General features: G+C 42.0%; 1 protein-coding gene across 1 annotated transcript; it reads left to right on the top strand.

Moving 5' to 3' along the window:
* Positions 1-2960: 2960 nt before the first annotated feature.
* LOC121607566 (spondin-1-like) lies at positions 2961-93758 on the top strand. Its single transcript, XM_041938437.1, has 16 exons — positions 2961-3621; positions 4865-4971; positions 20916-21049; positions 39380-39453; positions 40405-40527; positions 40944-41092; positions 73464-73528; positions 75761-75962; positions 78577-78717; positions 79880-79955; positions 82391-82573; positions 90277-90447; positions 91058-91225; positions 91654-91812; positions 92863-93141; positions 93231-93758. Exons 1-16 carry the CDS (start codon positions 3396-3398, stop codon positions 93392-93394), a joined length of 2421 nt encoding a protein of 806 aa, XP_041794371.1. The 5' UTR covers positions 2961-3395; the 3' UTR covers positions 93395-93758.
* The last annotated feature ends 22536 nt before the right edge of the window (positions 93759-116294 follow it).

The raw sequence follows: 116294 nt of genomic DNA, 5'->3' as shown, positions 1-116294 counted from the left end.
CAACTCATGTGGCTTATAATAATGTCTGATTACGCATGACACCAAACATCTGACAAAAGAGATTACATGAGAGCCATCTCCTGTGCACATGCCAACTAAATACAGTGTGTTCAATAATAATCAACTAAATACGACAAAATACATATGAACTTGTGATGGGAAAAGCTCAGGTGAACCTATAGATATTAATGATGGCTCTGTTACAGGGTGCAGTGACGTTCCCCCCTTACAATATGTCCAAGTTGACATTTAAGTTCCCCCCATTTAACGCATATAGAGGTAGAAAACAAGCAGGTTTGACAAGCAGGTAGCCTCCAGTTTGAGCACACAGCTAGCTTTATGTTAGCTTTGGTGGCTGCATGCAGCATGGCAGAAGCCAGGCTGTGATGTTCAAACACCCTTCAACTCAAAGCAAAAGCAGGTGACTCCAGAGTGCACGTCTACCTGTGTCCAACTTTAGCAAGCCAAATAAGAACACACAACCCATCAATACGACCACTTTGAAGTTACTGGAAGACTTTTTCCACCTCTTTTGGTGGAGACAAGCTACAACCTACCGCCAGACTTATTCGAATCAGTCATTTTCTCAGACAAGTCATCAACGGACCGTTGAGCACTGAAGTGTGCAGGAGGCCTCTTTGATTATGTCTATCTTCCGAACAGGCACTCTAACTTGAGTAGAAGTAATATGTAGTTCTGGCACTGCTGCTTCAGTAAAATATGTCTCCATCACCATTTATAGCAATACAAGACAATGAGACTGAGGAATATGTTCTTTCAACTGTAAGCACTTAGCCTATACAATTCAAAACATTCAATCCATTTTCATTACTTGAAATAGAAACAAGGACCTAAACGAAGCAAATGCCTTCTATGAGCGGAATAAAAAAAGCTTTGTAAAATGATTAGAAAGTCTACTACACACTTGAGCACAATACTGAGGGCTTTTTTAGAACCCTTATAGTCCATTAGAGGAAATGACTTCCACACACTAAGATCAGTGCAATTTTCATATTTAATACACCCTTTTGGCCCGTGCTTCCTGCACCAGAACCTTATTACCCTCATGAAAGTCTTATTCAAGCAGCCAAGTTAACTAAAGACAAATGCATATGTTATGAGTCGCTGCAGGACTTTGAAAAAAATATATAAAGAAACAGCATTTTACATTTGATCAGACATCTATTTATATGTATAAGAGTAAATATTGCATAAGAGAAAACTAGCCGGAGCCAGTCAGCAGAATGTAAATTTTGAATAAGATGACCATTTCTTTATGTTCAGGGGAACAGACCAGAGGATATTACATGAATACTATAGTGAGTGCTTCAAACCGAATAGAAAAGTTGGATGTTTGAATGCAGGAAGGTTACTGGCTGCTGTGCAAACAGGTTGTTTTCATTCTGAAAGGTCGTTGGGTTGTTCTTGACTCCACGTCTCGGTCAAGGGTGCACTCCAGACGTCAGCCATCCGTCAGACAGTTTATAGTGCAGAGTCACTCCAGATGGGATCCATCACACAGAGACATCCAGGCTGATGCTGTTTACTTTAACCATTTCCAGCCCTGAGAACTGCTTTCAGTTAGGTGACGCTCCGTGGGTTCACACACACACACACACACACACACACACACACGCACACACACACACACACACATGAACACAGACACGTATAGCGTGTGAGTGAATGTGAGCAAATCAGTTTGATTTGAATAAGCTCATTTCTTTGAGGTTTTAGTATTTACACGCATGCTCTCTCTCTCTCTCTTTCTCTCTCTCTCTCACGTATTACTTAAAAACAAGACACTGATCATTACAATCCCATTGATTGTAGTTTTTTAAATCTACGAGTAAAGTTCACATTAATAACGTTGTGCATCTGTTATTCAGACAGAATGAAAGAGGATTGTAAAATGGCATAAAGGAAGAAAATACATTACAAAAAGGAAGTGGATCAAATGAATCATCTAACTTCAGTTTACTGTTTCAGCAGAGTCTAAAGTACACATTTAATGAGATCTGCATTTCCAGAATCCGAAAGGTGCGAAGATACTTTGGCGACACCTACTGGCCACTGCAGTCAATGCACGTGTATCTCGTGTTGTCAAGTGATTATAGTCAATGTGTGAGGAGATGTGAGGAAAGACAAAACCAGCTTCAAGTACACAATATGTCCATAAAGAAAAGTGTGCATTTAATCTACGATGTACTTATCACATTGAATTACAGCAGTTTCTAACAATGCACATGTTCATCATGCACTTCAAGGGTTACCTGACTGAAAATGACACATAATCACTGCGGGACATTTGCACTTGGTTTTTGTCCAGGAAGGGCAGGAAGCTCAGGCTGTATTCCGCTGCCTCTGCTCACGTGTTCTCGCGTATCCAGAAAAAGTCCGCGTTGTTTTACATCTGCCATCTCAGAGTGTCCAACACCATTCTGTGCTTGTCGTTGAGTGATTTATGTTACTGATTTGGCACTGACAGGCGATAAAGTCGCGTAGCCACGCACCAGAAAATGCGTAAATGCGCACAGGATGCGACCCAAAACATTCTAGATTAACTATGCTGCTCACTGTTGAGTTTATAATGACAGCATCTAACTCCATGATTGACTCCACAGTCTATACACTGCAGGACATTAAATGATTGTCACTGTTCATTTGTTCATAGAATCTGGTAATTTCGCCTAACTGTGGAACAAAAATGGGCACAGGCCGAAAACGAGGATTAGTAAACACACACAGGTCTCTTCCCTCTTTCGTCTCCTTCACTATAACTATGTTACTCACTTTTGAGGTTATAATGTCCATATCTAACTTCCTGACTTGATGAAAACTCCCGTCGAGCCAACAGTGTACAGAGAATTTAAAATACGCTGCCGTTATTGGACGGCAGGCAGAAGATTAGTAAGCGGCAGCTCAGTGTGTGTGAGACGCACAGACACAGACGGTGTGTGTACTGTATGCGTGTGTAGGGGAGGGCTGGCTCTTATTAAAGTGCGGAGCTCCAGTTTGGACCTTCCCTCGCCTCAAGTCAAGGAGACAGCCGCGTAAACCCGCGCTCGATTATTTGTTGCCCCCCCGTCGCACTCACTATCAGCACCACACACTGATCCGGGAACAGTAGCAGCAGCTCCTCTCTCCTCTCTCCCCGCTCAGCACCTCCTCGGCGTGGTGCGTCCCAGACGCGCTCTCTCCAGTTCAGGATGGACTCGTCTCCTCCTCACCTCTCCTCGCTCCAGTGACGCTCCTGTAGTTCGGTGGGAGTTCCCGGAGTGAGACCAGGGACTGATCCTCTGTCCGCTGTTTCGCCTTTACACTGTTTTTAATTTGATTTGATTATTTTTAATTTTGATTGAACTGCCACTGCACACTTGTCTCCGGGCTCCGAAATGGGAATGTATTTACATCTGCTGCTTTTGCAGTACTACTGCGTCTCGAGTTTCCTGTGCAATGCCGTCGCGTTCGTGGAGGAGCCCGCCGGGGGCAGGTCGGACGGGTACTGCGGCCGGATCCTCCGAGCACAGACACAGGGGACTCGGAGAGATGGCCACCATGAGTTCAGGCTCAGAATTGAGGGGGACCCGGAAGCCTACCAGCCTGGCAGCACCTATAGAGGTAGAGTTTCTCAGAGTCCATCAGCACAATCAGTGCGTAAACCTGTGCCAAATTTACAAATGGACTGTTTATGAAGTTGGAAAACGGTGCATGTTCACTCTGAAATTCACTGGAATATTTACTTTATTTCCAGAAAACTTGAGCGTGTCTAACCACAAGTAATAGTCAGAGTCATGTAAATCGTTAATGCAATTTGCAGCCTGAGGGAAACTAGTCGGTCTGCCTCCTCTGGCTCCAGCAGGGAGAGTTGTGGCTTGATAAGGCTACTTAGTGTTAGAATGTCTGACCTATATTCACTTCCTGTCCTCTTCCTTCCACATACAAACACACAGAGAGACACAGATCTGGCAGCAATTAAGCTGACCTCTGCAAGTTTAAAGCCCCTATCCTGCCTGGTGGATTTGGCCACATAAAAAGAGGTCTTGCTCTCTCACAGAACCTCTTGGTGAGTTTAGAAATGACACTAAACAGTTTTCAACTCAAAATGTAACTGGTTCTCCTCCTCTGTTCTTAAATCCAAACTTCATTTATAAAAAATCCAGTGATATGATGGGTGTGTTTGCTCTGAACACGACAGCTACGGCTTTGACACAGATTTTTTTTTTAAAAAAAAAGGCTGAACATCAAGGGTCACGTCATCCTAAAGTCTCCCCACTGAGTTCATACTCCAGATCATGGATTTGTTTTTGGCTGTGACAACACATTTAGCAATCTAGGGCTAAATTCTAATCAGCTATCAGGGACCTGTGAAGGACACCACCTGAGGAAAAAAGAAACTATTCCCCAAACCTTCACAGCCTTTAAGTAACAAAACAATTGGCTTTTTAAAAAATGGACGAGATTGGAAATATTGACATCTTCGTTCTCAGCACCGGGAGCAAGTTTGAAGATAAATGGGCTTGTATGAAAATGCAAGGTTAGGGCACGAGGGTGAGCCGAATAAAATTCCACCCACATCTCATTATATGGCTCCCGTTCCCGGCCTGTTCGCCGCACCAAACTCCCTGCGCGAGATTTATAGGCTCTCTTTTATTCTAGTGGGAGATGCTAAACCTCTGTTTACAGCCCTCACTCTTCCACATTGCGCGGATGCTCACAGGAATGCTGCTTTCATGTGTATTCCCCCAACAGCGTCCAGGGTGACCCTGCGTCATGTGGCGCGACCCCGATGTGTCAATATATGTGCCTCTTTACTGCTCAGTGTCTCTGTGGAATAAATATGCACTCTCTCTCTGCTTTACAGTGGTCCTCCTGGCAACCAGCCCTGCTTATTTCAGGGGTTTCACCCTCATCGCGCTGAAGGAGGGCAGAGAGGGCACCACAGACGACGACTACACCGGCCAGTTCCAGGTAAGGATAAGCAGGTGTGGAGAGGAAGGGAAGAATCGCTGCATACTGAATGTGCTCTGAGCTTTCTGGGAAAGTTCGTAAAAGATGAGCTCATTTGCATGCTGTAATGCACATGGGAGTCGACTTAGCTGCTCTTCTGATATGGAGGTTAAAGGAGGTGTTGCTGACAGATGCAACGCAGCTCTCCTTGGATGAAGCTCGAAAACTGAGCTCTCCTGTTGTGGCAGAGAAGAGAAGAGAGTTGCCTCTTTGGTGCAGCTCTTCTAGGGTGAGACAGACATGGCATCCTCGCTAAGTAGCAGATATTTCCTCCAGCGGAAGAAGGCGAGAGGGAAGGCAAAGGCAGAGGAGGAAAGAGAGGAAGAGGCATGTGAGGACGGAGAGAACAGAGATAAACAGAGAGAGAGTTAGAGAAAGCAGGAGAGAGTGATGTGAGATTTTTGGTTCAGTAGTAACACAGCTCCCACTGAGCAGCAGAGAGCTCCTGAGGAGAGAGCCAGACTTCCTCAATTACCTCCCGCTCAGTGTAAACAGGAACACACATCTGTAGTTGTGTTTCCACATGCTGATCCTAACCAGACTCTCACCAAATGGAGTAGGAGGCAGCTTTCATGTCGCCAATCAGTTTGAAGAAAGCACTGAGAAGATTTTGCCTCTCGGTTCCACCAGCCCACTGACTTTGAAACAAATTGTCATGCCTGTTGAGATTTTGTTGTGATGCTGCTTCCCCTCCACGCAGACTCAACACTGAATGTTATGCAGCTCCCTATCTTTAACTACGATCATTTTTATAACGTTGCCGTCATCTGTGTCTCTTTTGCACTTCAGTTAAACAGATTGGGTTCTTTTGAGGGTGGAGTGTAACAAACTACAGTGCTCAGATGCTGGTATATGGATTAACAGCCTATCATTCATGAACTGAGAGTTTTATGTGGCTTGATGCAATTTGTCTAAGCACAAAGGTATTGTGCACCTTGTGTACCTTGAATGCATCAGCACACATGTCCTGAGACACGAAGCCCAGAAGGACTGTGTGTTTTCAGCGTACTGACGTGTTGCAGAGCTGTATTACACATTGCTCATTGTTCCTGTTCTTAGTTAAATGTCAAACAGACATTGCATGGCGTCAGAGGTGGCGCAGGAAACCACAATGGATCGACATGGTGAAGTTTAATTCTCCACAGGAGTTTAAATTTGCCAGCTTAGGAGAATGGCTGGAGTGGAAGCAGCCCAGCCCAGCCCCTGGATTGTCGTGCTTCAGGACAGTCACCAAGCTAAAGAGAGAGGATGGGGAAGTCCATGCCTGCTTGCTCATTTATGCCATGGACAGCGAGGCTGAAAAGATTTACAGCTCCAAAACCGGTGTGGCATCCAGCACTATGTTACGAAGAAATGCCCTGCCCCGAAGAGTACATGGAAAAAGTGCAACACAACATTGAGCACTAGTGTGTCGTACCAAAGAAAAGAAATGCACCCCTGATCTTTAATATAGATACAGGGGCAGATGTGACTGTCATAATTGAAAAGACATTCCTGACACTCCCTAATGTCCTGCAGACACACATTCTGTTTGCCCAGGGGGGCAAGCTCAGATGTGCTGGCTGCTTCAGAGCTAATACTGTACACAGAGGCAAATAATATGCAATCCCTGCGTATGTGATTAAAGAGAACAGCAGCAGTTTGGTCAGTCATCCTGAAGCAGTTAAAATAGGTTTAATGAAGAGAGTGGAGCATGTCAGCACGTTGTTTGGAACCAGCAGACTGCTAAAGACTCAACCTGTTAAAACGATTTTCAAGGAGGACACTTAGCCATAAGCAGTGCAGGCTGCAAGATACACACCACTGCTACTAATCCCTCTAGTGAAGAAGGAGCTGAGGAGGCCATGACCTGTGCACGGTATGGAGAGTATACTGAGAAATTTGATTTTATTCATGTAACATCTAGTCCGCATCATGCCCAGAGTAATGGACAGGCTGAGAGGAAGGCAGGAAGATCCTCTTGGCTCTGATAATATACAGGACAGTGGCGGTCCTGCAGAGCTGCCGATGGTTCGGACAATTCAGACAACTTTACCCACCCTGCCTGAGAAGTTCGACCCAAACGAGGAAGAAACCAGGCAACTAGATGCGTCACCAAGCAGAGACAAGCACACCACTACAACCACAGGGCTGGCATGGGAAATTTACCTTTGCTGAAGGTATTGTCTGAGGAGCCAGTTCCACTCCTAGACCTTATGTGGTGGACACAGCTAAGGGAGGACAGTACATCGACTGCTGAGTGCACCCATAGCACCGACACACGCACCCACATCTGAGGAGCGGGTCACTGTAGAGAACTCCGAGGATTCTGGGACTGAACAGACAACGATCACACAAACACAGATGCCTTAGCTGGAGCAGCTCCTACACACACACACACACACACACACACACACACAGTACGTAAACCACGGAGACAAGAGAGAAAGAGATGAGTTATCTGTTAAAAGAAAAAAAAGGTTAAAAGTAAAAAAAGAGATTTCTTACTGGTTGATTTTTAAAGTGTAAAACATTTAGAGAATATATCTTTGAGGTGGAGATATGATGAATAGTGTTTCTGACTCTAATGGTACCTTGAAGGCATCAGCACACATGTTGTGAGACTTCTAGGTACAAGATGTTAGTGTGCTAAAACCAGGGAGGACTGTGTGTTGTCAGCGTGTTGACATTTTGCAGAGCAGTATTAGCAGCTCTCCGAGTGTCCTTGTTTTTAGATAAATGTCAAGCAGACATTACAGGTGGGGTTTTGGCCGCTAGCAGCACTATGGAGAAATGGTTAAAGAGTGGGTCCTTGTTTTGCTTTGTTACGCAAAAGCATCAGCACACATGACTGATTTACTTACAGATTTCAATACAGAAAGTCTACCTCATGGTGGTGTTAGATGAAGAATCAGAGGATCTCCACAGTCATTAGGATTCATCCCCATCAGCAGCTTTCCTCTACTGCACCAAACGCTCTTTTATTTAATATTTATAACAGGGACAGGGAACATTGGGAAGGGGAACACAGGCTGTGCCGTGCTCCAATGGCCTGTTTCAGCGGTCAGGGCAAAAGCGTTTAACGCAACTCACATGAAACACCTGCTGCTGTGAGACAGCAGAGACGATTATTATGTGCTGTAAAAGTCGCAAAATGCGAGCAGAGCTGGAACTGGGGTCAGAATAACTCACTGAGACACAAAGGTGTGAAGAGAGGATGATTTTGCGTGAGGCGTAGTTGCGCACAGCAAGCTCGTTTCCACACATACGCACACACAATGAATGTATGATGGAAGAGCCGGTGGATCATTATGCACTGTGGCAGTCCCAAAAACTGCAAAGTTACAAGAGAGTTTGAGCACATGACAGCCTCCAGAGCATCAGCTCTGTTCAGGTGTGTCTATAACGTTCAGTACTGAATGAGTTACAGAACACTCAGACAGTGAGTCAAAGGACACAGTGAAGCCCAGGAGGACAAGGCTCTGTGGGAAAGAATACCAGGCAGGGGGTCCTCAATGCTGCACATACCTGTGTGGCATCTTCCCACAGCCAGTGAACCCAACGCTGTTTTTGGGCTTCCCCTGGAATAAGCTTTCCATCGTTAAGTATTTATACCTTCAAGAGCCTATGAGTTACCTATCAAGGTGTCATCAGCATGTGAAATCAGCATGCGTGACGGGGCTATTCCTTTTTGACCTGCACCATTTTCATTGTCATGATAACAAGAAGCTGAATGTCAAACACATACTTTGTAGTATTGTTTGGCCATCTTACAGAAAGAACGCCTCAAAAGCAATAAAATAAATAGTAATAGTATTACGAATAGAATAGCCACAAACAGGAGAATGTAATACGCAACAGCACCACAAAGTACAGCATCTAAAAACACATCTTTAAAGCAGTTTCAACAAAAACTGAACTTTATAACCTTCATTGCAGGACTGTTGTATTAGGCTGCTTAGTTTTAGCTAGTTGTGCCAAATAAACTGGCCACTGAGAGCAATGTGCACCATATGACCAGACGTATTGTGGAAATTGGTACAAAGTATATGAACACCTCGACATTACCCACTCCAAAATCACGGGCATTGCTCTGCTGCTGTACCAGTCTGCACTCCTCTGGGAGGGATTTCCACCAGGTATTGGAACCTGGCGGCAGGAATTTGCTCCCATTCAGCTACAGGAGCATTAGAGAGGTCCAGCACTGATGCTGAGTGATAAGACTTGGCTCACAGCTGCCTTTCCATTCAATCCTGCCTGTCAAGTTGTGCCAAACTGAACTGGGGAAAACCATTTCTTTATGTCCACATTTGTTCATTCATTCATTCATTAATTTACTTTGTTTCTCTTGCTTGTGTATTTTTGCCTCTTTTATGTAGTAAAGTCTCATATTTCTGGCCATGGTTCCACTCATAGCGCCTGTTTCTGGGTTTAATATCAAAATTATAATAAAAATATGTGCAAGTTTACACACTGCTCAACAAATGATGAAACAAAATGTGATAAAGAATAAAAATAAGACTTTAATGTTGATGACACAGGAGAATAAAGTGCTCTGTACAGAGCTGGCCAAGGCGGATGGATGAAGTTTGGGAAGTCTGTTGTTATTTTTTCACTTTGACTTTGCTGCATAGTGTTCAGTGAGGATAAAGCAGCTTGTTGTATGAACACGATAACAGAGTAACAGAGTAGGAGAGTGTTGTTTTCCAGCTCACAGCAGGACCTTGGTTTTGTCTGAAATGCTCAGATCATTTTGGTTTAAACAGTTCAAACTGAAACTTCTCAGTTCACTCTGCTCTATTTGATTTCTGCTCCCTGCACAATAAATACCTCACAGCCTCAGCCTCGGAGTCCCAGCAGAGTCTGGAGGGAGGCTGAGAGCAGGGAGGAGGCAGCGAGCAGAAACTGGAACAGTGTGGGCTGAGCTTGAACTAAATTACAGTTGACAATCTGGCTTTACAATCTGTTTAATGCGTATTGGTTAATCCATCAGAAACTTTTTGTTCTGTAATTGACAGTTGTAATGGACACTTTTATCCATATCTGGAAAAAGATTAAGGCCTCTGGAGATAAGCTGCTGTTTAAACTCTGTCAAGTGTTTAAAGAATATACATATTTGCCTTATAAGGACACAAGTTAAACCAATGAAAACTTTACTTTGGGTTCATTAAGTAAGAGAAATTAGTTTCAGAAGGATTTTGTTTATTAAATACGCCATCCTTTGCGTCCCGGTTATATTAGCGGGTTGATAAGAGAAGATGCAGCATGACAGTGAGTCTGGCTTTTTATCTAAATGACCTCAATCCATCAAACTCAGCTTCTCTTTATCAGAGAGGTTTACATAATAATACTTACATAAAAGTTTATGAAACAATTCATATTCCTGACAGTTTATTTTCTTCAAGTTAATTATGTGTCTAGTTTTGCAATGTCACGACTGTTATTGTGCAGCGGAAGAAAAGCCAAATGAACACAGTTGTGGTTCCCTGCACGGCCGTTCTCGCTCCTCGTTTTCTGGTGCTCGGCTGTTTCTGGCAGCTGTCCTGGAATGTGCCCCGCTGTTTCACTAAAACACCGCAACTCAGAGTTGCCGCTCATTGTTTTTTCCTTAAGCAATAATCTGCTCTTTGTCCCCATCACTACCATTAAAGGACCTCTGTCGTAATGTGTCGGACCTAATGTGTGCGTCTGTGTGTGTGTGTGTGTGTGTGTGTGTGTGTGTGTGTGTGTGTGTGTGTGTGTGTGTGTGCGGCTCAGGATCCCATTGAGTCTGCAGTCATTGTCTGCTCGGAAATGTGGGTCTTTGTGCTTATATACATATGCACCAACGGGCATGTGGGTATACGTGTGGGTCTGCATGTGTGTTTTTCCCAGCCCTCCTTGTGTTAGTGTGGGACGTGGGTCATATTTATCTAGGCCAGCAACGTGTTATTGCTCAGGGAGACAAACGGAGCTTGTTTGGATAAGGGGAGAGATGAGCAGACACAAGATATTATCTTCTTTTTTTCCTGCACAGATTATCTAGGGTTCTGAGTTTAGCTGGGGATAAACAAACCCAATAAGTTTAAAGTGCCACAGCTAAGTCATAGGTTTCAGATACAGGCAATTACATAAGCCGAGCAGATCTTAGATGGCTTTAAAGAAAAGGACATGCAGGATGTGTGTAGAGTTGGAAAGATGGTGACCTGATATGTTGTATAATCACACTCAAGTGTGATCCTAAAGTAATTATTGCCTCTCTAAGTACCCAAATATTGGAGCCCAAGTGTCGTACCCCTCCCTATTTTTTTTTGATTAACAGGAAGTTACAAGGACAACTGTGTGCTTGTTTTCTTCAAGGAACTCCCAGTGAGGCAGCAGATGCTTAAAACATCTTTATTTATTATGCTTGACAAGCTGGTTGGTTCAGATGCTTGAGGTTTGCATGAATAATGTTGTACTCTGCACTGATAATGGCTTATTACTGCAAATACATAATGCATCGAGACTATGAGCATGAGGCTGCTATTTCTTACTTACTGAGCCACTCGGGATTCAGTTGCGGCTCTTCAAGTGAGAAAATGAGTTTCCACAAGGACGTGACAAATCATTTTGGTGGGACTGTGAATTAATGTAAGAAATGTGAGCGAAATGGATTTTTACAGTCATCTGAAATGTTTTCATAACAGTAAATGGTCATTAAGATGAGGTTTACAACCTACCTCCACACACTCATCCCAAACAAAAGGGAGAAGTCACAAGGATGTGATCCCTCACCGGCTTCCCTCCCATGAACATTCATTTTTTCCACAACTAGGATTTGGACCATGGGTCACTGTAGTGGGCTAAGTGGGAAGTTCAGTGCAGTAAACACCATATTTTTACTGTTTACTGTTTAACTTTCAGAGTCAGCATTGTTTGATGTGACTGGTTAGCTCGTTAAGCGAGCGTCTTTTTCAAATTTTCTATGCACTGTAGCCCTGCCAACCGCTAACGCTACTTTTCCCCTGAAGAGACCTGCAAACATGCACGCGCAGAAGGTCCATGCTATCCTGCTAGGTGTTGCTAACTCGTCCAACAACAATGAACCAACAATTAAAAAATGCAAATATTTTGGCCTGAATTTGAGACGTTTGGGGTTGACTTTTATCCATCTTTGATTTCAGATGGATTGCATTAATAATTTACTCTTGTTGGGAAAAATGGTCATGAGAACGTGATAAACTGATGGTCTGAGACACCCAAATCCCCCAAATCCAGAGAAGACAATGGTAAGGGAAACACTGGACAGCCACCTCTTTTAGTTTAACCAGAGTGACGTGTTGCACAGGAGGTTCACGCCACTAGTGACCAGATGTCACAAGTGCAACAATAAGGGTTTAATCTCTCACTGGCTTCCCACTCATAAAGAGTTGTTTGATGGACTGCGCACACGATCAAGCTGCAGACACCAGTTCTTGCAATGAAGCCTCTCTAAGGACTACTTTCCATCAATTAATAAAAGACATAATGTATTTTGCCAATTAAATACTAAAGTAAAGTGTCTGTTTTGTGAAACTGTAGTATAACATGCACCGCTGCTCAAGGTCAAGCAAAATGATTTGGAAAAGCTACCTCTGTTTGGTGTCATAGCAAATCTCACCACTTAGTTTTAGTGTTTGGAAGCCAAAAGCGATTGAGGACGACTGCTGTCGTCTCAACAGCTTTGTGACACAGCCTCGGTCTGAGCAGGAGCCTTTCTTGTTTATTCATGCCGTTTCTCATTGACAATAGCCAAAACAAACTAAAGTGGGCAAGGCTGGAAACACGCACAAGTAGACACACACAAAGTCAACCCTATTCATGCACTCATGTGCGCACATACACAATAGCTATGTCTACATGTGCAGAATGATAATAGCCCAAAACTTTGGTTAAGGTCTTAGTCAGGTTAAATTGTTAACATGAACCCATGACACCCTGTGGGTGAGGCTCCCCGTTGCTATGAATAAACCAATAACCAGGATACTCATGAAAAAAAATGTAATCATTGGCTTCAAGCCACTGACCAGGCACATAAGTTATTCTTATTTGTCTGGAACACAATCAACCACCCAGTGACTGACAGGGGTAACAAATTTACTAAGAAATCCCAACTTCTGTTGTGTATGTGACTTGGTCTAAGGGAAAATGTAGACAAAGTGGAGATAACGCTGCTCTAAAATTAAAAACAGCTGTCAATTAAGCATGGCTTGGTTTTTGTTTTATGGGAAACAAATGATGACACCAGCTGGAAACAATGTGTGTTCATTAATTCAGATTTGCCTTATTTGCAGACAGCAGAAGTCAAAAGGAAAAAGAGGGAAGACAATTTCATGCCACAAAGTCAGTGAACGCTGTATGCTTATTGGATTATTGAGGTTCAAAAACAGGTCAGATGAAGACTGACTTCAGGTGAAAAGCTGAATGCTCAGGGTTTGGAAATGAGTAGCCCACATAATAGAAAGTCTTTCAATTCACTCCACTACGTTGCATTTGTATGTCTGCACAGTATGTGCCAGTTCGTCTTTTCTCTGAGTATGCTCTTCAGTCAAGGTGACACACTTGGCCTTTGTCAGAGCTTTTTGCACCAAACCCCCAATAACGAGAAAAACAGAGATGAGAAAGGACATAACAGACTTAAAGAAAGAAGAAAGGACGTCATTTGCACCTTCTTTACAAGCTGAATAGAGACAGACCATTTACGTATCTCGTCTGCATGAACACAAACAAGACACAAACACTCCTTGGTTTGACAGCTATGACGGCACTCCAGCTCATAGAATTTTTAAACAATTCTCTTAAATTGACGTTTACAAAGCATTGTAGCACTAAAATGTGTGCGTAACAGTAAAAACAGGATTTTAAAAAGAGCTTTGGGGTCATTTTTTATATTAAACAGACCCAATGAACAATACACTTCCTCCTCTCCTGTGTTGTTTTGTGCTATTGAACGCCTAAAGCCACAGAATTGGCTCCATTTGCTGGGAAATAAACCTACACACACACACACACACAGTCATCTTTTACAGAGTAGCTGTTTGGATATGTGACGCCGCCGCCTTGGTTGGGTGGCTCAGACACAAAATGTAATATGATGCAATATTTGTGATAGCCCCAAGATCTCAGCGGTATTCTGCAGTAATAGTACAGCTTTGATTGATGGAAAGCTCAAGGCAAAATGTCTCCGCCTTCGAGGTCTTCATCGAGCAAGAGGACTTTGTTGCTCTCTGAAATAAGCTCATCTTCAAGTGTTGATGTGACATTTCAATCTATGTGTCTGTCTGCCATGTTTTTCCCCTGAAAAGTTTCATCTCCACACTCAGGTCCCAAAGGTTTTAACTGCATTCTCTCCTTTGTAACTGCTTTGCATTTAATTACAAACCTGCAATGTGAACACACACACACACACACACACACACACACACACACACGCACACACACGCACACACACACATACACACACATATCACTCTTATTGTCAGTTTTCTCCAGGGATCCTGTGTCTGTTCAAGCCTGGGTTTGCCTTCTCTGTCTCCCGCACTCTGTCTCTTTGTGTGTGATGATGTGTGTGTGTGTGTGTGTTTGAACAGGGCTCTGCATTTGCTTGTGCAGGCACTCTGAAGCATCTGTGTTTACCGTCTCAACAGAGAGCGAGAGATGGAGTGAGGGAGATTGAGATAGACAAACTGTGGGCACACACAGACATGCCAGGCTCTGCAGTGAAAACAAACGCTCCTTTACCAGTCTTCCCACACTCCCTTTCTTCCTCTCTTTATCTATCTGTCTTTCGGTCTGCCCTCCCATCTCTCACACATTCTCTCTTAAAAATGAGAGAAGAATATGGCTTGAAAAATCAATGTGTCTGTCTCGTTTATAGCTTCTTTGTTTGTCTAAAAGTCACGACAGCAACACTGCCACTGTGCACTGTATGTAGTCACACAGCTTTGAATTGAGTCACACTTGAGCCCCAAAACTGATAACCTTGGATATGAATTAACAAAATCAACAAGTCCTTGAACACCAATGACTCCTGATTTCAAGTTCTCAGGTTCAAGCCCGATCTCCCCCCAAACTCAAACTGGATGCCTCTTTTGTTATCAGCACAAATACACAATATAGAGCAGGCTAATATATACTGCTCTCATTACAGGGGTTACCATTTTAAAAAGACAAATTTGAATGAAAATGCAGAGTCTACAACTTTTATCGAAAGTCTAGGACTTGGGACTTACTTAGTTTTGGGACTTTGCTTCACTTAAAACTTGACTCTATTAACTTGGGACTTTACTCTTCTGACTTGAAATACCACTTATCCTGATTTGGGGCTGGACTTGCTTGTCTTAAATTTAGGCTTGACTGTCACTCTCATCTTGAGTAGGGACTTGCCTGTCTTTAGGTTGGCTGCCTTCCCTTTAAACCCAGTGTTTCAGACGTTGGATTTTACTTTTGGTCTTGATTTGAATGTGTTTATTTTGGGACTGGCCTGTCTTGAAATGGGACCTGACTGTCTTGACTTTGAACCCAGCGTTAAGGAGTTGGAACTTGACCTTAAACCTGCGTGACATGGGACTTAATTGTTTTGACTTGGTTTTCAAAAAAGAACGGCAGAGCAATAGCAATCTGCCTTACCCACTAGCCCTCATCGTGGAACATTTTAAAACAATCTTTCTGAGGATGTAAGAGACCTAGACTTGGGGCAGTAGCCATGTTTGGCTTTAGAAAATAAAAGAGCCTTGAAATCAATGCTATATTTGTCAGGTAGCCAGTGCAGGGATGCCAGTGCTGGTGTAATGCTGTCTCTTTCTGTGCTACCAGGTAGAACTCGCAGCAGCATTCTGCATCAGCTTCAGGCACGACAAAGAGGACCAAGTAAACTAGCCTTGTGGAGATTAATGTGGTGCCAACAGCCTTTATTGAGTTAAGCGAGAGGGTGGACTTAAGTTTGCTAAAGTTCCATAGCTGAAAATTGCAGCCTTTCATCACAGAGTTGATCTGTTTGTTAAAATTGAGTGCCGAGTTAAAGATGACACCAAGATTCCTGGCATGGACATGAAGGTTTGATGTGGCTGTCAGTGGTTGCATAAAGCTATACTCTCTGTGGTGTTGGGGGACCAAACAATCACTTCTATCTTGTTATCATTCAGACATCCAGTGTTTCACATCATGGAGGAAATGGATGGATGTGATGGAGTTGGAATCCCCCAGATTCACTGGAAGGTATATTTGCGTGTCATCGGCATAACAGTAAAAGGAGACATTGTGCTTGTGTAAAATAGAGATTAAAGGGAACATACGTATATACACCAAGTAATGAAATGTGCCCTAAAGTGAAACCTTGAGGTTCCTGCCAGTAATATGGGTTGTAGAGGAGGAGAGCCTGCCAATCATACTAGAGAAACTCTTGTCAGTTTTGCTGGGCAAACCACTTGAGGGCAGTGTCCTGGGTGTCAACCTTGTCCTAAAGAAGGTTTAATAACGTACAGTGATCAACCACATCAAAAGTCGTACTGAGTTCTAAAAGAATTAAAATGGCACACTTATCACAGACTGAAGACAACAGTATGTCAATTGTGACCATGGCAGATTCTGTGATTTGACAAACTCTCAAGCCTGATTGGTGTGTCTCCGTGATGTTGTTTTTGTCTAAATAAGTCAGAAGATGTGTGTAGACATTTTTCTTCTGTACTTTGGACAGGAGTAGAAGCTTGGAGACGGGACAGAAATTGTTTAGTTCTGATTTGTCAGGGTCAGGCTTTTTAATATGAGGTTGCACTGTTGCATGTTTAAAACAGGATGGGACGGTGACACAAGCACAGGACAAGGGGTGACGCAGACTATATATACATGAGATAACAAGGAACAGGTGGAGACAATCAGGGCGGGGCAGACAATCAGACAGGCGGGAAACACACCAGGAAGTCATGGTTCTGAAACGGGAGGAGAGTCAGGGTATCGCAATAAAACAGGAAGTGAGACAAAACTAGATGCTAGTGAAACAAACAGCTTAACAGACACGATGAGACATAACAGACGGTTCCATTTGAAAGATGGCTATTTCGTATAATAGGGGAAACAGTGGAACCTGCAGCACAATTTCCTTCCTTCCTTTAAAAAGTCCGTAGGAACAGTATCCAGGGGGCAGGTGGTAGGCTTTGTGAGAATATGGAACAAAGAAACAGGCCAAAAGTAATTAAGGATGGCAGAGAAGGCAGACTCCAGAGAGGGATTGTAGGCGGGCGGAGAAATATTAGATCGTATGCAATCAATTTTCGTAGAGGAAAAACTTTTTAAAAAGTCCTTGCAAATGGCTGCAGCTGACACAAGGCAGCAAAAACAGGGTTGAGAACTGAATTCATTGAGAGGAACAGAGCTTTGGGACTGTGGGAGTTTCTGACATGGTGGTGGTAAAACATTCTGCTCTTCCAGCTTTCACAGATTGTTGATAATTTGCCAGACAGCTTTTCAATGTCTCAAATGATCAAAATCTTTTTTTCCAATCACGTTCTGCCATTTGACTAAGAGCGCAGATGTCACTGTTCAGCCATGGCTGAGTTTTGGCTCTAGGTTTTATGACTGTCATAGGGGCAACAGAGACTGAAGGATTTAATTAAATTTGTGATCAGTTGGTCTGTGTTCATCTGAAGGGGTCGGGCCTTAATACTGCCGAATAGAGAGGAGGCTCAGTTGGCATCAGAGAAATGACTTCCAGTATGTGTATTATTAGGACGGGAGTAACAAACAGATAATTGCACATTAAGGACAGTGTGAAACAAAGTGGAGAACCTTAAAGAGTGACTGTTTGAGACGTTCAAATCCTCTAAATCTAGAGAGGCCATGGTCAGACCAAGCGTAAATACTGAGTACGGTACAGCCATGGTTGGGAGTTGGGCTGGCAACATGCTGAGTAAAGTTAGGAGTCCACAGTTCCAAGACATTCAGTGGCTCTGGCTTTGGATTGAATGTCCACATGAAAATGAAAATCCCCAGAGAGCAAAAGCGTCAAACTTTAAAACAACTGATCATAAAATCTCAGAGAATTCGGTTAGGAAGGTGGAGCTCTATTTTGGTGGCTGGTACGCAGTTTCACACTGGACGGGATTTGTACCGCCATTGGCACCAATACCCATAGAAGTGCGCTGGTGACATGTTCTAAAAATGACAACTAAGTCTGGGTGAGCTAATAAAGCCATAATCAGAGGGACATTGTAAGAGCTGGATATATTCACCAGACTCCAACCAAGTTTCAATGAGGAACAAGAAATTTAGGAGGCTGGAGGAGATAAGCTTAAGCTTTGAGAGACTTTAATTGTGACTGTATTGTGTCTTGAGTTGAACATGCTTGTCCTGGGTTGGAATTTAACTGAATTTGGGCTTCACACCACTTCTCTTTAGACTTGTCTATCTTAAATTGGGCTGCCGTGGCTATTTTGAATTTGGACTTTACGTTGTCTGTTCGTCACTGTCACTTGAAACGTTACTTAGGACAGCGCTGCCATCACTCTGGTCTTGATGTAGGACTTGACTGTCTGGACTTGGGACCTGCCTATCTTGAGTTCTGACTATGCCATATGGACTAGCAACCCAGTGTTTTTGACTTGACTAGCTGTGTTGACTTGGGACTTGACTGTCCTACATTCAAACGTGCCTGACTTGAATTTGGACTTTACATGTCTGTCTTGACTTGGTATCGATGGTCTTAGCTTTGAACATTACCTGGGACTGGACTGTCATGACTCTGGGCTTGATTTAGAACTTGACTATCTTATATTATTATTGTTTTTATTAAATGGACGGCACTACTGTCCAGTAGACAAATTCAGTCTGAGAGAACACAATGATGGACAGTCGTCCTATTCATATTCATCCTGTTGTGCTATTACTCTTGATGTTAAGTGTGGGCATTAACATCTGAGCGGAGAGCATCGCTGCAGAAAATAAGCTGTTCTTTTCTCAGGTCTAGACAGCAGCTCTTAATTTAAGTATTATTCATACGCAGTTTCTGTTTTAATTTATCACATCGAACCCTTAATCTATCTCCATATTCCTCTCTGCCATAAACTCTCTGTGTCTGTCGCCTCTGTAAGCTTACGTCTTCCTTTTTCTTTATGTCTCTCTCTTTCTCCCCTTTTTCCCTTGTCTCTTTTATGTCTCTCGCTCCCTGCTCTCTGTCTCTTTCTGTTCTTATGGCTTTTAGCCAGTTGTTTGTGCCGGCTTTTGACTATGAGAACTTCAGTCTCCGTGACACAAAGTAAACCAGACTGTGTATAAGGAGGCATGAGGAAGTCAATACAGAAAGACATAGACAAGTGTGTGTATGTGTGTGTGTGTTCGTGTGTTCATGTGTTTTTCCAGGCCTGTGTTGACTTCAGTGTGTTCACACTGTGTGAAAGAAAGAAGGAAAGGGCTGTCTGTGACTTTTGTCTCCTTAATGTCCTATCAGGACTGTGGGTGTAAGGTCATTGTTGTTGTTGAGCCGAGGCAGCTGGTGAACACTCGCTACAAGGTGTGTGCGTGTGTGTGTCTGCCTGTGTGTGTGTGTTTAGTCTTTGAAATGTCTGACAGGGTCCAAGTACCGAAGGGACTGGGCCAGACACGTCTTGAATACACAAGACTGTTATTATCCAAAGCTCCACTTAGGGACTTTTAGAATTGTCCTCTTTCACATAATTTTGCTTTTGGCTTTGTGAAGAAAATGGAAAGATTGTTGATAACATCAAAGCAGAATCAAAGAATGGACATATTACTACTACTGCTGTTGTGTTAATTCCAAGTATAGGCATCAGCTAACCATCCAGATTCAGGTTGCTGTATGAGTTTATTTAATGACTCATATCATGCCCAAACAGATGTTGAAACTGGCGGGAAAGTTTACTCCTCTCTGCACTCTCCAGCTCCCATCATACAGAACATGAAACATTTTGCTTTTCTGCCTCTCTGATCGCTGATTAAGATGAGAGGCTACACTCTCACTGCACCACGACATATTTACCAGGAAGCAAAATGCATAAGTCCCCTTGTAATAGAATCTATAATCTTAGTCCCTGCCATGTAGATTTCTAAGTGATCACAGAAACACATAATTAGCAGCTAGCAGTTTTAGCTGTACTCGTCTTGAAAAAGCCATGTTGCTTCTATTATGCTTATTCTATCTCATTTAGCTGCAGACCTGTGCCCTCGTGGGACCACTGGTGGAAAACAGAGCTTTATCCACAATTTCCTGTATTGCTTTTGACAAACTTGCAGGGTGTTGTATGTCTGGTCCGACGGGGAGTTATTCGAAAGAGAAAAATGGACTGCCAACGGTGCTGTGAGCACAATTTCTAAACATAAATATTTGTCAAATTAATATAAATTGCACAATTAATTTAAATTTTGCAGTACATACTTGTAGGTCGAACAGACAGCTGTCATGTTTTAGTATTCTGCTAAAGATTTGCATTACACACTGGTGTATCTTAAAGTTGCAAAGCCAGACTGAATCGTGTAAGCTCAAGTGTTTTTCTTAAGGAGTTCGGTCTGAACAAGTGTAAAGCCACAGTAGCAGCTCCATGAGGCTGTAATGCCCCTTGTACAGACAAATTGTGCCAAAGTTAGTGGCAAAAGTTGGACTAATTATAAGTGTGACATGATGATGGTGCTACATATAAAGTCAGGAATCCCCAATAGTCAGTAGGACTCTTCCTATGGGCACTATTGTTCTGGAGCGTATTTAATCCAGTCGATTCAGTTCAGCATTCAGCATTCATCTGGTCAAGTATTGGAAGGTGGTCTAAAGTTGATATGTGAGTGACGAAGAGAATTATCAGTCATTGTATCGAGCCTTGTCAGACCGCAGGAAGAGAGGAGCTGTTGTGGGCAGGCACTGAATGATCATGGTGACATTTTCGAAAGCAATGCCAGTAAATCCTCCCTTCTTTTCTTTCTAGATCATTGACGAGGATGACACACAGTTCATGACCAACTGTGCCCCCGCGGTGACGGAGAGCACACCTCGCAGACGCACAAGGATACAGGTCTTCTGGACAGCACCGCCTTCTGGGACTGGCTGTGTTATACTGAAGTGAGTCTGGTTTTTGTTTAATATGGTGCCATTGTCAGACTGTACAAACGACAATATCAAAATTAAAGTACTCAGTACCAAAGCACCGCAGACAGAGTTCACTCGTAGTGGCGTCCTGACAAAAAGTAAAGGTGAGAAAAGGTAACTGTGATACTTTCAAGTCTCCACACATTGACTTTCATGCTGTCAGCCAATGAATGGGAATCAGAGACTGCCTAAAAGAGAGGAAATGAATCTAAAATCCATATGGTGTGCTCTGGATAATGGAGAGTACTAATGGAAAGCAGTTTATAGGTAAAAATTAAAAGCCATCAGTATGATCCATCAAGTTACATTATTCACCATGAGCACTTTATCGGCAGTTTCTCTTTTTCACTCGCGTGGCAGGAAGAAGAAGTGTGGACTTCTTCACCACCAGTGAACGCTGTACCGCGGCACGGTCATTGTGGGTTTTACAGGTAGTCGTTATTGGTTATAGGCAGCACCTCGAGTAAGCTAATGCCAGGTGTTTCTCCAGAAGCCATGACACACCAGGGGTTGTGTAAAGGGACCGGCTCGACAACAAAGAGACAGATGACAATTACGGGGGGGCAATTTGTAGTTTGAAGCAGGTGTGACTCCAACCTGCACTGTGCTATTTCAAGAGTGGTGTGTGTGTGTGTGTGTGGGTGTGTGTGTGTGTGTGTGTGTGTGTCTGTGTGTGTGTGTGTGTGTGTGTGTGTGTGTGGGTGTGTGTGTGTGTGTGTGTGTGAGTGAGACATGGCAGCAACTACTCCAAAAATACTCTTAAACTCTAAATTGCAGAAGAATGTCCAGTCCACTGTGTGAGATGAAGTTTTGTGTCTCTCTCAGTCATGTTAAAGGTTCCATAAAATGTCCACGAGACTGCTCGTTTAACTAGCGGTTCGAGTGTTTCCTCGTGAAAGCGGATGCTGTGCTGTGAAACCAGTGGGGTGGTGGTAACAGCTTTGTGTATGCTATGAATGTTAATGACAAGAAGGACATGATTCAGGTGTTAAACAACAGCCTGGCTGTGAAACCGGCCAAGTTGATACATTATTGCAGATATTAGTGTAAGTCTGACAATAATAAACAAGAATTGCAACAGAGATATTAAAAGGTATGTTTGAGGTCATTTGGTAACAATGCTGTCATTGCATAGTTTGTCCACCAGAGGCACTGACAAGTTTAGGAAAACTGTTAAAATGTCCCCCCTCAGGAAATATCATGGTCATAGTACTTTCATCATCAGGTTTTAGGCGTCCTTATCAAAATGTTTGTTCTGCATTTGTGTAAAAAATATATCAGCCAACATATGTTTGTTTTATATTTTTCAAAAACAGATTTGATTTTTGACAAAAACTCACGGCAAAAACAAGCTGTACCTCAGCATAGACATATTTTATAAAGTTTATAAGGCTCTGTGTTAGCACAGAGTGGCCTATTACACCACCAGAATACTTGCAGCAACATTAACATTTAGTTGGAGTTGTTGGATGAAAGGATGTCCATTATTCACTCTCCTTTTAGCTCTGTTTTGGTCTCCACAGACTCCTGAGAAAAATGTATGGCTCTTCAGCAGCTAAATCCTATTCTGTGTTTCCCAGCTAGTCGTTAACTAGTCGTGTTACTTTAACAGGTAAACTATACAGTGTGTGTGTACATGTATCTGCAGAGGGGATCAATTGTCTGAGGTCACTGACCTGTGAGTTTTGTGTGTGTGTGTGTGTTAGTAATCCAATACAGTGATAATGCGATCAGTTCAGTTTTTCCTGGTCCTTGAAAGCCAAGTCCAGACTTCTCGAGTGTTATAAGTGCACGCTGGCCTCTTTCAGTGTTTTGAAGGAACAGCTTGAGCACATGACAACACACTCATGTTGCTGTTTTGCAGACTTGCATCCAGAAATTAGTTTGAATCAAATGCATGAAGAAATCACTGATAGCACAATCAGTTTCGTCTTCCTTCATGCTTGAAAGCCATTGCCAGACAAATATCAGTGCTTATACAGCACATTTTCTGAATAAAGGACAATACATTGACGGTGCCTGTAGTTTGAAGTATTTAAATGAATATGAACATAAACTGTTAGAGATTAAAAAAGGTTGGTATTTAATTTTCATACAATAATTAACATTTGGAGTAAGGTATGCTCCCTCTCATTCTTGTGAATGTGAATTTCTTCAAATTTGCCACAAATGTTCACTTTGGACTCAAGGATGAACAGATTCGAGTTTGTTGGTCAAAGGTCAAGGTCACTGTGACCTCATGTTCATCCCGGTCTCGTGAGCAGGATATCTCATGAACGCCTGGAGGGAATTTCTTCACATCTGGCACACACGTTTTCATTAAAACAAACCTATAACTGGTGTGTTAGCTGCATTCAAGATTAATCAGAGCACAGCAGGCCAAATTGCCCCCTAGGTTTCAGTATGATCAGCTGCAGACAAGTAATGCAGCATTTAAAAGCCTATTTTTCAAATGGAGTCTGGTGCAGCGCTTACTCCACATGAAACGCAGCGGGGCTAAATGACATCACTTCCAAAACAGCTTCACCGATCTGAATATTCTCTGGTCTGGGTCAGATAAAGACACAGAAACACAGAATCCATCAGCATGTTAGCATGTTTGTAACCGACGACATTATCATCACTTCACCCGTCTCTCCTCCGCTCTGCTCCGCATGTGGAGAGGTTAATTCCACCTCAGTGTAACGAGGGAAGAGGACACTAATGATCGGGTAGTGGTAGTGGCGCTTTCATCACATGAAGAGTTTCCCAGGCAGTGACACAGAGTTTGACTCATGATTCAGAGCAGCGCTGCACAGATGCTCCCACAAACACAAATCACTGATTTCGAATGGATATTTGCTGTTATTCTTGGCATTAAAAAATCGGGTGGGGGTTCCAATTGGCCTGGCAGCCTGTCAGGCCAGAACAATTATAGGAAATCGCTGCATCATGTGTAGTAATAATAGTTCCAACACATTACATTCAGAGATGCAAACTATGTGCAATAGGATTCTAAAGGCTGATGCACTAATTACCAATTCTATAAGTCCAAAGCACACACAGTCAGCCAGAATTGATTTGAAACTATTCTGAAGAAGAAGACAAGAAGTCTGATGATTATCTGGTGACTTTAATGATGTTTTGCTTCATCTCTAACTGCCCTCTCTTCTGACGGCTTTGGAAAGTTAAATATCTGTGCGGTGAGAGATAAAACTTTAAACAAGGGGAGAGCCTTTCATTTTCTCCACGCTCTGATTCACAAAAGCACCACAATAACCCTCCATTAAAAGTTATTATTGAAAAATCTTTACAGTAGTTATGCTCACATCCAGAGTTGCATATATTCTGCTTAGTGTTTGCACCATCACCTCAGCTGCTCTGTGGAGAAAAAGCTTGAGTGTGACTGAACACGGTGGAGTGCACTGAAGTGTGTTTTGCCCCTGGACTACAATACTTTGACGCTCATGTCATGATGAACACATTCGCTCTTAATGATGTTTTTACAAGAGCCGCAGGCTGTTGTGAAATTAAGAGAGAGTCACAGAAAGGTAGAAAGCCAAAGACAGCAAGAAGAAAGACTTCAGTGAAAGAAAGAAATAAGGGATTGATTTTTACATACGTGGCGATGATTTATGCTTCTGCGCCTGCAATATTTTCTGATAACAAACAGCTCTTAGAGTGGATCTATGAACAAGTGTAAGGTGTAATTCATGGCACCTGTGCGAGCGCAAACAAATCACATGTGGGCTTGCAGAGGTACAGTGAGTCACTGCAATATGTGGCTGCCGGCCACTTCTTGACAAATCAAGAATACAAATGATAAAACAGCCGATAACTCGGAGAGAACACGCCCCTGAAACTGCCTCCCTCCATCCTTCTCCACACTTCTCCTTTTTTCCCCTCTCCATTGTTTCCTTCTTCTCGTCCGACTTCCCAGCGGGGATAACCTCCCTGACACGCATCTCCTCCTCTTCGGAGCGAGATGCTATAACTTGCCCTCACCTCCGCAGTGTACTCACAGCTGTTACTTTTAATTTATCTGCCGCCGCTGTATGACAGATGGCATGTAGCCATCCCAGCGTTTGCTAGTCCAATAAATCGAGTGCTGCGCCGAGGAACATCTGTTATGCAAATTCTCCTCGTATTGCTGTCACTTTTGTCTGTCAGCGTTGAGATAGAGATTTAGCATTACCTCATCTAGTGTGCGCACCTTTCCGTCTCACTCTGTCTCCGTCCTTCACTCTCTGCTCTCACTTTGCCTTTGTTGAGACCGTTTTTTTCTGTTCTTCCAGCGGTGCTGCCGGCCAGTCTGTCTTCAGCAGCGAAGTAGATCTGTGCTGTAAAATCTCACATTAGTGGACGACATTAGCAACTGTCTCCCGTGAGCCATGCCTCTTTCATGCTGGCCGGTGAGTGTCAGACAGTTATCAGCAAGGGGGCACAGGGCTTTTACGGGTGGAGACTCCTACATGGTCATGTCATGACTGGTGTAAGTTGCATTGCGAGGAATGATTTTTACAACTTGACCCCCACATACTACCAAAGGCATCCAGCTTACCTCTCAAAGCCGACTGATATGTTACCAGAAACGCTGCAATGTGCACAGTGAAGACCATGTATGCAGCAGTGATGTATACCCAGCTGCTCTGTGGAGATCAGTGTGGAAACCTCAGTGACAGCAGTGCCACGGTGCTCTCGCTCCCTCCAGATGGCCTCACACATCTGATGCTCTTTGCGTTCATGAAGTTTATGAATGGCTTTGTTCGATCTAATCGCGTGCTTCCACCAGCAGCGTCCCTTTATGGTGATGGTTGAATCAACACAAGCTGAACGAGCAGCCACTCTTACGTTACACTTCGCGGTTCAGCTTTGACCTGCCGCTCACCGTTGTTGGTGTGAGGGATTATCGCTGACACTTTGGACTTTGTGTCATAGTGCTGCTGCTGTGTTCGTGGATCTCAGCAGTTTCTCTGGTAAGAACAATGTCATCATAACCAATAACACTGATTACCTAAACCACAGGAAGAATTGATAATATTAATCAGTCTATAAATCTGGTTAAGTGAAAATTAATATAAAACAATTTGCTATATCAGAATAAGAGTTTTGGGCTGTTGATTGACAAAACAAGCAATTTAATTATGGGAACTTGGGCTGAGAGAATTTTAGTTGGCATATTTGCATATTTTCTGACATTTTACGCACCAAGCAATTAAAAAATCTGCAATCAATGATGAAAATAACTCTGAGTTGCAGCCGTATTTAACACAACACTTCGCCTTCTTCATCACATTCTGTGAAACTTCAGTTGGGAGAACTTGTTTTCTTCCGGATGTTCACACGTGCTTCAGTAATGTGTGAGCTTAACACCTGAAAGAAGTCAGCTGTTAAAACGCGCTCGTCAGTTTCTTGGCGAGCAGAGGGCGTGAGCAGCTTTCAAACAGCGCTCTCTATCGTGTGCTATCTCTTCCTGGCACTGGAACTAACAGCGACTCCAAGATACAAGCTTCTCTCCTTGAGGCAGGAAGTGTACTGTCAGGCCTGCCCTCCTCCTCCTCAGCCGGTCAGGTTTTCACCCGAACTCTTGTCGTTCACCCCGCGGAGCCGTCTGACTTGAAACAACATGTCCGCCTGAGGCGGAGGGAACCAGCAACTGAAAAGCCTCCACAGGCGCTGAAGAAGTCCACGCTTGAGTCGACCATGTTTTTAACTTTTCAACCACATATTTAGCTTCGCTGTTTTTATTTCTAGCACTGCTTTCCTCCACTCCTGCTGTTCTTGTGACTTACCTAAGTTTTGGCTTTGGTAAACAGCCAAGCACGAATTCTGGACTATTTACTTATTGTTATGCAAGTGATAACAGAAAACAGTGTGTCTTGGTAGGTGAAGTGGAAGCGGTCTTTCCTCTGAGTCCATTCTCTGAGTTTCATTGAGCTTATAAAGAATTTTATATTATTTTTTAAAGTGTGTTTCTTGTCAGTTTAACCCATGACTAGGCCCAGTTTACCAGTTTGATTTTTAGTAGCTCTTTACTCATAATGAATCCAGCATCAGATCTGCTTTTCAAATTAAGTTTTAGCTTTAAATATTTCAAAATATTTTAAATCCTTTGTCTTATTTTGTTGCTAATTAATATTCACAACCTCCATCTACAACCTGAAACTGAGACAAGCTGTAGAAGATATGAAAAGGTGACTGAATATGTTATCAGACACTGATGCGTGTAGCTGAGTTACATTCTGTGCTGCATGTTTCATACTGGATCTAAATAATGGAGGTTCTGATTCAGAAGATTGTGATGCAGTCGGCTGGATTGTCTCAGTGGAGATGTCTGTGTTGGTGCCGCTGAACTACATTTGGTTGCAGAGAGATGGCTGAGAGTGATGTTTCTTGATCTTTGACATGCAGCGGCTTGGAGAGAGTACATTACGTGGACCATGACAAGCAGTTTTGCTTTGGAAATGAATTGCAGCTGATATACTCTTGCACCAGTGATGTCTGAGAAGCCTTTTAATGTTCCTTGAATGTTGTTTACGTTCCTTTTTCTTGCGGAAATGAGCAGGGAGGTTTGATAAGAGATTTGTTAGCATTGATGCTTAATGAAACCAGCTATTTTGCCAACTGGGAACCCAAAATGCCCCAAAACCAGTGAGAGTTAACTGGTAATGCAGCACGTAGCAGATGTTGGGTTTGCTTTTAACAGTGGAACTCTGTTAAGCAGAGCTACTGTATGTTTGAGGTGTCCTGTCATATATCATCCTGTCAGCCAATTCTAAACACGTATTTCCTGTAGCTCTGGTTTAATGTAAGCTAAGATAAATAGCACATTGCATTTTACGTTAAAACTATAGGATGTCTTAATGGGTTTTTTGCCCTTAGGGGCAGAGAAACAAGCTTTAAAAACAACACTGACATATTGGTGCCTTTTAAAGTTGTTGTGACTAATGTGTTCGCAAAATTTATGCAGCAGACGCTAACATGAGCATTCATATAGAATAATGTTTCTGGCCACTCGATGACTGAAAGTCTAATATTCACCCTCATGGTTGCTCTAGAAGCTAAATGCTTGTTCGTCAGCTTGTTGCTAGCGTGCCTGTCTGCCATGTGGTTCTGGGCTGGCAGCGTCCGGTCGGCGTGTTAGAGCTTTTCAGTTGAAAGCAGCTGCGCGTAGTTTGTTAGTTTGATGAAAGTAGTGACGGTTGATCACAAAATTAAAGCTGCACTAAAAGCTGCTTGGTTTCAACCACTGATATGTGATTTTACCCACAGACATTTTCAGTTTCTGAAGAAAACAACTCACAAACGCAGATCTTTGAAGTGATCTTCCCACCTCAGCTTTTACAACCTCTGTAGATGAAAACAGTTGGCGCTTCATATCTGGAGACTCTATAGTAAAAACAACTTGATTATATTTCTGTTTCACGGGAAAAGTGACAAATCTTCTGCGATTGATAAAATAATGGTGAGACACCCTCACAGTTTCCCTCCTTTCTCCATCTTCAAAGCGTCATCCAGTTTCAACTGCCGCATCTCATGAGGAGATTTTCTGCAGAAAGGCTTTTATGTCTCTGCCTTGTTTTGACGTCTTATCGTTTGCAAAGTGCGACATGCCTGCATGCTCCGCGGGGTGCGACGGGGTGTGCACGCACATGTGTGTGTGGGTGTGAGAGAGAGATTATGTGTTTGTGTTTTTCACCCCAGGTCACCGAGGTCCTTCTGGTAGTTCTGATGAGCTCAGCCCAAATCTGTTCTTTAATCTCCAAAACCTCCTGAAAAGTCTTTCAGCGTCTGCAAGCATCTCCACCCGGAGCTGAAACAGACACACAGAGAGAGATGAGAGAGACGTTAGTGTGTGTGAGTAGAAAGGTGGGGGTGGGGGGTCGCCTGTTTTCCAATCTAAGCTTTGCCGTCCCGTTGATCGCTTCTCATCTCCTTATCAAGTTTTACTTACATTTCTCGCCTCGCTCCAGCTCTGCCCTCTGGCCGTTTGTTCATCACATTTCACCTCGCATCGACCTTCTGCTCGCTCCGCCCATCAGTATTCTGCTGCTGTTCCTGGGAGCCTCCGGGAGGAAGTAGAGGCCACCGGTCGCCCGCTCGCTCAGTGACAGCAGTGAATGTGAGACTCTGTGAAGCAGCGTGACAGCAGGATCTAAACTCCTCTGTCATGATGCAGTCTCAGACGGAGACAAGTCTTTTGTATTGATCATAGAGCTCGATTGTTTCAAGTGCGCTCAGCTGTCAGACACAACCGCCGTCTTGGTATTTGCTGCTATTAAATGTCAACTTTAAAGTCTTATGAATGATAAATCCAGAAAAGAGTTCGAGCTTTGAATTTACTCTTTCTATATTGTGTCTTGTTTTTTCGGCCATCTTGGACCAACGGTCCTGGCACCTTTCAGTATTTGGATGAAAAAGTCTTTCGTGCCTTGTTTTCTGCACATTTTAAGCAGCGTTTGCCTCCAGTTTTTCACCAGTATAGACTTCAGTTCAGTCATGAAAATAGTGTTACCACTAAGGCAGCAACAATATCATTTAAAACATTATTTGGTGGAGGCAGCTGCAGCCTGTCAGTGAAAACCATTACTATTTATACTGTGTTCAGACTGAATGAGGAGCAGATTTTGGCCCTGTGTATTTTTGTGCTAATTTGGAGCGTTTTAGAGGTCTGTGATTGCTCTCCCAAAACAGCCGATGTACCAGCTGTACAGAAGCTGTTAGCTGTTACAGTAGCCGCTTCTTGTTCATGCAGCCAGAGGAAGTGTGTCTTCACTGCAATTTGTGCATCCGGGGTTAATTCACATGCACTCACGTCTTTGCAATGATATTTTTATGCAATTTAGCCACCTCTAAAATTTGCTCTGCATTCAATTAGCACACTTTTGGAGCTTAGATAACTCCAGACTAGCAAGGCCAACAAAATTATAATGGGAGCACCAATCATAGATCATTCTGACATGTTTGTACTCAGTATTTCACCACCCTGATAGGATGGACAAAGGCCGGATTTCATTCCTTTTATATGCTTGATCTTCCTGGTGTAGACCAGTTAGAATCAACTTTAATCAGAAGGACTTTTAAGTACATGATTTTCAGAATATAAGCGAAATGAGAGGTAATGCTTTTCCCAAAATGTGATTTATCACAGGCCCTCTCTGAGGGCTGTCAAGTCACAGTTTCTGCTAGAGCTGATGAACAGGCTACTCACGAACTTTAAGGGAGCATGGAATCAGACAGGTGATGCCGGTATGTCCTCTGGCAATATGAGTGTTGAAAAAGCACGCTTTAGTTGCTTTTTGAAGATGGCGATGTGTAGGGCGCAAAATTAGCGCCGACCACCAGCCAAATGCTGATAAAATCTGCAAGTGGCTGGTAGATCTGCTTCAGTCAGCAGCCAAAACAACAGTAGCAAGAGGTGGCTGGTAAAATCTGAGTGTTCACTTGCCATGTGGCCAGTGGACGAAAAAGTTCATTTCGCAGTTAAAAATGTGACTTCCTTCAGAACATATTGTACGTGGTGAAATCAGTTGAAACGGTGTGTCCAAAAATATCTGCTGCTTATCTTGGCAGATAAAACACACTGAGCCCACAGGCTGTTACAGCAACACGCCAGGAGAAAACGAGAGAACATTTTTTGCACAAACAATAATATTAACTTAATGTATGACTTCACAAGACGGGACAAATGATGAAGAATTTGACGTAACTTGTTAGACGGCTTAGCAGCAGACAGCAGTTTAGAAAGTTTCTCCAAACATAGCTGCACAAAACTGGACAATTTTTTTTAGGGGAGTTTGGTTCTTTCTCTGCTGGTGACAGAGTATTTTGTAGTTACTTTGCTCTTTAGATTGTGCCACAGCTTCATTTTTCATGTGGTTAATATAGCCAAAAACATAATATACAGTCTCTCTCTGACTCTGTCCTATCAACAATATCCACCCTGCACATTTAATACTTCTGTGTGCTGCTGTTACATGTATAGTTTGTGAGCCTGTATGTGATTATTGTGTGCGCCTTGAGGATGTTGCTGAGACCTGGGATTTAAGATCTGAGGGCAAAATGTTTAATTAACCTGCACTGAATGGAGGCATGTTTACTACAAATGGGTGGTTGATATACTAATGTCATGCTGCTTTATAGACTGCAGGCATCTTAAATGTATACAGTATATATATACATATATATATTTAAAAAAGCGCAGTTGCAAACCCGCCTGCTCCTTCAGCACCACGGACAGCACCATGGATTTATCAATACACAGCACACTTAGGCTACTGATATTTCAGAGCCATGGTCGTGGCTCATGTTGCTCTAGAGAGAGCATCCCCCCAACCCCCCCTCAAATCACCTACCGCTTCTAGTATTTATTACAATTAAATGATTAAATGTGAAAAGTATGAAGTGATTTTTTTTTTTTTTTCAAGTAAATTGATGTGTGGTGATCTGCAGTCAGGGCCACGTGTCACGGAGGGAAAACATTATTGTATGTGTTGCAGAGCTCCCCACATGAATCCAGACACTATGCTGAAGAATCAGCGGGGAGTGCCCTCCAAGCCTCCAGGGAACACAGAAAAGAAGTCAGCAGGCATGTCGCAGAGATGTGGAAGATATATAATGCATGAGGCATAAGATGCCAATGGAAGTATAATTAATAAGAAACCTGAATAGGGAGGCAGGGAGGTACAGGGAATAAGAAAAATCTGTCAACAGTAGTATGGTAGGACACAAACAGATAGAAAAATGTAGCTTTGGAAGCATTAATATACTTTGTTTCAAGTGTTGTAGGATTGGTGTGTGTCTGCAAAAGCTAAAAATGCTATTGTTGTTGTGTTTCTCTGTGGTTTAAAGAGTCATTCTCTTAGACATGTACATTAATTTTGCTGCCAGCCATTTACAGTATATCAGGAGGTGTCAGAGGCATGTAGCCTGAGCAGCTCCACGGGTGTGCTATTTGACAGATCAGTCAGAGAGAGCCGACATCTCCAGAGAGAAGCTACACTGGATGTGCTTACTCAATGTGAGAGTCCCGATCCACAGGGAGAAGCCTGCTGCTGAATCCCACACTCAGAGGGGAAATGGCAAAGGAAAGAACTGTGATCAGATCTCCCTGTTTGAGGGGCTGTCAGGGTGAAAAGCTCTCTCTGAGAGAGTCAAAGAATTTGGGCAAGCTCTGTCTTTTCCCTCTGATAGCATCATATTGACAAAGGGTGGGCTCAGGGACACAAGCACCAGAAAGGAACAAACTACACTAGAGGCCCAGAATTTTTTCATGAAGATGACCAGATGGGGTTGGCACACCGAAACCAAAAGCTCTAACTGAATTTAAGGAATCTGTTGTGCTGTTGTAGTATATAGGCTAGTTGAAAACAATGTCGGCTTAGGTGTTAAGGAATAAAATCCTGATATACTTTGGTTTCTTGTTTTTTACTGAATGTCACTAATTATCTAACATGCATAGACTAATACTGCTACGGCAACAGATTTTGAGTTCCACAACAATCCTGCTTTAATGCATAATGATTCTGCATGTGCAGGGCTGGACAGTCTCACAGCCTGTGCGATACTTTATCTTAATAGTAACAGGAAAACATGGTTTTCTACCATGATAAATATGTTTCTAACTTTGGAGACAAGTTATGACTTTCTTATAAACAAATGCATAATTACAACAAACGCTAAAGTTAAAGCATTAAATATGTTTTAATTACGTTTCTGGAAGGCTTCACATTATGTCTATACTGAAATATTCACATTGTGTTCATTTCCATCTGAAGTCACACATTACACACCAAAATATATAGCATGTCTAGTGCTTCAGAAGGGTTGTGCAGAGTTGCAGTGTAACAGTTACATATTCTGATCTTACAGTGTTATACATAAAAAAGTAAATGACTTAGGGCTGCATGTTTATACAAGAGAGACGAACAATGCAAATTTAGCTCTAATATAAAAGTATAAAAGGACTGATAATGATTGATGGATTTCATTGTCGCATCCTGGTGATATATAACTTTAATACAAATGTTTATCTTTATTTTGGGTTTTTTTTTTTTGTTTTTTTTTTTACCTGACATAAGTTCTTCTTCAGGAATATCAGAACTTGTTTGAAGTGTCCTTGAGCAAGAAATGTGTGCATGTGTGGGTAAATGTGAGGCTGACCAGTAAAGGTACCTTATAAATACAATACATTTCTCATTTACAATATTTTACAGTAGTAATAGATTGAATGACAGTAAATGTGTAATGTGAAAGGGGTTACTCATAGTAACAAACTCATACAGAATGATTTTGCAACTGTGCAGTTCCTCTCAGCTCCACAGAGAGTTTTATTTATTTTAGCTCATTGTTTTTCTTTGCTTTTGAAAAACTTTGCTGTTTTGGTCAATTCTCCCAGTTGTAAAAAGCAGCAGCAGCAGCAGCCGTACTATTGTACAACAATTTATAGAAAACCACTAAACACTATCCACCACTAAATGACACACAGTATTTAGTGGCTGAAGAGCTCCATGCTTTTCTCAGGAGTTGGTGGAGACCATAACAGAGCCAAAATGTGGCTGTTGGATGTACATTCATGCATGCCAGTAACACAGCCATAAATGAATGCAGTATGAATGAGCAACTGCTTTAAGGGTGATAATAACAAGGTGATAACATGTCAATGTTTTGTGGTAAAAAAAAAGACAAAAAAATCAATGAATGTAGCTTTAAAACAGACAACAGTCAGAATGAGAAGAATCAGAATCAGCTTTACTGTAAGTATGTGCACATACTAGAGAAGGAATTTCATGTTTTTATATATGAAAGCTCTGAAAGTTCCAAGAACAATCAAGAAGATCAATAGAAACAGACATTAAACTAAAAGCAAGGACAACAAAATGAACAAAGATAAGTTAACATCCATACATTTTCTAATTTAATTTAATTTTTAATTTTATTCACTCTAGTAATCCCAAACTGGGAAATTAGTCTCTGCTTTTCACCCATCGCTGATTTACTGAAACACACACATGCACATGCAACATGCAGTGAGACACACAGGAGCAGTGGGCTGCCGCATCAGGCGCCCGGGGAGCATATTGGGGGGTTAAGTGCCTTGCTCAAGGGCATAACATACGCACATAAAGTTCAAAAGCTCCTCTGTGGTGAGTGTAGTCGCAAAGAAAGGGAGAGCTGAATATTGAAGACAGAAAAAGTATGAGAGAGCACCACGCAGCCGCTGCCATCCTTTATATCAGATACTCCTTTCATAACGATTGCCAGAGTAGATGTTTTAATCTGTATACTGACCACTTAAATTGCAAATAAGACTCATTCTGGACTACTTGGAAGCAGTTAGTAGAAGTGGAGTTAATGTCTAGCTTAGTCAAGTAAAACACCTGTTGGACAGTGTAGGCATCTGAAAAAGTTCTGATTTTGGTTACTGTGATTGAAAACATTCACACTGAAAAGTGATAAAGTGGAAAATGTCATAATGTGAGTCATGAACTCAACACCAGTTGCAGAATTTCAAGGTAGAAATGACACTTTTTCATGACTCTAGCTGCAAGACCTCACTTTCCACTTGTAGACTATTGAAAAAGATATATTAAGTTATCCCTGATCTCTTTAGGACCAGAGGGAAATACAGCAGTGTTGTTAGAACCTGTTTCCTCCTTCACATGTCTCCATTACTGTCTGCCTGAGGTGCAGCGGCCTGCAATTGACAATATTCAAAATAGAGACAGGCAGTGAAGACATCTTAAAGAAAGACAGATAATAAACAGAGGACATCCTAAAGAACGACAGGTAGTAGGTGTAGATGTACTTATGAATCACTTTTACTGAAAGCTCACAGTGAAAAGATTCCAAATGACCAGATTTATTGTTGGATTTATTGAAGAATAATCCAATGACCATTACCATTGTTGAAACTATTACAGAATTTACTTAAAAATCATCGAGGATAGCTCAGTAATAGCCGTATATTTCACTTTTGTTTTCAATTTCATGGCCAAGCAGTCTACCCATGTTGCAGGTATATTGCACCATTCAGTCTGTGTAAGATTTATAGGAGCAATATAACCGATAACTCCTACTTAATGTCGCCGGTCCCTCCTCTGTCTCCACACTCAGTGTTGTTCAGCTCACTTTCATATCGGCTGTATGAGGTGGAGACACTCCGAAGACTTTGCTGTTGTGACAATAAGACAGCTTTTGGAAAAAGCGGTTGTAGAAGCATGTACTTCAAGTTATATGATACGATTATATTATATAGTACAGCTTTCTGCTGTGTTGTCTGATGCACAAAACCAACTAAATGTCAGGCATTGTGACTGTTAAATTTGAGTAGTCGCTAATCTGGGCTTTGCTACAGTCGTCTGCTATCCACAAACTTTTCTTCTTAAAGATAACAATTGTGAAATGTAATGTGGAGACAGCACATTTACTGCTTCAAAAATGATACGTGAATTTATCAAATCAAAATTACGATTAGCTGAAGCCGCTCTGAGATGCGTGGCTATGCTGAGTTTTAGTGGTGTGTATATGCCTACTGTTAAATTTGCTTAAACTACAGGAGAGTCTCAGAGTGAGGGGGCAGGGTGACATGCAGCAAAGGCCCCTGGGTTGGAATCAAACCTGGGCTGCTGTGCTGGTGCACACACAGCCTCAGTACATGGGTCCACTCTCCACCAGGTAAGCTGCCTTCCGTCCCCTCACGATTCTCTCCCTCACGTCAGCATCATCTTATTTAGGCAGCTGTGTGTTGCCACAACAATTTTATACACGTTTTCTCCTGTGCATCCATTCCTGCCTGTCAGTCACCTGCCTGATTGACGTCTGTTGGTGTGCAGTCAGTGTGAGTCAGGTCTTCCACGACCAACACTCATCTTAAAGCCCAAACTCAAGTTCATGTTTATTCATCATCTGTGATCCACTTTAACAGTTTTATGTAATTATATTGCATATGCAAATATATACACATAAATAGGAAGCATATGTGTTTACTGCATATTTAACTGGTAATTAACTTGAATAAATAGGTACAGTGCAAGCCTGTGATGTAATCAACAGCACTGCCATTCTTGTCATAATAAACTATATAAAATTATAAATAATGGTAAAGTATTCCAGTGCATTCCTGGAAAGGACAGTTTTCTTTAAAGTGTTAGTTGTAGTTTGTAGGGAAGCCACCTACACCAGCTTTTCCTCCACCCCCAGAACCAACCCACCCCCACCCCAATCCTGTCTGCATGAACAGATCAGGACCAGATGTGCCCCTCAAATCGCAATCTCAAGCTTCTGCAGATCAGTTTTTGCTGCACTGGACCATATCGCAGGGAAATAGTCCACGTGTCAAAACCAAGAATTGTACAACCAACTGCAGTCACGAAGTTATGCCAGAACGAAAATATGAAGATGGATATCTCTGGCATGATGTGTCGGAGTAATTAGAGACAACGAGGAGCTGTAAAAGCAATAAATTGATGCAACACCTGCATACAAAGCATCCACTTTACAAGAGAAAGCTCTGGGTGTTCAAAAGACAGTGGAAAAGGAAGTTAGATGTAGTTTGTCTTGAATGTCTTCTTGCCAGTGACAGCCCTGATCTGAGGCCTGACGTATCTGTATGTATTTGGGTTGTCTGTCTGCATATACGTCCGTCTGTCCAAATCTTGTGATTGTGGTATCTCAGGGACGCCTTCAGGGAATTTCTTCGATGTTCACTTGGACTCGAGGATGAACTGATTTTGGTGGCCAAAGGTCACTGTGACCGTATAAAAACACATTTTTCCATAACTCAAGATTTCATACGCTAATTATGGCAAGATTTCACACAGATGTCTTGTCGGAAAACATGATGAAGTGATGACATTTTATATTCAGAAGGTCAAAGGTCAACTTCACTGTGACATCATGATGTTCTTTTCTGGCCATTATTCAGCACCATAACTCAGCAACAGAAGGCAGATTGTGACCATGTTTCATTTCTGATTTGGTGACATTAATGTTGAAACTGTGCTGATTGTAAAGATCTTCTGTGCTGCGGGCTGAAGATGTGTGTGAAACATCCACGTTTTACAGTTTGTAGCTTCTCTGCAGTAGCATCCATATCTGAAGCATTGTAGTCCAACACAAGCTCATTGGTTCTGCTGATATTGAGCTTCAGGTGATTGTTGTTGCTCCAATCCTCTGTAAAAAAATAATCTCTAAGTGTCTCTAAGTCTCTAAATTTATTAAATCCCATTAAAGCTTTCACTACATACACTCACCGGCCACTTGCTAGTACCGGGTTGGACCCCCTTTTTCCTTCAGAACTGCCTTAATCCTTCGGGGCATAGATTCAACAAGGTACTGGAAACATTCCTCAGAGAGTTTGGTCCATATTGACATGATAGCATCACGCAGTTGCTGCAGATTTGGCAGCTGCACATCCATGATGCAAATCTCCCCTTCCACCACATCCCAAAGGTGCTCTATTGGATTGATATTTGGCGATTGTGGAGGCCAGTTGAGTACAGTGAACAGTGAGCAACAATACTCAGGTAGGCTGTGGCATTGAAACAATGCTCAATTGGTACTAAGGGGCCTAAAGTGTACCAAGAAAATATCCCCCACACCATTACACCACCACCAGCAGCCTGAACCAATACAAGGCAGGATGGATAGCCTCAGTTTCCTGTTCTTAGCTGACAGGAGCGGCACGTGGTGTGGTCTTCTGCTGCTGTAGCCCATTTGCCTCAAGGTTCGACGTGTTGTGCGTTCAGAGATGCTCTTCTGCATACCTCGGTTGTAACGAGTGGTTATTTGAGTTACTGTTGCCTTTCTATCAGCTCGAACCAGTCTGGCCATTCTCCTCTGACCTCTGGCATCAACAAGGCATTTTTGCCCACAGAACTGCCGCTCACTAGATATTTTCTCTTTTTCGGACCATTCTCTGTAAACCCTGGAGATGGTTGTGTGTGAAAATCCCAGTAGATCAGCAGTTTCTGAAATACTCAGACCAGCCCGTCTGGCACCAACAACCATGCCATGTTCACGTTCACTTAAATCACCTTTCTTCCCCATTTTGATGCTCGGTTTGAACTGCAGCAGATCGTCTTAACCATGTCTACATGCCTAAATGGATTGAGTTGCTGCCATGTGATTGGCTGATTAGAAATTTGTGTTAACAAGCAGTTGGGCAGGTGTACCTAATAAAGTGGCCGGTGAGTGTATATTATATGGGACTGGACCGACATGGATGTAAGCTGCAGCCTGACTGGTTAGCAAAGGCAGACCACCATGAGGCTAACTCAGATTTTTCTCCTGAAGTTGGTTTGTTAGCAAACTTAGTTCAAAAATGTAAAACAAGGTTTGTAACAAGTGACATGATTTACTGTAGTTCTCTAAATTAAAGTATTTCAATAAATATTTCTAGCCTAATGTAGAAATTATGCATTCATGAGTTTAAGTCCCTGGGGCGAACTAATTTTCAGTTTTGGGTTCCAAGATGAAAAAGTTGAGGAGTTTGCTGCAGAAATAAGACAGTGCCCAGATTTCTATCTATGTCAAGAGCTAAAGTCGCATCTTTTTCTTGCTCATCCAACAGTTTATGACAGCACAGTAGTAATAGGAAGTATATTATGTGAGAAAAATGTAGGTGCAAACTTGCAGAACTATTCAAAGGGAATGTAAAAGTACTGGGAGTGTATGCAACTCCACTGCGATGGAATGTAGAACTATTGCAAAGTCGCTGGAAGAGTGTTGCAAGTCCACCAGATCTTACTGTTCCACTGACAGAATTTCCATAGGAGCGGCATCATGCAACATTTTACAGCTCCATCTGCGCAATATGAGAAAAGCTTTTCATTTTAGCTGAAGAGGAATGTGAAGGGTATCGACAAGATGAGCTATTTTTATTGGCACAGTTTCATTTTCAGCCAATTTTATCTCATAAGTTAGAATATGACTCTGTGTGCAGCTTGTGTAAAGATCTATATTTCTGCCTCTGACTGTAATTCCATCTGACTCTTCTTCACGTCCGTGAGCCTGATTGCTCTGTTACATTTCATATTGCAGCAGTGTGATTGTGATGTGACACGGGGTCTGGAAAATACAGCGCTGTTTCTGTGTAAAAAGATGTGTACTCTGTGCCCACTATGAAACCTCGGGGAACCCATTACCTTCCCTCCTCGCCACGGATTACGTGGATCAGATAATGGAAAAAAACCACTACAGTATTATCCATGTAATGCCCTTTTTGCACCCCTCTGACTATCCAACTTTCTCTCCCATTTTTTTTGTCTCATTTCTCAATTTTTTTCGCTCCCCCCCCCCTCCTGTCTCTCCCTGCCTCTCCAGGGCCAGCATTGTCCAGAAGAGAATCATTTATTTCCAGGATGAAGGCTCTCTCACCATTCGACTGTGTGAAAAAGGTAATGACAGCTGCCCGTCACCTCCCCCTCTCCCTCGTTGGCTGCTCATCTTTTCATCCTTGACCGCCCATCATGGTGCCATTATCCCTTGTTCTATCTTCTGTCATTTCTTCTCCCCTTTCGAAGTAGAAGAGTTCTCTCTCATATCTTGGTTAAAAAAATATGAAGCCAACCGAGGCAGCGGGGAAAACTGTGAGGACAACGGATCTCGGCTCTCCTGGGAGTCTGTGCGGAATTCAAATATTCCTTTGAATTGCCACAGCTTTTATGTTACCTGTTCACGGCAGAGAAAGACGCCACACCAGATTTGGAAAGCTGTCCACTCCCCACATAAACACCGAACTCTTGTGAGACAGTGAGACAGTGAGGTGATGGCACGCTCCGAGCTCTGATGCGCACAATAAAAACCAGAGCCCGGACAAATGGTTTTTAAAACTTAATCTCAGGGGAATTTTACTTTTATGAAATCTTCCTCTCCTCACCAAAATCTAATTTTCCAGGCTATTATGCAAGCCAATCAAGCCACCCCGTTTTCAATTTGCTTACTCACCCTGCTATAACTTAGATGTCAAGTGAGAATTTCTTCTGAATAATTTGGTGACTCATAAATATTCAAGCACTCCCCTTGACCTATCTTTGCAAAATGTTGGTCGAGGCCAATATTTGAATATTTATGAGTGTGCGTCCGGGCTAATGTGTCATTTAAATACCAGTTTATTGCAGCGCTGTAATTTTGTGACATTCTCACTGGTTCCAAATTGTAGTCATTCAACTGGTAATTTATACAGATGCGCATTTGTGTCAACTCTCACACACTGGCTTTGTCTGTTTGCTCATAATCAGTGTTTTCTACGATTTATTAGGCTTGTGCATCTCGCCTTCCTTTAAATCACTGCATAGGAGTGTGTGCTTGTGTGTGTGTGGTGATGCTCATGTCCTGTCTCCCTGCAGAGCGCGTGTTCGGTGAAGCCACAGAGGCTCCTGCCATCGAGTGCTGCGCCTGTGGAACAGCCAAGTACAGGCTCACCTTCTATGGCAACTGGTCGGAGAAAGTCCATCCCAAAGACTACCCAAGTGAGTTCAATCCACGGCCACGCACTAATGCATGCGTGTGCACTGCGCACATTTCTCAGCCAGATGAGGCGACGTCCATTAGTCTCCGCTGGCAACTTGATGAGCTCCACGAAGCTACTGCACCCTGCACACAACCCCACCCGTAAAAGCACAACTCAAGTCGCTCCTAGCAACCGCTATGCTGTGTCTGAACTTGAGTGTGGCGGCATGGATACGTCACTGTGGTTGGTAGAAGCAGGAAATGGGATAAATGAGCACAATGTATGGTTTAATCTTTAAAATTCAAAGAAAAATGCTAGCTGACCCATTTATCATCCTTATTAATGACCTCAGGCAGCTTGTTTTCACTCTCTTCTTGACTTACTTCCCAGAATTTAAACCTAAATTTCCTCGTCTCTCCTTCTGCTGTCTTCCAGGACGAGCCAACCACTGGTCGGCTCTGATTGGTGCATCTCACTCCAGAGGCTACGTGCTGTGGGAGTACGGAGGCTATGCCAGTGAGGGCGTCCGCCAGGTTGCTGAGTTTGGCTCCCCCATTAAGATGGAGGAAGAGATTCGACAGAAGGTAGGGTCGACATCAGATGGAGGCTGCTGGTTCTCTGTCACTCCATTTTTGATGTACCGACACTATTTTCATTCCTTTCCATTGGTGTTCTGCTCCTCCTGTCGGGCTGAAGCCAAGTGGCAGTGGCTAAAAATGGGATGCATCAAAAGACAAATGAAATAATTGACTAAATCCAAGAACTGCAGTGTGACTGCAGCCTTCATCGATAAATACAGAATGTACTGTAGTTCCAGCATCGTCATCATACCTCAGTATGTTGTCATGCCCCCCTGCCATTTGTTAGGAGGGCATGCTGAGAGGTTAATGACAGGCTGTAGCAATAAAGATCTGAAATGATGCACACACATACACAAACACATTCACACCCACCCACCCACCCACACACACACACACACACACACACACACACACACACACACACACACACACATTTTGCTCTGTCAAAAGGCATTTGATGAATGTTCAATACAGTGAAACTCTCATTCCCACGTCAAGTGTTTACATTACGACACAGGTTATCTTCATCCTCTCACCCTCTCAGGATCCTTCTCATTAAACCAGATGCATATCGACAGCGCGTGCCTGACTTGCACTGCGCTTCAAATGAGATTCCTTTGGAAAACATCAGCACACTGCTTTTGAGTGAACTGTGCCTTTAGGGGATCAGATATTTTTGGAAGGCATCCACTGGATAGCACCCTGAGAGGACAGGCTGTTTCCTCAGCTCCTCCAGATTGTGTGTGTGTGTGTGTGTGTGTGTGCTTGCGTGTGCATGTATGTGTGTGGAGAAACATAACACAGACAAGGAAGTGTGCACGACACGACACAGCTAAGAGATGTGCTTGAGTGTACTGTGTGTGTGTGCGTGTGCGTGTTTGTGTGGGTGAATCAGATACTTGCATGTCTGTTCAAATGCATATAAAACTGGGCAACATGACAACATTTAGCCTGTTGAGTAGATAGAAGCTGGCTTACCATCAGATATTACATACCAGTTATAGCGTGGTGTGCAGCCGTCCCGTTAAAGAGGAACTCAGCACCTTGTTTTACCTTCAATGCATCCCCACCCCCTGACGGCTCTGACTGGGGCAGAGACTGAACTAGAACTAACACGGAATTTGTTTAAGTTAATGTGAAAACAATGTAGCTTACTGTACTATTCACTGGTGCTGCCTCATCTGACAGGCTAACTTGCTTTACATTAGTGGCATTACCTAACCGTTATCCATGATGTATTTTCCCCTGAATCGTTAAATCCAGAGCGCTCTCACATATTAATTCTCATCTGGTCACGATAATCCACAGTAGTGTGAATTGGGGATAAAAAGTGACAGGCTGGCTCAGACACTCCGTTGCTCCAGTGTCCTTCTGTCTTCTGGCACTACCAGACGTGTTTCAGCAGGGGTTTTCAGGTGTCAGGGCAGTTATAATGGCAGCAGAGCGGCTCACAGCTAATGATCAAACACACTTTGACGTGCTGAGAGGAGGACATGAGGACAGAAACACTGACCCTGTGATTAATGGCTGATCCACTCTGTCTACTCACCTATAGCCAAACATCATTTAGTAATTATTATTAAATTACTCTTTAATATCTGTGGTTGTATTATGTTGTGTAACAGTGAGCAGCACTGCTTTACAGCAGTGTCACATCTAAAGTATTGTTTAATCAATGCAGACTTTGTCGAGTCTTTAATTTGTCCACACACAGAGCATCTGGTTATTTTGTCCAGAATCAATTTCTCCAATGATTTTCCAGAAAATGTACTTCATCACAGCACACAGTATATCAGTATCACAGTGTAAAACCGAGAGAAACATTTGATCCGTATGTTCTAACCCTAATTTAAATGTTCACTCACGGTATACGGCCGTCTCTGTGCGTCCTCTTTCTGCCGTGCTCTCTCTTTCCGCGGGCGCTGAAAGGTGTGTCGTGGCCGTTTGCGAGGGAACAATAGCGTGTTGTTAGTGGGCTGTCAGTGTGGTGTGTGCCTGTCAGTTTAGGTTTGGGTTGTTGTGTGGAGACATTAGAGGCTGACGGACAGCCCTAACTCCTCTCTTGGCTGGCTCTGTCTGTCTCTGGGGCTAACTACCCCGACACAATGGAAACTTCAGCCTGTTTCATAGCAGCATGAGATGGCTTGATTGTGTACTGTAGACTGGAATGTTAGCAGTTGAGCTGTAGACTGAAACGCCTCGATTGTACACTGTACGCTGGAATGTCGCCTATTGAGTTGTTGGACTTCGTAACATGGAGTCTTAAATTTATTTTTATCCGTGAATCAATAAGGTTTTGTGTCCCATTCACATGACAAAATATAGATCCCACAATGTGTGTAGTGTCTTGTCATTTAACAGGAGAAGAGTGTGTAAAATCGTAGCTGGCAGTACAGTAGACTGCCATATTATTAGTCCAACAATAAAAAAAGTTCAATGAAAACATATGAACTTTAAAAGATTTTACATTGGACAAGTGGACAAGTCAAGACCCTGTCCAAACCACTGCTGCTTTACTTCACAGGATGCAGCTAATGATTACTTTATCCATTGTGTATTGATTGAGGAATTATACAAATGATTATTTCCTCTAAATATTATAAAATGTATTAAAGTAATCAACAAAAACAAACAGTGAACGTTCCTGGTGCCCATTTTTGGTTTCTAGTTTTGTCTGACCAGCAGAGCTTCCTGTCATAGCAAGTGTCGATACCAAACTTTCAACCACAGAGTGTCTGAATAGCCTATCTGACATTAAGAAGAGGGTGGTTAATCCTTAATGAGTGTTTCAGAGAGCAAGGGGGAGAGTATGTTTTTGTTTTTTCCTTTTCATTTTCATTCATTTTTGGAGAAAAATATATCTGCTATCACACAATGTCATGACCTGCTTATTTTACCGAAGACATGTTTAGTCTCATGAGAATATTGAATCTATGTTAAATACTGCAACTGAGGTGTAGATGTGTGATAAACAACCAGAGCAAAACTGAGGTGACAGTGTGCCAGATGGCCTGTGAGAGTCAAATCATCTTCAGATCATCAGCAGCTTTATTCTAAGGTGATAGTTAAATTGGAAACAAATTGCATGTGTATTCGACAGCATGCTAGCATCCTTCCAGTGTTTGTATGTGTCCTCATGTGCATACACACACTTCTTGCAGAGAAAACAGTGTTTTGGTTGTTGAAAGAGATATTGAAGTTATCTTTCCAAGGCTTTAGACACAAGCAAACTCAGGCACACGCACGCACACTCACATCTTTTCGATTCTCTGGGGCGTCCAAGTTCAGACTGGGAGAACATCGAAGTGGCTGCTGTAAAGGTGGGAAGCCGACATGGGTCAGTAATCCCTGTCTTAGCTGAGAATCCCAACCATCCAGAGGAGCAATCAGCTGTGGTGATGTGTGGACAAAGCCTTAAGACCAACCTCTCCATCCCAGCGCCGACCTGCGCTCCCCGAACTAACACAGGCCTAAGCCGGGCACAAGACAGGCAGACTGGCAGACAGAGACGCAGACAGACAGGCAGCCAAGAGAGAGACCTGAGAGCTCCCACTGGTGTCAGTGGTGGTGTCAAAAAGATGCTTCCTCAAAGTGCGGCGCACTGCAGGAACAGGTCGTACTGTTCACAAAGTCATGAGGCAGCATTTACTAACCAATCACAAATTACACAAAGGCTTTTATCTGGAAACAAATATTTAGAGGCTGAATAGATATTGACACAACAACAGCTTGCTCAATCTTACCAGCACAAACACGAAGTCAGAGTTGAGGTGTTTGTTGAACTGCATGCATCACGTTAATCCATCGTCTGCTTGTTTGTTTAAGTCAAATTTGGCCATCGTGCCGTCCATCAAATTCTCCCTGCTAAGCATGTGAGCACAGAGGCCACCGGACAGGGCCCGACACGCATGAGCTTTCGGAAAATATGTGTGATAAAGCTCATTTTGAAAGGCTTCAGGCGCATATCAGCTCATACCGCAGCGCACCCCAGCTGAAAGTCACAGCTCGGGCTACTCTCTGAAAATGGATCTCTCAAAATACTGGCACAGTTGACTTAGCGGCATTCAGGAACAGGTTCAAACGTGCCAAGATCCTAAAGTGCTTTTGTTAATTCACTGCAGCTGTCAGAACACATCCTTTAAAGGCAAATAGAGCTGAATGGTGAGGACTTCACTCATATAAACAGCTTGCTTTCCACTTGTCGTTGGTGATATTCGATCATTAGCATAATTGACAGCCCCAAATTGTGAACAAGTTTCATTGACAAAACCGTCAGCCAAGAGTTGAGGGACTTAAACAAATAATAATTATCATCCATAAATTGGAAAACCTTCTTTTAAACATTTAGAACGTATGGATTATATTTAGAAAATATGTATGCCTTCAGATTCATTTCTTATTCAGCAATAGCTGTGTGCATGAGCTTGTGGAACGCACTGAAAGCTTATTGTCACTGATAAACACATTCAACAATATGGTGAAATGTGCTTATCTCAGAGCACCACTGAAGAAAGATAATCTCCCAAAGAATCCATCCAAAAACTCACACCAAGTGAGCCAGAGCTTTTTGCGAGCTCTGCTTTTTAATTTGGAGTGATCGTTGACTTCATTATGATATCTAATGTTGCTTGGCTCTTACAAAAGGCTCAAACCAGCAGCCTCTGAAGGCTGGCAGAATAGGGAATCTGTCTCAGCTTTATAAAAAAAATCTTCCTTGAAATGAATTTTTTTTGTTTAGACAATGAAGAAGAGTCAAAAATCACTTCTATGACAGATCACAAGCAAAGAACCTGACATTCATATTAATCGCAGCTGCAGCAAAGGTCAAGCTGCATGCAAAGTTTATATGTTCATTCTAATGTAACACAAATGGTGTTCTTTTGCATTAATAATCTAGAAATGTAACCAGTGCATTTTGACTGTAGCTGAAGTTGTACCTTAAAAGCAAGTGCAGTTCCAGGACTTCCTGGGGATGGTGTGCTTCTGTTCCCAGACCAGAAAATGGCTCATTTTTGAGAAAAATATTAATTCCCACTGTGGCGCCACAAATGGATTTATGGAACTTTTTTTTTTACACATGCAGTAGTACTCCTACAAAGAGACCTTGATGTGTAAAAATGGTGGAGTTCCAACACAAGATCACTTGTATGTGCCACGTAAGAACAAATCTGTTTGTACGATTTCTTGCACGAAGCCCAGGAAGTGTCTTGCAGGCTGTTGGGGAACAGGAGCCTTGTTCAGATATGCCTCATCATGAATAACTCCTAAGTGATCTGTTTAAAGAAGACTGTATGGTGCATGGTGTCTCACTTTGAATGCAGCTACTGGTGTCAGTAGGTTAAGAACAGACAGATAAGACAGATTTGTGTCCCTTTGTCCAGAGGAACTAAAAGATTTTTTTTTATGTCACCATTCTCTTGCTCAAGAAACAAAATCACACTGCACATCTAATTATTGATGGCTCGGAAATGTCACATGCAGCAGAGAGGGTAAGACAATCGCATTAGTGCAGGGTGTAAAATTTGAAGAGCTGCTGGCCAAGAAGTAAATCCTCAACCCTTTTAATACCACAGCGCACTGACACTGGTGCAAAAAAAAAAAAAAAACCCTGTAGCTGCCTAATTATTACTCCCTGTGAAATGCCACATGCTCTTAGCCAGGTGTGATCGCACCGAGATCAGACAGCAAAATGTCAAGAGCGGCTGGCCAACGAGCCATTTGTATCAACTTTAAAGGGGAGAAGTGTGATCACAGGCCCAGTCAATTAGATTTTAATGAAGTTAATACAATTCTCTGCCTCCATTGTGATTTTCGCATCCAGAATCTCAAGGTCTACTGGAGCTGGCTCGCTCCACGGTGCACTCTTGCTCACCTCTAAAAGGATTTGTCAGTTAGGTTCCTCTTCCCTCAGCATGCATCTCTCAGCGGGCCCTTCAGGCACTCCTGTCGGGCCTACAGCTGTTGTGAAAAGCCTTTTGGCGTGTCACTCTTTTGTGTCGAAGTTTAACATCTTTTTAAGAAGTGGCTCAGCTTTTAGCGCTGCGGGGAGCAGTCAATAGCTCACATTTTCCTTTTAAAACAGGGAGACAAAGGAGGCAGCATAAAGACAGGTGGACACACAGCTGCACATTTTCCCTCCAAACGTCGCCCTGAGCCGCAGGCCTGGCCACGTTTTGCCCCGGGCGAGTATCTATCAGACGTCTCGGGGGGAGCAGCAGCTGATATTTCCTCTGTTCAAAGTGACACTTCCCTCCAACACAAAGAGTCAGTCTGACGAAAAGTTTGAGTGTTGGAAATGTGAAAAGTGTCACGGTGACCTTCTCCGTGGCTCTGATCTCTGAGCGACGGGTCAGGCGCACCAGTTTCTGCTGTCGGCCTGACGCCGCTTTGCTTGCGCAGCCGTCCTCTCTGGCGCTGTTCTGAAAGTCATTTTGCAATTAGCTGTGTAGCATTATTAATGTTCTTCACTGATCTCTTCTTTATTTCCCTCCTTCCTATCTTTCTAATTACATTTTTTTCCATCTTAGTCGTTTCAATGTTCGTATTTTTTCTCTCTCTCTTCCGCTCATCCCTCTCGCCTCCTTCCTGTCTTCCTTACCTGTTTTATCCCAGCCTTCTTTCCTTCTTTCCATGAATTTCATCCATCAGAAACATTAATATGCCTTTTCCTTTCATGAACCACTAAAATTAACTAAAGTTACCTTTCCTACAGTTGTTCTTCCTTTGCCTCCATGCTTCTCCTCCTACTTCCTTATTTGTGTCACTCTCCCCCCCCATAATTCTATTCCTTTCCTTTCTATCTATATTTGCTTATTCTTCTATTGCTGCATTTTCTCCACACACCCCAACGACATTGCTGTGTGAATACCCAAAACGTCTTGTTTTTGCTCATGCTCTTATGAGCACTGTCTCATTTTTCTGCCTCTCCTATTCTCTCACTCCTCCTTTCTTTCTATTTCCTCGTCGTGTTTTTATTATCTTTTCTCTTTTGAAAGGCCTTTTTTCAGACGGATTGTCAGAGAGGGGTGGAGGGTGAGATGAAGGAGAGAAGGCGATGGATGGGAGAAGAGGAGCAAGAGAACTATCCTTCACTTTCATCTTTCTACTCAAAACACTTCACAGGAAATTGCTGCAGACATACCCCAGATAGACAGGGAGGCAAAAAGGCAGGCAAACACACACACACACGAACACACACAAGCTTGTACTTGTATCCATGCGAGGACCCTTGTTCACATATTGCTTTACCTCGCCCTTTGTCCGAACGTCAACCATCACATTTGAATGCCTAAACCTAACCTTAAGCCTAAATCTAATTCTAACCTAACCCTTAAAACCAAGTCCTCAGGCAGTTTGCTGAAGTTGTGTAGACGGCCCAAAATGTCCTCGCTATGTAGCAAGCACAAGTACACACACACAGCTCCAACATCTTTATTGCTTCTTGCTGAAGTCCAGATCGCACCACTGAATAAAAAAAATAAAACACAAGGCGTGACAAGAGCGCTCCGAAGTCTCCCTCCCATTCCTTTCTCAGGGCTGACACCTGTCAGATTAAGAGCAAAGGAAGTAATGCTAAGTGACTTACTTTCTCTGTGTATCTCTGTGTGCGTGCTCACAAACCGTCGCCGTTCTCCGGGATGTTTTGTCAAGCCGTCACAGCGTCGACACTCTATCGAGAGAAATGTTTTTGTGATGCTGCTCAAAATGTCTCAGCAGGGAAATCTTCTCTCCGTCAGTTTGGTAGTTAGCCAGCGCCGCTGTTGGACGTGCGTGCTGTGAAGGGGTGTAGCAGCCAGCTCCTTCTCTCCCTCTTTATCTGCCTTTCCATTTTCTCCTGCATTTTCTACAGAATTCTATTAAAAATATTATACATTTTTATTTTTGTGACATGATGATAGACCAGATAGATGATGATCCATATTTTGTATACTTAAATGTAAATACAGTGTTAATCATGGCATGATTTTAATTTAGCTGTGGCATTTAGATGGAAATGTTGCGTCAGACCTTGTTCAGTAATTTGATCTTTGTCAGTTTTAGTCTAGTTTTAGTAAACAAAAGCTAAAGCCCTTGTGACATTTATGTTAGTGAAATTTTAGGCTCAGTTTTGTCAGGCATTTTTAATTTGAACAAAATATCTTCTCTGCATTCTAAGGCTCCAGTTTGTCATCTTACAGATAAATAGTAGCTTGCTGGTGTTGCTCTTGTCTTTGGCGAGCTTAGCCTCATCTGTTATACAGTGTCAGACTGTTGTTCACACACACAGTGTCCATGTACCCCGTTCTGTGCTAATACAACAGACTGACTCTCCTCACTAAAACACTAATCATTACCAATCTGTGCTCTTCACTGCAGAGAGTGTTCACTATACGATTCACTTTAGCTTGAGACGAGCAGCTAACTTACTGACATACTGACTGACAACATTGCAGTTGCATTGAAACATCCATTAATTATTATTATTATTTTAACCACTGTTATTCCCAGGTGTACCTTGCCAACAATGCTCTTTTCACTCAAACAATGATTCTTTCTACAACCTAACCAAGTAGTTGCCTAAACCAAACCAAACTCCAACTGAAAACTGAAAATAATAACTACATTAAAACAAAAAGTCAGCATTGACTGTGTCCTGGGTAAAAGTCCTGTGTTTGACCCATTCATCCACCATGTCCTCCTCTCTGTGTGGACTTTGCTCATTATACTACCTGGTGACGGATGTAAGTTGCTGCTAGTAGCTAGCTGTGTGGCTATTCCCACCTGGGTGGAAATAGATACTCTGTTAATTCATTTTGAGCATTCCTCCATCTTTCACATTGTTTTGTTTTTATTGTTTGAAATTTGTAATTTATTTCGGCATAGATTTCGTTTTTAAACAGCATTTTTTATTCCGGTTTACGTCAGGACAACAGGTTTCATAAATGGAGATTGACATCAAAAATAAGAAGGTGGAGTCGGGTGCCATACTGCAGTAATGCATTGTAATTTTAATCCTTATTATGAAAACTCACAGATGGACATAATTATTTGTTATGAGCATCTGTGTCACATCACATTGTCCCTTTGGGTAACAGGAGGTGATAGGCAGCTTGTCAAACCTTCAGAAATAATGACACACTGAAGCCGACAGTGCTTCTTGATGGAAACGTGGGGAATAATTTTATTTTCAGTGCGTGCTTGTTATTCATCAAAGAATGACTCCCATCTTGATATCTGTTGGTTGGAGATGTCTTGATGAGTTCACGCTGCTGCCTTACACAAACTTGACGCCTCTCACTTCTCCCCGCCTCAGGCATTTTCTTTTTAATCAGATACATATCATCTTCTATAAAAACTGAATCGATTACCCTTTTAACCCCAATTCTGTTGCTCTATAGAAGACGATGCTTTGCTTCTTTATTTATGTAGTTCACACATTTTTTTTTTGCACATTTTATGGATTTCACATGCATGCATGTCTGTGCTGCACTTCACTGGGCCTCGGGGTGATTTTAAAATGTTTGTCAAGTTGGTCATACAGCAGGTTGCAATGAAACGTGTTGTCAGTTGCACTATATTTGGACTTCTCTTGTCACCGAGACAAGGGGTGGGTGGAAAACGAGAGACAGCTCAGCCCGGCTCTGGCTTTGTGTGTATGTGTGTGTGTCTGAGTGTGTACGTGTCTTTTCCTTTTTTATGTATCATTGTAATTTTTTGTACACGTGGGAGTAGTGTTATGTAGTGCTATCTTGAGTTCTTGCTTTGAAAGAGAGAGAGGTAGTTAAGTTAGGGAGCCGCTGATGACAATGGGACACACACACACACACACACACACACACACACACACACACACACACACACACACACACACACAGATACATGCATAGGGGCGGTCCTTGGGGATTTTTGGAAAGCTTTTGGCGGCTGACAGACGGACAGCGTCTCACAACTAACTCTAATTGGCTGAGAGTTTCAGGCGGGAGACAACTGGATGAATGAAGCGAAGGATGAAGACAGTGACAGCCAAGACACATCCTTCCTTGTTTGAAAGATTATTTTATTTCATTTGTGCTCTGCAACTTCAGCTTTCTAGAACCAATCAACGACTGTGTCTCTGATATTTTATTACCTCCTGCTCTGCCACTGAAAGAAGCCTCAGCACGATCTTTAGAGACATGCAGCCAACTGACAGAAAGAAATAAATGGGAAAAAGACGTGTGTCCACTCCAGGTTTACAGAAACCGGTGAAGACATGTTGTGTAGTGTAAGATGTCTCAACTTGAGTGAAAAATTAGCCTTCAGCTTTGAAGGCGAATTCTCGGTTTGAGAATATATAAATATATAGGATGCACTCTCCCTGTAACTACTGTATGTAACTATTTTGTAAAGCAGAAAGTTTTTTTAATTATTGTTATCATTATTTAAGGCACAACTGCAATATTTGGCCTCTATTCTACCATTGGTCCAAAAGTAAAGAGTACATCTTCTTTGGCCAGGCACCCCAGTTAATGCTGTCTGTCAATGACGGTGTTTGACTTAATGCTAAGCAGTAGTTTTAATAAAAAATTAAAGAACTTATGAGATCAGTGTAATTGACAGAGCAAGCATCAGTTCAGTTTCTTTTCAGTTAAAGGACATTTCCTTTCTGCTTTGATAGAAACATTCGGGTCAAAGATGTCAGATTCTATGAAGGAATAAAACAAATGATGATTTACAGATTTATAGACCCATCTTAATGAATGATTGCTGGAAACACAGTGAAAGCTCTGCTTGCTCTTTGGAATCTGAACGTTTGCAGCCACATATTATATAAAGCTTTAAAAATATGTTTATTAAAAAGGCACCCATCTGAGACAGAGTCATTGAGGCTGTTTAGCCAGGTTAGCAGTGTTGCTCCAGGGATGCCATTCTGTTCGGTTTGTTCATCTTTGGTCCAGATCTCAACAACTATTGGATTGTCATGAAATCTGGAACAGCTATCAATGGTCTAATCCTAATGACTTGTTCCCATGACTTCTCATATAGCGCCACCTGCAGGTGAGAGAGCTCACTTCTCCAGTGAAATACCTCAACATCTCCTAGAGTTTTGGCCCAAAATCTTCAGAGGATAAATGCTCATGACTTTTGCCATCTTGACAGTTCAGACGGACGTGTTCTTCTCAGGATGAAACGTAGGAACCAGTCATGATCACAAACTGACTGAGAAACAGGTTCATGCATTTATTACTCCAATACTCTTTTCACTGGATTATCAAAACATTTAATAAAAGAATTAAGCCTTCAGAGTTCTTACTGATACAACAAAAACATCATCACATTTCTCCAATACTTAAATCACTTCATTGGTTTCCCATTCAACAGAGAATTCACTTTATCCTCCTCCCATTGGTTTTCAAGTGTGTGTGTGTGTGTGTGTGTGTGTGTGTGTGTGTGTGTGTGTGCAAAGCTTTCTGTTTTCTCAGCCTATGAACAGCATTAGTGTGAGAGTTGATGTGTAGATATTATGGGTGTGTGTACATATATGTTGTCATTATTTTTCTTGTTTTGCCGTTGTGTTGCTTATACTTGCTGCATATTGAGTTTCTTTTTTGTAATGAAAGTTGCTCTATAAATCAAAACAATTACCACGGACAGAGTTTGGGGTCATCGTGGAGTAGCGTGGGATCATGGGAGTTGCTGACTGCACTGTTCAACAACCACCTTTGCTGTGGTGTTTGTTGTTCAGGAGGTTTTAACAGGCAGGTGAATTGTCTGCAGAGGTGTCCTCCTCTTCTAAACAGACCCAATAATTAAAGCAATGAATAAAGCAGTTCATGTTAAAATCTGTGTTACTCGGTGGACACAAAACATCAGAAGGGGCTGCAACGTAAGATCAGCTTGTTTCTAGGTGCTCAGCTCGTGTTTAGGTCAGGACTTTTTCAGTGTTCATCATTCAGTTGTTTCCAGGACCTGAATCGTCCTTGTTATCCTATTAAATCTGATAAAAACAGAGACAACTGCAGAACTGCAAAATGCAGATGTTAGCATTGAACTATGCCAGGCATGGGCAAACTACAGCCCGAGGGCCATATGCGGCCCGTTACAAAATTTAATCCGGCCCGCCGAACTTGAACAAATTATATCAATAAACCTTGTTAATGTTTTATTTTCCCTGCAATTCTGTCTTTTTCCCAATAGATGGCGCACTCTAGATACATTGAGCTTTGTTGAGGTGAAGCGTATTACTCCACGTTTGCGCTTTACTCTTCGACCCTCAGCCCTTCTGTAAAGATGAGCGGAGCTAAGGATGTCCAGTTTTTAATAAGGAGTGGACAACTAAATATTTTTGACTGAACACCGATCAGGCGGTGTTTAAAGACGATGATACAGCAAGAAAACTGACTCCAGACTTTGATGCGCTGGATAAAAAGGGAGACCAACAACACTGTTCCCACTGAAATTAAAAGTACGTTTCTCCGTTGTGTTATGTAAAAAATGCATTTGAAACTAATTTGTTCTGTTTGTTAAGGGATGCACATATGTGGTGCGCAGGTGCACGTACGTTCTCAAAACCAAGTGCGCAAATGCAGCGCGATCAAATATAACGCGCTCCACATACTGGCGCGTTGTCACTGTTCCGTCCTCGCGCTGCTCGTTGTTGAGTTTTGGCATTAGGGATGATTGAATAGAAGGAGAGGACAAGTAGACCTGCATCTCCTACCTTTTTTTAAATGAAGACAGTCAGGAGGAGACTGATGATGATAATATCCTTAAGGATAACACAACTTTCAGTGCTTTAAAATAATAAAAAGAGTAATTTCAATAAATAGCTCAGTTCTGTGGGACTTCAAAGACAGATATTTAGTTGTAATGCTTTTGTTCATTTTCAATTGAAATTAAAGCACATGTGTTCTACATATCTCATGATATTTTATTTTCTCTTATGAGGTGGATTACCAAAACACTCCATCCATCTGCTCCTGGTCCAGCCCCCCAGTCAAATTTTAGAACCCTTTGTGGCCCACATGTGAAAAAGTTTGCCCACCCCTGAACTATGCTGTGCCTGAGTACAGGCTCACAGAGCTGCAAGCGTGGCTGTTTTTCTCTGTAAACATGCTCTGTGTGCCCAAATTGAATTTTGGTGTCTGATGTAGACATTTCTGCCCCCAGAGGAAGAGACAAACCCAAACGTGAAAAGTCAAATGCAAACTGTCGTAAACACCACTGAGCAGCACTCACAGACAGCCGGACTCACTGACAGGAAATACTTCTCTCCTTCATCCCCTTTGGTATAAAGCAGCATACATCAGCTGCTGTATGCTGGCAGACGTTTATGTGCGGGGGGTTGTGGGTACTGAAATTCAGACTTGTTAGTTATCAGTTTCCTCTTTATGTCATATGGAGCTTCCAGCATGGCTTTTAGTGCAGAGCCCTTTGGGACAAATATATTTATTCTTTCGACAGATTACTATTAATCCAAATGGGATTTGCGGCAGGCCAACATTCAGATGTTAGACAGGATGGCGACATCTCTCATAGCACATCTCGTGCCTCTGTCTTTTTAATGTTGAAAGGCTTTAATGCTTCGCCTTGTAGTGGGACTTCATTTAACATCAATGCTCAGGTGCACTGAGGGGATCTTTGCTTTCACAAGTCACTGTTGTATCATTTCCTCTTTACTGTGGAGACGGCTGCTGGCGCTAAATTGCCTTTTCTTCATAATGTGCCCACATTTTAATTCCCTAATGTCTTATGTTGAACTTCAACTGACTGGGGAATCATCTGTCATCAAACATATGTCACCATGTACTTGATGATGACTTTTTGAATTTATGTGATCCTTAGAAACGAATGGTTTTTTAAAGGCCACACTGATAACTTGTCTGTAGAGATAATGTGACAGCAGAGCCAATGGATAAACCAGTGATGTATATTTGATGGCTGAGATTAATAGAATTGTAGTTGTAATAACTCTTGCCCAGTCGTAAATGTTTAATAAGGTATTTCAAAATGCAGGGCGCTGGCAGAAAGTGGTGTCCAGAATGGATTGTTTTTTCTCAGGGCTAAAGATCCCCTGTCAGCAAATCAATGGAAGAGATTGAGGCCGTAGCGAGACAGTTTGTTAGGCTGGCTGGCACCGCAGGGCCTGTCTTGTCCTTGGCATGTCTTACTTTGTTTTATTTTGTTTGGTCATTTTACTTCTCTGTCAGGCTTTTCTCTCTTTTTTTGGAAGGAAGGGCGGTAAAGGGATTTTGTCAAAGCCTGACTGAAAGGGGAAAAGGGAAAAAGGACACTGAACAGTAGAGAAGTTGCTAATGTGATGATGAAGTCACCACAATCCTGCTTGACAGGAGTGTAAGCCCAAAGCATATCCTCCAGTTTCAACTTCATTTACTTGATTTATTTCGCCAAGCAGTGTCTTCTTCTAGTCCAGTGTCATAATCCAGACGAGAGAGTTTCCAAAAAGGTGAGTCGCCCTCGTCAGAAGGTCTGTTCAGGCTGAGCGCAAATTTTATCATTGTTGTCATCAGATCCCTCATCCTCCTTGGGAAATGCAGAGCGCTGGATTGGAGGCTCCAGCCGATTGTCGGACCTTGGATTCAGGAGGAGCAGTTTAGATTTTGTCCAAGTTGTTGAACAGTAGCTCAGCTGTTTGCCCTGGCAAGGATGCTGGAGGGGTCATGTCAGCCCATCCAGTCTACATGTGTCATGTGAGCTTGAAGAAGCCATGACCATGTCGCTGGGGGTATCTTTGGGGGTACCACTGGAATATGGGTTTCCAGGGCCATTACTACAAGCTATTTAGTCCTGGGTGGAAGTCACTTCCTGTTTACTGTACAGTGCGCTATATTTACTGTCTGCCATTTTATTTGCGTGCCCAAATTCTGGGTGTGTAAAGAGCATTAGGCCCCCCCAAATATTCCTCAGTGGAATTGATAAAAGCAGCCATGGCATGAGCAACAATCCCACAATTCAAAGCTCAACATTTTATAGATGCAAAAACTTGTGTTGTGAGTCTCTAAAGCTGTCAGTGATTACGCTAAATAATTATGATTAGCAAGTGTCCTAAATCTCTATTTACTGCTCACTATTGCATAAACTATTGAGTGTCTAGTATTTATTAAGTAGTGATTAAGTGAACAAGGGACTGATTTCAGACACACAGCCCAGCAGCAGGCCCTTTGTCTGCATTCTCAACAGGATGTCTAGTTCACTGGCAGTGGGTACTGGCTTCCATCAGGGTTGTGCCTTGTCACTGATTCGTCATACACAGAATCTCCAAGCGCAGCTGAAACAAGGACATAATGGTGGCCTCAGGATGGCATCCTTTCTTTTAGATGACGTTGTCCTGCTGGCTTCATCGACTGTGGCTTCCAGTGGAAGGAACAGTGAGGGGAGGGGAGGACTTAGCAGTAGCTAGCTAGCAGTATGTACAGCGACTGCCTAGACTAGTGTAAAAAATCACCAGGTCTTTTTCTTCCAGTCTCATTTTCCTCTATACAGAGGCCCTATCAATCTATCAATATATCACTCTATTAATCAAGATCTTTATACCTATCTATCTGTCTGTGTTTATATTTTTGCATAGTTCTCAACTCCTGTCGAAGTAAGGAGGACCCTCCTCTATGCCCAGGCCTGGGGTCCCTGAGTTATTAGATACATTTCTATGTAAAGCTATTTCTTTTATGGACATGACAACCTTTGATATTGTAGCCCACTACCACAATGTGGCAATAACATCCCTGCAATCTATAAAGTGGGCGTAACCCGTGCATGACATTAGTATGTCAACCACACATTTGTAGTTAACATGCCCTCATTCAATAGATGTTCATCAAGAATGTTTCTCAGCAGCATCCTCAAGCCACACACACACAATAATCACACACAGGCTCACAAACTATACAATATAACAGCAGCACACATAACTATTAAACATGTGGACAGGGTGGGAAATGAACTTTTTCAAATGTGAACATCTACCAGCCACTGGCAGATAAATGTTCAAATTTACCAGCCTCTCAACAGTAAATCATTATTTTGTGTTTGAAATCTACCACCAGCTTTCATATTTGAAAAGCATTCGGCTGGTGGCTGGTGCTAATTTCCAACCCTGTGTGTGGACATTGTTGATAGGAGAGAGACAGACAGACTGACAGAGAGAGAGAGACGGTATATTGTGTTATTGGCTGCAATATTCACATTCCAAAGGAAGCAGCAGCACAATCTAAAGAGCATACCAACCACATTATGGTCCTTTGCCACTCAGAGAGGAAGTACCAGATTCCTTCAAAAAATCACTTTTGTGAGTTGTTGAGTTTGGGGAATCTTCATATCCTTAATGAAATGCTGTCTAACACGCTTTGTCAAACTCCGAATCGTTTGTCCACCCTTGGGTAAAGTAATACATTCAGTTTATTCCATCTTGTGATGGGCTTATTGCACGGGTGAAATATGATTGCAATAACCTTCAAAAGTGATCCAAGGCACACTGTAGGACTTTTGCTAAATTAAAAGCCTTTATTTTACATGGCAATATATATATAAAATGACCAGTGTTGGTCTTCATCTGGGTCTTTTTCAGCAGTAGCTTAAACACCTATATTGAGTTACACTGACAAGTTGAGTGGGAGGCTAGTTCTCCAGCGGTGTGCAAGCCTATTGGTCAAAATCAAGAAAGTGATACGCTACCAATAGAAGGGAGAAAGAAAGTACACTATACATTAAAGGTCCAATGTGTAGGGTTTAGGTGGATCTATTAGCAGAAAGCAAATATAATGCTCGTAATTCTGAGTTTTCATTAGCGTTTAATGAGCAGAAAATCAGAATCAATGTGTTTTCATTACCTTAGAATGACCTCTTTATATCTACAGAGGGAGCGGGCCCTCTTCCACAGAGTCCACCATGTTGCACCACCATTGCTCAGGTTTTCTATTCCACGAGGGACACTATTGCACTTCTCCAGCTGCCACTTTATATGTCTGCATCTGCAGAGTTTGTGTTTGTGTGTGTGTCTTGTGCCTCCATCCTCTCCTAATTGGGAATTTGTATTCATTAAAAGCCCTGGATGAACACTAAAATGCAAGTCCACACCTGTTGTTTGTGTCAGCGGCGGCTCTGTTGGAGGCAGGTCAGGATTAAGAGCGGCCAACCATCCCCTCTCCTTTCTCATCAATAATCACAATCACATCATGAATCCCCAATTATCTCCCAAGCTGCTGCCCTCAGGCAAGATCTGAGTCTTTCTTCCAGTTTCGAAATAATGAAAAGATTTTTTTTACACTATTATCGCGCTTCCCGCCATAGATTTTCATCCTAATTATTCTTTTCCATTGTATCTCATTAGAGCTGAGAGAAAAGATTAGGTTTTGCTCAAAAGACATGTGTTTGGATGTGTGGGCTTTTGCATGAGGTGCTAAGATAATTTTGTTAGTTACAGAAATACACTGACGCTGACATTAAATAGGGGACGTACAGTAGCTTGTTAGCCACACATGCCAACCAGGTAGCAATATGTTGGGAGCTCTATAATGAGGCGCCGTCTTTCATGTGGACCGAAGCTTTAATCCCCCACACATCAGCAGAATGACACGTGGTACACAGAGCATTGTTTATCACCTACACTCTTTCTTTTCTTTACATTTCATTCCTGTTCTCTGAAATTAATCCATCTGCTCATGCCTTCTTTACTTCTCACACCTTTCCTCCTTTTCCTTCCTTCCCTAATGCTTTACTCCTCAGTCTTCCCTCCTCCTGCCTCCCTCCCTCGTTTCCTTTTTTGTAACCAATGCTCAGTCGACGTTGTTATTATTTCAGCTTCCTCTCCTTATTCTCTCCAATTCTCTCCTTATATCACTCCAATTGAAGATCATGAAGAGCTGCATTTTGCATCGATTGCTGCTGTGTGTGCGGGCCAAGCAGCAGAACCTGTCAAAATGCTCTCACATCCTTGCTCATTGCCCTCGCGCACACCCTCATCGACGACTGATTTGATTTCTTTCAGTGTTGTAAATGTGTTTACCGCTGTCAAGGAGCTTCTGTCCAACTCATAAGTTAACTCGACTAACAACCAAATCCACTGAGGCTTTTGTCCCTGTTTTTCAGGTGCTGATGTGACACATTCTGGCAGACACACATTCGGTATATTTCTCAAACAGGGACACAAGACAGTCTTTGCATGTTAGGGATAGCTAGGATGGCACTTAAAGAAGTGGCAAGAAAGGTTGCAGTGTGGAAAGAAAAGGCCTATATCTAACTAAGGACTGATTCTTGGAAAGAAAAATGGTCCACCTACTCTACTCTGAGCTGCTGCCCCTGCTGCTCCGTCCGGATCTCTCTCTCTCTCCACCAGTTGTGGCACCTCGTTTATATTTTGCGTTCTGGGAAGAGTCTTGTTTTATCCTTTTGATTTCCCATGGGCATGTTTAATGCCTCGTACTCCATTCAAAGTTAAGCATTGCCTGAAGGTGAGAATATTGCACATATAGTCGGTGATCTCGTTCTTACGAGTTCAGTCTTGGAAGCGAGTGAATGTTTGCGGAGCTGCGTGCTAACATCAAGCGGCAATGCTTACATTTTGATGTTGTGTGTTCCACCATCTTAGCTCAAGGAAAATCCCTCCATGTGATAATGAGCACATGGTAGCACTAGATGAAGTCAACGGATCACCAAAGTCCTCACCCTCTGTGGACCATGAATGTTGGCAATCCATTGGTTGATCAAAGTTGTGGCCTCTGACTGCTAGCGAGGCTTAAATCTGATCATTTAACCACCAGTTATCACTGTTGCAAACCCCATTTGATGTAAAATGCATAAAAAAATGACCAGGAGTTGACATGAGTGGCATTTGCTTACATGCATGGTATTCAATGTGTGTCACGCACACACTGTTTGTTATTGTCTCTCCATGCTGCCGTTTGTCCCTACTGCTTTCTATATTTCTCCCTTCCTTCCCTCCCTAGGTTCCTCTGCTCTGTGTCATCCTTGTCACTCCATCGTTGTTTAACACTTTTCAGCCGGATATTGGATGATAAGGCGTAATCAGGGCCCCATCCCAACCTCAGTGCCTGTGTCAGTGCTGACATGCGGGTTGGCATTTACTGCGCGACAGCAGCTTGACACCAGTTCACATCCCTCTTCATTAGGGGAACTGGAGCCAGTTATATTTTGTGTCAGTCGGCCTCGGTGTAATCAGCTGTGTTCAACACACCAATCTAGCCCTGTGACAAGATAATTACCACGGGTTCCAGAGGGAGGTGTGTGGTGGGGAGGACCACAGAACTCAGGGAGAAGTTTTAGCTGCAGTGGCACCATTAGAGCACAGTGGAACTATATTTCCATCAGTTTAATCAGGGTTTCTCTGCATCTGTTTTTAGAAACGTGTAGGTGGAAGGGTTTTCAGTGGAGGCCAGTGCACAGATTGTGGAGTAGCTAATAAACTACAGGAGTGCTCTGAAGACTCATAATAGTGCTCATAAATAATGGGGCTAAGATATACGTTTACTTTACTTGAGTACTTTCATTTCATGCTACTTTACATATTTCTACTCCACTACATTTGGGAAACATTGTACTTTTTACTACATTACATGTATCTGAAGGTTACAGTTACTACTTACTTTGCTAGATTTTACATTTGAAACCTTTACACACAATATGATGCGTTACTGTATCAAGCCACCAAACAGTCAGGGCTGGATGATCCGCCTGGACAAAAGTGAGTATGGGCCTCCATTAGTTAGTTTGCTCATTATTTGATTAAATGAATTAGAAAAACTACCAGTAGCCTGTTGTTTCATTGTGGCATGGCTACATTTAGTGAAGGTAACTTCACTGTTGTCCAAAAGCAATTGTCGTTCTTTGGCGACTTTATAAGATAAAGTGACAAAAGGAAAGTTCTACCTCTCACTATTTAATCTCTGTCTGAAGGTGGGACTGTCAAGTAGAGAGTGTAAAGGCAATATGCCATCAAACAAGTGATATTAAGTTAAACATGAAGCCGAGTCACTTGCTAATTAAATGCAAAGGTTTGAATTCATTATTTCTACGGTCGAATGATATGATATTCTGTTTGCTGTGAACACTGTCAGCTGGACGCTCCAGTCGAGTGACATGCAGCTGCATGTAGCCTTGTTGCTGCTGAATGGACAAAATGTGAACTTCACGCAAAATAAAAAAGGGGGATTTGTGTTGCAAAACCCACTGCAACAGAGATTGCTTCTAATATTGAACCTGCAATCAACATGAATATACCCCAGACCCGAAGCAAGCATACTGCATATAACAGACCACTTTATCAAATGACTTACTACTTAAGGGGACGAGGCTCTCAGTACCCCTTTTAAAAAAATTGATTTGACCAAAATGTGTTAAATGGAGGAGACTGACCTGCAAAGACAAACAAGACCGAATGATGCTCTGAGCATGTGCGCATCTCAGGACATAAATGCACTGGACCTCCACCAGTTGAGGGCACTTCAAGAGATAATTCCAAAGGAAATAACTTCAAACCTCAAAAAGAATTGAAGGAACTTTCCCCAACTGTGAGGTTGGATCCTACTGACGGTCCAGTAAAAGCTTTTCAAAGTTGAAAGTAATGGAAAATTATATGCGCACTTCCACTTCAACTTCCACTTCCCACTATGTGGGCTCGCCATTCTAGCAGCTGACAAGGAGGCTGCATTCAAGCTGGATTACAAGGATTTTGCTGCTGAGTTTGCAGGCAATAAATCAAAGAAACTGATTTCTGCTTAATCCATTTTTGTGCATGATGAGCTGGAATTGCAGTACAGTGCACGCTATAGTAGTCTAGGCCGTGTATAAACTAACCATGTTTTTTTGTTTGTATCGTTTTGAGCAAAGTTTTTACCATATGGTAATGCAAAACGTTTCAGAAATGCATGTATTAAATATGATACACACGGCATTATAGGGTTAAATTCATAGAAATGTCATGTCAGTATACTTACAGATGAGATAGCTGTCATCAGTGGGTGTGCAGCCAATAGGCTAGTTTTTACTGCTGATTTTTTAAAGACTATAGTAACAAGTGATGAGCTTAGACGATGTTCATATGATGCTGTAGTATTCCAGCATATTTGTTCAAAATGTGTTGCCTATATATTACCGTATCAAGCTCATAAAGGATCATTTTTCATACAGTGGGTCACATAGTGCAAGCCATTTCAGAATGTGACATATTTTCCTGTAGCTGCTATAAGCCTTATGAAAGTTTAATGAGCAGGAGACCTGTTAATGTATTCTTTGTTGGAAAACTGCTGCAATCTAACAGAGAAGAGCATGAAGAGACGCAGTGAGACGAAGTGTGAGTGCCTCTCTCTCCAAGTCCTTTACCGGCTCAGTCTATCAGTGGGCAAAAACATCATCCATCTGACAGGTTACACAGACCAGAGGCCATCTGCCCCAACCGTGTTACAAACATTTTCTTCTGCAGCGTCTCTTGTTTCTCTGGCCGTCCAGCTTCCCTGGACAGCTGTGAAACCCGCCCGCCCAGACTGTGTTTCAGCCAGTCTCGTCCCCCCTCCGTGTTTTTTTCCAAGTGGTCAGAAACAGAACTCCCCGCGAGCGGCAACTTTATTCCCACGACGGGATCGAGGGCATGGAATTCATCACTGGCTTTGACTGAGTTACACCTCGGCTCAGCTCAAGGTCAAAGCAATTACTGGACTTTAGCTCCCACTGTGACCTCCCGCTTCTCCCTTTTCTCTGCTCTCCTCTGTACAAAACTCTACTTCTCAGACTCCCCCCTGACCCCGCTTCCTTCTCCCTAATCATCGCGCACAGTCTTTCCCTCTGACACCCATATTTACTTGTGCTTTTTGTTTTTATTTGCTATTCTGTCCTTTTTCCAACTTTGCGACCTTACTCGCCTTTCCTTCCTCCTTCCTCGAAGCCTTTCTACTTGACACATGTTGCTCACACAAATTGCTCTTGTTTTTTCTTTTTCTTGTGACTTTTTTTCTCCTGTACTGTGTACCATGCTTTGAATTGCAGACTTTGTAGAACTTGCCTTGAAGTTACACTTCTGACCTTGTCTAGTGCTGGTTGTCTTTCCCACACCAGCAGGTCAGCTGCAGTGCTCAGGTGTCCTGGGTGGAAATCAGTCCTGATTTGCTACCTTAGATAGACCCCAGCTGACTGGTGTGATTGGAGACCACTGCAACACAGGCTTTCCAGATGCTTGCTTTCACAGACTCAGTGGTGGCCTCAGATGTATTCTGCATCTCTGACTATCCTCACCTACAACTAGTCATTATCATTAGAGTCCAAAGTGAACAGTTCATTCAAGTGGTTTTGACTCAGAACCCATGATTGCACCACAGATTGATGCCAGCTTGTTAACCAGCTGATCTTTGTTAATGCTGTGCTTCGGCAGACCTCATTGCAGTGATAGATCGAATGCTGGGTTCCATGTGAAAGATGCTCAAGACCCCCAGCCTAATGCACAATGTACAACACATGTGCAAATTTCTTCAAGGCAAGACGCAAGCAAAAACTGGAGATACTTGTAAGGAAGGAATGAATACTCAATACTGTGAGGTTTTCCCACAATGAGCCACCTTTCTGGACTTTTTCGCCCACTACATTGGACACTGCCCTGGATGCTCCCCATTGAAAGTGTAGGGAAGCATCAGGTGTTCTTTTTTTGTGAGACAGAAGGTACAAAAGGTTTGTGAAAAACAACTGACATACAAGAAAAATACAATCAAACAGAACTGATCAAGAAGAACTAAGATCACAAATAGATTGTTTTGAGCTTGGCAACAATCTGTGCTTTTCAGTTTCTCTGAAGGAATCCCAGGCCCTGTGTTCTGATTTTTATTTCATCATTTAAGCAAACTTTTTCCTTTACGTCATTTTTTCTTAAAAAAAATACTTCACATGAGGATTAAATCTCACTTTTATGTGGCTTGTTGAAGTCGCTTTTCAAGTGCAGAGTACTCTTTGCCTTACTGTGGTGCACCAATCTGGAACAGGATGATTATTGCCCCCTGTGGCCCATTGGGGGAAAACACCCGCTACGTCTATGAGCGATGGACACTGTAATTTCAACTGGATTTACAGTTCTGCATTAAGGGGTTATGGTGTAGCTATGGAGCCTGCACACAGAGCTGCGGTAGCTCTGCTGTAGGCTACAGCACAGCTCATATGTGTCTCCTCAAAAATGTAATTACATGTCAGAGCTACAGAGATATGAGAGAGAGAGAGAGAGAGAGAGGGAGAGGGAGAGAGAGGACTATCCCTAATGTGTCATTAACAGTTTTCAGTGGTCAAAAAACATCACTCATTTACATATTTTTCTGCACTAACACGAACACTAACACTGACATTAAGACTGATTAATGTCAGCTTGAAAGTGTTTTTCTTGCATTTGCTCTTTTGTCATAATCCGTTTTTACATTCCATTACTGATTAAAATTACTAAAATTGCTCAGTGATTCGCATTTTCCCAAACTACCTCAAAATGGCTCACTAAACAGATAAACAAATCAGCAGGCTTTACCAGCAAGAAGTAACATTAGCACTTTAAATTGGGATGATCTGTGGGTGTTCTTTTGCTCATACTTTTCAAATAACAGTATAACTGTACCACATAGTTGCGGGCCTGATTTGTTGACAGTATATAAAGCACATAACTCCACCTCATTCATCAGCCGTTATTAATTGCAGCTGTTTGGTTCTTTGTAACAAACAGAGAGGTCTGCCAAGACGAAGCACGAGAGCGAGCCGCGCTGACAAATGTGACAATGTTTCCTCTGGTGAACGTGTCACATATTACACCTGACGCTGGCGTGATGGATTACCGAGCCCTCAGGTTATAATATCTCAGAGGAAATGCACACAGACACACACACACACACACTACCCAAATCATTGTGTCACGGAAACACACACAGAAAAAGTGCAGGAGAAAGAGGAACAGTATTGCATAAGTAGCATGTGCAGGTGTGTGCCAGCACATGAACAGGACACACAAAGACTGCATTTTTTTTTTTGTTTGTTTGTTTTGTTTACTTTTTTTCTTTCAAATTTTGGTTATTTTGAGTTGGTTATTTGAGATTTGTCAGGTGTGCAAACTAAACAGGAAGCTGACTGGATGGATGCTCAGGTACGCTCTCCTACTGGCATACAGGACAGCAGATCTCCCAAGACACTTAATTTCCCGCCATGTGCTGCACAACCAGACTTTATGGCTGTTTAGCGCCGAACTGAACCTGGCCAAGAAAGCCAGCGGATTGTGGTCCACGTCCACCACAACCGCTCAACCTGAATGAGACATAAACACTTTAAAATGCTTGATCTCCAAGACGAGACCCTAAGCTTCCTCTTCAATGGTTGATTAGTCTTTTGTGTAGCTCCTTAGAGAAATAAGCTACTTGTCGATCTAGTTGCAAGAGTGCTGTCCCCACTCCAACGTGGCAGGCGTCCACCACAAGCTTGAAAAGTGCATCGAAATTGGAAGCAAGCATCACTAGTTCACACGCCAATATGGCTTTCACCCCGGCAATAGCATGCTCACAGGCTTCTGTCAAAACAAACTTGGCATTTCTTAAGGAGGCCAGTGAGCAGTGAAGTAATCACAGGAAAGCTGGTTACAAATGTCCAACAGAATCCACACATACCCAACACCATGACCTCCCACGGGATTACTGAGGATGGCCTCCGCTTTTGCATGACAAGGTAGATTACTTGCCCTTTTCCAAATTCACAGATATATAAGGTGCTCTTCTCACGAGCCACTGTACAGCCCACTGGATGTCACAAAGGCTGAAATCTACAATTCCCCCCTCAAACTTCGCAGTTTAGAGGGTTTTAGCCTCTATGTGTGCCTACATCCACATCATGGACAGCTAGAGACACTGCCCTGGGACATCATAAAAGAGGTGGGAGAACTAAACTAAACTTAGGCCTCCACACTCATGTAGAGACCATAAAATAATGCAATTAATACCAAGCTCACTCATGACTCCCTGAAAGACTCAAGACACAAAGCTGGTCATGCTGCAATTGCTTTGGTAACCCAAACCCAGAAAAGAAACCTACTAGTGCCTCTATGGAGCCTTTATGCATCTTGAAGGATTGTCCTCAGGGAATGAGTTGGAACATCTCTTATGGTCAGCAAAAACTCAGTACCTTTCTTAGTTTTAGGTGGAGGGCCATCACAATTTATGACCATTTTAGAAAAGGGTTGTTCCAGCTTTCTGATTAGGCTTCCCTGCCAACTGATGAGAGTGACAGGAGTGACAAAAAGCGACTACAACCTGATGGTTTCAGGCCAGGAAAAGTGTCTCTTGACCTTAGCATCATTCTTCTAATGGCTATATAGCCAGCTAACAGTGTCTCATGGGCCAAACATAACACATCTTTACGACAACCCTGAGGCATAACTATCTGCTCATACGCACTCAGCTCATCAGTGGAAGGTCGATTTCGGGGGTCTCCACTTTCTCATAAGCACTTTCACTAGTAAGAGCTGTCTCTCTAAAACTCTTCAGGAGCGGGGTCCTGTTTCAGCTCTGCAGTCAATGTGTCTCAACACTGGCAGCTGATTCCCACCACACCCTTTGGAAACAACTGTCTCTGCTAAGTCAACTGGACACTGGAATCTAAGGGTTAGGGAACCCTGTATGAGGGTCACCCACTCCTTTTTAGGCTGTGCAGCAATCAAACAAAAGAATGACTCAACCTTCAGGATCAAATCTGATCAGAAAAACCACAAAAGTTTATTCCCATTTGCTTGCCCTTATATTCTCACTGTTCCTGCAAGCTTTGCTTTCTCAAAATCAAGCTTCAGTTCCTCACGCTCCATCTTCCACATCTGCCGTTGGTGTATATACTCATTCACACCTCACGTCACGTAACAGGTGATAGTATCACGATTGGGTATGAAAGGAGCATCCTGAAAAGGCTCAGTCGTTCACAAGCATGGGTGTTGTGAGTTATCAACACAGTTCATTTGCAAGGGGTTGTCTTTTTTTAGAGCTGGGGTTGTTGAGTGTTGGCTGGGTTGTATAGTTTTTTCATCAACATATTTGTTGTCTGTTACCCTCATTTTTCGTTGACAGTTTAAAAAGATTTTGTACCTTTAGGATGTTGCTGAGACCTCTGATTTTATTCTCCACCCTGTTCACACATTTGATAATTATGCGTGTTGCTTTTATGTAATGTTGTTTGTGAACTGATGTGTGATGATTATGTCTGTGCCCTGAGGATGTTTGCTGAGACCTGTGATTTAAGGTCTGAGGGCAAATTCTTAATCAGCGTCTGCTGAATGAAGACGTTTTCTCGACAAATGTGGGTTTTGTGTATTAATGTCATGCAGTTATTATGCCCACTTTGTAGATAGCAGGAATGTTCTTGTCAGATTGTGGTAGCAGGCCACAATATCAAAGGGTTGTATGTAGTTATATAGAGTTAAACTATATACTGTGCATCGTTTACAGTTTTATTTCATAGCTTTCTGGTCCACACAAAGTCTGGAGTTGGCGCTGTGTATAATCGGTGTGTATCCACATATGTTCCCACACGCAAACTGGTATTTCTAAAGGAAATGTGTGTGGTGAGAATGTGCAGATCTCACACATGAAACTGATAGCTGTGGGTGAAATGATGATGTTGATATAAAATATATGGTAAGAGACATAATAGCTCAGTAAAACATTGTTTAGGTTCTTTGCTAGTTTTGCTGACTGTGTTTTTGCTTTTGCAGTCTACATGGCGTTCTGTAAAATGTTGCTCAGAGGAGCATTTATAAACTTCATTTTTAATTCTGTATGAATGATGAATTTGATCATTATTTACATTGGAGCCATTGCTTAGCCCTGCTAACGATCATTTTCATTTAAACCTAAAAACACTTTGTGAAGTCTATTTCAATATGAGCTCTGTGGATTAACCATTGATCATTCTTTTGACGTTTATTAATGATGACTGAGATATTACTGCGATGAGGGCTTACAGCTACACATGCTGAATTAGTGGCACGGGTGCTGTAAATACCCACAGGTGCGTAACGGTCACACAGAATGACAGCTGCTCTGATGCTGGAGAACCATGCTAATGACACACAATTGGTCACGTCGCACTTTTTCTTATGTGGAGCAAGCACAAATATGCACATGAAAATGGAGTTTCCACATCCAGCTAGGGATAATTGTGAAAGTGGAAATGAAGCTTTTGGACATGCGCCCATTTCCACAGTGACTGAGATTTTAAAAAGTGAGTCTAATGTATAAATCTGACAAAAAGAATACGTCTGCATAGTTCTGTCTTTGTGCAAACACACCTGTAGTCAGGAATCTACTCGTTTTATGCATCAGGTCTCAGTGAAAGCCTTGTGTTTCTTTGACCCATCATCCTGCCCACCTTCCTCCATATATGGACTTTCCTGCTCTTTACTCAAAATCACAAGTCCTTTCTTACTGTGCTAGTGGTTGCCACCTAACAATACATGTAAATTGGTCATAATAACCCGCTTGCACGTTTTTCTGGTCAGGACGGACTATGTCAGGGGCTGCACCGTAGAATTATCAAGTTATTACTAGAAGTAGAAAAAAAAATGCCAAGCTTTTCTCTGAGTTTATAAGAAATTGAAATGATTAAAAAAACATATTCAATTAAATAATTATACATTGAATTGTCTTTTACAACTAGCAAAAATTTGGGCTTTGTTTTTTTTTCTGTTTATGGTTTTGCTATAGGGGAACACAGGCTGTTATTTTGTACAGTACAATTGTAGCAGCTAGCTTGGGGGACAAGTAAATCACAATGTAATTGGACAGATGTTACAGCGTGGCTCTTCATGCCCCTGACACAGGTGGTTGAAAAATAACCTGCTGAACTGGAATTGTTGCGTGCGTCTTTGTGAAATGATATTTGACAAATGATCAAAGGCATCTTGCTGGACGAGGTGGATTACAATTTATTTCCACGAGGGCAGACTGTTTCATCATGTTGTCAACTCAAGATGAAGCGTGCGCGTGTTCTTAGTGTGGCCTGGCTCTGTGTGAGTGGACATCTATCTGTGTGTGTTCCTGCATGTTGACTTAAGCTGTGAGTCTCATCCGACTGAGTTACAACACAGTGGCTCAGTCATCCATCTGTTCTACAGCCCCTAAGCAATTGTAATTGCATTAGTGCAGTGTTGATTTTTTTATTAGACACCTTTTCCCTAAGTCCCCAGGCTCATTTTCCTTTATTAGACCGAGTCTGGAAAGACAATACAGAGCCTCATGCCGCTGAGTTCCCCCAGGCAAAACTTCATTCCAATGTGTGTGAGTGATAAGTGGGCAGAACTGAGACCATTGAGGGGATTTGGGAAGGCATGGTGCAGGCTGTCGTTGTGTCTGCCTCTGTCCTGTTCACACAGCTATGTTTCTATCCAGCTATAAAGGAAAATGTGCTCCCTCTATCAAAAAAATAAGTAATCTTTCTAAATTAGCAATGTTTTCTTTTGTTGCCAAGTGTTGTCAAAATTCATGCCTCTGTCAGAAGATAAAAATACTTTTATTCTTTTAAATATTTTAAATATTACAATGCATATGTAATGCTAGAGCCTGGAAGCAACAGTGTTTTTTATGTTCGAATTATTATGTGTAATGAAAGGGGTGGCTTAAAGTGATGAACCCCTCAACTCTAAAGAACTGAACGGCATCTTTCAGCTCATTGTTCTGGTTTTCGGCCCATAATTTAAGCTTTTCCAGTGAAAAAGCTCTAGAATCCAAAGCACCAAACCGCAAGCAGCAAATCAGCGACCAGCATGTGAACATAGTGGCTAAAGCATGAGTGATTATCATGAGGTGTAGGTGGAGCACAAAACAGAGCTAAACGGAGTCAGCTTTTAGCCAAAGCACTCAACTCAGATCTCTGCTGGTACACCCTGAAGACAGGAACACCCTGAAGACAGGAACCAGCCTCAGAGAAACACTGGAGTGGTGTATGACAGCTGTGGGGGACGGGGGACAACTGGACAAGAGACTAAATGAACACACACACACACAAACACACACATATCCGATGCCAAAAGCCATCTTTGTGCAGAGACAACCACCTGTTATGATGTGACCAGAGTGCCATACTTCACTGAGCTGAACTCCACATGCTGATGACGTCTGCGAGATGTCATGAATGGAAAAGATTATTAAATGGACCTGGAATTCAGATTATTTTGTGAAACCATGTGTGTTTTACACTCAGATACTGAACATGAGCCTTCAAGGCCAGCGAATTATTTTTCTGTAAGACTCAGAAACTGCTGAGCCAGGCCTCATTATTTGTTCAACAAAAGCATTTTCATCACAGCTTATCTCTAAACTCTTTATAGGCAGTTGAATTAGCTGTGACCGTTTTTTTTTTCCATCATGGGAAAAGCATTTTATCAACTTCTGCCTTTTCCATTCAGCTTTTAATTTGATAAATTCTTATTCAAACTCAAACCCAGCTGTGGTTTGGGTCGGTTTTCATCTCTGCTGTTATATCTTCTCTGCGTCGCTCTCTATCCCTCTGTCTCTCTCTGTCACACTGTCAACGTTTGCCCGTCCATCTGCCAGGTGGACTGGATATAGAATTGATATTTGCTGTCGTGACGCTGATGCCGCTTGGACAGCATGATTCATAGCACTCTTTCACTCAGGCCATCACCTCAGCACCATGTGCCTGAGCGCTGAACAGCGGCGTCACTTACTAATCTTTGTAATTCCCTTGTAAGATGTGTCCTCTTCACCTTCACTGCTGTCCAGCTGACTGACAGAACGTGATTGGCAGCAGATCCCTCACAGTAGGAGCCCAGTCACTGTAAGAGGAGCTCAAAGAAACAGCCATGTGTGTGCATCGCTGTTGACCTGAGATGTAAGGCGATATGTACAAATAGCTGATAATCTGGTCACGTGGCCACTTCTTTGGGTGGAATTGGGAATGAGATTGCAACTAATGATTATTTTTATCAGTAAATCCATAGATTTCTTTACCGATGGGTTAGGGTTATGGCAATGTCAGTCTGTCAGTCCATCCACCAGTTTAGTCCCAACTGAAATATCCCAACAACTATTGGATGGATATTGTCATGCTACTTGGTACATAGCTCAAATATAGCTTTTTATATATATATATAAAATCACTCAATAGATGCAGTTAAGGGGCTAAAATAAATAAGAGGATAAAATGAAATAAGGGTAAAAATAATAATAAGAGATTAGTTTAATGAGAAAGGGGCAAGGAAGGAAATAAAAATGGACAGGCGTGAAGGAGGAATGAAAGGCAGAAGGCAGTTTTATGGAGAGGAAAGGAGGGAGCAGTAGAGCCAGTGAGGGGGGGGGGGGGTTGAGGAGTGTTAGGGAGTATGGATTAATGAATGTAAAGTTATGTAAAGTTATTTTACCTGGATGAGAGTCTGTGTGCGTCTCTTCTAACCCCTGCTCTTTTAAACTCTCTCCTGTCTCTCATTGTCTTTCTCTCCTCCCATTAAGTGCGTTCTTGTTGTTTCCTCCCTCTCTCCCTCTCCTTCCTGTTTTAATCCACCTCAGTCCCACTGTGCTGTCCTTCTGTCTTCATCTTCCTGTCTTCGGTCCTCCTCTTCTTTTCTTGCAATCCTCATTCTTTTCAGCTCAATCACTCTCCTGCTCCCACCCTCTCCTCCCCTCCTCCTTGTCTCACTTTTTCTACTCACACTAGTCATTTCTCTTCTCCTCCACAATTTCCTCCTCCTCATTCCTGTCTTTACCTGAGCAGCTTCTCCACCTCCACCTCCGCCGCTCCCACTGCTCGGCTCCTTTTCTTCTCCTTGAAATCATTCATGAAAGTGTAATGTGCATTTAAACATTTGTAAATCACAGTCATTTTGTGCCATTACCGTAAACAAACAAGACCATTACAGGAAGATTTGCATCTCCTGCCGGCCTCCACAAAGCGTTTGTATTACGTGATCCTGGCTGAGGGCTGCCATTATTTGTGCAGGAATAGGATTTTTCTTCCTTTCTGCCTAAAATGAACCAAAAGCATTGAGAGTTTCTGGTAATGGCAGATGGTGGAGGGATTCAAAGAATGATGGAGAACATTACCTTCAACATGTTTATCCTTTCAGCATCTATCAGTGGGAAACATGTTAATACTGGCTTTCATGCTTTTAAGCTACTACAACACAAAAAAAAAAAAAAAACATGGACTGCAGTAAAGTGTATTTTAAACTTTGATTTGAGTGTGTAATGCATTCAGATTGGAAAAAAAGACACACAGAAGTAGCCAATACTGCAGTATGTAAAATGAGATCAATTCCTGATTCACTGTTGATTGTTTAGGCATGTTGGCTCGTGACAAGCTTTTGGAAATGTTTGAGATGTTTTTGTTTACAATGTTTATTCCTATTTATTTGCGACTGTTCATCTCATTTCATTGTGTTTGCTTCCTCTGTGCTCCTTGGCCTTTTTCTCATTTTATCAGCCTTATCTGGTTTATGGTTTTCTCTTGTAAAGCACTTTGTGGCATTGTTGAGAAAAGTGCTGTATAAATAAAGTCTATGATTATTACTATTATTATTATCACATCATTAACAGAGGTCAAAGACACACACTCTCCTCTGAAGAGAGGATGGACACCGACTTGTAAACTTGTTTTCATCCACACACACACACACACACACACACACACACACACACACACACACACACACACACACACACAAACTCACACACGCTTGTTTTCTCCACGGCGCCCCAGGGAAGAGGGGAGGCTTTCAAGGCGACAGCGGAGCCTTCAGTCAAGCAGAAAAAAGGATTTTTTTTATTATTTTGGGCATATCCCAAACTAAAGTTGACGTTTGTGTGTGTTTTTGTAAACGGGTGTGTGTGAGGGTGTTTGAAAAAGAAAGACAAAAAGACGGAGAAGTGGAGGAAACACAATAAAGGCTTTTATGAAACCAGAAAGGGCACATATGGACTTTCCAATTCCATCCTAATCAACTGCTCCGCCACACTAAATCCATCATTTGTCTTCCTGCTTTTGGCTGAATAATTACTGTACGTCCGATGCATTATGATAGATAATGTGTTGTGCAGTCCGTAAAGTGGATGCAATGCTACAGAGAGACTATAGAGAGTGGTGGGAGTGCACAGTGAGGTTCCCCACTAGAATAACAGACGGCTATTATAAAGCAGCACAGAGCCATTTTGTCCTGATAAGACACACTTTGTCCAGGCTCTTAAGCCTTTGAAAAGTGGAATACACTTTGCTGTCCTTGGATGAGAGTAGTCGCCCTCAGTCATGTCAATTTGTCAATTTTGGCCTTTTCTCTGTCAATGTTTCTTTTTTCTGCCTTTATCGTCATCCATTTAGTGACAAATTGCTTCTTGTATCTCCCTCTCCCTCTCTCTCTTTGTCCGCCTCTGTCTCTTTCTCTCCGCAGGGAGATGAAGTGCTGACTGTCATTAAAACTAAGGCTCAGTGGCCGGCATGGCAGCCGCTCAACCTGTAAGTATCACTCAATGTCAGCTTCACTAAAGGGAAACGGCACTTTTGGGAGAGATATGATTGAAAAGAAAATGTGAGGGAAAAGCAGGAAATTGTGAAGCAGCGATGTAACGCTGAACGATCAGCTTGCATTTATGTATCCTTGGTGTATTTATTTGGTCACAGTTGTGATGAGCAAAAACAACTTTAAGTTTTTACTTTTTCAAGTAGCATGAATGATTTTTTTTTAATCTGATTGGTGCAATGTGTGTGGACAGACATGAAATACAGTTCTTAAACATTATGATCACATCACTTCCAATAGGCGAGCAGGCAGTTAAAAGCAGCTGCAGGCTAACCCTGTCAGCACGTCCTGCAGGGCTCTGTGATTCAGCAGGAGTTACAATAACATATGAAAATAACATCCAGTGGATAACATTAGCAAGCCAGGCTAACTATCCTCAGATTTCAGAGGAGAAAAAGCATTACATGTTTTCTCCGTTCTCCCAAATGCTGAATGTTCTAAAGGTCAAACATCATAAATTGCTAAAAATAACAGAACGCACACTATATATTACATGGGCTTGTTTCAAAATGGAAAAATGCATCTTCTATTGATGTTTGGAGGCTATACAGGGCTGTGACGTGCTCCAGCCACGAAGACTGTCACTGTGCATGAAACATAGTTGCTGTGTGCACCAAAACATGCACAACCCCTGCAGTACCGGTAGTTCACATTAACTCAAAATGTGAGGAGTATTTAGATTTCTGTTCGACTTTAAATCCTTTTCTCCCTGACCAATGGAGCTATTAAATTTTACATCAAGTTGACCATGAACATGTCATCCACACTGGAGCTCTTGATGGATGACTTGATCATTTATTCATCATGTTTTCTGGATGAAAGCCTGCTATTAACGTCAGTTCGGGGATTACATCCTTCTCTGCAGGTAGAGGAAATTGTGTAAGCCTGGTTTTCTAAAATGTTTTGGTCTGGCGGTCAAGCTAAAAACAATGCTGATGTTTTCTGTTGATGAAAACAAAACAATACATGACACTTTCTGCAGAGAAGCTGAGTGCTCCCTCAAACCAAGATTAGTCTGGCTTTATTCTGCAGCAAAGAATGAAAATCAGATGCTTGGCTTGAAGTAAACAAAGATATACAAAAAAGTTGTTCAGTGATCCGTAATTTACATTAGATTACAAATACATCTCCAACATTTGGGCTGGATGATCAACACGGAGAATACAAGACACAGATTTATTTAATTTTTGTGACAGAATTCTTTGACAGTGTGAACTTTCCGTAAATCACAAACACATAATCTTCATTGTGTGCGGTATCAAATTCCTAATTAGCAGGATCAATGCAGTACTTAAAAGCTGGAACATTTCTGACACGCTCAGTGAACTATGAATTATCATTGAAACTCAGATACTCTTGTATTATAATTTGTGAATTTTAGAAAAACTTATTCTTAATTGTTTTATGATTCCCTCCTTTATGCAGCTCTTAAAAGCCGATCCGACTTGTTTGAATAGTCACACACATCACAACAGTCACACATCCTGTGCACTCTTTGGAATTAGTTCAAGAGCAATTACAAACTTATCACAATTCTAGCCCTCAGCCCTGCATGAGCACACACACACACACAATAATAATGTACTGTATCTTTCACCAAACATCTGTTTAATTACCCCTCCTAGCGTTGTCTGTAATTTGTGATATATTATGCCACTATTATTTTCACTAATGAGACCATTCACACACATGCATGCGCACCCACACAGCCACACACTCGCTGCGAGTATGAAATATTAGCTCATTTTGTTCAATTTCGCATGCAAAGTGTCAAGTTAAAACAGTCGTGCTTGCACTTCTGTCTCGCTTAAGACATCATAATTAAGACGCCAAGGACTGTTTTTTGTAATGGTAGTTGAAATTACCCTGTTAAATATTTCTTTTTATTTTCAGTCGGTTTTGTACATTCAGAGAGAATATGTTATTATTCACTAATTGGGTATTTCGGAGCTTCAATTATCGAGCAATTAGCAGAGCATGGCTCAGGTCAGAGGTCGTGACATCAGAACTGACCATTTTGCAAGTAATTAACAAAACTTTTCAGCAGCAGAATGCTGAGACATAGGAAAATGTTTCTCCTGAGATGATAATAAGTTTGTCTCGTTAAAATAATGTATGAAATGGAATCTATCTATCTGTTTGTTTCTGTTGCACGCCGCTGTGACCAGTCGAGCTGCTCCGTCAGCAGAGTTTTCTGTGGACCGGACCCGTCACCTCATGTCCTTCCTCACCATGCTGGGACCCAGCCCGGACTGGAACGTGGGGCTGTCTGGAGAGGACCTCTGTACCAAGGACTGTGGCTGGGTCCAGAGGCTGGTCACAGACCTCATACCCTGGGATGCAGGCACTGACAGTGGGGTCACATATGAGGTAATCTGTGCTAATTGTAATGGTAAGTTCAAATGTATGTTGGCAGTGGTAGAAACCTCAGTTCATGGTTTTATGGGTCACAGTCAGAGGTCAGTGGTCAGTACTGTTAATGTTGTTTAGGCTAGTTAACCTATATAAATTTGCCATCTAGCCAAGTTAGCTGGCCAAAGCAGCAGGCCGTTATGTCGTAAAAGTTGAAAACCTCAAAACTGGCCATTGAGGGTGTGTTAAATCACTGAATACAGCATCACGCTGTGTGGTAGAGACACGTTACCTGTGCTTTTTTTCAAGGTGCACTGATGAGGTCACTGCTAGAGGTAAAGCTGTTGCTCTGGTTTGGGTGTTATAATCCGTATACTGCTCACTAGCTAATGGCAGCATTTCACTTGACTTCCACCCGTCTGTTCCTGTGACAGACTTCTCCTTTAGTTTCCTACATCCTCAGAAAGAAAGGAGCTCATCCATATTCACCCGGTGTTTGGAGACTACAGCAATTTATTTATAGTTTACAACTTCATGAATAAGCAAGGAGCTTATCCCTGCTGAGGGGAGGTGGTAAATACCTTTCAGAAACTTCCCGAACATAAAACCTCACTTCTTTCACTTCAGCTCGGGGTGCGGATGCATTCTCGTCCATTCTGGGCCTGTTTTCAGCCTTTCGTCAGCCTCTTTCTTTCGTCTTCTGAGCCCTCTGACCCACACTGACGCGCTCTATATTTGGATTTTGTCCAGTCAGTGTACGTATGTGTATATTAAGTTATAAAATGTGATTGTAGTGACAGTAATGAAGGCACATAGCAATTCTGCTGCAGTTGTACTGAGCATATTCAGAAGCAAACCTCCTCAGCTGATCTAAATGGAGGATTTGTGAGCTATTGTTTCACATGTGCTAAATGTATGTGAATCAGTCTTTGTATATATATTATAACGCTTAGACGTGGCTGTTGCTAAACTGATAATGTATGCTTCCATGTTCGTCTGAAAACACAGTGTATCATTTGTTTGAAGTTTACCATCAGGAAACACCTGCATCCTACTGTACAGCCGGCATTAAAACACTGCCCCCTACAGACAGTGACGTGGAAGAGAAACACAAAGACTTTGTAGTTTCTTTGTGTTTGCAGACATTGCAAATTAAGTTGTTGTTTGTAATTGTCTCCAGCCGGTGATGGCTGTCTTCTGTTTGGTCTCATTTCATACGACATTTTTCACCAAAAGTCAAGGGAGAAACTTTTAGTGAGCTTCTAACTACAAAGAGAATCATCAGCAGTGTTGTTCCAGCACAGTCGATGAGGCTGTAACTTCGTATCTGTGCCACCATGTCCTTTGTAGATGTCTTCCTTTTGTCTCATTCTGTACGCCGGCATATATTAAATGAAAAGTTGGTTTGAAACTTGAAACAACAATGTAGAGTTAACCTGTAAGAACAAAGGGAATGATTCATGTTTGTCATGTGTTTTTATCTTTTCTCTCTGTAGAGTTTTTTTTTTTTTTTTGAAAGCTTATAACGCATGGACACACATGCTACCACACACACCTGGAAACAATTCCATGAATCTCTCATTAAAGGGCTGTTAAAATGGATATAAATGATGCATAGTGAGATCAAACAGAAAAGAGACCCCGGACCAGATGGCTCGTGGGAGAAGCAGCGACTCCTACCTACCTCACTCACTCAGAATGGAGTATAAATCAATGCAGTTATTGTAATGTTATTACATTTATTATTTTTAGTTTGCATTCGTAAATTACTGCTGCTTTACTGTTCAACCCCCCCTCGAGAAATCATGTTGTTCTCTTTTTAAAAGCTTGTTTCACAGACACGCAGGCACAATGTGCTGCTATTGGATTAGTATTCCAGTCCCCCAAATAATTCCCATGCCCTAAATTTTGGCTGTTTAACTTTGATTACTCTAAGCACTGCTCAGTGGAAGACTGTCTTCCCTCAGGCGTATTTGATACTCAATATACAAGAGCAGATGTTTTCCTCGAGGACACTACCCATTCCAACCCCAAGTCCATAATTTGTACAATGCTAATGTGGGAGGGTGGGACTAGCTCCCCTTCAAATCATGACCTGATCTTCACCTGTCGCATCTTAATTGCACACGTCCGTTTTCCCCTGATAGTTAAACACCTTTAGATGCACATTGCGAGCTATAAACACATCGAGCGAGGGACATGACAGTGAAAACTGAAAAGCCTGTGTAGTGCTAAAATCTTCCTGTTGTGTTGTTCAGTGCAGCAGGTGTGGATTCTGCCACCATGTGTCTTACTTAGCTCAGAAATATGATGTTTTCCAGCATTTACTGAGGGCTCAAACTGTTCCAGGGGCATTAGCTCTTTTACACATACGTTATTCTATCTATCTAGTATCAAACGTCATATGTCTGCCGGTTGAAACAATGATCTGAAAGACACTAAATGCTCCGTAGAGCTGAGTGGAACTGCGTCAGGTGATGATCTTTTGTGGATTCATTACTATGAGCAACATCGTCCACATGACACATACTCATTTGATCCTTTTGTAATATAAAAAATATAGATTCTTATACATTTGTATGCTGTACTTCATGTCTAATTTGCTCACACCCTGTTTCCCTGCCTGTTTCAGTCGCCAAACAAGCCCTGCATCCCTCAGGAGAAGATCCGACCCCTGACCAGTCTGGACCACCCCCAAAGCCCGTTCTACGACCCAGAGGGAGGTGCAATTACACCTGTAGCCAAGGTGGTGGTGGAGCGCATCGCCAGAAAGGTACAATGTAGTATGTAAGACTGTATGTGTGTGTGTGCACTTGCACTTGAGTGCAATAAAACGATTCGATCATTAGAAATGACGTGACATGGGTGGAGCTGCGGTAAGTTAGATTAAGTGTGGATGTATACAGAATATCTTTTGATCAACATGTTCATGATAGCTTTTTACAAACATGTTCAAACATGTTCGAGCAGACAGAAGCCGCCAAAGACGCCTGCAGCTCCCTCTTCATAGCTGTCTTGCTAACTGGTCGACACGTACTTCAAACACATTTGTACTATTTTGTAAACCACAGTTAAGCATCACCTCTATAACCTGCACAAGTAACTGTAATTTCTGTATTACTCATTGAATTTTCACTCACATTATTTAACATGTGGGAGAAATATCTGATAATAAAAAAGTACAGCTCCAACACAACAATAAAAAAATTTGATACAACTTTTTTCTTTCCTCATTTTTATATTTAAATAACATCTGCTGCAATTTTAATTAACTTACAAGACTACTATCACAAGCAAATTAACTGCAGTGTATATCTGTGAGTTGGCCAAACAAGTCATGATTATATTTGAGTATTACAGAGTAGTTTCTGGTATAACAGTAATACCTATACAATATTAGTAATACAATACAATAATACCTTACGAAATGTACATTAAATTATTTTTTCTATAAAAAATGTAGGTTGTTTACTTGCAAGGCTACTGTTGAGAATAAAGGAACCTTTGCAGACCCTCAACAGCAAGCAGCTGCATGACTGTGTCTGATTGTTTTCATGTTGAAACAAGATGACTTTGTGATCATGTTTTTAAACTGTGCAAGCTTTGTAGACCAATAATGTAGGACAAAGGTGGGCAAACCAAATTGCGACTGTAATTGTGGTTTACAGTAGATATTTTTCTCAAATTATTCAGCCCTCCTGTAACCATGTTAACACAACACACAAAACTCGAGGAATATTGTCACCTGCACAGCCCATGAAGATCTACGTAAGACAACAATGTAGTGACAGTTTCCACAGCCAATGGCCGAGCTACTATTTTTAATGTCAAAAATGAAGTTTCATGCACAAACGCTGCTGTAAGAAACTCTGGGTACGTTTTTTGATACGCGTGTGTCAGTTTGTGACCCCATTTCTTTGTGTGTGTGTGTGCAGGGAGAGCAGTGTAACGTGGTCCCAGACACCATAGATGACATCGTAGCTGATATTGGACAAGAGGAGAAGGAGGAAGGTAAAGGAAATACAAACATGCACACGCACACACACACGCACACACGCACAAAACCCCTTTCCTTGTCATGGTTCTTGAGGAAAAGCCCCTAAACAAGACACGATGGATTAACTGGGAAGGCTTGATGGAGTGTGACCCTGTCATTACATGATATTGCATTCCTGCATGTTTTTTGAACTTGACTGTTTCCTCAGTTCATTGAGTGTTTGAAAAACATTAATTTTAAAGGAGCAGTGTGTAAGATATGGCCAGTAACTGTGTAATGGGTTGCAGAGATATCTACTGAAGTTAGCATGCTAGCCGGCTAACTCCAGCCTGTCCTGTCTCATAATGATACTTTGTACACCCGTTTTCCTTATTAAACAAAAAAAACCCAACCTTCTGAATTCAGTTTCTCTCTTTTACCGAACTAAGATGAGACTTAAATACCAAGTTAACTCATCATAAAAGACACAACAGAACCGTCTTTCCACTGTTGCAACAATCACCAACTCTGGTTTGGTTCTTTGAGTTAGAAGTGAAACTATTCCAGCTCCCCCCCGTTACTTTAGAGCAGGCATCTCAAACCGGTTCCATAAAGGGCCGCGTGGCTGCAGGTTTTCATTCCAACCCAGGAGGAGCACATCAGGCCAACCAATCAACATCAAGGGATCACTTAGTTGTCAGCTGAAGACTGAGATCAGCTGATTAATTGATTCCAGCCTGGTGTGTTCCTCCTGGGTTGGAATGAAAACTTGCAGCCACGCGGCCCTTTATGGAACCGGTTTGAGATGCCTGCTTTAGAGTGACCTTCGACAGGTGGACAGCCCTCACACATTATACCTTTAACTATCGACTTACAGACTGAGCACATGCTGTGGGGATTCAGTGCCTTATGATGCTCAAGGACACACACATCGCTCATTACAGGCACTACTGGTGTAAGTAGAGTCTCAGATGGGCTCAGGTCAGACAGCCAGACCACACATCTGGCGGAGCTTCGTCTGCATCCTGCTGTGAGAAGGTGGGCGCCCCCCTGCTGCAGAGCACCACACTGTCTGGAGGGCGTCCTGTCCTGATCGAACATGCCTTATTCTGTGATGCATCACAGATCATGCCACTTTGGACAATGATGTTTTAGCACTACTGGAGGCAGTGAGCTTAGCTTAGCATAAAGACAGGAGGCAGGGGAAAGCTGCTGGCCTTGGTATCACCAAGTTCAAATATATGCCAGAACCTCTAAAGCTCATTAATTAAAATGTTATATCTAGTTTGTTACGTGCTGTAACTATTTATTGGCCCAGCCTCCTCTGTTTGCCCTTTGTGCGGATAAAGGATGTCACAGTTCCTGGGCTGAAAAAGAAAAACCTGCAATCATGTTTGGCAAATTATCCACCTTCAAGTGTAGCTGGTCAGAGCTGGTAAAAGCGCTTCTGACTTGGGAAGTGCGATCAGTGCTGTGACCTTTGTTATAAGATGAGCTGTTCTTTACGTCCTTGTTAACCTACACACAGGCTAAACTGGTGCGTGATGGTGTTTGTGTTGTGCATGGGCGCTCTGTGCTTGTTTTTACTGTAAGTGGCCTTGAGCAGGGCGCATGATTTTGCCCAGGCAGCAGAACTCTTAACAAGGATCTCCCTCCGCCTAATAAATGTCCTCCTCAGTCAGTCATAGACCGTTTGCTTCCTTCCCTCCGCTTTTATCCTCCTCTCTTACTCGACCTGCTATCTCATTCTCCCTCCTTTCCCCTCTTCTCTTTGTGAGATCACACTACGGAGGTGCGTATCCATTCTGGTCCCCTGTGGTCCTGCGGGAGCTTCACTGCATTCACTTACACATCACCCCAACTGTCCTCTTACCTCCCTCTCAGCGTCTCCGGCTCCTCTCTTCCTTCATTCGCCTCTGTCATTACACCTGATCCCAGAGAATTGGACCCACTCAGGTTTGTCCCTGAGGCCCGACGGCATATTCTCTCCCACCTCTCCTCTCATTTTCTCTGCCTCTCTGAACCCCCGAGAGAGCATTATTAATTGAAGCAAGTAGCCCCGCTGCTTCTTGTAGCTCTGCCACCGCTGATAATTGGACAAGACATTCACAAATCACACTCTCCTCTTCCTCCCTAGCTCCATCCCTCCTCTCCGTCCTCTTCCCCTCAGATGTCACTCTGTGGCCTCTTGTGGTCCAGTGCCTTCAGTAATCACCTTTGGATATGATGTTAAAAAATCTTTGTCAGCTCAGTTCCCCGCCCCCGCCCTACCTCTTCACTGTGACAAACCAGCTCAGCTGCTGCAGGGGAATAAAAATGGAAAATGTTTTTTTTTTTTAAAGCAAATTTAACTGATAACCGCTAACAATGTGATTCCATCTCTGAATCAACAAAAGATTTGATCAAAAATAGCAAAGTGCCTCTTTTTCTTCTTCCATTTATTGAACATCCCTATGTGTCTCCATCTCAGATGACACACCGGAGACATGTATCTACTCAGGCTGGTCTCCTTGGTCGGCGTGTAGCAGCGCTACATGTGAAAAAGGACGCAGGATGAGGCAGAGGATGCTGAAGGCCCAGCTGGACCTCAGCGTGCCCTGTCCACATACTCAAGATTTCCAGCCGTGCATGGGACCGGGATGCAGTATGGAGGGTAAACACACACACGCACACACACACACACACACACACACACACACACACACACACACACACAAAAACACAGATAAAGAGTACAGTGGCTGTATGAGAAGTTACTCGCCTGTTCTTACTGGAAAAGTAGAAGTAGGTAGGTCCTTGAGCAAGGCACTTCACTGTTGCTATGACAGTGGTCAGCTAAACTTGCACTTGCAGAGGTTCATTTATAGAATCACATAAATCTAATTAATGGAAGATTTGGAAGAGAACAAGCTTTCTCAGCCAATTTTCTTTCAATAAATAACAGTTATTTGGTCGTGTGGAAGCACTTCCAGTAACACAGCCGAAGTAAGAGAGCAGATCATTCTTTATTTCCCTCATTACAATGAATGTAAGTGCTCTTTAATTCTCTGTGAACAGGCCCAAAAAGCTTTAACTCACTATCACATTAACGCTCATGAAAAGCAGGAGCATGTCATTTGTTAAATGCCCATTTGAACTGTTGTTGTCTGGCAGCTACCAAAGTGACTGTTAGCTGCTGTCAACAACAGCATGGTGAAAATATAAATATGGTTTAGGATTAACACGTCTGCTGCTCTTTAGCCACGCTAATGGTGATGCCCTGGTCTGTCCACCATGTTGTCCAGTTTGGACTTACACAGTAACAGTATATGAAAATATTTGGTACATTTATGCAAGATAGACATAATGTGTAAGGCCAACAAATCTTTTAGTGTTATATCAGTGTACATATCACAAACATCTGGCTAAAAATGTCCTCCCTAAGCCGATGCATATCATAGTTTATACCACCAATCAAATCAAATGCCTCGGAACGTTGACTTGATTGTGCTTTGAAGTTGTCATGGCTGATGCAGCCTGTGGAGACAAACAAAGGCCAAACACTGCTGCACTCAATGCATGGCGAAGAGCCGATCTACCCAGCTGAGTGGTACATATGCTGATGAGTCTTCAATTAGTGCCCTATGAAGCTCAACTTACAGCGAAACTGAGGAGGCAGTCACAGGAGGAGGGTACGGCCGAGGAGGCTCACGGCACAGATAGGCAGATAGATATTCACAGATGGTAAGAGGATGCTGATGTGGGTTTTGAAGACAGCATGAAAGCAAAATTGTAATTGTTCGTGCATATGTGTTTTTATGTAGAGTATAGCTTTGTTTTGCCCTAAATCATTAGATTTATCAAGGAAAACAAAATAGGAAAAGCAGACTAGTTATTTACACCTTAATCTATTTACACTGTATTTTGCCTTGTACAGGAGTGAAGCAAAATACATGCCACCTCCAACACTTCATTTGCTTTTTACAGATTTATTTCCATTTATTAAAAGACATGCATTTTGGCTACTGACTGTTTAGACCATTTATTGAGGCACTGATGACCCCTCTCACGAAGGAGAACACCTTGGTTGCGTATGGAGGTCCTCCTGGTGGTCTACTGGCTGGCACATGGATTGTCTTACACGGTTGTCATTTCGGGACTTCTTTATGTGCCAAGATGACCGTGTTTGACGTTGTAGATCAGATGTGTGACGCAATCCTGTCTCTCCTGGGAATATCTTAGCCTTCACCCATCCTTTGAGAGGTTCCCCATCGTCCACATGCACAAGATTACCCGAATAGGAGACTCTTCCACTCTGGCTTGCAAGTTTCTGGATATATTTGTATGTTACCCTGGTTCACTCCTCAACACCAGGGTGCTAAGAAATAATCCAGTGTTTGTCACAGGCTTTTACCCTCCAGCTGCTTACTTCATTGTTGTCGATGGGGGATATTTCATGTCTGACTGAACCAGTCACTGTCATTACCCGACACCGGTAGCCAGAGAGGGGCAGACCACTCACTAAGCCAGAGCCCATTCCGTTATAGAGAGGGTCGAGGAATCTTCTTCAAAGCCGTGGAAGTGGATCACACCTTTGCTCGCATCGTGATTGTTGTGGGTGTGGTGCTCCATAGCATCTGCATCGCTGCTGGGGACATCCTGGGGCCAGCTGAGGAAGAGGATCCCGTGCCGCCACCACCACCTGTGCGAGGGGATGAACATGAACAGCAGTGTCAGCCCCAAATCAGCGTCAATCATCTCTGGAAGATCAAGATTATTTCATTTTGTAATGAATTCAATTCTTAATGATTATGTTGCACGTGCAGCAGAAATGTCGCGTTTGAGGTGGCGGTTCTGAAAGAGGGGCTTCCCTTTCTTTTTTTTTTTGACGTGAAGTTCAGCAAAAAGGGCAAGAAATCGCACATTTTGCTCGTATAGAGCAGCATCCCTTGCGTGCTCCTTTTTATCCTTTTTTTTGAGGAAGGCCAACATGCCCCCACCCCTACTCCCGGCTGGGAGAAGGTGCTGGACTCCTCCTCCATTTTTGAAGGCTTTTCACATCCAGAGGATGAGGCTTCAGCAGCAGTCTGGCCACGTTTGGCGCCGAGCAGGTATGGCATCAAACCAAGACCAAGTAGCTGCTGTTACTTCACAACAGTGCGTGCCTGTGCTGGTGGGGGGGTCTTTCGACTCCTAGTAACACCAGAGATAGCAGAATGTAACTGAAAGAGCACAGAACGCACAGTGACTAATAATGGAATAGTCTTAATTGTTACTAGCCATTCAGCTTTGTGGTTTATCTTAATTGGCTTCACTTCAAATGTTAAAAGTTAATTAAATGTGTGAATAACTAATCAAGAGGGACGTTACATTAGTAGCCAGTGTAAGCCTGTTTTAATTGTACCACATAGTATCCACCAACACTAAACCACAGAGCCCGGCCGTATGTGCTTTAACTTCTGCTTGTAGGCGGTCAGTCACCTGCCCTTCAGCCCAAATTCCTTCACCATCTGCTTGCAGCTCCAAATTAGCTTAATTTGCCATACCCAACATTTTAACACCCACATGTACTTCGACCCTGATTTGGCTGCAGTTCTCTTCCAGCTGAAGAGAAATGCTTTAATAACCCTTGGCCTTATTCAGGCAATCTGCATCTGTGACTGACAGTACTTAAATGATGGTCCGTGACCCTTGTTGGTCATGTTGATTGTGTTTTTTTCATGAACAGCCAGTTGATGCCCCCCCTGAGCAAAAAAGACTATCTGACCACAACCACGGTTCAGGAAGTGAAAACGCTTCGGTGCAACAGTAAATAATGTTGCAACAAATGAACAGAAACATTATGAAGTTACAGTAGCTTTAGCAAGGGGACAGCCATCTGGACAAAAAAGAGCAAAACCCCTCAAAACAGCCGAGTATAATTTTCTTATTTAGCAGCTCTTTATGCAAACTGATCAACCACCTATCCCCCACTGCCTTGTTATTAATAGTGTACAAGATATACACGTCCAGCTTTCTGTACATACACACAAGAACTAACACGCACTTTGTATCAGGGGACACCTCTGAACTTGTTTAACTCCTCAGAAGACATGCTGTGTGATTTTAGTGTAAAGTAAATTCCTTTGGCCTTCAAAAAGTTAAAAAATGTCATTTTGCCGCATAAACACAAAGACACTGATCCTGTCCTCTGCAGCCCTCATCACACAAATAAACATCAAAAAACAAACACTGCATTTCTTTTGCTGTAATCCTCTCAGAGTTTCCTATCAACAAGATCAATGAACCTTCAAAATAACGAGTAGACTAAAGCTCAGGTGTTTATCTCATCGAGACTCGAGCAGAGTCAGTGACTGTGGATGGTTCTTTCTGCCTTAAACTGTCTGGATGAAGACGCAAAGCTGCAGCCTCATTTACATTTCTAATAATTCTTAGTGAAATTAATTTATTCTGAAGTGTAATTGCGCAGCCATTAAATGACAACTAGGGGTTATTGTTGTGAGGGATTACACAGTGTTTGAAGAAACAGGTAAAGTAGAAGGAAACAGGTGGCTGCTTTGTGATAATCTGGACACTGTGAAGGCTGATGCTGCTTGAAGAACCCAGTGTCAGCTCAACGTATCTGAGGTTGCTGAGGATGTGTCACAAAATACAGTAAAGCCCTAATCACACAGTGTAAACATTGGTGATTGGACGCCCTAATTACTTCAGTGAAACGTAACAGATTATGTGGATTAGCTGAGAGCGGCCTCCTGTATCCAGGATGCTTAAACCAGGATTTGATTGTGTTTATCTTTATCTTAAGCGACTAAAAGAACTCAACGCACCATGCTTTCATTGTTGTGTTAAAGATAATGGGAATAACAGGAGGACTGTGTATGTTCGGGAAACTCATTAAGCTGCAGAAACAAAGTGAACATGCAAAGACACAAGCGTATTTAACAAAGCGGGGATTCACGGTTCCCAGTAATCCCAGCATCAAAGATGATGACAGATGTGTTTTGAGCAAATTAGCGTCAACTTTTTCAAAGGAGAAACTTTTCTCCCTGGTTTTCGTCAGAGTTGACAGTTTGATGCTGTTTCGCTGCAAGTAACAATCCAGGATCGCGCAACAAACACAGGCGGTAAACCCGGGGAGTTTGCTGTTGTCCAATTTCCAGTGAAGTTGTCAGTTTGGAACAAATGCTGAGAGGCAGCACAGTCAGCATCTCACTCCTCTTCCCTCCCTCCCAGCATGTCTTCCAGTCATCAGAGGGGCGAAGCTGAGGCTGTTCAAGGCTGAAGGAGCTTCTCACACACACACAAGCACACACACACACTCCCACCCCTCGCTGCTCCTCCTATCGATTATCAGACAGCAACACGGATAGCTTTTTGTTACTGAGCACCTCTCCTTTGTTTTCATTTAGCGCTCCGTTAGCGTGCGGTGGGAGATTGATAATTGCGGGGTTCACGGTGGGGCAGAGCAGGGGCCGGGATGATTAATATTCCCGGGGAACACTTTGGCTCTCTGGAGGTCTCATCCAAGCTGGAGATACCTGCATCTTTTATTAATGATTCACTTAGTTCTGCTTTATTAGGACACACAGTAAGCAATGCTGTTCTCGGTTTGTTTGAAGGCAGAGAGCTTAAGTTTGCTCAATATTCATCTCAGCATCATTTCTCAATAAAACCCTATTCACAAGGTCTGTTTGTGCATAATCGCCTCTTCCCCCTTTTCTCACTTTTAACATACTTTCTGCATCAGGATGACGGTGTCAGGAGAGGCATGTGAAGGAGCCGGCAGCAGATGCTAGTTAGACTCGTACAGTGACTGTCTGAAGGTGAAGAATAGGGAGATCTTGAAGTGCCATGCTGGCTAATAGTGATAAAATGGAGCCTTGTTAAGGTTGAGAAGCTGCAGTTCACTTTTCAGCTGATGCAAGTCGGGTCATGCATATTGACTTTCGGTCCCTCGGGCTCATGCTGTAAATAGGACTGTCCCTCAGGCAACTCGCCTTATTAAAGGAGGGTTTGTGAGGAAGAGCCTTTTCAAAATGACACCTTCAACTTTGAGACGGCTTAACAGACTGCAGTCCAAGTAGCTGTTAGAGAGATGTGCAGCGTGGTGTGCAGGGAGAGCGTCCTGTAACTGGGGGGCCTGGCTTCAAGTATTCCTGCCGGCATCCTGCTTGTTGAAGGCGTGTCAGCATGTCAGTTGGGAGAGTATTAGACTGAAAATCTAAATGGCCTGGGTTTGGGCATATTTTAATTAAAGTTGTAAATAATATAAATGCATAATTAAACTTAAATAAATAAAGGTTCTAATTAATCAGAAATAAGCTAATATATGTTGTCCTTTACATGTGTCCTCCCACACTGCATTATGTTCATGTTTCCTCCCAGAAATAAATGTATATTTTAAACAGGACTAATAGAGAGAAGAATTAATACAAACATAAAGAAGTTAATAATAATAATAATGCACCAATAATTAGATTCATAAATAAAACTGTTAATGCATGCATTTCTGTATTCCTATTTTCATTTACATATGTACAATATATGCATTTTTGTGTCTATACATTAAGGATCACCAACCTCATTAACACGCAGGAGAAAAACATATATAAATACATTCATGAAGAAATGTAGAAATACATAAACAAATAAAAGACTGTAAAGAAGAAGAGAAGTAGAATTGTTGAAATAAAGACAACACCTTAAAGACATTCATTTATTTATGTCCCCATTGATAATGAACTTTTTTTATGTATGCATTCAGTTATTTATATTAAATTGTTTATGTATGTATGCATGTTTCTTTTTTCTTTCTTTCTGTCTTTCAGCTTTTGTTTAAACATCAAGTATTTCATGTTCTAATTAAAAAACAGTTGTATTCATGAATAATTCATTTTTCCTCTCCATACTTGGCACCTTTGAACTAAGTGGGAGGTTGTAGCTGAGGTGGTAGCACAGACTGGCCAGTAGTCAGGTGGCCTCTCTCGTGGACGGGTCAAAGTATTCCTCAGCAAAACCCTGATCACCAAATTGCTGCAAACGTTCAATATGTGCAAGAAAAAAGTGGAAATCTACTCCATGAATGTAATGAAACCAGAATTCTTTCACTTATCACTTTGCTCGATGGTTCAGGGAAAATATCACATGTGCAGTCCTGTGATCCAGGATGGTAGACGCAGCTGTGGAGCTCGGTCATGAGTGAAGCCACACTAAATAGAAAGTACAGCATTAACATATAGCCAGCATCACACACTGACAGACTACATGTCTAATCCTCTGATTGTGGTTGGCCCTCTGATAAAACACAGCCCACCACTGTCACTGTGCTAAAACACCAGCAGCTGCTTAAATAATCAGAACTTCTCCCTAAAGCACCGTACCATAGAAATATCATTAAAACGCTGCAGTGCTCGATAGCATGATTAGGAAACACAAATTTAAACATTCAGAATGATTAAAAACACCAGAAAAGCAGCAGCTGCTAAACAAATGAGAATGTGACTCACCAGCTTGTCTTGATGTGACAGGAACAGAGGACAAAAAGCACCAACTCTCTCCAAAGCCTACTCACTGTTCAATCCACGAGGGGCTGCTGAATCGATGAACTGATGATTGTGATGTCTATTAAAACTGACTTCAGCAATGATGAAAGAACAATTTTCCAATTACTACATTTTTCTAAGCAGGCGCTGTGGGGGCTGTTCGAAACAAGACGAAGAAGAATCAACAGATAATTGTTCAATATTTGCTTTTTACCGTTGTGATCAGACTCCTGGAAATGTAATTATGTCAAATCCATAATGATAACTAGATACCGAACTAGAAAACGCTCTCAGACATTCACCAAGGAACAACAAAAACGCTCAGTTTGAGACTTGAAACCAACAAAAACCATGTGATGCCAGGAGTTGCCACCTGTAGTCCAGCCAGTGTGCTGCTGTGGCTTTTTCTGAATTCATTCCTATTGTGCAGGCAAGAAACCCATTGATGATGACTGTATGCTCTTTTAAACATTGCTGGAGCACAGAATTCTGGGATACCAGCAGCTCTTTCCTTTCATAAAGAATGTAATGGAAGAATCCTTCCAGCAGTCCTGGCGTGTTGTTTTATTTCACCGTGCACCTGATACAGAACTTTAATTATTTGACCATATCTAGCTTGTTTATATTATTCATTGAAATTAAAGGTCAGCTTCAGCTGTGGACCTGTTTATGTACTGGTTGTAATGAGAACGGCAACAAGCCATTGCACCTGCAAGTTATTCAAACAGTATAGACCTAGCAAAGAGAAATGAAAAATAATAAAATGTCAAGATGTTCTATTTGTATCTGTAGCATAATAGATCTTGTTCTTGTTGTTTCTTTTCCCGGTGGACAGAGCCATCGACGTGCATGATGTCAGAGTGGATCAGCTGGTCGGCCTGCAGTGTGTCCTGCGGGATGGGGATGAGGTCCAGAGAGCGATACGTCAAACAGTATCCCGAGGACGGCTCGCTCTGCCAGCTCCACACTGAGGAGACGGAGAAGTGTGTCGTCAACGATGAATGCTGTGAGTCTGTCTGTGTGTGTGTTGCTGTATGCCAGCGTGAGTGTGTGTACATGCGTGAGCTTATCTATAAATCCTATATAATGCACTGTAAGTGACCATATGTTTTCATGAAAAAAAAACTATGCATTTGTATAACATGCTAAGATTTACTTTGAACAAATTAAATTAAAATGTAATAATTAGCACAATTCAGCCTTCAGTTGTGGAAAGTAATTAATGAAGTTCAAATTTTCTCCAGCTGCAACATTCAACTGCTGCTTGCATTTTAAAACATAAGTAATAATAAAACCATATTATAATATATCACAATACTGTTACAGTATGAAAGAGCATAACAATTACCTTTACTTTTGATACTCCAAGTACATTTTGGTAATGCTTTTACTTGAATACAAATGTAATCAAGGATTTTTACTAATAAAAATGATAGTATTTCTGCTTTGACTTGACTAAAGAGTCTCTGTACTTCTTCCACCACTGTGCTCTACTTATATACAATTATACATGTTTTATAGCACCTGTCTGGAGCAGCCCTTTGTGTGGTGGAACTTTGAAAATAAAGAAATACTGACAAATGCTTATGTTTGTTTTTGGTATTTTGTCCTTCCAGCACCCAGCAGCTGTGTGGTGACGGAGTGGGGCGAATGGGACCCCTGCAGCGTCACCTGCGGGTTGGGTATGAGGAGACGTGAGCGCATGGTGAAGATGCCTCCCATAGACGGATCCATGTGTAAGACCGAGGTGGCCGAAGTGGAGAAATGCATGATGCCAGAATGTCGTAAGTTACCAGATATTCATTTCCTTTCATTTCCATGCTGTTGTAGGGTTAAACATTCATATCATTTTTTTTTACATGAATATTTGTTTGTTTGTTGCTCCTGTCCCAGCTTGTTTGAAACATATTGCCAGTTTCAAATTCAGAATAATCAGATATTTCCAAAAATCTAACATTAAATATATTGTCTTTGTGCTGTTGCTTTATTTATATTCCAATGTTTTGAGGGTTATAGACTTTATTGTCCCTGAGGGGGAATTTGTTTGGCTGTAGATGGTGTACATTAGTATGAATCAGGTTACATAAATAATCATCAGTATTTCACATGCTTTTTTTTACCTAAAGCACAGAAATGCTAACAGTTTAAGCTGATAGTTAGCACTAACTGCAGGACGCCTGTTTGCACCCTTTGGTCTTGTGTGTGTCTGCAGACACCATCCCTTGCATGCTGTCGCCCTGGTCCGACTGGAGCGAGTGTAGTGTGACGTGTGGGCGGGGCCTGCGAACACGTCAGAGGATGCTGAAGTCTGACCCCGCAGAGTGCGTCGAGGAGCTGGAGCAGACAGAGAAGTGCATGCTGCCCGAGTGCCGTAAGTAACCGGGACAAAACTGCAGCCTTTCATTAACTAACCTTCAAGAAGAATGTGTTGACGGTGCTGGAGTCAAGAAGAGCAAAGAAGGGTCAGTCGGTGGTCGGAGAGTCCTCATGAAAGTGGACTATGACCACAAATACAAGCCTCCTCATGTGTAATGATTTACTGCTGTACTTTTTTCATATGTTACCATATTGTGTAAAACAAAAGTGACTAAACTAAAATTATGAGTTTGTTTTTGTTCCTGGTTCAACTTTGAAAAACTGTACTTGCTGCACTGTACAGTGATTTCATCCTGATAATAATGACTCTAGCTTTAACTTTAAACTGATGGTTACAACCTGTCCAGTAATGTGACACCCTGACACTTGCTTGTTGTCTGAGATATGGTTTGTATTTTGACATAATCTGTGGTTATTTTTTGTTCCATATTTATTCTTTTTGCAATTCTTCATTTTAAGGTTGTTATTTATTAACGTATTAATGTAATCTATTCTAATGGACTCTGGTTTACAATGCTGCTGCTTCCCTAGATCTCCACATTTGAAATGGTGAGAAAAATGCTGTTATGACAAACAGCCACAATGGCCAAAATTACATAAATTTGTAAAAACTCACTCATAATTTTCTTTTACAGACAGTAAGTGCCTGTGTTAATCTGGCTGTCAGCGTTGGCCAAGCCACACTTATCATATGTCACATCTATCATATATCATTTGACCTGATGCCTTTCCCGTCTCGATAGCCAGTGATTTGGATGGATTCTCCATATTCACACTGCATTCAGTAATTATTCAGTATGCCCCCTTCACTTTACCTCTGACCTTGGTAATAATAGACATTTATGTCATTTAATATTTCTGGACCAGTATTTAACATGCTTTTACTAAAACTTGAGATTGTTGTGATATAAAAGTGAACTTCACTGCTGAACAGACACCATATTATCTGTATCCTCCATCTGCAGCTCCGTATTTGTCTGTTTTTCCTTCTTACTTGACTCGTCTGCCTCTCCTTTACTGGTTCTCCTCCTGTTCTTCCCTCCAGCCGTCGACTGCATGGTCTCTGAGTGGTCGGAGTGGTCAGAGTGCAACAAGTCCTGCGGTAAAGGACACACCATTCGGACCCGCATGGTCAAACTGGAGCCACAGTTCGGGGGCAGCGCTTGTCCCGAGACCATCCAGAGGAAGAAATGCAAGATCAGGAAGTGCCGGACGAAAGCGAAGGAGGCGAGAGGAGGTGGAGGCGGAGGTGGAGGAGGAGGAGGAGGAAAGAGAAGGAGACGGGGTAAACAGGGAAGAGATGCAGCGGCCGAGGGGCAGCCAGGTTGGTGGGAATAATCTGCTGTCACTATTATCAAAGCCGACACATGAGATCAGAGTCGAGATGCTGCTATCTGCTGTTTGCTCTAACAGGTTGCAGGATGCAGCCGTGGACCGGCTGGACGGACTGTACCAAACCGTGCGGAGGGGGGATCCAGGAACGTTTCATGATGGTGAAGAAAAGAGCTAAAGGTGCTCTGATGGCCAGCTGTAAGGACCGGAAGGAGATCCGTGCCTGTAACGTTCATCCCTGCTAGGGGGCACTACTGAGCTACAGAGGAGGAGATGGGAGGAGCGGGTTAAATATATGAGTTGTGAAAATATGGGTTTATTTGATAAAGACGATGACGGGGATGATCTTTATGTGTACAGGGAAGTGAGGTGAGGGTTAGATGAGGGGTCAGTTTGATGAGTTTAGGTAAGTGGAGGGGAAAGGAGAAGATGATAGTATGGTGTTTAGTGAAGCCATTGTAGGCATTTAGTTAACAGGGCTGACTTTTACTTTAGACCACAATGGAAGTATTAGAGAGTAATGTATGTGTCCTGCAAAAAAAAAATCAGCTTTTCAGGAATTTCAGAAAAATAAACAACTACAGTAGCTTTGCCATTGAAACTTGCAACGTTTGTTTGTGTTTGAGTAGTTTTGGTCCCTGAGGTATTGAATCGGGTTGGGACTGGGGTCCCAGTATTTCTAGTGTTCTCCTCAAACTCTGCTGCAATTATGTGAGGAAAAAAACTCCACAGGAACATGGGATTTTTGGCATGTACTGACACAGAGATACCTTCTTCAGACATCATAAATGATACCGTGCAAGTGTTGTAACTAAATTCTGCTCTTTAAATGGCATTATTACCATAATATAACTTTATGACTACAATATAACTGGATCAAATTCTTAGTTTTAGCGTTTCCTCTGATACTTATTCATGTTAAAATGGCAGCCCACTGCTGTGTGGCTAAATAATTGTAGAATAAGTGTGAGAGAAGCAGAGTAATAATCACCATATATATATATATATATATATATATATATATATATACCCACCTCTGCACAGGGGGATTTATCATTTACATACCTAAAACCATAAAATACCATAAAATAGCCAGAGATATGTTCATCCTGCAGGGCAAGACTGCAGCCAGGTGTGTCACAGTCTTTTGTGTCATCTGTGCTGTTTATGGGGGCAAAAGAGACTTTTTCTCTCTGACTTTAGCCTTTACAGCAGGCAACACAAGTAAACACTTGAAAAGGCGGCAGTCCTGGGGAGAAGTGCTGTCTTAAAGATAAGCGAAAGTCCTCTGTTTTCATTTCAAAGCCCATGAACTTGAATGAGTGTGAATATGGATGATTGTAGCTGAAACAGTATAGTTTGCTAAGTGGGCACACGCAACTACAAATAGCACACAGCGAGGCACAATATCACACAGGAACAGGCTGTGATGATGATATTAATAATAACACTGAGGAGGGTCTGGGAGACAGTTTACTTCTAAGAGCACTTGTTCTGCCACCACATAAACATAGGAATAACATGGTAAAATTGGAGTGAAAATCCCTGGAAAAGAGTAACATATGCAGGAATTCATCATTTTAAAATCACAAACTGTCAACCCCAGCTTAGAATATTTAGAGATGCTGTCACTTATTTAGAAAAAGCATAAACAGACTAAACTGAAGATGTAGGTTTTTGCAAGACAGGAAGTCTCTTCAGACTTATGGATGTACTGTATGTCTACTATCTAACCAACACTTTTAAATGACAGGACTATGTCAGTACTAAAAACCACTTTCCCTAATAAACAGATGGTGTTTTATACTGTTAAAGTTAGTCTTTATATACTGTACTGCTGTTTATCTGTCGTTTCAGCCGATGTAGCACTAAACCTTCGCTAGCTCCCACTCCGTCAGACCTTCTTTTAGCATGTGAAAAAGACGATTTTGTTTGGTTGGACATTCTGCTTTCTCTGCCGTAGGTGTTGTCTTAAAATAGATAGCTAAGTGACTGTATCTGCCTCTGCCGGTTCCTGAAAACACAAACAGACAGAGCCTTCGAAGGGTCACGTCTTACACATATGCTGTGCTGCACTGGTGCAGACTTCTGGCTGCAAAAGAGGTTTTATGGAAAACATTGAAGAGGTTTCTGCAGTAATAAAATCTGTAGGACAGCTCGACATACAGCAGACTGTTACTGGGGCCTTGGTTACAATACAACTCATTTTCACATATTGTTTTTATTGCGCTTTTCACTGTATTGCCATGATGAAAGTGATCTGTAAAATCTTTTTTAGTATTACTTTAGGTTATGTTGCAGTTTTTTTTCTGTTTTAATAAGAATTTCATCACCAAAGTTTTATTTTCTGCAGACACTTTCTTGACTTTCTTGCCTTCACTCTTTTCTGTTTTCAGGCCTCTGTCTTTTATTTCTTTGCCTCTGTATCACTTGACTATTTTCTAAGAAACCACCTTTACAATAAAAGATGTAAATGTGAAAAACACGATGTCACTGCACTAATTTTTATCACTCCTCGTGTTCTGTTTGAGCCCTCTCCAGCAACATATCTGACATTGTTTCATCAGTTTCATGTTTCATGAGAATTGCTTATAAATCTGATTTTGATCTGATTTGGATTTTTTGTTTCAGAGGACGCAGATGCGGGGCTCTGTGTCTGGCAGGCCATTAAATTTGGAATACAACAAAACAAAAGTATATATACGGGATGTGCATTACCCATATAACATAAAACACATTATTTCCTTATTCTTATTTATCTCTTATCTTTTCTGTCATCAAATGTGCAGGCTCAGTTTGAGGCAAAGGGAAGGTTTACCCCTGAAATACTCTCCTACATATTCGGTGTTAATGAGGTTGAAAAGGAAACATATTTGAGGGGAAAAAAAAAAAAAACATTTGTTGATTTTGCAATCATTATTGTTTTCATGCATGCAGCACCAGGCTGTGCAAGACCGCAAGGGAGTAAAGTCAGTGTTAACAAAGCACAGACCCTAAGGGATCATGAATCTAAGACAGCTAAAAGTATTCACAAGTAGATAATTGTGTCAAACAACTGTCCAGTGGCAATTATTTTGTCATTTCTTGTTGAGATTGATTACATGGTCATTCGAGCTTGTTGCTCCACCAGTTTCCTCAGCTCTGGCAGTGTACTTACAATGTTACGCCACTAGATGGAGCTAAAAGAATGAAAATCATATAAACCTGAAGGAACTCAATGTGATGGTGGGGGCAGCATAAACAGAACTGCTCCAAACTCAAACATTGTGTCTTAGTAGTTTGGTAATCAAGCCGATATAAAACAACAGTTTCATCTCGGCACCCCTCATTATTACTGCTCTCTGTCTTGTTCAGAATGATTTCCTACTTCGTTACATTTGACTCACTTTTTTTTTTTCTTTTTTCACGCCAGTTTCCAGACGTGAACATACACAAACTGAAACAACAGAATGGATAAAAGCACATTACAGCCTGATCCATCATGCATAAAGACATGCTTTTAAAGAGGCAGTCAAGCAATTTCACTTCAATAAAGCTGAAAGGGTTGCAAGTGGCATTAAAAAGAATTGTCAAAATCCCAACAGCAGAGACTGAAATGTCCTATTCCTAACATGACAGATTTGAAGACATTGATAATGAAAACTGAATCAGCTGTAAAATATATCACAGAACTTGCCAAAATGCAGATGCATTTTTCTCTACCATTATAAGTGTTTATTTCACAGTGCCTACACCAAATGAACAGAAAAAAACTGTTTTGGTTTCTCTCTCACACACACAGAACACAGAGTCATGTTGAAGAGTTCATCTGAGAGAAAGACAGACAGTATGTGAGCAAGAGCTCATTAATTCAACAAACTCCTAGAATGACCGCAAATGCAAGATACAAGTTCGTTGAAGACTTCATGGCTGTATGCGTGGAGTCGGATATTCTGCTGGAAAAAATGAAAAAGTTACATTCATTTCTGGTCAAGCACTGCAAACAAGGAGAACATTACAGCAAACTCCGTCAGACCCGCTTAGCCGCTGTGGTTGAGCTGCATATGGAGGCTGAAGAGCCGCTATGTCATAAGTCGTGCAATGTTGTGTTACATCAAATTCAATGGTATTCATGAAATTTTGAATATTTTCTTACTGAATTGTTAAAATTGTATTAATTCACCACAGTTAAACAAAAAATGTGCTTAAATCATAAAACAGAATTCTGTAAAATCTTTTTTAGTATTACTTTAGGTTATGTTGCAGTTTTTTTTCTGTTTTAATAAGAATTTCAACACCAAAAAAAAAATCAGAAGGGAAATATTTGCAAAAAAATAAAAGAAAATCTGGAAAAAATGGAAAAAAATAAGATTTCTTTGGACCCAGAATAAGGTCTGGATCATGTCCCATAATGTAACTCAACAATAAACTGGACTGGTCCACGAACACTGATGCCCTATACAGGAAGGGACATTACTGAGGACTTTCTATGACTCTGTGGTTGCATCTGCAGTCTTTTACGCAGTGGTCTGCTGGGGCTGTGGAAGCTCCGAGAGGGACAGAAAGAGACTCAATAAAGTGGTCAGGAGAGCTGGCTCTGTCCTGGACTGCCCTCTGGACACCACTGAGGATGGAGGATGTTAGCCAAGCTGACATCAATCATGGACAACCCCTCCCACCCCCTGTATGAGACGGTAGACTGAAGCAGCTCCTTTAGTATCAGACTGCTGCATCCACCCTGTAAGAAGGAACGCTACCGCAGGTCCTTCATACTAACAGCTGTCAGAGTGTTCAACTCAAACATCATCTAACACTTAACTGTCGACATCGTCTAACATGGCACTGTGTCGATGTTGCTTTCACATCACAACATCAGAAACCTTTTAACACTAATGTGTTATTTATGTTTTAACATTTGCAAATATACATTACATCTGTGCAATAGTACATATTTCTTTACTGTGTTTTTATATTCTTTTTCAACTGTGTTACATATTTCAACTGTGCAATAGTACTCTGTATTTTACTATCCATACATGTCACATATGTGCAATTAAAATATTCAAGGCAACATTAGTTTTATACTGTTCTTGTATGTAATGTGCATATATATAAAGTTCATTTTTATTTTTATTCCTGCTATTATTGCTGTCTGAAGCGTCTTCATGTCCCCAATGTGGGATCAATTAAGTCATATCTTATTTTATCTTGTCCTGTTCAGTAGTTTTCACAGGCGGACTTGTATCCGCCATGATGAGGAAACTGACAAATGCATGACAAAAACTGTATGTCAGGTCTAACTTTAGAGTTCTACTTTGTGCACTTAACTAAGCTCTGATGAGCCTGCTGAGCGTGAACAGTCTCTGTTGCACCTTTGCCAGTGATGAAAAATTTTGTCTGTTTAAGCGCACTGTGCGATACAATTTGACATTAAGTGTTATGAAGTCAGCCCACACAGTAAAGGAGGCTCATGAATAATAAATGTGAGATGAAGTACAATACATTTTTATCTAATGATCAATATTGAATGATGTTTTGCAGCAGTTGCGTTGAGGGCATGGTGCTTCAACAACTGCTGTAGACATGTATCAGACAGTATCAGATACCACAACCCGAGTCCAGTTGCCCTAGATTCAACCCTCCTCTAACTGTGACCTGGATGACTGAGAGTCCTCACAGACGCCATCAGACAGAAGCACTTTGTGAAAGTTCCCATGATAATGGATGCAGTCTGTTTCCTTGAAAACCTGAGACTGATTTTTTTTTTTTTTTCCTGAGGATGTGCTTCATGAAGCAGTGGAGGGAAAAAACGGTCAGTACAAACATTCAATAATTGAACATCTTTAACCCCACACACTTACTGAATGTGCACAAACCAGCAGAATTTGTTTTCCGTATATACCAAACACAAACACATCAAAATGCTATGCTAAGTAAATATGTATAAAATGATGCATTAAACATTTAGAGTGTTGTTAGGGCGCTCATGAAATATGACTTGTTGGATTTTAATATTTCAAAGCAGATGGTGGAGTGTACATACTTGTATGGGATGTCAAAAAGTGTACTCTGAAGTGAATAAGATAAGGACACTGGGAACATCTCGGTTTAAGTGCTCACAGTGTACATTGTTTGCGTCAGCACAGTTTTTTTGTTGCTATGGGAGAGAAATATCTGAATTTTTTAGACAACGAGTTAAACTTAAAGTCTAAACTAGAACCTAGGAAAGTTAAATTATCTCAACTCAAGTCACGCAACACACCAACTGCAGATTGTGACCGTACATACTGTCACAAATACCGCTCTCCAGTGTTGTGCATGAAAACGCCCTCATTGAACATGCTCACGTTTTTGGTGAACTGAACATATCAGTTTGCAACAAATGAGCATGAACTCCCGCGAGAGTTAACAACGCTCATGCACAAGTTATGTACAGCGCCCAACAAGACAACATGAGTTGTGGTAGAAGGTAAAGTAGCATAAAATGGAAATACTCAAGTAAAACGCATCGCAGATGACCAAACAGTTAAGTTGTCTGTGTAGTTGCAGAGTTCTGGTTGCAAAAGAGGTTTCATGGATCACATTGCAGAGGTTTCTGCAGTTGAGGGTATAAAACATAGATAAAAATGCAATCATTTGCAAACAAACTGTGTTTACCACATTACCACTCATATCAGTGCCTCCAATATGAAGCTACAGCAGGAGACAGTCAGCCTAGTAAAGACTGGAAACAGAGGGAGACTGGTAGCCCGGCTCTGACCTGTTTCTCCAGATTGAGTGCCTGGTGGGAGCCAAGCTAGCTGTCGTCTTAATGCTAAGCTAAGCTAACCAGCTGCTGACTGTAATCGTATTTTCACCACCCATACATGAGAGCGATACTGATATTTTTATAAAAGTGAATTTAAAATGTTTAATGAAAACTGCAATCTTCTACATTGTTATTTGTCTCCATATCATCGATAGTTATCTTCCCACGTGAATAAAGCAAAAATGCTATAAGCCACATTTTATATAGCACTTTATAAAATATAGTGGGTGTCCAGTGGCTTTTTTTTTTTGATAAATGTTCGTTTATTTAATCTTTATAGATCAGTAATAAGCCAATAATAATTATGTTTCTGGGGGAAATTGACTTGTCTTTGTAAGCAGCTCATCATGAAAACCTCTCTCTGTAAACACCATCTGAACCTATATCCATTTATTAATATCTTACAGTATCAACATTTACAACTGCACATTATATGGATCATTAGAATGTCAGTGGATCACTAGTAAAGGCTCATAGGTTCCTCAGTTTATGATAAGCCAATCTGCAGCTCTACATGTTAATAATCAATTAATGAAGGATTCGTGACGACAATAATCCATCCAAGTCCGCAGCTCAGAATCTAATCAGACACTACTTTGCACCTTCATGGCTGATCTGCTCTTTTAAGGGCCCGTTATGTGCCTGTAATGGTAAATTTGTGAGAAATGTGGGGCAGCACACACACTAAAAAAGCACACGTTCAACAGCTCTGCTTTTTACACCCTTCATGACAGTTACAGCCTTTGAGAGAAAAGCCTTCACTCTTAAACTTAAGAGGTTCAAAGGTTGACTTCCATCTTACTCAGAAGGTAGTGATTTTATAGATAATTTATACTTAATATTACGTACATAAAAGGACCAAGTTGAACAATTTTAGACAGGTTGTGAACCTTCAGGTAACTGAATATTGTCCAGTACAAATGTAGATGTTGATTACATGGCTAACCTGAACTTGGTTGTTTTGCTTCTTAAGCTGCTTTTGTTTGGTGGCGTGCAGAAAAACATACTGTACTCATAATAGAGCATCCCGGTAAATGAATTTCTGGGGGATTTTGTGTCTGTCCTTCGTGTTTCCCTGTTCTCTTGTTTTCTCTCCACCCCTGAAGACTCACAGCAGTGGATGACCAGGAGGAGGACGAAAGCCAGCCAGTTAGAGAGCTCATAAAGGGAGATTTGATGTTGCAGAGGAGAGAAAACAAAGATCAGCAGAGAGTGAATGGAAAGACTCTTTCTCTGCTTGAATGATTCGTCAAAAAATAAATGAATGAAAATACGTATTGCATGAATGAATGAAGGAAAATAAAATCGTTTTTAAATTTGTTGCTTCATTTATAGCAGCATTTACAACTATGAACAATATTAAGTGTACATAAGTGGGAAAACAGGGTGTCTGCAGGCCTTAAACTGAATTCTAAAAGTATTAGGGATTAGAAAATACGTTTAGTGTAGACTTCATCCTTCATGATAATACAATGTCGTAACCCTAGGTATAAGTTCCTGTCTGTATGTGTTGTTCTGCTTTGGGTTTATTGAGGGAGGTGTCCACTGTAGTGGGTGATTGGTGAGTACTGCGGGGAGGGGAGGAGAGGTAAGGGGGTTTTGCCACCCTGGGTTTGTTGTTTTACCGGGGGACACCTCATCCTCTGGTTAGCTGTAACGAGGGAAGAAATCTGAGCTATGCAGAGCTATCAAATCCTCCTAATTGTTCTTCTTCTGTCTGCCTAGCTAGCGCTCTAATTCCCTCTCTCTGCAATTGCGTTCGTCTTCCTTGAGCGTGAACAGCCATTGTTGCTGTCACCGATGACATCAGGGTGGTTAACTCCTCAAGGTGATCTTCTGGACCGTACAAGCTTTAGGACTGCTATCGCTGACTTTAGATTCAGCCGGTGGTTTGTTCCTCACTTCATCTGAAGTTTGAAGTGCTTGCTGCTCTTCCTCCATCTTCACCATCTTCTGGGTCATTGTTGCTCACCTCACCAATACTGCTGTCCATATCTGTCAAGTAATGTTGCTTTAACACCAATACAGTATGCCTACTTCTGCATTATCATTAACAGCGTGTCAGTGTGTGTGTTTGAGAGAGTGACTAAGTGAGTGAGAGGGAAAAGAGAGGCGAGGGTTGGGAGAGGAACTGTTGTCATATATTATTATTAGACTTCTGTTATTATTTATTTGCGGGAAAGAGAGAGATAACTAGCATTATCATACCTTCATCATCCTGCTGGTCCATGCTTCCCTCTTCAGTTACATTTTTAGGGTTGGCACAGGTGCTTCCATGCACAATGCTGCCCATCATAACGGAGCATTTATCTAGGAGCAAGATTCTCCGCTTTTTCTCATTTTGTCACATGTGGTTAAGTTCTTTTGAACTGCAGTGCGGTCCGGTTGAAGCTTCCTGTTTTCATATCAGCTGAAAACTGGAAGGAAAACCTGTGAATTGTAGACATTTGCAGTTTTCTGGAGAAATGCAGCAGTGTCTTCCCCGGACCAAACTACTCCTCATCCATTAATCCAACTAGCGCTAGCATCGGTCATGGTTCTGTCTATTTGTTGGTTCCAGGGTCCCTGTGCAATAGCATGTGATCTGTCTACGGCAAGTGTAGATGGTTAAAATCCAGTGGCGAAGGGCGAAGTGAACCTGGAATACTTTGTGTTCACAAACCGCAGGGCAGACTTGAAGTGAAACGCAATTAGACTTCCTTGTTTCAGAGGCTCTGAGTTCTCCAGGATTGTTCACATGTACGCAGGAATGGCAACTAATCACTCTGAGTTTGTTTGGGGGGCTGAAAGACACAGAGTGTGAAAACACCCTAAAGCTCAGGGGACCACAAAGAACATGAATCACCCTGTATGAAAGCCCATATTTGTTATCCAGTATTGGTTTCTGCCTAGCTGGTATAAACTATTCCCATCCTCCATTTTCAGAAGGCTCATAATGATTTGAGTGTTATGTAACATGTCGTGTTAGAGGGAAGATTCACTATCCCGCTCTCCCTCGCTTGTCTTTTTCCTCCAGTGAACGTGTACTTCCTCTGATCATGGCTCTCTGTCTTCTTATTACCATAATTCCCTCACATTCCTGCGATCCTGGGGCCAATACAACGCCGCCTGTGCATGCTAAACTGCATTACCTTGACTTTCCTAGGGAACACTAAATGAAGTATTGAGGAAAATTACCCACGGGGTCAGCACCCCTCCAGAGAGGTAAAGGGGACTACAAGATAGAAGAAACTGCACATGTACGTGCATTGTCAGTGTGCCTGTGCAGGAGTGTGTGACAGGAAGAAAAGGGGGCAAGGGATAGAGGTTGGGATGACAGGAAGACGGTGTCCAAATACTGCAGCCAGTGCTTGCATACATGTCGTATCCCTTCAACAACTTTCTTAAAGATGAAGATAGCAGCAGGTACTTTTCCTTCTATGACAAGTCAAAATGTCCATTGAGCTGTTGCATGTAGGTGTGGAAATGTTACTGCGTATGGTAGCTGTAGTGCATTGAAGCAAGTGAAGTAAATCCATACCTAGCATCCAATTAGAGAGAGTGAAGTTTTGGTTCTGACCTAATCACGATACAGTCAGCACAATCAGGTGATTATATTTAAGTAGCCGAAGTCACTCATTTTACTACTCTCAGCAACTGACAAAAACAAGTAATGAAAGATCACGTCATATGGACCTCTCGCTTGCAGCAGAGAATCAAAGGTGTTTGTTTTAAGTGCAACATGGCTATTAATGTTCTGCATTAGCTCTGTTGATGCTGTTAACGCACAGAAACGCACATAATCCACCTTTTTTAAAGGCAGCATCTGGTTTGCCGATTTCATCATTATGATGTATTTTATGATATCGCATTTATGTTATGTCTCGTCGGGTCTGTTGAGGTGTTGTTCACTAGTGTCTGGTCTTTGTCTTCCACTTCCTTTCTTATTGTGAAAACTATTTCTCCTCTTGTTTCAGGCCTTTGACTTCCTGGTGTTTCCTGCCTGTCTGATTGTCTGCCCCGCCCTGATTGTCTCCAACTGTTCCTTGTTACCTTGTGTATATATTGTCTTCGTTTCCATTGTCCTGTGTTCCCCAGTGATCCACGTCAGTCCAGCGTTCGTCTTTGTACCCCTTGTGTTTTTGAAAAGAGAGTCTTTTTGTTTGTCTATAGAGAATAACCTTAGTGCTTTTTGTTGTACTTTGTATTTTGAACATCCTGAGCTATTGGTTTTTGTATTGAGAGATCCTTTTTGTTATTAAATCGGCTTGGAGCCTTTTTGCTTTCATTTGTGTCTAAGTCGTGCATTTGAGTCCTGAACCTTGTGCCTGAGCTTGCTTCATAGTTTTTTTTAGTCATTGCTTTACATTGCAGTTGTGCCAGAGATTATGGTAAAGACTCGTGGAGGTGAAAATCTGTCAATCATTTGTATTTGTTCACACTATTCAGTTATCTGTAGTAGAGTCGGTAGGAGTAGGAGTTTGCAGCTATATTGTTGGTCAGTGTAGGTAAGGTTTCTTTTGAAATGTAGGAAATTACAGATAAACCTCTGTAAACCTTTAAACTGTCTTGAACACATTAAACAACGTGGTTGGGGTGGAGGGACCAATCAAAAACAAGACTCAAAATTTGAGCATTTACTATATGCACAATAAATGGAGTCTGCCTAGATGTAGGGACAGCTCTGTTTAAGCCCTCCTACCCTTGTCATGTCCAAGAAATCTTGTTTTGTTTAGTTTTTGTCCTGCGTCTATGTTGTCTTGTGGCTTCCTGTTTTATTGTGAAACCTAACTCTCCTCTCGTTTCAGGCCCTTGACTTCCTGGTGTCCCCCCCCGCCCTGATTGTTTCCACCTGTTCCCTGTTACCTCATGTGTATATATAATCTGCATTTCCCTTTGTCCTGTGCCAGTTCATCTTGTGTCGTGCGGTCTGAACCTAGGCCAGTCCATGCCACGTTGTGTATTGAGGTTTTGTATTCTTTTGATACTCTGTCTTGTCTTACGTTATTTTGATACTTTGCCTTATCTTTTCCCTGACACAGTTGTCTTCCTTGAAAGAGTGATTTGGTTACAGTTTTTCCTTCTTGAGAGTGATCCTTGTTTATTAGTGTAGCTTGTATTTTCCTCTGTAAGAGTGACTTTAATTTGATACTTTGTCATTAAAGATTGTTTGTTTGAACTTTGTCTCCTGAGTCGTGCATTTGGGTTCAAGTCCTAGTTCAGTTCTGACAACCCTGGATGGTGCTGCACTCAAATTTGTCCCAACAGCTTTGCTGGCCCCATGCAAAGCCACAGAATGAATGTTATATTCTACATATTAGCTTTTTTTATCAATACATTTAGATGTCACCCCTTTAAACACCAATGTTATAAGTAACTGCAATTTAATTCCATGTTTTCTTCTCAGTAACTAACAGATTAAAATTTGAAATTGCATCTATTCTCAGTACAACATCAAGACAGTTTTCACCATGAGGCCAATACTCTTATCTCTTCGAACCCCTCTCCCCCCACTTTTGCACCGTGAGCACTGAGCTCACGGTGCAAAAGTACTGGCAAGATGTAATGGATGAATAACTGAATAGACAGATGGAGGACTGCACTGCAGCGGTGGAACAACACTTCACATTGTTTGTCCTGTGCTTTAATTGTGTCCTGTGTCAGTGTGCCTGCTCGTTGTCGTTCCCCTTGTTCCCTGTGAACAGAAGAAGACACTAGTGTGGTCCTGAAACAGAAAATGGGATATTGCAGCATCAATAGTAAGATGATACAGCAAAGTAGAAAATAGAACACAAACTAAGAATAGAATGTAAACATTTGAGGTTATGCAAGCTGATACAGATGATTCAACGCTCTTGTGTGCGCCCACTCAACAATTATGACTATTTTGTGCAAAGAGACAAAAACTATTACTGCACTTTTAATGGGTTTATTATTCACATGAACTGAACTGCTCATATTTTGCTGCTGACAAACCGAACAATGGAATTAACAGACCAAAATGGATCCTAGAAGAGATGCACCAATCTGATATGCCACCTTAGTATCAATGCAGATGCTGCCTTTGTTAAACCGATTTAGTATCAGCTGTGACCTGTCTGGTCTGCATTAAATGCAGTTTCTTTGTTAATGTCATTAGAAAATTCAGTGTCTATTTTCTCAGTTATACAGTACATTATTCAGTCAAGGTGGACCACCACCGCATTTTCTACCGATCCATGGCCTTGTGTTACCTTTCATAAAAAGGACTACAGGCTTTATTCTGCCAGGCACAGCTGCCTCGAGCTCCGGCTGCGTCGCAGCTGCCAGAGCTGATTGCGTCCACTCCAGACAATGCTTGTGATTCCATCAGACACACTGCAGCGCGTTTCAGAAGTGTCCCAGAAGCGGCTTTGTGCTCTGCCCCTCTTAAAATACGCACCTAGTCTATTTTTTGACCGAAGCCACGTCGAGCTGCACAGAGCAGATTGAGCCAGGCAGGAAGTCAGACATTGGAACGGCATGGAAAATCCAGTAAATTTTCAAAATAAAACACAATGTGCAGACAAAAAAGACATCTAATCATGTTGCCTACTTATCCATTGTAGCAAAAAAAAGCAATTAATAATGACCAAATCAAATGAGTCAGCAAAAATAAGGCAGGCAAAACACGCGTGATGATGATGTAGGAAGAACTCTGCTGATACAAGCTTGAGCTGAAGAGACCTTTATTAACAAGCAGTATCAGAACAGATGCCGGCCATCCAAGAGAGCTTCAGGGTCAGATCAAAAGACTCTGCCCTTAACATACAAACAACACAATATATGGCATAGTGTAACGTCTTACTCCACCCATTTCTCTCCTAACTCAAAAACAAGGTCGTATTTTAAGAATTGCTCAACTGAGAGGTGCTTTCCTCTGCTGACCCTACTAACCTATGTCCATCTTCACAGAAGATGGATCTCCATGTTTACACCTCCACATCTGGTCTCCCTCGTACCAGATCTGACCCTGCATGACCTCACATACCACAACCCAGAGTGATCAGCACTTTAGACCACAGGTTACCTCCGATTATTCTTACTCTAACCTATATTTGATATTAGATTCATCTGATCACAAACCTCAAGTGCTTTGAGCTAAATGATAACTGCAGTATGCTAATGTAGCGCTGGTCAGCGGTCCATCCACTCACTTGTCTTTGTAACCTCCACTTTTTTGCCCACGCCAAGCGATACTGGAATTACCCTCTTCCTCCTGGACAGGTACAAGATGTGGTTTTACATCAATATATCAGTTCACTTTGGCGGCTAAAACAAAGCTAGCTAACACTTTGGCTGTGCTACAACTGTCTTATAGTGTAACATTGTATGTTGGCTTATTACTGTTAACATATTATACACAAGGGAATGTTGATAACTTTAGTTTTCTCAATGAAATTACTATTATCGAGCAACCAAATCTGTTAGTTGTGGTCTTACATGTAACCTCACTGTATCAATGGTACTGAAGCCATCTAAAACCATCATCATATTACCATTTTTAATCTTTCATAGCCACAAATGGATACATCACCTGATCACTATGCATGCCGCAAACAACTGTATTGATTATTGGACAAAGAAAGTAACAGTATCAAAAGTTACATCAAATTCATTCCAGGTGACATTACCACCGTTTTTTCTACAGGGGGCCACCAAAATCTGAACTAAATGAAAATTCCTTTGTCGTTGCTTTAAGTGACACCAAAGTGATGACGATTCATCCTGAAAGGAACATGTACCAAACTGAATGAATCTATTTAATAGTTTATGAGACCTGCTGGTGGCACAAGAGGAGAAGTCAAGTCATTAGGGTCCATCCTCTCAGGACCATGAATCATGCATCAGATATCTGTTGAGATATTGAACGCTGGACCAAGGTGGTGGACCGATTGGCCCGCTGACATCGCCAGCAATCGAGCCATTCTATCAGTGAAGTACTCGGATTTTGGTGTCAGATCAGAAGTGTGTATCAGCAGCTTCTTTGAGTTCATGTATCTGAATTGTTATGAGAGAAAAATCCCTGAACATGTGTGAAAATAACAGGGATAAAGGCTGTTATATCATCTCCATACTAACAGTGAGTGATTCCTTATCAGCCTTTTAAAAATCAGCAAATCGTGGGAATGTTTGTTTTAAGCTTTGCTGGGCAATTTTGCACTTCAGCCCCCTCATATAGAGGTGGAACATAACCATTTCAGCCATTTGTAATCTCGCGTAACTTTCATGCAATTACTAACAAGGTCATAGGATGCTGATCAAATAAGATGTAAATCTGAACCACGATCCCCTGAGAAGACCATGTACATGTAAATATGCAGCTCCTTGAACCTCGGGTGCTGCTTCCCACAGAGGAGTCCCTGTTTTATTCAGGGGTTCCTTCCCAGCATGCTCTCTGTCATCAGTCAGCTGGTCCCTGTGGGCTCAGCTTTATCTAGTTGAGTTTGCCAGCTCTTGTGGACAGCTGAAAGCGGCTCAAAGTCGAGAGCAGCGCTCTGATTTACCAGCAGATGTGAAATATTCATGATCTCATCTCGAGTCAATCTATTCTCCACACTCCCCATGGCATGTTCTAAAAATTCATATGCATTCCTTTATGTTAGGTGAATCATGAAAACGATTGTGAATGAATAAATGATAATATTGCTTACATTGTCTTTCAGATGGCCGTTTGTCCATGCATTCAGTTTGTGTTCAGTAGGAATGCATTTTTGTGTTACTGCGTGATATTTCAGTGCATCCGGCTCATATTTATGCATTTTTTTTCACCACGAGATCACAAACAAGTCGGTAATTCACTGCTCAGTGACAGGAAGAAGAGAATAGAGCTCTACAGTGGTACCATTAGCATGCTGGAGCCATTACACTGTGTGTGTGCGTGTGTATGTGAGTGTGTGTGTGTGAGTGCATCGGAGCTGTTGTTTGTTGGAGTCCCACTGATGCGGTTGCAGACTAAGTGATCTCATTTACTGGTGGGATGGTCTCAGTACTACCTCCTCAACCTCCTTTTTCTCTCTATTTCCTTGTTGTTTCTGAGGCCGAACACACACACACACACAAACACATAGAGGTAATGTGTTTCCATTTAGATAAGATGGTGAACATGGGGCACCATTTCCCGTGTCCTCTGGTAAGGAGCTGTGTAGAATAAACAAATATCTATTTATTCATTCACTAATTCATTCATTCACTCCTCAACAGTGTCGCGCAAAAGCCACTGATTCTGGTTTTACTGGTGCTTTGGGTTATCACTAGCTCTAATTTAAGCGACCAAGCCTGGGACTCACTTGCAACACACACACACACACACACACTGGTGAAAAACCAAACACCAATTGACTAGAAAACCAGCAACCACTGGTTTTAGATATGTTATTCAATAGAGTTACTCAAAGATTTGATTAAAGAGTCGCTTAGGTAATTAAGTTTGATAGTGTTGAGTTAGCGACTTCTTGTGAATGACTGACTGAATGAATTAAATAGATCCCTCGCTGGTTGAGTGTGGTATCCTTCGTGATCTGTTAAAATGGGAATGGGGAGATAAACAGCACAAAGCAACAGCGTGTGGGAGTGTATTCAAATTAAGCCGTAGCTGAACACCTACACGTGTGCATAAGCAGAATTAACAACAAGCCTAACTGTAACTGACAGCATGAGAGCATCCAGGTACCACCCCCCCCCCAAAAAAAAAACAAACAAAAAAAATACTCCAACACGTTGATACAATGTAATTTGAGACACATTTGTGGTGTATGTTACAAAAACAGTCCCTCTTGGCTGTTCAGATATCAGCTGAATGAGGTAAAGTCACAGAGCAGAGAGCTGGTTTATTCATGTATCCACTGTAAGTGACTTGACCACAGAGGTCAGCTGAGACATTTGTCTCTAAGACGGTTCTGCCAAAAACTCACTGTCTCTCAGTTTCATGGATGCAAAGCCAACGCGTGAAGCGAACATCCCAGCTGGCTGGAAAAGTGGAAAAGCGCTGTGTGGCCTGGTGCAAGCCCGTTCGTTGGTTTCCCATTTGCAGAGCCAGGGCTGCATGCTGATACCGGACTTCTTTCACAGCTAGCAGAATTGTCAGAATTTGAGTATGCTGGATTAGAATTACTCACTCCACCTCTAAATTCACAAAATCCATAAAATCAACATTCACAAAAGGCGGAAGAGTAAGAAAAGAAGAACAAGACAGTAAATACATACCAGTGCCCTTACTCGATCGTTCCTCGCTTGACCGGGAAATTGATTGTCACGAGGATCCTCTGAGGAGGATACATGAGGTCTGTTATTGGTTCTATTGGTTGTGAAGGTCATAGAATGTGATTGACATCATGCCCTGCATAGAAGTATCTTGTGATGTTTCGACATTCATTTTTATCCAGTCTTGTAGTTCTACTACGTACCCATGTGTGTTTTAATAAATGTATAGAGCATGCATATGTTAATGTCACCTCTGGAGTTTTATAGGAGAAATTTGATGCACACAGTTTGCTTTTGACTTTAATTTTCAAAGGCTGCATCAGCTTAATCCTTTTATTATAAGTATGATAGCATGTTTAGCAAAATAACATCATGAAGTGTTTGTTGGCCCAAACTGGATAATCAAATTTTATGATGATGTTGCATCATGATCTCACTTAATTTATGTTCTGGTGGTGAATTATGGCAATGATATGAAAATAAAAACAAGTATCTCCTGATTAAATACATACAGAAAAATAAACCAGTAAAGTTAGCCCGCCATGTTCCTCTGTGGTTTCTGTGCTTCTCATGGTCACATGGTGAGCCACTGCAGCAAGACGGAAAAAAACTGAAGCATCATCAGCACGCAGGGTTGAGGCTGATAGTCATGCAAGTTCACTAGAGCAGCTCTCTGCTGCTTCCACCGACCTCCGAGGTCGCTGCCGTGCTTTCACTGAAAACAATGCAAGCAGCCTCTCAGAGCTTTATGTGCCTCAACACAGAGGTGAAATGGCATATTTACACCACGAGAAAGACATCTGTAAAGTAAGCAGCAGGTTATTGAGGAACAAAATCTCCTGCAAAGCCGCTCAACCTCAACCATTTTTGGGCTTTCGCTATTTCCAGGAATCTCATCTTGTGCCCACAGCAGCCATGGCAAGAACTGCACAACACACACCTCTCCAAAAGTGCTTTGCAGCAGCTTTCTGGAAATTGCCTTCAAGAGCTCAAGAGGGATAAATAAGGTGGACAAACTGGCACCGTATGCAGCTTGAAGACGCCTCACTGTTGGATCATTTCTACTGGCTGTTGATACGCTGAATTACATCCAAGAAGCACTTTGTCTTCACTCATGCTCCTTAATTTTTCAACAGGACCCAGATTCCTCAGTGATCTGCGCGATCTGTGGTTCGGAACTGTGAATCTAAATGACTGATAATGTCGTCGCGATCAGCATAAATACCGTGTCAGCATTCTGCAGTTGGTTTTATCTATAGCAGGCTCATCATGGAAGCACTATTCAGCTCCCCTGGTGCCTTTGTGCACTCTGAAATTGAAGTGTCATCCCATTGTATTCGTAACACAGGAAACCTCAGACATAATATCCCAAACATCACTCACACTGCTGCTGCTTTCACAGTCTCGCTGTTGGCCCAGCTATCTCGCACAGAGAGCCTCATCCCTGTCCCCTCTGCATTGTCAGACTTTCAACCACAAGACAACAAGGGAAATCTTGTCGAATGGCTTAATATATTTTTACAGAACATTTTCTGCACATTTTGCTTCACCGATTTGGCAGGGGTATTCCACAGGGGCGAAATAACAGACAGCAGGAGGGTTATTACAGGTCAAGCAGCAAAGTGCCTCTTCAGCACGCCTCTGAAGGCTGTTAAGACAAAAGCCTTTTTTCGTCTTTGAGCATGACCCAGTGTTATGGACTGTGAACATAATTCACACCTACAAAACTTCTTGAAACATACTGCATGTTTTCAGCGTGTGTCGCACAAAGGGTTAAATCACTGTGCATCTGTGCATGTACGATTCTAACCTGATGGAACCTGATGCACACTGTGGTCATTCAGTGACTTGTCTGCATGCTGTTTTATTAAACTCAGTGAATTAGATGAAGCACTCATTAGTGTTCCACTGAGCTTTTCTTTGTCCCACTGCAGACATCAACAGAACGCCTTGTTCTGTGTGAGAAATGCTTTATGTGTGGTGATGTTACAAAACGCTGAACAGAATATGTCAGGTGCTTAGAAACCTGTAAGGTCACACAATGCACAAAGTATTGTATCTACTTTTTCCTCTGTTTTGCCAAGTACAGTATGTGTGTCCCTCAAGAACTGTATACACTACATTGATCTCCAGTTTCTTCGATTTTGATTTTCCCTTTTTAGCAACACTGAGACAAGAGAGCATGTTTTCTCTTTGTATTCCTCACCAACTGACAATTAGCTGAACTCTGTTGCTGCACCTCTCAAGCTCTCTATGCAGAGATAATGGCAGTGGATTTGCCACAGTTTGCACTAAGAGTCAGTAGGTTGTTTGCAGTCAATATTAAATTCAGATGGAGGGCAGGAAGTGAAAACCGCAATGGATGAGATGGAGGGAAGTTCTTACTGTGCTTGTTTAGATGGAATTATGAGAGAAAGGTATAAACATAAAATCAGGATATATGCTGCATGTAGTTCTCACGTTACTGGGATTGATTGATTTGAGCAACCAAAAACGACGCAAAACAAAGGCGTTGTGAGTGTGCGTTATAGTGCGTCCTATGCAGAAAATCACTTCCTGCCCTCCATCTGCAGTTTTGCGTCACAACAAAAGAACAACGTGACCTAACATGCAAACAACCTATTGGTCAGCTAAAATGACATGTTGCTAGTAGACTTTAGCAGGTAGTTATTTAACAACATGCTAAAGCCTTGGAAGTACAGTAGCGTTCAGTTACAATTTCAGTTTATGTTAGAGCAGGTAAACGGGGGAGGCACCTCAAGCACCTTGAAGCCTGCAGATGCTTTAATGCTGAGGCATGTGGGCCTGCAGGGAAATCAGAAGTTGGAAAACATGAGGTCAAAATTGGAAGCAGCGTGATGAAGTTTTGACAAAAATCTCGCCACTGGGACTCACATCCACATGCGGGGCAGCAGGCGGCAGCACGGGTGCACGGCCAGCTGGGCGCTGGAGAGAGATACTCAAAGAAATCGAACAAAAAAGTGAATCATCTTACCTTGACTTACTGTGGAAAGTAGGTTAACATTACAGAAGATGTGGATGCCACCTGCAGAATCCCGATGATATTATGATAGCGTCTGGCAGATTGTGCTGCAGCTGCTGGTAAAACTGGATCTGAGAGTGTGGAAATGAGACACCTGCGTAGGCACAGTCCAGCAGTGACACAGGCAGCTGCAGGACATGAGGAGTGTGTTGGAGAAAAAGACCAAAAACACCACCACCCAAAACACATGTACTTACAACTAGAGGTTGAGGGAGCTCTATAGGGTCAGGATGGAGAAAGGCCAGGCTTAAAGCTCTAATCAATATTGTTATCAAATGATTATGTGCAATGTGAAAGGGGTCACTTGTACTGACACATCCACAGAGAATTATGACTTGACTGACTCACTATCACCACTGTCATCATGCTTTTTTTCACAGCTGCAGCAAAGAGCTGTTTGAAGTTAAAAAGCTCTGATGAACCAAGTGTAGGTTACCTGCCCAGCACCAAGTAGAAGACGGACAAAGTTAGCAACTAGCTGGTTTGGAAACAACTGGAAGATGTTTCTAAAAAAATTCGATCTTTTAATGGGCTCCTAGGTGATTGAGCAAAATCCAAGGAACATCATCCACATACAGACTCACAGACACATGGACATCTGAGCCACCATGCGGCCTCATCTCTGTGCTGGCCTCATTGTAGGTGTGTGTGTCCGTCACAGAAAGTGTGCGTGTGTTGTCAGAAGCTCTTCGTAGGTCTTTCAATCACAGAGGCCTTTTGGGAGAGCTCACAGCACAGGTGTGAGGTGGGGAAAAAAGGCCTGAGGCGTGTGTGTGTGTGTGTGTGTGTGTGTGTCTCATTCAATCTCTGTGACTCTGAGACATTTTCTCTGTGTATCTCATGTGCCCCATGAATCAATCCATGCTATATATAGAAATATTTATTAATAACATCTGAATTGACAATTTACACAGTCTGACTTAGGTTCATAATACATCTTGTGTTTACAGTTTAATTAGTATCTCACAACAGAAGAGAGATTTAAAAATGACTCACAGAAAAATGATGCATGCATTGTACCTACAAACAGGAAGTTGTCATTGTTATTTGTGACAGTGTCCAATACAAAGACATAAACAATACTGATATTAATCTGCAAAAAACAAACACTGACTTATTAAAACAACCACAGGGTGTGGTCGAAATTAAAGTAAAAAAAACAAAAAAACATTAGGTCCCATTACAGTACGACAGGGCTGCTGCAAGTGTCTTTCCAGGATGGCAATTTAGTCACTCATTTCATGGCAAAGGAAAGAATAATTAATATTGACAACATGATTCTGAGCGATTATCTTCATCATTTGTTGGACTTCTTTCTAAATGGCAGCCTTTTACGATGACAGCCCCTCAAGGCACAATTACTTACCCAGTGGTTTGACAAGAAGGATGTTCAGACGCCATAACGCAAGGCTTTCTGACGAATCCAGACCCGCGATCATCTTGTACTCATCAACTGAAAGTTCTATCTTATGTTTTCTCTAACTTGGTTTTATTTTCTTACACCTGTCCATCTTTTATAATAGTTGTGATTCAGAGTATTTCCTGAGATCCGGAAAACCAAAATCTGCTGACGTTGCTAAGGAGTCACATGGGGCAGAAAAACAAGCAAACAGTTCATCAAGTATAATCAAGAGCACTCTGCAGCCTACAAGCTACAAACAGAGCAGTGGTGGAGACTAAAAACAGAGCTAAAAGGCAGGAGAATATTCGTCTTTCTGTCATCAGGTGGCCAGAAACATGCCTTCAAACTAATGCTAATGTTGCTCCATGTCTGCTGGGTGCGTCAAGAGTCAAATTCTTGCTAACATGTTTGCCATAACAACAAACTCCATTATCTCATCTTTTGGGCCTGTCCTATAGAAGGGTCCTATTTCAAAATCTTAATGATTATAAAGCCATAATAATGTTGTTTTTTTATGACCACATGGTGCATATTCCAAAATCAAACAGTGTTTAATTAGATTACCTCAACCTTACTAAACACATCTTGTTGGCAGGTAGGCTTTCAGTATAAGAGCACTGTTTTTTCTTGGTGTCCTAATTCTGTGAGGCATCAACTTACATTGACTCTTGTTCTTCAGCAAAGTTACTCTTTTGTGTGTACTTTTAAAAATCAGTAATTTTACTTGGATGTGTGATTTTTTTTTTTTTTAGGGACTGTACTATTGTACTACATTTCAAGTCACAGTCGTTACAACAGAACAGAAGTAAGATGAAAAGTCCTGAGAAAACATGTGAGAGCTGAACGAGAGGAAAGAGCAGCTGAAGCAGAGAGGAAGTTTGTGTGTTCTGCAGCTTCAGTAAAGCAGAGCTCCAGACAGATCCATGTCCCGAGAGCTGAAGCTACCTGTTCTACATGTATTCACTGGCCAAATGCAATAAAATTAAGGATGGCGTCAATAAGGAGGTTATGGGAGTGATTATTATTGTACCTGGTGTGTGTTCGTGGGCTTCAGTCTCTGTGGATTTGAAGTTGCTCCTCTCTCTGTATCGTCTGCCTCAGTGACTGCTGTTCTACTGTCTCGTGTGATTTTTGTTTACTTACGGTCTGATTCATGGTTAACTTTCATATGGTTACACCAAGAAGGAATATGTTGATGTTTTGGACACGAGGATTTGGTTCTGTGGTTTACACCCAGGTACCGAGTGATGTTCTTCCACTTGTGTACACATGGGGATTATAATGAAATTGATTTTTGTTCTTTAATCGTTCATATCATAATCACATTTCCGGTAAATACAATACCCAAGTTGTCAGAAACCAAAATCATCCTTTAACTCACAATCAACTCAGAAGACCAACACTATCACTGAAAATGATTAGTGGTGCACTTACAGATTGGCAGTGACACGACCTTGGAGAGGTCAGCAGACTGCCCTTTTGCCAGAAAAACATGCCACCACACACACTTGCATTTCTTTTATTTTGACCACACCCTGTTAACTAAGTATGACAATTTAACATGCAGTAAATAAAACACTTCACATTAAGAAAATCTCCCTTGTTCAAGTCTGCTGTGGCTGCCGCAGAGTTTAGGCAACACTGATTGGATGAGAAGTTTGAATGTTTGACACACCGCCAAACATATGTTGAAAAGAGATGAAGCTGTGCTGA

Source organism: Chelmon rostratus, chromosome 6, assembly GCF_017976325.1.
Source record: "Chelmon rostratus isolate fCheRos1 chromosome 6, fCheRos1.pri, whole genome shotgun sequence".
NCBI classification, from domain to species: domain Eukaryota; kingdom Metazoa; phylum Chordata; class Actinopteri; order Chaetodontiformes; family Chaetodontidae; genus Chelmon; species Chelmon rostratus.
The sequence above is the reverse complement of the archived record's forward strand: the minus strand, read 5'-3'. Positions and strand labels throughout refer to the sequence as shown.

What these genes read in the sequence shown, in the direction of transcription:
- LOC121607566 (XM_041938437.1), top strand. Translation starts at nt 3,396, where the DNA reads ATGGGAATGTATTTACATCTGCTGCTTTTGCAGTACTACTGCGTCTCG. An exon ending in CATTCGACTGTGTGAAAAAG is followed by an intron (nt 39,454 to 40,404) that starts GTAATGACAGCT and finishes GTCTCCCTGCAG; the next exon opens with AGCGCGTGTTCGGTGAAGCC. An exon ending in ACAGTGGGGTCACATATGAG is followed by an intron (nt 75,963 to 78,576) that starts GTAATCTGTGCT and finishes TGCCTGTTTCAG; the next exon opens with TCGCCAAACAAGCCCTGCAT.